At 53.0% G+C, this 144,179-nt stretch overlaps 1 protein-coding gene across 1 annotated transcript in view; it reads left to right on the plus strand.

Annotated features, from left to right (window-relative positions):
- Positions 1–1,582, plus strand: part of LOC136996277 (olfactory receptor 14C36-like) — a 6,544-nt gene extending 4,962 nt beyond the window's left edge. Inside the window, exon 2 of the mRNA XM_067317205.1 lies at positions 569–1,582. Within this exon, the coding sequence (XP_067173306.1) occupies positions 569–1,582 (1,014 nt within the window). The remainder of the gene's footprint in view (positions 1–568) is intronic.
- The last annotated feature ends 142,597 nt before the right edge of the window (positions 1,583–144,179 follow it).

The following is a 144,179-nucleotide window of genomic DNA, read 5'->3' on the forward strand; positions in this document are numbered from 1 at the left end:
CTACGACTGGATCCAGCCGCACCTAGGCTCCTCTTAGAAGGAGTTTAGAAAGCAAGGGGGTCCTTTCTGAACCTCGTGACTCAACGGGAGGGTCCCCTTCACACATGCTCCTTTAGACATAAACAGTTGACAAAGTCTGGGGCTAAGATTGGATCCAGCTGCTCCTAGGCTCCTCTCAGAAGGAGTTTGGAAAGCAAGGGGGTCCACTCTGAACCTTGTGACTCAACGGGAGGGTCTCCGTTGCATGTGCATCTGACCCTGTCCTTCATGCAGTAAATAACTGAGTGAACCTTGCCAGTCAAACCTCGTTAAAACATTCTCATTTATGGCTGAACTTTGTTAAGTCGCTGACTTTCCACAATAAACATAGTGCTGCTTCCCTCTTATGAGTGAAGTGCATCACTCCTCTGCAAAAGGGGGATGGCTTGGAATGAGCCAGCTCTCTCTTCAGGACACCCCATCCATAGGACATTTGACCATTTGACCCTGGGGTTTCTGCCTAGGCTGCAAGGCAAGATGGGGAGAGGTAATGTCTACTTTTGGGGGAGGGCAGAGTTGTAATAAATAGGAAGTTTTGCTCAGAGAAGTCTGTCCTAACTTGTTAATGTCTTTCCCTCATTGGACAGTCCCCTGTGCCCAGAAGAAGCAAATGTCCAACAGCAGCTCCCCGAAAGAGTTCCTCCTCCGAGCATTTGCAGACACACGGGAGCTGCAGCTCTTGCACTTCTCGCTCTTCCTGGGCCTCTACCTGGCTGCCCTCCTGGGCAATGGCCTCATCATCACAGCCATAGCCTGTGACCACCGCCTCCACACTCCCATGTACTTCTTCCTCCTCAATCTCTCCATCCTCGACCTTGGCTCCATCTCCACCTCTGTCCCCAAATCCATGGCCATTTCCCTCTGGAACAGCAGGGCAATTTCCTACTCGGGATGTGCTGCCCAGGTCTTTTTCCTTGTCTTTTTCATTTTGGCTGAGTACTTTCTTCTCACAGTCATGGCCTATGACCGCTTTGTTGCCATCTGCAGACCCCTGCACTACAGCACGCTCATGGGCAGCAGAGCTTGCGTCAAAATGGCAGCAGCTGTCTGGGGAAGTGGTATTCTCAATGCTGTGCTGCACACTGCAAATACCTTTTCACTACCACTCTGCCGAGGGAATGCCGTGGAGCAGTTTTACTGTTCACTTCCCCAGCTCCGCAGGCTCTCCTGTTCGGGCTCCTACCTCAGGGAATCTGGAGTTACTGTGGTTAGTCTTTGTTTAGTCCTTGGGTGTTTTGTTTTCATTGTGCTGTCCTACGTGCAGATCTTCACTGCTGTGCTGAGGATCCCCTCTGAGAAGGGCCGGCACAAAGCCTTTTCCACATGCCTCTCTCACCTGGTTGTGGTCTCCCTGTTTGTCAGCACCCTCATGTTTGCCCAGCTCAGTTTGTCCATCTCCTCCCCAGCTCAGGATCTGGTGATGGCAGTTCTGTACTCGGTGGTTCCTCCAATAGTGAACCCTCTCATCTACAGCATGAGGAACAAGGAGCTCAAGGATGCGCTGAGGAAACTGATCCAATGGGTGCAATGTTGGCACCAATAACTGTCCCATGTGCACATACTCCCCATTCCCAGGGTACCTGACATCAAAGCTATGTGTTGTTCATTTCTTTCTTTCTTCCTTTTCTCTGATGCCTTCTTGTAAAAAGGAAAAAGTTTTGGTTTGTGCCACTTCTCAGGAATCTCTCATTTGAATCTGACCCAGAGACTGTGTGGAAGCAAGAAGGCATCTTTCCCCTTCATCAGCAGAGATGAAGCCCACTAGTCTGAGCTCCCTTGCATGTCCTCAGTGCAATGAGAAGAGTTTCCCTTGGAAGTGACATTCTCAGCTCTGACAGCAAGGGAGCTCGGGGGGGCAGAGTCAGGCTCAGACCAGTACAGACAGGGTGTGACCATGGTTCCTGTTTCACTGGGAGTGCTCACATCCCCTGGCCACAGTCAGGGTGGGATCTCACATCCCTCTCCTGAGAGGGTGGCTGCCAGCTGTCATTGTGGGCTTGTACCTTCCCTCTACAGTGCTCCAATGCTCAGTGGAACAGGAGTGGAGGGGAGGAGAGTCTGGATGCAGCCTGTGGGGACAGATCCTGTGCTCCTCAGGACCGTCCTCCCACTGCCACAGCAGGCATTTCATCACTGAAGCCTTCACATTGGGGCTGCAGCTTCCCTGGAGACAGGGCCACCAACAGCAGCAGGACTGTCTCTTCTCAGAGCTGTTCTCCTCATTTTCACACTGTCTTGCCTTCCTCTGAAGTGTGTATATGGCCTTAGTGCTCCTGTAACGTGGTGCTGGTAGGGCTGTGCATGTGTTCTATGAGCACAGGCACCACCAGGCAATGGGCACCCTTATGCCAGAGCTGGCCTCCAGAATAACTTTTCTATAATAAAAGTGGTTCTTATCAGTGACCTACATGAAGTCTGGCCTTTCTTCAGAGGCTGGAGTCAAAACTATGCCCAGCGGATTGCACTACAAAAGGGCCTGCTGCTCTGCTTGTGAAATCTGTGGGTTCTGGGGGATGAGCTCAGAGCCCCAGTGTGATCTGACACACTCACTTGGGAAAAGGCTCTCTGGGGAGCAGGAATGTCCCAGGAGAAAAGCAGGGCAGCGTTCAGAGGTAGAAAATGAGAACGAGAAACGGTTTCTCTGTGCACCAGCTTGGGGCAGGCTGCTCTGTCCCTGGGGCAGCAGGAGCTGCTGGAGGGGCTGCAGGGCCAGAGCTCTTGGGCTGTCCTGGGCAGCGGGGTGGGCATGGAGGGGCTGCAGGCAGACAGGGAGGGGGATCTCCTGGGCACAAGAGCAGGGGAGATGGAGAGTGACTGGTGTCATTGTGGGGCCTCCTCCCCTTGCTGGGGAGCTGCTCCCCTTGTCCTTTGCTGTGGACATGCCTGTGCCTGGCCCTGAACCTCTCGGGTGCTGACCTGATCCTGTCCCCATCCTGCTGACCTGACTCCTCGTCTCTGCCTCAGACCTGCCTCTACACTACAGTCAAGGAAGCCTTGGTAAGGAAAGCTGGGATCTAAAAAGAGCCCAGAGAAGGCTGTAGGTACCAAAGGTGACCGTATATGCCCACAGCAACAACCCTTGCCTGACAGCCAATATAAAGGTGTAAGGAGTGCCACAGATTTGGACCCTCTACCCAGGTAACACTGCATACAGAGTCTTAGATGGTTGAAAAAGCGGGGGCAGCCACTTGGGTGTGATTTTATAATGGATAGTTGGGAGAGCAGGTTTTCCTGTATCACAGCTTGAGTGTTTATGCACCATTTGTGGCAGGATTCCTGCTACAAAGAGTATGCTGTCGGGAACAGCAAGAGCAGGGCTGCTCCGTACAGGAAGGGGAGTCGGGAGCCAAGGGTGCCGGCAAGGCAGGCAGGGCAGTGACCCACCAACGAGAGGTCCTGTCCCACAGTGCCCAGACAAGAGGAGCAGAGCAGGTTTGGGGATGGTAACCAGGGTCAGGCACAGCCCAGCGGTTGCCAGACAAGGCTGAAGGGCTTCAACCAGCCCTGCTTTGTACAGGAGGTTGGACTAGAGACCTCCAGAGGTGCCTTCCCACCAAAACTCCTCTGCGACTCCATGAATGGAAAGACCCCGGGCACAGAGAAAGGCTCTGCCTGTCCCATCGGCTGCACTCCCAGTGGGTGAGGGGCAGAGTCCTTGGCCAGCCCCACACTCCCTCGTCCTCCTCTGCCTCTGAGCAGGACAAGGCCTGGGTCTGGGATAGGGCCCTGCTCACAGCCCCACCGCAGGTTGCTCCCTGTAAAGGGTGAAACCCCGACATTCCCAGCATGGAGCTGATGCCGAAGCAGCAACCAGAGCTCAGCCAGCCCAGCGGCCTCAGCCCTCCCTGGCCCAGCTGTGGGGCCCCAAGTGGGGCTGGTCACCCTGCCCCACTGCCCCCCATGCTCCCTGTCCCACCATGCGCCTTCCCAGCCCTGGTGCTGGCCAGCTGCCCTGGGCTGGGGCAGTTCCAGCCCCCAGTGAGGGGGAAGGGACACAGACAAGGTGGGTTGGGAGAGGGCAGGTCCCCTCTGCCACACTGGGGCTGGGGCTGGACACAGCTTTTCCCAGGGAGCTGCCTGAGGAGACGCTCCAGGTGATCCTCCACCTCTGCCCTGGCACAAACGGTGGAAGGGGGACAGGCATCAAGACCTTGTCTGTGCACGCAGGCGTGGAGCGAGGAAAGCCAGAGCTCAGCTGGAGCTGGAATCATCCAGGGATGGGGTGGGCAACAAGAAGGCCTCCTGTCATTAGATGCAGATACTATGGCAGTGAAATTCATCATTACTGAGGCTTGGTTGAATTCGATCCAAGACCTAAGTCACCTTTTCCCTCCCTAGGAACTGCCGATCACCTGGATGACTAAGTGAAATCCACTACTTGACCAGCATACTGTGGAAAGTATCCACCTTGCAAGTAGTAAGCATCCTCGGGGACTTTGTTAACACTCTCGATGGTGTGGTGTTATCACCAGGGAGTATGTGGGCAATATCTAAAAATACAGGACCCCTCACGTATCAGACAATTCTGACACTTGTGTTGGGCAATCCTGGATACTGTCACATAAATGTTGATGCACTCTGCAATAATCCAGTGAACCCACAGTGGCTGGCAACCTCTTCTGTGACATGGCGTGTGAGGCCCAACATATTTAAACCCACCAGTGGGGCAGTAGAAACCAAGGTATCCACCTGATTCCCCACACCAACCTTACCTTCTGCTTAAGTGTCAGCAGTCCCTGTCCAGGAGCCCGGACTTGAGTCAGAGAAACTAATGCTCACATTACAGGAGGAGACAACACCCCCCAATATGATCACCATACTAACGAGTGGTCTATTAAGTCTGTCCTCTTACACAACTGTGCACATGTAAAAACAGCAGATAATTCCAACAAAGGGTGGCAATGTCCACAGGCCACGTAGCCATTAGGACTCATTATGGGAGTCTGTGAGCCAGTTAACCACTGACTTCATGGCTCATGCGCCACGGTGGGCAGTATGCAATTTCAAATTTCCCTGATTCCCACTACCACTACTGCAATACCAGTAATAGCTGTCCAAGGATTTCCAAAAAGATTGGCAGTTTTTACCTCTGAAGTAAATGCATTTTAAGGTAAGATTCGATGAGACAATGTTAACATTAGTAAGATATATTCAGATTGCTCACAATGGACAATACCGTATGTGATCAATAGTTTAAGTCCCATTGGAAAACCTGCAGAGTTAGGGATCTTTCCACTGGACTGGAAGCTGCGGGATTGGGCGCAGGAGTGTCTCTTCCAGATACTCTTCTCCCTCTCTGCACTGACAAGATGGGAGGAAGCTAACTTGCTCAAACTGAAGTGCCTGACTTTTAGACATCTAAAACATCACCCTGCTTAGTATTATTTTGTTCCAGATGCTTCCTATGTCAAATAATCAAAAGGACAGCCTTTAAGTTCTTTAAGATGAGAAGATTTCCCCCTTCCCCTAAAGGGAAAGCAAGGCATTTAGGTCAGGACATTTAATAACAATGTTTCCTCAATGTTTCCGGAGAAACAGAGAGGAAGAAGATGTAGAAGAAAGCAGGGGATTACAAAAGAGATCCTCGATATTGGCTTGTTTTGAAAGCAACAGCCTCACAGATGTTCCAAGTCAAAAAAGGCAAGTACTGAAAAATAGAAGGAATAACTTTCCAGATACTTATCTAAATGGATGGACTGGCATCTGCAGATAATAGTAAGTACTTTTGCTGGGAGATTAGGTTGGCTTTTGAAACAGAGATGTGACGGATGTTTGCAATAGGTCGAAGTGAACAGGGAATTTCCCAGGCATGGCATGAACTAGTTCACAACCTCTTTACAATACTGTGCTCTTGAGAAACAATGCTTTGTGAGTGGCTAGAAAAGGTTGAAAGAAGACAGTAAAATCTCTGAGGACTGTAAATGTGAAGCAGAGAAATCAGGGTGCGATGAATGGCTGAGAGGAATATTTCTGTCTGTGCTACCTAGGAAGCAAGCAAGGGAGCAAAGAAGGAAGGATCTACCCTCCCGTCGAGACTGTGAAATTCTCACACTTGTTTCTTCATGCTCCTGTCTCAGCGGGATGTACTGAAATTAGACATGGGAGCAGGAAATGAAACTATAGTTGCTGAGTTCATCCTGGAGGGTTTCTCAGGGCTTGATCAAAGACTACAGCCATTTCTCTCCCTGCTCCTTCTACTCATATACCTGACAACAGTGATGGGGAACACAATGATCATCGTCCTCGTGTGTGTGGATCACCGCCTGCAAACTCCCATGTACTTTTTCATCAGCAATCTGGCATTCCTGGAAATCTGGTTCACATCCTCCACAATCATCACCTTGTTGGCGATTCTGAGCTCTGGAAGGAGACCAATCTCATTAAGCAGCTGCTTTGCCCAATCCTGTTTCTATTTTGCCCTGGGTTTTATAGAGTTTGCTCTCCTTGTTGTCATGTCCTTTGATCGCTATGTTGCCATCTGCCAACCTTTGCTTTATGCTGCTGTCATGAAGTGGCAGCTCTGCACCCACCTGGTTGCTGCTGTGTGGTCCTAGGCTTCACACTCTTCCGCTACCGCCTGGTCTTGCTCTCAAAGCTGACTTTCTGTGGCCCCAACAAGATCCACCATTTTTTTTGTGACAGCTCCCCCTTATTCACACTGTCCTGCTCTGATGCCAGCCTGCTTTGGAAAGTAGACCCCATTTTCATATCGCTTGTAGTGCTGGGTTCCTTATGTCTAATCATAGTGTCCTACATGGGCATCTTCCACTGTATTCTGCACATGCCATCAGCATCTGGGAGGAAGAAAGCTTTTGCTACATGTTCTTCCCATCTCACCAACTTAGCCATTGTCTATGGAAGCTGCATTGTTCTCTATGCACAGCCCTCAGAAGGGGTTTCCTTGGAGACCAACAGAATTGTAGCTTTGCTGAACACTGTCCTGTACCCATTCTTAAACCCCTTCATCTACAGTCTCAGAAACGAGACTGTGAAGGTGGCCCTGAAGGAAGCCATTGGCCGTGCAAAGGTTCAGCTTTTGCCCAGTCATGATCCTTTTCATGACAGCAATTCTAATTATGTATCATGTATTATATCACACACACACATATATATAGCTATTAAATACAGGTGCCTCAGGAGATTTATTTTCTCATTGGATTGTAGCAGTGAAAGGAAGGAACGTGAATTGTGTGCCTTGGTTGCAGGGGATTATTATAAACAAAATCTAAAAAATATTGATAAAATGTTGAACACACACATGCACACACGCACATACACACTTCTTAGGACTGGGACAGAGACTGCCAGTGCATGCTGACACAAGGAAGTTTTCATAAGTCATCTCAGGAAATTTAGCTGAAAACTCGGGGGACAATGTCCAAGGGTTGTTGAGAAAAGCTCACAACACCTTCTCTCCCCGAATAACAGAAGGTGCTCAGCATGAAAATTAAGCTCAGACACTACAATGGGTTCAAATTCATTGGATTCAAATCCATAATACACTTCTCAGTTTCATCAGTGTGATGAAGACAGCCTCATTGATTTGTCAATGATAGCCTGCAGACGATAGTTTTATTATTCACTCTGGAGGGAGATTTCTTAAAAATTCATATTTTCGTAAGGTACTGTCAGCATGTCCACTGTTTAAAGCCCTGCTTTATCTGTCTCCATTGATGACTCTAGGATGCATTCTCCTGCAGGAAAAAAATAATTGTATTTCTTCTTGGAGAATTAGGCATTTTCTATCTTCTTTTTCTTTGCTAAAGAAGTTTGCCATGATCAAGAATTATTTCAAATAAACTAAGTATGCTCCTATAACTTTTTTTTCTACCTGTCTCTCAATGAAATTATATATTCCCCCATTATTTTACATTTCTTTCTCCGTCCATGTCTTTACATGGCAAAGTGAATGGCAGAAGCATGTAGTATTGCTAAAAGGAAGCATATTTTAGAGATCCCTTTTCTCCTTTGTTGCATTCCACAGGGAAGAAAAAAAGCACAGAGGAAGGGAAAACATTGCCATTGCTTTACTCCTTTGCAGTTGTTTCTAATCAGCATTTCGTTTTGTTAGGGCCTCTGAGGGGCAGAATTACTGCTAACAGCTCTTTTAAAGTTTGTGAGTGAGCGTTCCATTTCCGAAGGGAATTCTACAAGGGTGAACTCTTTTTAGGAAAACTGGGTCCAGTTCATCTCTGCAGCCCGTCTCCTCACATGGGACCCCAGGGAAGCTATGGCATTTTGGGTGACCAAAGCTCAGCCCAGCAGAGCACCTGGGTGCTCTTGGGCAGCTTGGTCATCCTGCTCTGGGTGGGTCCTTGTGCACCACAGTGAAGGATGTGGTGGCCCTGGGTCTTCCCATCCAGACCCACAGCTCCACCAGCAACGCAGGGTTAGGGTATGCAGGCAGACGACTAGGCTCTGCCTTGGGGTTGAGATAACTGAACAGGACGTGAGAAAATAGTGGCTATGAGAAATCATTGGATACTGCAGGGAACAGAATGAGATCCTGCCAAGTTACAGACAGCACAATGAGCAATGGCTGGATTTCAGCAGTGATTAAGGGAGAGTTATATGAGAAAAGGACAAGCTTCACACATAACTGGCATATTGGGGATCCTTCAGGGAGTAGACTCTTGCAGCACCGGCAGTACTGAGGTAACGATATCAGAAGCACCATATGAGCCAGGGGTTACCTAGCTAACAGTACCAGAAATATTAAACTTGAGTACATAGGCAGTAAAACTGGGACCAATGAAGAAAAAAATACTTAGAGACGGGCTGTTTATTTCAAAGGGGATAAAGCTGGAGAAAGGGAGGGATCAAGCTGCATCATGGAAGAAGCAGCATGGGAAAATGGAGGTAAAGGGAATAAAAGGGGCCAGTCATGTGTAAGCAAGCTGCTGGCAGGGACACTTGTCTGGCCAGGCTGTGTACCTGGTCTCTGCAGTGTAGCCTATCATTGTATTAAATCCTATTCCTAGCTCTTTTCTGGGTGAGCGTGCTCGCTGTTCTGCGTGAGTGCATGTGTGGAAGGCTTGCAGATGTCAAGGCAGCCAGCTACCAGAGACACCCATGCAAAGGTGCGTGTGAGGTCTCCTGCAATCTTTGAGTCTGATTAGCTGGTGAGAAAGAACAGGACCAGGCCGTTTGTATCGTTCATGTTTATGAGTGCTACTCGTGTCTCCGTGATGCCTGTAAAGGTACTGTGCCCCTGCCGGAGTTGATTTTTTGGTGGTCAACCGTGTCCGTACAGAGCGTGTGTATGCCTCTTGGAAGTACGTGCCCTGTCTCGCTGCTGGCAGGACCAGGGAACAGAGAAGTGCAGCAGTCTCCCTTCCAGTGGACCAGGAAGGAGGAATCCCTTTATTCAAAAATCCACTGGATCCAGCATCCTTTAACAGTGCAGGCCTTGGAGGTGCTGCAGCCACTTGGTCTTGATGTCGAGGTCCCCCTTCTCTGTCACCTTGTGGTTCCCAAAGGGCACAGAGGCTTAGGCTTTGGGGTTGCAGCATGAAGGACCAGCTTTGGCACACATCTTTCTAGTTCCCCACTATTGATTTAAGCAATACAAATACCGACATCTTATAAGTGTTTGGGTCAGTGATCCCCTAGAGTCAAAGGGAGTTTTGTTTTGTTTTGTTTTTTTCTGACCAGACTTTCCATCTGCCAGCCTTTATCGTAAAAGCGGCTGGTGTTGGACAGGCAGTGCCATATGATCTACCCTCCATTTCTAAACCATCCACAGAAAGTAGCACTATTTAGTCAGTCTAAATAGCAGGGGCAATGGCCACTGTTTTGTTGGCGGTCCATAAACAGGACAGTTGTGCTGAGCAAAACTCTGTTGTCTGAGGATCTGCTGCACATTACTAAACACATCTTCATCATGTCCAAGGGTAAAAAAAAGCTGGGGGCTATTTAAGCCAAATAACTATCTCAGATATCTCAAGATCTGTTTTCTCCTTTTGCACAACAAACATTACTCTCCTGTTAAGGATGGTAGGAAGGTGTTTGGGTCGAGAAACTTTTTTGAGCTTTGTCAGGCTGTTATAGGTAAACGTGACAAATTGACAACCACTCGGGCCGGGTTGCATAAATTCCAATTTATAAAATAATTGAGCAAGTCACAAGTAAGCAAAACAGCGCTGGGCGGCCGGGGGGAGTCTCCTGCTCCACCAACGGCGCGCAAAACCCCCCCTCATAGTCTCCTTATATGCGATTCCAGTTCCGGGTATACGGGGCACCTCCTGTAACTTCTGCGGTTGCGCCGGCTGTTGCTAGGGGGTCTTCTTCAGCCCTCTGGTGGTCATGGGGATGAAGGCTGGAGTCTTCCTCTGCATTGTGTGCCATATTAGGCTATCTAAACTAACATTGCTGCTTCGCTAGCTCAGCTCAATTTTCTCAGGCGGGGTACATGCCCCCCACCACAGGCTGTAGGATGTTCCCACAGATGTTCCCAAGGCTGTTTCTCGCTGATGTAACAAATTAGTACATACCACAATACAAGATGTTCCCAAGGCTGTTTCTCACTTTGATGCGACAAATTAGCACATATCACAAGGCATTGCACAAACATCTCCATAGCTGCATTATTACCATTTCTGCCTGCTGCGAGACTGCAGATAACACGGGCACAAGAAGAAGGTGCCCTAGCTGCAAGCTGATGTGTAGATCTGGGCCAGCACAAGGCGCTGGCTGTTAGTCTTTAAATGGTTTGTCCAGGATTTTGTGAGAGAGGTGCCCAGTCTGCATGGAAAAGCACCACAAATGTAAAAGCTGGGAACGCTTTTTGTACCATGAAAAGATCTTGAACGTCAGCCAGCACCAGTGTTTCACACCTGTGGTCAAACCCCAGAAATAGGGAAGGGCTGTATTTGCTGTGATGTGTAACACGTGCAGGAAACTGGGACAAATCACATTTCTCTCCTGGAGGTAGCACTGGAAGTAGCGTGGGATGAAGAAGGGGTGGAAAGGAAAGCTCGGGGAGAACGGGAGTTCAGGAAGGTCACGAGTCTCGGGGACTTTCTGGGGTTGGCTCCGCCTGCGCCGGCTCGAAGGTCTCCATGGCTAGGGACAGTCTGCAAGGCACCACGCCCCACCTCTATGGTCGCCTGGAGGGGACACCCTCCCTACCATCTCTATGCTCAGGTGGCTCCTCTGGGCCGGCCTCCAGCGCTTCTCTATGCTCTCTCGGCAGAGGGACACTCTGGGATCCCCCCTCCAGCCCCTTTCTTGGGCTGCTGATGGAGATGAAATTTCAGGGCCACCCGCTCATGGCAGATAATGCCAAAGGCTGCGATGGCCCCTGGGTTGTTCGTCTACTTCTGAAAAAAAGGCCGCAGCCTCTCGGGGCTCCCGTCATGTGCACGTGCATCTCCTCGCAGATACTCGCCCAGGTCCCAGGGCAGAGCGGGGCCCTGTGGCAGCAGCGCCCCGGCAGCAGCGTTTCCCCGCCGACGCTCCCCTGCAGCACAACTCCCGCAGCCCAGGGCCAGCCCGGCGCTGCTCCCCCTTGCTCCCCGCCCCCGGCCCCAGCCGGCAGCAGCCGCCGCAGGCTCCAGCCACACGAGCACACGCCGGGCCGCAGCGTCGCTCCGGGCTCCCTGCGCAGCAGCCGCCAACACCCACCGCTGCCGCAGCTGCTTCTCCGCGGCCTCGAGAGCGGCGCCGCGGTGGGGCCCGGCTGGGGCGGGGCCGGCGGCACCAGGGCGGTGGCCATGGACACACAGGCCCCGCCCCCCAGGGGGCCGGAAGTGTTGCCTCCCATGGAGCATGCGCACTGGCGCAGAGGAGGGCGGTGAGGGGCGGGGGCGGGGCTGCCGGGCCCCTGCGGGGAGGGAGGGAGGGAGGAGGCGAGAGGCGGCTGGTGCCGCACGGGGCAGCGTCTCCCGGCGTGGGGCCGCCCGGAGCCTCGAGCCGCAGCGCCGGGAGCTGCCGCGCCGGGGCCGAGGGCCGAGGGCCGCGGGCTGGGCAGAGCGAGCGGCTGTGTGCGCGGGGGCAGCCGGAGCCGCCGCGGCCTGGTGAGTGCGAGCAGCTGCTGGGGAAGGCCTGGCCCAGCCTGGGCCTCCTGCGGCCCCGCGGGAGCCCCCGGCTCTTGCGCCCTTGTGCTGGCGGCCCCACAGCTCGGTGCCAGCTGCGGTGGCCGTCTGTCAGCGCCATCCCGGCCGCAAGGGGAGGGCGCGGGTGGAGCTGGGCTTGTGGTGGCTCCAGGCTGGAGGTGACAGCAGGCGTGGTGGAGCCAGCAGAGGTGCTGCTGCTGCTGCCTGTGGGCAGAGTGGTGTGAAGGCGCTTTCTGAGCTTCCTCGCAGACCTGCTGGTCTCTCCGTGGGCTTCAGAGTCTCGGGCTCCTTTCCCTTCCCCCCACTGCAGCAGCAGGGATCTGGAAGCAGAGGCTCAGGGAAGCTCCTTGCCTTTGGTGTCGTCCCTGCCTGAAGCTTCCTGCTGAGAAGCCCCTGGGGAAGTGTCATGGGGGCGAGCGGGAGCTGTGAGCAGCCCTGCCCCACGCAGCCCCTCTGCATGGGGAATGAGCCTGCCCTGCCAGGGCCGCTCTTTCCCCCAGAGCTTCTGCAGCCCATGTTCACCCTGTTTGTAGTTACCCCTGGATGTTGCCTGGGTTGTGCTTTGTGTCTGCTGGGAGACCGATGCTGGTGAGTTGTGACTGAAGGATCAGCATGAAATGTGCCTCTGGCTAAAAGCTGGACTGGAGCACACAGGCATTTTTTGTCACCTTGGGTTTTGCCTTCTGAAATACCAGCATGTGCTGACCGAGAATGGATTTTGATAGGAATGGATTTGCACTTAAAATCGACGCCCTGATTTTTTTGTAAGTCAAATTCGGTAGCATATTGACAGCCGATGTTCTCTGTATGACAGGAAAGGTGCAGTTAAGGATATCGGCTTTGTTCTGCGGACGCTTTGTACATCTGATACCCTCGACGCTTGGGCCGCTGGCCAGCAGAGCACCGGCACAAGAGCACCATGATGCAATGCTGCCACTTCACCGTGGAATGCGAGAGAGTCGGTGCAAGAGGGACGGGGGCTTCAGCCAGTGCCTGTGGGGTGGCCTTGGCCCTGGCACAGTGATGCACCCAACGTGCTGCCAGCAGCAGCAGCCGTGCAGATCTGAGCATGCACTGATGCAAGAAGAAGAAACATGTCCTGAGGAGTCATGTTTTAACTCTGCATTTCGGATACCGTAATTCATATTGCTGTCATGTACCCTGATAGCCGTTTTTTCATGACCATCCCTTCCCTCATGTGTGTTGCTTCTGTGTGAAAGTGCGCAAGTGATAATTTCTGCTGTTTTACTGTCCCTGTAGTTCACACCCTGTAAAGCCTGATCGGAAACCTGTTGTTAAAAGTGAGGGCTGGCTAAGATAAGAAGTGGAGCACAATGAAGACACCTGCCTTGCTCTGCCCTGCTCCTGGAAGTGGTCTGCTGCAGGCTAGGCTGCCTCTTGGAAGGCTTTGTCATCTCAAAAGTGATCATTACAGCAGCGTGTCCCTGGCAACTCTCGGTGCTAAATTCCACACGGATGCAGAATTGCTTCACTTTTTAGGTCCTTTTCACTGTACAGGTTTTGGAAGGAAATGATTTCTTCTGTGTGTCTGAGAGGGCTTGCAAGCATTTCCATACATAATGTTCTGTTGTCTTCCCTCTGCTGTTCATTCTTGTATCTCTTTTTTGTTCTCTCCCTCCCCACTTATGCTTTCTCGCTCTTAGCATGCTGCTGAAGCAAAGGAAAGGAACTAGGGGGTGGGGGGGGGAGGTGGGAGGGAGAGAGGGTGCTTAAAAGGTGTAGAAGGCAGGTATGTGAAACTAGGGAGCCCTTTTAAAAGATACGGATTTTCTGCTCTCCTGTTATGGGGAAAATCAGGAAATTGAGAGGAAGAAGAGAAAAGAAACTTTTTTCTTAAATAAAAGTCAGTAGGTTGTATATTAAACGCAATTAATTAATGGTATTAACTCCATTCCCCCACCCTTCAATCTCAAGGGCTTAATTTCATTCTGGCTGTGCCAGGGGCACGATGGGAAAGGGCAGAGTCAAGAGGCTGCGGCCTGGCTCTTCAGTGCAGCCGCAGGGCAGAGGGCTCGAGGGTAGTAAATGAGCGTGGGGAGAAACAAGCCCATCTTCTGAACCTCAGCACCCAAGTTCAGCTTTTTTTTCTCTTTTTATGGTAGCAGGTTGGGGGTTGATGTCACATCAAGCTGAGGGGGGTGTAAAACCATGCTGCAGCAGCACATGGTCCATCGCCTACAGTCCTGCTCTCAGCCCGTGCCAGTCCTTGCAGTTTTGTGATGAGAGGGATTTCTGGCTGAAAACAAACCCCATGAGTAGGAAGAGGATCGCAGGAGAGGGGAGCACCTGCTTTGCGGGCTGGCCTGGGGTTACAGCAGCTGGAGGAGGTGCTGAAGCCGAGCCCGCAGTGAGGGAGTGAAGCTGCAGGTTGTCACGCTTCATTTGGAAGGAGACTGTTCCCATCTGCCAACCTGATGGTCAACCAGGTGGCCAAGCTGGTGAGGAGAGCCTTCAAGTGGGAGTGAGTGGGAGGAGAGGGTGACTCAAAAAAGAGTGAGGATGTAACGGCATGGGATGGCAATGAAAAGGTGCAGGGTGATGTGGGGAAGAGAAACGCCGAGAGAGCAGTGGGAATGCAGGGAGCTCTGCCTAGGGACGGACGGTGAGGCATTCGAGAGTGTATGGGTGAGGATTAGGGGGCAGACCAACAGGGGTGGCCTTGTAGTGGATTTCTGCAGTGGATTGTCTGAAGAAGGGCAGCCTCTGCAAGGCCCAAGGAGCGCTGAGCTGGGGAGAGGAAAATTTGTCCTGCTCTGCAGATCCCAGCTCGCAGCCGGGCTCAGGGCTGGAACAAGAGGCTTGGAGGCAATGACGTGGTGATGGATGTCCCCCGGTGGCTACCAAGGCATTGAGATGGGGATCCCCACAGTGACCACCAAGGCATTGTGATGGGGGTTCCCCATGGTCACCACCAAGGCATTGTGATGGGGGTCCCCATGGTCACCACAAAGGCATTGAGATGGGAGTCCCCATGGTCACCACCAAGGCATTGTGATGGGAGTCCCCACGGCGACCACCAGGGCTTTGTTGATGGAGGTCCCCACGGCAACCACCAGGGCTTTGTGATGGGAGTGGCGTCGTGCCCACAAGGCCATTGTGATGGGGCAGTCCCTGTGGTGACCATGTCTTTGCTGGGGCCAAAGCCCTGAGGTCCTCACTCCGAGGAGAGCGGCTCGATCAGGAGGAAGCAGCTCTCCTTGGTGCCAGAGTGGCAGGTCTCTGGAAGAGGATCCTGGAGATGGGCAAGGAGCAGCAGGAAAACGTCTGCTCCCAGCCCATGGATGGGCTTCCAGGCACACAGGAGCGCAGGAGGAGAGGCCACATCCCAGACTAGCCTCCTTCAGGCCTTCAGCTTCACAACGTGTCACAGCTTCAAATGAGCTCTCTAGAGCAGCACTTCCCATGCCCCTGGTGTGGAGAGAAGACTTTGGGTAGACAAGCAGGAGACAGGGGAGAGAAAGGGCAGAGACACCAGGCTGCAGAGCTGGGGCTCCCAGCATCACAGAGGGGGTGCCACAGGCTCAAGAAGCAACCCAAAGAAGTAAAGGAGTCCTTCCTTTTGCAGTGACTTGGAAAGCCGCATCTCTCACAGTATTCAAGGTGAATGGAGTCTCCCTTCTGCAAGATTTGTCCCAGGACTGTGCAGAGACTAGCAAGAGCAGGAAGGTCGGTTGCAGGGATGTTCTCAGACTTCAGCAGCTGCAGAGCTGGGAGCTGGTCATCTCACAAACTTGGGAGTGAGTCAAAATGCACGTCCTGAGGCATTGCACTGCCTCATAGGCTCTGCACTGAAGCCTGGACAGCAGCACTGCAGTGTGTGGGCATGTCCTGAGAAGCCCAGAGTCATAAAATGTGGGAGATCCAGGATGTCAGCACTGTACAGACCCCGGGAGAGCAAAGGTGCCTGCGGGGAGGAGGAGGGCAGGGGGCTGCGGAGCGTACCCAGGGGAGAAGCACAGCCCCAAGGTGACACTGAAAAGCACAAGGACCAAATGAGGCCCAGGGATGAGAAATGGCTTTCCTCAGGCTCAGCCAGAAGGAAAGATGGGCAAACTTCATGGGAAATGGGAAAACTTCCCCACATTTGCTACCTGGCCTCGCCCATGGCTTTGGAGCCTGGCAGGCTCCAGGGTCCTGGATAAGGGCCTCTGGATGATGTGTGTTAAGGCTGTGTTTGCTCTTCTCTGGCACAGCATCTCCATCTCAAGCACTGCCGACTGAGAAACCTTGCCGAGCACTTTTAAAAGCAAAGAGCCTGCCTTGGTGCCTAAAGGAGGAAGGCTACGTCCTGTCCCACATTGTCCTACATCTTGCTTCCACAAAAAGAGCGGCCCACAGCAGAAACCAGTTTTGAGGCTCACCAAAGCATTTCTCAGCCTGTGGCCATGCTTTGTGCTGGTTCATCCCACATGCCTTGGATCCTGTAAAAACGCCAACCCCCAACCCCCAGATTCCTGCACAGGTCTGCCCAGTGCAGTGACCTGTCAGTGCAGGGGCGCAGAAGTGATGTCTCCAGTGCCCCATTTGAGATATTTCACAATCTTTGACAGTGTCTGGAGACATTCCTGAAGGATTTATCAGAAAACTATGGAAAATAACTGCAGTGAAGGGAAGTGATGGCTTTCCAGCACATGAGGGGAAATCTCTCTGCTCTCTCCCTGCCTGTGCCATCTCCATGGCAGTGACCTACAGAGCCCCCAGATGACACGAGCTGAGGTCCCAATGGGACGTGCCACATCACAGGGAGGTCTCCCCGGTGTCGTTGTGGGGACCCTCACTTCCCTGTGAGGCCCAGGCACTCCTGGGCACTGCTCACACCCTCCCCACAGCTGCCCTTCATAGTGGCTCCTTAGCAAGGAGAGGGGACAGGAGGCAGTGGGACCACGTTGGGGTAGCAGGAGGAGCAGGGGCATGTTGGAAAGGAGTTTTGGGTGACAAGACAGGAAGAGCGTCCTTCCTCATTGGATGCAGAGGTGATCCGAGGGCAAAGGGGCAAGCAAGATGGAGGACTGCTGGATGGACAGCATCAGCCAGGACCACAGCTCCTTGTTCCCAACACTCCTGCAGCTCTCCACCAAGGGTAAGGGCTTCAGGAGATCCTTCCCATAGACTGTTAACTGCCAAAACCGCTGTGGATCCTGGGCTGTGGGGGTGGCTGGACAGGGCTGGGGGCTGCTGCGAGCGCCCTGCCTGAGGGTCCCCTCTGGCTCAGGGGACAATGTGACAGCCAGGACTGCTGGGTCCTGGGACTGGGGCTGTCCTGAGCCCCAAGGCTTCTGTGTGGCCAGCTCCATTGCCTCTTAGGGTGAGGGGGGGCATGGGAATCCATGACAGGTTTCCCTGGGAGTGGGTCCCCCTTTGGGGTCTGGCTCTGAGAGGAAAGGGGTCCTGCATCCCAGACGCTGAGGTGGCCTGCAGCTCCATGGGGCTCTCAAGACCCTGCTGGAAATGTCCATATACCATAATGAAACCTTCACCTTTTAATAACCCCAAGTCCTCTGTGTGTTTGGGAAAATCTCTGTTCCTTCCCCATGGATCCTTCCAACTTGGCGCAGCATGTTTTGCGCTCAGAGGTGCCACTTCAGATGGCCACAGCCCCTGTGCTCCTGCAAACTGGGCTCAAATCACTGCACCCAAAAGAACATACATTGGAGAGAGCAGACTGGAAACAGGCGGAGGTGCAATCCCCATTCAATAGGGCCTGGCTGACGCCAAGGTCTTTTCTCTGAACTGGGGTGGGCAGTGCTGGGGTGGGCAGTGCTGGGGTGAGCCCAACACAGCCATCTCCACCAGCCCTCTCACGACCCCACACCACCGCTCCCTACCGAGCCCCGGGGCTGCCGTGGGCAGGGGCCCGGGGCAGGAGGGGGAGAGGACACTGCCCTGCCCTGCCCTGCTCCGGGGGCAGCAGGACACTGCCCGCGGGCTCCGCAGCCCTGGCCAGCCCCAGGGCCCCCATGCCGGTGCCACAGATGCCACCAGCACACGCCCCAGCGCTGCCCCCCTGCGCCCCGCACGGCCCCCAGGGCGCAGGGCAGCCAGCAGCCCCACGGGGCCCCTGCCGCACAGCCCAGCCCCGCCGGGGCAGCGGCCGCGTCCCGGGGCCCGCACTGCCCGCCCACACGATGCCGCGCTGCCCCCAGGCCCCGCCGCGCCCCGCGCTGCCACCCACAACATGGCACCCAACCGCAGGGGAGGGGGCAGAGCTGGCCGCCAGGGCAGGAGGGCCCAATGTTGCCATGGCATCGCCCAGTGCAGCCCTCCTATTGGCTGTCAGGAGGAGGAGGGCGGGCATCGATTTCACTGATGGCTCTGTCAGCCAATTGCAGTCCAACATGTGGAAAAAAAAAAACGTTAAAGACGTGGAAGAGGAGCAGGAGCAAAGCAGGCGAGAAGCGAGCGGGCGAGAGGGTTTGGTGGGGGCTGCGGGCACGTTCAAATGGCGGCGGGTGCCCTCCCGCCGGGGCGGGGCAGCGGTGCTGGCTTTGCCGGGGCTGCTTTGCTGCAGGAGCTGCAGCAGGGGCTGGTGGGGCCGTGAGCAGGGGCCAGAGCGACGTGGGCCAGAGGGGGGAGCTGCCCTGCAGCCAGACGTGGCGGCCTGCCCCGAGCAGCTGGGCCGGGGCGGCTCGGTGGGGTTTGGGGGCAGGAAGCTTTGTCCCTGTGGTGGCTCTGGGATCCCTGTTAAAGCGTTTCCCTGAGGTGCTGCTGCCAGCGCAGCCCCAGGTGCTGCTTCGAGGTACTTTGGGAGGTGCTGGGCAAAGTGTGAGCAGGCTGCTGGTGTCCTCGCGAGGTGCCCTTCCCAATGGTGTCTTTTGTTGTGAAAACGGCATTTCCAAGTGTCTCTGAGAGAGGCTGTGCCCGCGTGTCATGCCGTGCCTTAGCCGTTGTTTTTGCTCCCTGCCTCTTGCTTTGCGCCGAGACCTGTGAGCCTGGCAGCAGGGTGAAGGGTGTTTGCAGAAGAGCTGTAAGTGTGAGCTGTTTTGCTTGTCAGGGGCCTTGAAAGTTGATGAACGGCCAGTGCTTGCACTTGCCGTTGTTCTTTCCGTGCTTCTAGGTCAGGGGGAAGAGTTGTTGAATTGTGTCTCTGCTGGTTTCACCAACTGAGATGCCCTGGCCTGAGTCCTTCTGCGTGTCTCCAGTTGTCAGGGCCTAAAATAGGAGAATGCTTGTTGTCCTGCATGTGTAGAGGATTTTCTGGTTTTGTTCAGCATTGGGGAAAGAACCAGAGTTCTGAGTTGCTGGAAGCTTCTCCCTGTGCCTGGGACATGAGGCCCTGCTGTCTTCAGTTTCATGATTGCTGCTCCCACGCAAATCCTCCCCTTAGAAAATGTTGCCAAGAATTACTTGCAGGCTGTTCTGCAATTCTTAAATTTCATAGGCTAGGTGTTGATAATGCATAGCAGAAGCTAATCTTTTGGTGTAGTAACTGGCAGGCAATGGGTGTTTCAGAGTATTGTGAGTATTATGAGGCCATGATGTGAATCTGTGATGTGATGATGTGAATCAGGGAGGCCGTTCAGTAGGTGGCTCAGCCCTGGAGGATGGGAGGGGGAGCTGCAGGTGGCAAGAGCCCCATGGTCAGGGTGTGGGTAGTGAGGTCAGCACTGTCTATGAGAGCTATGCCAGAAAATCACCAGTGTGAAATCAATTCTTTGTAAGTAGCTGATAGGCCAGCAGGAGGCACATGACTCGGCTCTTGCTGATGAGGTCATTTCTGCCTGAGTAGCTGATAGGCCATCTGGAGGAAGAAGGCTTGTCTGTTGCTTGTGAGGTCACTTGTGAGTGATGAACTGATTGGATCTCAGGAGCTCTGTGAGTGGAAAGGTGTTTCTGAGGTCATTTCTACCTGAGCGGTTGGTAGGGCAGCAGCAGGTCCACGTCTGGGATCTGTATTTTTGAGATGATTTCAGGCTGAGGAGCTGATAAGGCAGGATTTGTCTCATGGCTGGGGAACTTATAGTGAGGTAATTTCTGTCTTGGAGTCTTCTAGGCCAGTGACAGAGACATGGCCGTGAAGATGACTGTGAGGTCATGTCTTTCTGAGTCCCTGCTAGGCCAGCAGCAGGCAGTTAGGCATGGGTGTTGCTTGTGAGGTCTCTTTTGTCAGAGTACCTGCTAGGCCAGCAGTAGTTGATGACTGGGGAAGTTATTTGGAGGAAAGTTCTGTCCCTGATAGGCCATCAGCAGGCATGCGGTGGGGATACACACTTGTGAGGTCACCTCTATGTGAGCAGCTGAGAGGTGAGGAGAAGACACATGGCTTGGATGCTGGTGGTGAGGTCACTTCTGGGTTTGTTGCGTGTGCTCAGAGGAGGGATTGACCCGTGCAGAGCTCTAAGCAATACAGAAATGCAACTCATTAATCAAGCAGAAGTGGATGTTCCACATCATCTGACACAAATTTTATTCCACTCCGTCATCATGAGTTAGTACTGCTACATTTCAAATGCAGATGATGTTCTGTGGTGAGCATGGCCATGGAGTTTGCCTTTCCACTTGTTGCTAAGTAGAAGCTTGCAGCGTCCTCGCAGTCAGCTAGGGAGTCCAGCTAGACTTTTGAGGCTGCTAAATGAATGTAGTGCTGGTGTGAGCAGTGGTGTGAATAAGCTCTTCTTGCCAGGGTGTGTGTGCTTTAGAAGTTGCCCCTGTCAAAAGAGCAGGGAGCTTGTGAGATTTTCCTGCAAAGTCTGAATGCTGTCTCCCAAACACGACCCGGTATACAGACATGGTGTCAGCTGTGCCAAAAAGAGGGGTGGAAGATCTCGGTGGATCTGCTGGCTGTGCTCTGAGCAATAGAGCTCAGCACAGAGGGGAGACATTTGCCCCTGCCTGTTGCGACTCTGTAAGGCCAGCAGAACTGCCAGTACCACTCCGATTCTTTCTTTCTTTCTAGGTTGCTCCACTCATGAGGTTCCCAGTGCAGTGCTAGAGCCGCTGAGGATGGAGGCAGGATGCCAGGCTGTGTCCCTGTACCTGTCAACATCTTGGCCAGCGTTGTGAGCCCCCTGTGAAAGCAGCTGCAAGTGACTGAGAAGAGGCTACGTGTGGATGCGGAGGCTTCCATAAATGCGCCTGTCTTTCCTTGGTGACTTGGGGTGTGGGTTCACCTCCTGGTACCTCTGCTGTGCTGCAAATTCCGCCTCCCACAAGTGCTGTTCCTGCCAGCCCGCTCAACAAATGCTATTGTGCCCCCTCCTTTTCCTAGGAGGTTGTGGTGCCATACAGGATGAGTCCAAGAGCCTTACAATAGATGCCAGCATGTCTTGAGTGCCTTTGTGTGAGTGCCCCAAAGTGTCCGTAGCTTGACGTGAGGAAGTCTCAGAGCTCTTGGGCTGCTGGCTCTGGGAGGGGTGAAGATGTGCCCAGGGCCAGGTTGCCCATGGCACCCAGCCCTCCGTGCTCTGTGAAGCCAGCTGCGGAGCCGGGACTGCTGCTGCAGAGGCTGCACAGCCAGGAGAGCTGTCATTTCAGCAGCCATCCAGTGTGGGTCTGCCTCATTGCTTGGGCCTCATGTCAAAGCCTCTGCACCCTTTTTCCCTTCCCCGGGGCTCCTTGTCCAAGTAACTAAAGGAAAGGAAGGGAGGTTCCTTTGGGCTCAGGAGGCCTTCCGGACTCTCAAGTGTTTCTGTGTTGTATCTGTATCTTTTGTATTACTACAGAAAATCCCCATGCCCCCATCCATAGCAGGAGGTTTGTGAGGGGATGGGGGTGGAAAGCAGCAGCCTGCTGTGCCCAAAGAAAGCAGGATCCTTCCCTCTGAAAAGAGCAGCATCACCCAAGGAGGCAGCTCTGTGCCTGATCTTGTGCTGCTCATTTGCACATGCCTTGTGAGCCTAGAGTGCCTTGGCCACCTTGTGGTGTTTCCACAAGAGCTTGGTTGTGTGTCTGGGTTGCGGAGCTAAGGGAAGGCAACGAGCAGAGCAGTGGCTGTGGAGTGTGCAAGTGGTGAGTGTCCTGCATGCATCTCTTCTTGCTGGCGCTTGGTTGTATCGAGCAGAAGAGGCAGCTCTGTGGGGCAGAGGCAGTGTGTTTGTAGAGCAGGTGTCAGAGCAGAGGTCTGGCATCAGGTTGATGGCTGGTGCAGTGCCGAGTTGATCTGAGAGTGTCAGAAAGCCTTTGCAGTGCAGCTGCTCCCTCAGCTGATCTCTGTCCCTAGAAATGCACTAGAAATGGAAGTGGCATCCTGCTGCCATTGTGTAGGTGCTGCAGTGCAAAGGCTCCCAGCTGGGACTTGATGGTGCTAAAGGAAAAGCGAGACCAATTGTTCCTTTTGTGATTTGTGTGCAGGGTGCCAGAGTGGAGCTGTGCCATGATCTGGAGAGCCGTTTGCAGGAGACTGTTCTGTGTGGAGTGATCACAGCGTAATCAAGGGACGTGCAAATGGCCCAGGTGAGCTTCTCCTCTGTGAAGGTTTGCACTTTTCAGCTCCCTTGTGACTCAGTCAAAGATAGGGCAGCAGCAGGCAGGTCGATGCCATTTATGCTTGTGAGGTGGGTTTTGCTTCTGAGGCTGGTAGGCCAACAGCATGCATGTAGCTTTGGTGATGATGGTGAGGTCTCTTGTGCCACCATGCCTCATAAAGGGGGAGCAGGCCCATTGCTGCTGTTGGTGCTTTTGTGGTCAGTTGTGCATCAGTATGTGACTGGCGATCAGCATGGACATTGCTGCTGTTTGTGCTTGTTTAGGTCAATTGTGCCTCAGTCGCAAAGAGGCCAGGAGCAGATATAAGGCTTCATGGCTGCCTGTGAGGTCACTTCAGCCTGAGGACCTGACAGTCCAGCTCAATGGATATTGCTGCTGCTTGTGTTTGTGGAGTCATTTGGCCTCAGTATCTGCTAGGCCACCAGCAGCCACATTGCTCCTTTTTTGTATTTGTGAGGTAACTTTTGCTTCACCACCTGATTAGACAGCATCAAGCATGTTGTTGCTTTTGTGTTTGTGATGTCACTTGTGGCTCAGTGCCTGATAGGCCAGTGCAGGGGATGTTGGTGCAGTTTGTGGTTGTGATGTCAGTTGTGGCTGAGTGCCTGATAGGCCAGTGCTGCTCGTGTGGGTGCAGTTTGTGGTTGTGATGTCACTTGTGGCTGAGTGCCTGATAGGCCAGTGCTGGTGCTGTGGGTGCAGTTTGTGGTTGTGATGTCACTTGTGGCTGAGTGCCTGATAGGCCAGTGCTAGTCCTGTGGGTGGAGTTTGTGTTTGTGATGTCACTTGTGGCTCAGTGCCTTTTAGGCCAGTGCTGGTCACAGGGCTGCAGTTTTTGGTTGTGATGTCAGTTGTGGCTCAGTGCCTGATAGGCCAGTGCTGTTCCTGTGGCTGCAGTTTGTGTTTGTGCGGTCAGTTGTGGCTCAGTGCCTGATAGGCCAGTGCTGGTGATTTGGGTGCAGTTAGTGTTTGTGAGGTCACGTGTGGCTCAGTAACTGATAGGCCAGTGCTAGTCACATGGCTGCAGTTTTTGGTTGTGATGTCAGTTGTGGCTCAGTGCCTGATAGGCCAGTGCTGTTCCTGTGGCTGCAGTTTGTGTTTGTGCGGTCAGTTGTGGCTCAGTGCCTGATAGGCCAGTGCTGGTGATTTGGGTGCAGTTTGTGTTTGTGATGTCACTTGTGGCTGAGTGCCTGATAGGCCAGTGGTGGTCCTGTGGGTCCAGTCTCTGGTAGTGAGGTCACTTATGGCTGAGTGCCTGATAGGCCAGTGCTGGTGATGTGGGTGCAGTTTGTGGTTGTGATGTCACTTGTGGCTCAGTGCCTGATAGGCCAGTGCTAGTGACGTGGCTGCAGTTTGTGGCTGGGACGTCACGTGTGGCTCAGTGCCTGATAGGCCAGTGGTGGTTCTCACGTGGCTGCAGTTTGTGGTTGTGATGTCACTTGTGGCTGAGTGCCTCATAGGCCAGTGCTGGTGATGTGGGTGCAGTTTGTGGTTGTGATGTCACTTGTGGCTGTGTGCCTGATAGGCCAGTGCTGGTCCTTTTGCTGCACTTTGTGTTTGTGATGTCACTTGTGGCTCAGTGCCTGATAGGCCAGTGCTGGTCCTGTGGGTGCAGTTTGTGGTTGTGATGTCACTTGTGGCTCAGTGCCTGATAGACCAGTGGTGGTCCTGTGGGTGCAGTTTGTGGTTGTGATGTCACTTGCTGCTCAGTGCCTGATAGGGCAGTGGTGGTGATGTGAGTGCAGTTTGTGTTTGTGATGTCACTTGTGGCTGAGTGCCTGATAGGCCAGTGGTGGTGATGTGGGTGCAGTTTGTGGTTGTGAGGTGACTTTTGGCTGAGTGCCTGATAGGCCAGTGCTGGTGCTGTGGGTGCAGTTTGTGGTTGTGAGGTCACTTGTGGCTCAGTGCTTGATAGGCCAGTACTGGTGTTTTGGGTGCAGTTTGTGGTTGTGATGTCACTTGTGTCTCAGTGCCTGATAGGCCAGTGCTGGTCACATGGCTGCAGTTTGAGGTTGTGATGTCACTTGTGGCTGAGTGCCTGATAGGCCAGTGCTGGTGATGTGGCTGCAGTTTGTGGTTGTGATGTCACTTGTGTCTCAGTGCCTGCTAGGCCAGTGCTGGTCCTGTGGTTGCAGTTTGTGTTTGTGATGTCACTTGTGGCTGAGTGCCTGATAGGCCAGTGCTGGTGATGTGGTTGCAGTTTGTGGTTGTGATGTCACTTGTGGCTGAGTGCCTGATAGGCCAGTGCTGGTGATGTGTGTGCAGTTTGTGGTTGTGATGTCACTTGTGGCTCAGTGCCTGATAGGCCAGTGCTGGTCACATAGCTGCAGTTTGTGTTTGTGATGTCACTTGTGTCTCAGTGCCTGATAGGCCAGTGGTGGTGATGTGGGTGCAGTTTGTGGTTGTGATGTCGGTTGTGGCTGAGTGCCTGCTAGGCCAGTGCTGGTCCTGTGGGTGCAGTTTGTGTTTGTGATGTCACTTGTGGCTGAGTGCCTGATAGGCCAGTGCTGGTGTTATGGGTGGAGTTTGTGTTTGTGATGTCACTTGTGGCTCAGTGCCTGATAGGCCAGTGCTGGTCATGTGCCTGCAATTTGTGGTTGTGAGGTCACATATAATCTGTACGGAGTGAATGTGACGGGATACACTATTTCTAGTGCCAGCAGGAGAGATGCTCACGTCAGCAGAGTGCCCTGGACTCTAGGCTTTGTTTTCTGTCTCTGTGCCTCTCCCCATGGGCAGCAGCGAGAGCATTGCAGCCAAAAATCTAAGATCTTTTGGTCAAGGAAGTCTAAATCAGCTGGAGCATTTATGCTAATATAGCTTCTGTCGGAAGCTGTAGGATACAACAAGCTCTCTCTGGAAAGAAAGGAAAAAAAAAGGGGGGGGGGGGAACAACCCTCCTGGCTAGTTACTGGCTGAAGTGGCTTTGTAAGGTTTTTGTGAAAGGGAAAAAGCATGTTGACAGTGAATGAGAGCCTTCAGTGTGCCAGTGGCTGTTTTCGGCGTAGTCTGAACTCCCTTCTCCTAGGGGTGACCTTTGTAGTGTCCTGCCGTTTGCAGTAACAGTGGAAGATATATTCCTTGTGCAGCCTTAGGAGCCCTTTACTTAAATTAAGGTAGAGTTTAGAGAAGACTCTTAAATAATGCCTTTGTAACTCTTTGGTGTGTGTGTATGGTTTTGTTTGTTTTCTTGTTTGTTTGTTTTATGATGGCAGAGCTTCCAAACCAAGTAAGAAAATCGCATCTTTTCTGGACAAGACCCGTTCCACTGTTTTTATCAAGGTAGTTTCTTTTCTGGACCTTCTGTAGAAAACTGGAGGTATGTAACTTGTGAGGGTGTCCTGCACTGTGCCCTGCAGAGAGGTCAGGTTAAATTGGTTTGCTGACAAACAATTTTCTTCTCTAGCCTGCACTTTGTAAGAATGTCATGTGTACACATTTACTATTGCCCCAAAGAGGTTTTTTTTTTTTTTAAATCCTGTTTGTTATTTAAAGAGTAGTTCACAAGTACTTCTTTTTACGTGTCTGAGGTTATTATGCAGATATATGGGTTTTGTAATTATTTTTGAGTAGGTGCTGGAATTAGGGGCTTAATTTGGTCCAGTGTGGAGTCTCGACATTAAACCCCTAGCAGCTGCCTTGCTTCCGTGCTCATGAACTTTCAAATGATATTTGAAAGGCCTGTTTGTCAGAGTTCGGGCTTCCTGCTCAGCAGTGAGTGTTAGGAAGCTGTCTGCACTGTCCCCCATAAACTGGCAGCCCCGTACATCTAATTGTCCTTGAAAGTTGACTCGTGCTTTTTCTCTTAACAACACTTTGCCTTCCTTAAGCACACTTGGATGCCAACAGCCATATTGCAGCCAGTCGGACGCACACCATGGTGTTCCGATTGCCTGATTCATGTTGTCATCTGTTTGCCCTTGTGTTGTCAGCTCAGCTCCCTTTGAAGCTGACCACCTTCAAGACCTTCCAGGCTCCTGTCCTAGGTGCCTTGGTGTGGGCAATGCCTGCTGTGGTTGGCTCCTTCCTCGGAGATATTCAAGCCATCTGGACACAGTGCTGGGCAACATGTGCTAAGTGACCCTTCCTGAGCAGGAGGGTCGCACTAGATGATCTCCAGAGGTCCCTTCCAACCTCAACCACTCTGTGATTCTGTGAACTCTAGGATAAAAAGCAAAGATAAATTCATATACTTCAGGAATCTCTGTGGATGTCTTTTTTTTTTTTTTTCAAAAAAACCTTGTCCTGGGCCATGAATCAACATGTTAACAGAGAGACAAAGTAGGCCATGAACTAAATTGAAAAGTACAGGTTTTCTTCTTGTCTTAAAATATGCATCCATTTTCTCCTCTCTCTTAGACTGACAGATATAGGCCTAAACCAGAATGTGCCTCTTGTGAAAACAGGTAAAACTAGATGGTTGGATTCCAGCAATGCTTCCTTGCTTTCTGCATCGTAGAACTGCATGCTCATCTTTTGTGTCCATGCAGAGCCTTGATAAAGTTACTGTGTAGGCACCAAGTGTGCATACGTCAGATTTTCTGCATGTTTGTGACTGACCCTTCTTGTTTCTTGTCATTAGGAAAACTTGGATACGTACTCCCGAGGAGAAGTGATGATGAAATCGCTGTCACTCAAGATAGCCCTGCAGGTTAGTTCTGGCTTTCAATTTTCTTTACTGTGTTCTGGCCAAAAGCCTCCTCTGAAACAGCTGAAATGAGCTGAACTACTGGATGTTTTTTTTATCTATTCACATTTCTGTATAGCCTTAGCACTTACAAGCCATAGTCAGGGACTCCAGGGCCCTGCCGGTAAGCTCCGGACAGAGAGTCAGCAAACCAAACCAGTCCTTTTCCCAAATGCTTATAACCAAGCACAAGAGAAAAGGCAAGAGATGGCTGTCAAGAGGTGGGAATACAAGGAAATGCACAGTCCTACTCTGAATGATGAGCACTGCTCTCCCTGCAGCAGTAGCCTGACAGTTTTCATGGGTTTTGAGGAGCCCAGCAAGAATTTTCAGGAGGTAAGGAAGACTGCCAGGTGCATATGAAAACCTTCTCCCAAGCGTGAAGGTGGCAGGTGAGAAGAGAACATGCTTCTGCACTTTTGTATTGAGGGCTTAGTCAGTGAGAGGTGCTGTCAGGGCCGGCTCAGAATTCAGAGCTGTTTTCTGGGCACTAAGTGGGAAATAATGTAGGAAGGAGGGTAATTCATGAAAGGCCTTAGCAACTCTGTTTGCTGTGAGAGAAGACACTTGAAGGGTTTCAGGAGAATGCGCTTTGTGATGAAGGGAATAAGTTCAGAAGATGATCTTTAGAGCAACTTTCTGAATGGATGTGAGTGGGGCAAGGCTGTACTTCAGGACAGAAGAGGATGTTGCAGTAGCTGAGCTGATCATGCCTTGAGGAAGAGGGGTAATTATGCAATACCTCGTGAAGGCAGTACCTCAGCCATGTTCCGCAGCCTGTGCAAGACTTGAACAAGGGGAATAAAAACCTATAAAAAAGTTCAAGCCAAAACTTGTATGCATCATAATTATCATCCTGTATGCATCGTAATTAATTGAAGCTCTCTCAGGAGCTCCCTTCTTGACTTGTCCTGCTGTTTTTGGTAACAGCTGTGAATATGAGGTTCAGGGGAAATCAGGGGCAATAGATTCACAACTACAGCCAATTTACAAGGCTTTACAGTTACTTTGCAAGGCTCTGGCCTATCATATGCCAAAGTCAAGCTGCATATAAGTACCATGTGCTTTCTTTTTTTTTTTTTTAACTTCCCAACAAAGATGGAATTTTGCTCTCCCAAGGAAGAACATGTAATGCAGTTTGAAATCAGATGCACGACAAATACATATAATGGGCTGGAAACGTCATAGATCTCACAGTACCTTCTGGGGTAGACTGCACTTGATTTTTGACTTAGTGTGACCTAATCTTGTTTTTGTTATTGCCTTTGAAATGCTTGCAGATGGAAACACGCAGTCTACAGCAGCAATTCCCCATCCTCTGATGATGATGATGAGCAACATTCTGCCCAGGAATCTACTGAAGAGGAGGAGCAAGTGCCTGACTGTGAAGCATTCTCCTCCCTGCTCTTGTAGAGAGTCTAAATGGTGGCAATACTTAATGCGTTGGCATAATATGTAAGTTGTTGGCACTGGTGGCTCTTAACTGGGCTCTCTACCATTGGACTTTTAGAATTGATTCTTTAAGAGCAATTGGATTTCTTTGGAGAGGTTAGGCATAAACTCTAAATAGTTTAATGTAAAATTCTGCTGCCCCTCTGCTTTACAGTAGGCTATTCAGAAAGAATCCCCCCCAGCAGAAAATGTATAAACAGAGGCAAGGATGGGGTTTCTTTGCCTTCCTTTAACCTAGGACATGGGTTCTGTTGAATTTATGTTTAGGTAAACTGAGGCATCAATACATTTGTGTGCTTGAAAAACTTCTGCCACCACTGAGCTTTTATAGTAGTAGTAAAAAGCCAGTTCTTAAGAATTTTTAAAATGCAGACTATATGGAGATTCAAGGTAGAGGGAATCCCTTGCCATAGTTAAGGACTTAGTGACTTGTGTGATCAAAGGAAAGTCTACTCCAAAAGTGTCCTGGTTTAAAATGTGCTTTGGGGTTTTGTCGTCTTTGAGTGTTTCATGTACATGTGACCTTGATTAGTGAGTGTATAAGCAGGAGAGGGTTATCTGTTAGAAGTCAATTGTAATCTTTTGCTTGAAAGAGCAGGTGTTTCCCTTTGTGGGCACAATATCTGAAGATTTAAGAGTTAGCTGTATATATTCTCTGTCATCAGCAAAACTCAGTTCACAGCATGATGAAATAGAACTTTAAATTCTTCTCTTTCAATAAGGTTAAAAGTACTGCAAATAAGGAAGCCAAAACCTTCAAATGTTTTGCTGCTTTCTTCATTGACATGCTCTTCTAAACAACAGTAGGTTAGCTTTGCTAGTTGGTATTTAAGTATTATCTGGAAATGCAGAATACCTTTTTCTTCCTCTCAGCTTTAGACTTTCTCCTCAGTTATTGCAGACCAATTCTGGGAGACAAAATCCAATAAGTTACACCTTTTTAAGGAGGAATGAAAGCCTTTTATATCAAGTCCTGCCTGTCTCTCTGGAGATAGATCAGATCCATGGATGAGGATCGACTAGAGGACTGAGTTTAGTGAACTGCTAAAGATATGAAGTGGAAATGGGAGGAGGCAGATGGACTGTGGGGAAGCAGCAATAGTTTGTGGAGAAGCTGCAAGGCTTTAGATAGCAGGACAGCATTAGTCCTGATATTTTGTGATATCATTTGAAGGAACTGCAAGAAAGGCTTCAGGTAGAGCCTCAAAGGTGTCAGTGTTTGAGGTACTGCTTTGAACTCTTTGAGGGCTTTGAATTCTTTGAGGAGGCCTACGTTAATTGTTATATCCTAAATCCATTTTTTCTCATCCTCTTTGGAAAAATGAGGTGGAATTTTTGCCCCCTGGCTACTGGACATCAGAGAGCTGATCCTGAGGAAATGGAGGATTGCTTCCAGGGCCAGCACTGACCCCTGACCTAGGGACTTAGCCCTGAACTGCTTGTGTCTTCTGTGAGAAAAGGGACCTGCTTTGATGCCAGAAACTGTTGACATGCTGGAATTTCAGTATTCAATTTTAGAAGGAACTTACCAACAGTATCCAAGTTATGCACTTTCAAAGCATTTGATGGTAAACGCATCCAGTCAAGATTTTTGTAAGCAAATTGTAAGATCTTCAGGTAGGTGCCCTTGTGATAACAGTATCCAGTTGCTTGGGAAAGTGCAGTGGTCAGGTGCTTCAAGGGCACATAAATGAAACTGGAAAAGGAAAATGAAAGGAAACTCAAAAATATATGTATCCATCCATCTGAAGTTGCAAGCAACAAAACTGGTGCATATGCTGGACTGTTCTGTAATAATGTGGTAATGTAGCTTCCAGTGAGACTCCAAAAGCCTCCCACCTTACGTGGACATGTGGAACATAAATGAGAGTTGGTGTTGTCCTCTGGCCTGCCTGTGTGCTGGTGAAAAGGAAGTTTGTATGAGAATATTGAGCCATGTAGAATAGGCTGCTATGTAACTAATAACTCTGTATCTATGCAAACTAACACATGTAAACACATGTAAACAGGATGTAAAATGTAAACTGATGAAAACTGTATCAACCAGACAGATAGTACATCGAGACAAAGTGTCAGAACACACCTACCAAGAGAAACCGATGACTTAATAATAGGGTATAATTTCTGCTCCGCTTAAATTACAGACCTAGCTACACAGACAGAAAAGGACCTTAACCTCTGCGTGACTTCAGAGCTACTGAGATGTAAGTCACTCCTAAGGAGCCTCACAGCTCGGTTTGTGTGGGGCGTGCTTGAGAAAAGAAGTCGAGCCCTTCAGCAAGGTGGATGAGCCTAGGTGCTCTGCTGCACCCCCGGGACTGCTGAGTTTTCAGCTCAGGATGGGCTTGTGCCCAAGTCAGTCTGGAGTACAAGGCAGGAAAGGTGAGGGCAGGCACTGTCCTGTTCGCCTGGTCATGAATCATAATTTCAAAGGTCATTTTGGAAGAGGTGACCAGCCTTCAAGCTGTCTGAAGAGCTCCCCAGCTCACAGCCTGCTGCCTCATTTCCAGAGGCTCCTTCAGACCAGGTTTCTTGCTCGGGAACATCACAAGCCATTGCCTGTACGTGGTGCCTCAAGCACATTAGCACATGCTGCTGGTTACATGTGGGCACTGACTAGACATTATTGGTAGATGACCACAGGGACAACCATCACATAACCCAAATGGAGATCTTCCTCTTATGTGACAGATGAGCCCTCAACCATGTAACATGTCCAGATGTTGTAATACAGGGATGGCAAACAACAGAATGGATTTCCTGCCTAAAAGTAAAAAGGAACAAAGCAGCACCAAGTCTGTTTATGCTTTTTCTCCTTAAGAAAAAGACACACATTTGCAGATAGAAGTGTTCTGAGAGTTGAAATGCTTTTAGTGCCTACAGTGCAGCATTGCAGGCTGTGGCATTGTCTCTGCCTGGTAAATATACTCAGCTAAAGGAAATGTTTATATTAACTGACAGGTGTGTTATAATATTTCCTCCTCAGTACAACGACAGGAAAAAAAAAACAGATTTGTTTGTGCAAAAAATCCTTGGTTGCATTACACCATTGTAAAAATAAAAGAAGCTAGAAAAAGTGCAGGACATGCCATCAGGCTGATGAAGCTATTGGGAGCTCTACTGGGAGCTACAGAGTCTTAAGAGGTGATGAAAACCACGGTCTGAATCCCACTGAGGTCAGCAGGAGTTCTGGCCATGGAGAGAGGTTTATGAGCAGCGTTTTCCAGCTCCCTGAGCTGCCAGCAACCTTCTGACTGTTTAATTTGGAATGGAAAATATGGCCATGCACAACATCCTTGCTCTATTTCATTCAAACTAACAGAAATGCGGGTTTTCAGGCAAAAATAACACAAAGGACATTAAAACCAGGCCACTTCCTTAGCCATGAGTCAATTGAGTCAATTAATCCTATGAGATTAAAGAAGTGAAAAGAGACCTGTGTGTATCTTTCTTCAGGCAATGTGGTGCTAAAAAACAGAGCTGACAGGTCCAGGGTATGCACTGCAAACATTTCCTGAGTGTGTGTTCCTGCAGGCTCCAAGGGAGACCTTTGCCCGTATCCTGGCTCTGCAGATATCTTGAACCCTGGCCTGTACTATGGTGGCTGGCAATAGGCATTTCTAGAACAATAGTTATCAAGCAAGAATTTTAAAAATAAAGTGACCAAGGAAGACAAAGATGTTAACGTTCTTGTCTTGTCTTTCCCTCTCACCACCACTTTTTGTTGTTGTTGTTGTTGTTAATACTCTCCATCCTCCAGCAAGGAATAAGCTGTTCAGTGGTTAGGATGACTCCCAAAGCCCATTTCCTTGCTGGCTCGTACCATACCTCCCCTAAAGCAATGCTGCTGCTCCCCACCATGTCTGCTGGTCCCCACCATGTTGGCTGGGCAAGTGATGGTTCTCCCATCACACGTGGGCACTGGCCAGCCAAATGCACGCAGGGCAAGGGGTCAGTTAGCTGATATGGGGGAGAATTTCAGCTTTCTCTCTCAGCACACACCTGATGGGTTCTCTTTACCACCCAGGCACTAATTTTTGTGATGCCAGGAGTTCAAAAACTTTGAGATCTCTACATTCGTCAAATTTAGCTGAAATTGGTCAACAGTTACTGAAGAAGGTGGGAGGTGAAGAAGGAGCAGAATAACATTTTTAGGAAAAAAAAAAAAAGGGCATTGAAACACAGGAGCTGTATCTAAAGAATTGCAAATTGGATGGGTGAAGTTACAGCATTAGCATAAGTGCATGAAAGATACTTATTTTGTTGAGCCATTCCACTGGTTTCAGCTTTCCTTGCGTGTTGATTACTAACCTGAACTGCAAATAAGCTTTCTAGCTATCCTGCTTTAGTATTAGGAAATACATTTGTGGACAGCATTTCTTTTTGCCACCACAGCACTGCAGTACCTTTACCGGCTCAAGTCACAGATCCTAGAGCCATAACTGAGTTCAGTAGGTCAGAGGCTTTCCTGACCAGCACAGTAACAGAAATGGAGATAAATGATTGACCCAACTGGGACAATCCAACCTCACTTTTCACCTGAGGGTTTAAATGACTTCCACATTGAAATATCAAAAAATTAACATAAGCTTAGAGGCTTAAAGGTAACAAATGGTGGTGGAGTTGCTCTTTATGTGAGAGAGCAACTGGAATGTATTGAGCTGTGCCTAGGGGTGGATGAAGAGCGAGTCGAGAGCTTATGGGTAAGGATCAAAGGGCAGGCTAATAGAGGTGACACTGTTGTGGGTGTTTACTACAGGCCACCTGATCAGGATGAGGAAGTTGATGAGGCCTTCTACAGACAGCTGGAAGTAGCCTCATGGTCCCAGGCCCTGGTTCTCATGGGGGACTTCAACCACCCCGGTATCTGCTGGAAAGACAACACAGCTAGGCACAAACAGTCCTGGAGATTCCTGCAGAGCATTGGTGACAACTTCTTGACACAGGTGGTGGAGGAGCCAACAAGGAGAGGTGTGCTGCTGGACCTCGTACTAACAAACAAAGAAGGACTGGTGGAAGATGTGAAGGTTGGGGGTTGCCTTGGCTGCAGTGACCATGAGATGGTGGAGTTCAGGATCCTGCGAGGAGGCAGCAGGGCACCAAGTAGGATCGCAACCCTGGACTTCAGGAGAGCAAACTTTGTCCTCTTCAGGGACCTACTTGGAGGAATCCCATGGGTGAGGGCCCTGGAAGGAAGGAGTGTTCAAGAGAGTTGGTTAATATTCAAACATCACTTCCTCCAGGCTCAAGAGCGGTGCATCCCTATGAGTAGGAAGTCAAGCAAAGGAGGTAGGAGACCTGCATGGATGAGCAAGGAGCTCCTGGCAAAACTCAACCAGAAGAAGGAAGTCTACAGAAAGTGGAAAGGGGGACAGGCCACTTGGGATGAATATAGGAATGTTGTCAGAGTATGCAGGGATGCGACGAGGAAGGCTAAGGTTCGTTTGGAATTAAATCTGGCTAGAGATGTCAAGGACAACAAGAAGGGCTTCTTCAAATACATCAGTAGCAAGAGGAAGACTAGGGAAAATGTGGGCCCTTTGCTGAATGGGGTGGGTGCCCTGGTGACGAAGGATGCAGAGAAGGCAGAGTTACTGAATGCCTTCTTTGCTTCAGTCTTTACTGCTCAGGCCAGCCCTCAGGAACCCCAGACCCTGGAGGCAAGAGAGAAAGTCTGGAGAGAGGAAGACTTTCCCTTGGTGGAGGAGGAGTGGGTTAGAGATCATTTAAGCAAACTTGACACCCACAAATCCATGGGCCCTGATGGGATGCACCCACGAGTGCTGAGGGAGCTGGCGGACATTATTGCTAAGCCACTCTCCATCATCTTTGAAAGGTCATGGAGAACAGGAGAGGTGCCCGAGGACTGGAAGAAAGCCAATGTCACCCCAGTCTTTAAAAAGGGCAAGAAGGAGGACCCAGGGAACTACAGGCCAGTCAGCCTCACCTCCATCCCTGGAAAGGTGATGGAGCAGCTCATCCTGGAAGCCATCTCCACGCATGTGGAGGAAAAGAAGGTGATCAGGAGTAGTCAGCATGGCTTCACCAAGGGGAAATCATGCCTAACCAATCTGATAGCCTTCTATGATGGAATGACTGGCTGGGTAGATGAGGGGAGAGCAGTGGATGTTGTCTACCTAGACTTCAGCAAGGCTTTTGACACTGTCTCCCATAGCATCCTCATAGACAAGCTCAAGAAGTGTGGGTTAGATGAGTGGACAGTGAGGTGGATTGAGAACTGGCTGAATGGCAGAGCTCAGAGAGTTGTGCTCAGTGGCACAGAGTCTAGTTGGAGGCCTGTAGCTAGCGGTGTCCCCCAGGGGTCAGTCCTGGGTCCAGTCTTGTTCAACTTCTTCATCAATGACCTGGATGAAGGCACAGAGTGCACCCTCAGCAAGTTTGCTGACGATACAAAACTGGGAGAAGTGGCCGATACGCCAGAGGGCTGTGCTGCCATTCAAAGAGACTTGGACAGGCTGGAGAGGTGGGCAGAGAGGAACCTCATGAAATTCAACAAAGGGAAGTGCAGGGTCCTGCACCTGGGGAGGAATAACCCCATGCAGCAGTACAGGTTGGGGGTTGACCTGCTGGAAAGCAGCTCTGCTGAGAAGGACCTGGGAGTGCTGGTGGACACCAAGTTAAGTATGAGGCAGCAATGTGCCCTTGTGGCCAAGAAGGCCAATGGTATCCTGGGCTGCATCAGAAAGAGTGTTGCCAGCAGGTCAAGGGAGGTGATTCTCCCCCTCTACTCAGCCCTGGTGAGGCCACATCTGGAGTACTGCGTCCAGTTCTGGGCTCCCCAGTACAAGAGGGATGTGGCACTACTGGAGCAAGTCCAGCGAAGGGCCACAAAGATGATTAGGGGACTGGAGCATCTCTCTTATGAGGAAAGGCTGAGAGAGCTGGGCCTGTTTAGCTTGGAGAAGAGAAGGCTGAGAGGAGATCTTATCAATGTGTACAAGTATCTGAAGGGAGGGTGTCAAGAGGATGGGACCAGACTCTTTTCAGTGGTGCCGAGTGACAGGACGCGAGGCAACGGGCACAAACTGAAACACAGACACTTCCATCTTAACATGAGGAAAAACTTTTTCACTGTGAGGGTGACAGAGCACTGGAACAGGTTGCCCCGAGAGGTGGTGGAGTCTCCTTCTCTGGAGATATTTAAAATGCGCCTGGATGCAATCCTGTGCAATGTGCTCTAGGTGACCCTGCTTGAGCAGGGGGGTTGGACTAGATGATCTCCAGAGGTCCCTTCCAACCTCAGTGATTCTGTGATTCTGTGATTCTGTGAAATGCTGACATTGTTTCAAGTTTTTTCTTATGCTGTTTTAACAAACTCTTTCTCAATTTTGTTCCCACTACATAATTCATTTCTGTTTTAACAATCCTAGAAAGGCAGAGATGGCTACACAAACTCGTATTTTTTTTTTTTTTTATCTAAAAGGCTAGACAACATGTTTCTCTGGCCTTGAGTCACTGAAGGAATACTATGGATTAAATCAACATGTCCTCGTAGTCCCTAAATAGTCCATATCCCCCACTTGCACTAGTACACCTTCTCAATTAGTGCTGAAATACATTCTCTTGCATTTCTTGATTTAATGGGAACATGCCATATTCTTAAGCCTTCATCCTACCACACAGCAAAAGAGACTGTACAAGTCTCTGCAAAGCTCTCCTAAATATCATGATTTGCCTCAGTATATTTCTCCAGTGGTGAAAATGCCTGTTCTCCTAAGAATAAAAGTAGATGATGATCAAGAACGCATTCTGTAGTTCCTAGACACCTACACAATATATATAATGTATATATGTATATACATATGTGTGTGTGTGTATATTCATATATGCACACACATATACATACACACATGTGTATATATACATATTTCATGACAGAGCACTTGCGTAGAACAACAGAGTCACCACACAACTGCATGAACTGTATTTTCATAAAGTCCTTTGTACAGGCTAATGAACACTTGTTTTTAAATGCAACAGCAGGCTCTTTCTTTCGGTGTGCAAAATATCCCAAAGAAAGCAACCAAATCCCTGCTTGTGTGAGCTCAGTGATGAGTCTGTTCAGTGGACTCCAGGTACCCTGCTGGATCCATGGCAGCGGGAGCCCGGCACAAGCCCCCTGCCCAGCGCAGCCTGGGGGCGGCTCAGGCCTCCCTGGAGAGCCCCAGCCCAGCAGGGACCAGCCCTGCAAGGCCAGCGTGTTTCTGGCCTGTCATCTTCAGAGACAGACGCATCCTCACAAGCCATTTCACAGCCCTGTTGTTGCTGCTCAGCTGCTCAGGCTGAAGTGACCTCACAGCTGCTTTGCTGACGCTGTTCCTGCTGCTGGCCGATCCGGTGCACAGGCAGCAGTGACCTCACAGCTGCTTTGCTGACGCTGTTCCTGCTGCTGGCCGATCTGGTGCACAGGCAGCAGTGACCTCACAGTCTGCACTGAAGCCATCAACCTGTTTCTGGCCTGCCAGCAGCAGAGACAGAGGGGACTTTACAAGAAACCACAGCAACCGAGAGCCTGCTGATGGCAGACAGTCTACAGAGAAGGAAGTGACCTCACAATCATCATCCAAGCCATGTGCCTGCTGCTGGCCTATCAGGCACTGAGGCAGCAGTGACCTCACAATCAACATCCTAGCATGAAGCCTGTTTCTGGCCTATCAGCAGCAGAGACTGAAGTGACATCAGAAGAACCTACATGAGCCAAGGGCCCCCTGTTGACCTATCAGCTCCAGGGAATAAGTGACCTCACAATCAGCACTGAAGCCATGTGCCTGCTGCTGGCCTATCAGGTGCTGAGGCAGCAGTGACCTTACAGGCCCATAGCTGAGCATGTGCCTGGCACTGGCCTATCATTTCTTCAGGCAGAAGGGAACCCACAAGCACAAACCCCAGTCATCTCCCTGCTGCTGGTCTGTCATGTTCTCACACACACGTGTCCCTGTCATTGGCTCCCAGGAACGTGGGAAAGGTTGTTCTCTGGGATTTGCTTACTTCTGCAGTGGCTTCCCAGCAGCTGGGAGAGGCCTAGGAGGTTGCAGGGCCCTGGCCCCAGGCCTGTGTCAGCACCTTCACCTCGTGAGTCACAGAACCTGTCCCACCTCCCCTCAGTCCTCTCAGCAGCCAGCTCCTCTCCAAGAGGGTACCAAGAACCTGAGGTCTCCTTGCCCACCCAGAGGGCATGGTGCTGATGGACTCCCATAAGCACTGCCAGCTGCTTGTCCCCCAGCACCTGGCCCAGGAAGCGTTTGCAGGAGTGGGCTGGTCAGTTATCACAGCTACAGGCATTGCAGTTCCATGAGGATCTCTCCAGGCCTGTTCTTCCAGCACTTCCTCGAATGACATGCTTGGGAAGACCAGGAAGGGCCAGGTCCCACTTGTGCCTGTCCAGCCAGTGGTGGGGAAAATCTGTCCTCTGCTCCTGTAGCTCTGCCACTCCATGTGTCCAGGCTGGCTGCAGCCAGCGAGCCCCTTCGTCTCCAGAGCCTGGAACAGAAAAGGAGACAATTGCAGAGAAAGCCACGCAGTCAGCGGGCACTGGTCCCGGGGCCTCTTTTCCTCCCTGACCCCAGGCCAGGTGGTGGTGAGCAGAGGCATTTCTATGCCTGCCCTGTGCTGTCTCCCTCCCACCTGCAGCCCATTTTCCTGGAGTGGAGAAAAGTGTGGACACACGGACAGTTACACTGCAGAGCTGGTCACCTGGGGACTTGGTTTAGTTCAACAGAATGAAAATGTGAGTGTAGTGTCAGGACTGGCAGGCACTGGTGCCTTCCCCGCCGGTCCAGGAGCTGAAACTTCTCCCCAGTGCTAAGGAGCTAAAGAGAAAGTTTTAGGTGCAGGGAGAAAGGCAGAGAAATACAGCAGGTCTTGTTCAGGTCAGATGTCACAGGATCTGCTTCTGGGGGCGTTTCAGTGGTGGCTGTGATGTGACTCGGGTCCCTTGTGACCAAGCCAGTTACACAGTCCCGTGTGCAGTTTATCAGCTTGGGGCTGAATCCTGCAGGGCTGAAACCTTGGTCTGAGCAGGTATCGACCCCCAGGGAAAGGCATCTTGGTTTTGATCCTCTGAGAGATCAAAGGGACTCTCTGTTTTAAAACAGGAGAGCCAAACATTGGAGGCATCTTGTAGTCTTCAGCCACCCAGGACTTTAAGGTTCCAGACTGAAATCTTTGTTTGAGTGCCCAGCAACTCCCCCTTGGCTGGAAGGAGTCTCTCCAATGTTGCTGCCCTCCATCCCGAGAGGGGCGTCAGGAAAAGACCGTCCTTCCCCCAGGTGCTGCTTGTCATGGAAGAAACAGCCTTGCCAGAGAGGGGATGAAATCCACCTGTATTTGGAGATGTTCACTGGTGGGACTCCTGCCCTCCATTCCCCATCTTTCGATTCATTTCTACTTTCTTCCTCCCATTCTCCCACAGAAATTTATTTGACTCTGTGAGGTGTGTCATGAGCCCATGTCATGAGCAATCAGAGGAGGCTGTATCCAGCCCCATGGCAACTGGCTTTTCCAGGCCTTTGCTGTGAGCTCTCGCACACACACTTACTCTTTCAGTGGACTTCCCAAGCTGCCCAGATTATTTGCATGTTGTTTCCCTGGATTCAGTTCTTTCTCCACACGTCTGGTCTATTATGCAAAGGAAGAATTAGAGTGTGCTGTAGACTGAGCAGCAACCAGAAGAAATATCCCTGAAAACACAGAAGGCATCAAGTAGTTTATAGTCACCCACAGGACATTCAGTCCTAATCTTTTCTCTTTCAAACCAAACTCAGGCTTCATCCCACAGCCACTGGAGCCAATGGAAACAGTGTTTTTGACTTTGTTTTCCCCCTCATTGGTGTGCTTGAGCATTTGTTCTAATGCTTTAATTGAAAAGTTAGACTTGCAAAAACATGTTCTGTCACTAAAAAAGCATAATCCTAGCCATGCTATTAGAAGTAGAATAAATCAGAAGTTGCCTGGATCTCCCGCCCTTGAGTAAGTCTGGGTACATCTGGCTCTAGCCACTTGGCAGCAGGCTGAAATGCCACGTTTTGGGCTGTTTTAAAATGTCTGCAGTGCCTGGGCACTCTGTTGATCATACCTCTCTCTCTAACGTTGGTAGTTTGCCAATTCTACCCTTTCTTTATCTTCTCTTTCTTCAAGGCTGCCAGGATATTTCATCTGTGCCACCGCACTCGCCCTGCTGCCTGCACTCTTGCTGATACAACCCAAAATAAAGGTGGTTGTCTTTGCTACAAGAGCACCCTGAGGACTTCTTGTCAACCTGATGTCCACCAGGACCCCACAGGCCCTTTCCTGCAAAGCTGCTTTCCAACCACTCAACCCCACCTTGTCCTGCTGCATGGGGTTATTTCATCCCAGGGACAGGACTTGATTGATCCTCCCATGTTCCTCTCAGCCCATATCACAGCCTGTCACTGCCCCTCTGCTTAGCAGCCCTGCCCTCCAGCATATCAGCCACTCACCCCAATTTGGCATTGTCCATGAACTGGCTGAGAGTGCACTCCATCCCATCATCTAAATCATTCATAAAGACAAACAGCATTGGCTCCAGTATCGACCTCTGAAGAACAGCATTGGTAACCATTAGTCAGGTGGAGTTTGGACCACTGTTCTCCACCCTTTGAGCCAGGCGGCCTCCAGCTCATTTCCCCCACCTCCATTGCCTACTCCTCCATTCCACATCTCCCCAGTATGGCTACAAAGGAGTTATGGAAGAGCATGCCAAAGGCCTTCTGAAATTCAAGGTATACAGCATGCACTGCTCTCCTCTTGTCCACACAGCCAGTCACCCCATCACAGAAAGCAATTGTGTTGATCAGGCACCATTTGCCCTTGAGGATTTCACGCTGGCTGTTCCCAATCCCTTCATGTGGCTGGAACTAGCTTCCAGGAAGATTTGCTTCCTAGGGACAGGGGTGATGCTGACCAGCCTGTCATTCCCCAGATCCTCTTTCCTTCTTGAAGATGGATGTAGTACTTGGGAGGGGGATGGAGAGTGTCAGGGGCCAGGAAGTGGCTGTGGGGCTGTGCCAGTTCTGCTGCACCACTGGTCCCTGCAGTGCGGGGAGAGGAGATGGGAGATGGGGCAGCACAGGGGTGGCAGCAGGTCAGCAGGGGCAGGGGGCAGTGGGGGCTGCAGCGAGGGGTTGTGGCCAGCATTTCTGCAGCGCAGTGGCTGTCGCATTCGTCTCACATGCAAAAGTCTCACGCTGACCCCAGGCAGAAACAGGCTATATCCCTGGTGCCCATGCCACCCTCCCAGCAGGACAGGGATGTAGGAGGAGGGGGCCTCATGGTACTCAGGGCAGCTCCCCAAGGCTGTCACAGCTTTGCCTGAGGGACCTCTTGGTCCTCGGCCTCTGCTCTGCCATGCCTGGAACAGGGACAAGAGCTCGTTGGGCAGGGCTGGGAGAGCTCCCCTGGGATTTTCTCTTTTGCAGAGGAGCAGTAAGGAGCATCATGGCTCCCATGTGTGTCCCGTCCCGTGCCCACTCAGCCTTCCTGCCCCACATACAGCCCCATGGCCTGACTGTGCAGGCACCGCATAGGACAAGGTGCATTCTGGGCTGGAGAAACATCCCCCCAGTGCGGTCCCCATGATGGCACCCTCTGTGCCCCATCCCTCTACAGCCCTCCTGCTTTGTCAGCCTCCCCCAGCACCCAGCCCCTGCCCAGCCCTGGCTGTGTCCCACTCAGGGGTTAGCACACAGCCATCCCCAGGGTCTGCCAGGGTCTCAGCCAGGAGAGAGGCCAAGCAAGGCTGGCCATTCCCCTCAATACAGCACTGAGCCCAGCAGGATGGAGCTGTCCATGCAGCAAAATGCACCCCGAAACCTGGGGTGCACCACCAGGGCTAGAAACAGATGATGTGAGAGGCTGGTGTGTGACAAATGCCCAGGGGAGCCTTCCTGGTTGGCCCATGCAACCAAAGGCACAGACTGGCCTCCTTTCTTCTGTGCTTGGCATGTCTTGGTTCCCCTCCACAAGACCTGGCTCTGCACCACAAACCCACTGGTGTGTGTTCTCACCCTTCCTGCTCACTTATATTAGCTGACACTGGTGTTTTCCTCTCTGGGACCCTTTCCAGCCCACCTCCCCTGCCCTCTCCCCAGCCCAGCCCAGCCAAGCAGCCCAGGGTAGGGGGTGGCCCCGCAGCAGTGCCCAACACAGGGTGCTGCAGAGCTCGGGGCACTCACACCACAGCCCGAGCCACCCTGCAGGCACAGTAGCTCCGGGGGGCAGGGGTGTGTGTCAGCTGCCCCATCAGCCTCCAAGCTGGAACTGGCCCCCGTGGCACAAGGACACAGAGGACAGTGACACTCTGTGTCCCTTGGCCTTGTGCCCAGGAGATTCCCTACCCCCAGACTGCCTGCGGCCCCCTGTGCCACTTGCCTCTCCAGGACAGCACACGAGTCCCTGCCCTGGGGCTCCTCTGGCAGCTCCTGTTGCCCCAAGGATGCAGCAGCCTGCCCTTAGTTGATGTACATAGAAACAGATTTCTTTTTCTCATTTCTTCCTCTTTCCAAGCACACAATAGCTCCTTTCCTCTTCTCCAGGGATTCTCCCTGCTTCCCGGAAAGCCTTTCCCCAAGTGAGTGCATCAGTGCTGGCCTACTCAACCGTTCCTGGACCCTTCCCTGTGCTCCCTGCAGGGCCTCGAGCTGGTGGTGCTGCTCTGCAGAGCAAGTGGGCTGTGGTGCCCTGGGACCACAGGGTGATGCTGCACTGGCCTTGGTGGGCAGGGCAGGAAGCAGACCCAGATGGACAGGCAACACTGCACCTGAAACCCCCCTACCAAGGGGTCTGTGGCCAAAAGTGATGCTCTGAGCAATCAAAGGGCATTTCAAATGGCTCAGGCTGTGTTCAGGTGTTTCCCTAGACCCAACCTGTGGTTTTTCATTGAAGGTGTACATGAACCACTCTGCAGGCACCCTTCCCTGTGCCTGCAGGGTCTGCACTGTGGATATCTGTCATCAGCCCTGTCATATGGGAGACAGTCCCAGGCAGATACCACATGATCATTCACCACTCTCAGGAGCACTGAGCACCCACAAGTGAGAGCTGAATCCAGCCCTCATTCCCTAACACATCACCACATGAGCTCATTGCCTTGAGCCCATGGAGATCCCCGGAAAAGCAACAGGCCCTTTCTGGGTGAAAGTCCTTGAGAGCATTCTTGGCTCCAGCTTTGGAAGAAGAAACCAACCTTCAAGCACTGCACTGAAGAAATCCCCTTTTATTAGAGAGATGCCAGCTCTGACCCAGTGATAGACAAATTCACAGAAGGACTCTGGGTCAGACCGACTGGGTTTGTGCCTCTGGAGAAGTGGGATGATATCAAACACTTCTGCACAAACATCATCATCACCAAGAGAATGCCCAAAGCACAGGAGTTGTCTGCGATGAATTAGAAATCACTTGTGAAGAGGGATGGGCACCTCATTGCTGCTGAACTAGTACCAATTGGATCAATTTCTTCAGTGCATCCCTGAGCTCCTTGTTCCTCATGCTGTAGATGAGGGGGTTCACTGCTGGAGGCACCACCACGTACAGAACTGCAACCACCAGATCCAGAGCTGGGGAGGAGATGGAGGGGGGCTTCAGGTAGGCAAACACTGCAGTGCTGTTAAACAGGGAGATGACAGCCAGGTGAGGGAGGCACGTGGAAAAGGCTTTGTGCCTGCCCTGCTCGGAGGGGATTCTCAGCACAATTGTGAAGATCTGCACATAGGACAGCACAATGAAAACAAAACACCCAAAAGCTAAACAGGCACTAACCACAATAATCCCAAATTCCCTCAGGTAAAAGTCTGAGCAGGAGAGCCTGAGGATCTGGGCGACTTCACAGAAGAATTGCTCCATGACATGGCCTTGGCAGAGTGGTATTGAAAAGGTATTTGCAGTGTGCAGGGCAGCATAGAGAAAACCACTGGCCCAGACAGCTGCTGCCATTTTGACACAAGCTCTGCCATCCATGAGGGTTCTATAATGCAGGGGTTTGCAGATGGCAACAAAGCGGTCGTAGGCCATGACAGTGAGAAGACAATACTCAGCTGAAATGAAAAAGACAAACAAAAAGACCTGGGCAGCACATCCGGAGTAGAAAATGGACCTGGTGTCCCACAGGGAATTGGCCATGGATTTGGAGACAGTGACAGAGATGGAGCCAAGGTCGAGGAGGGAGAGACTGAGGAGGAAGAAGTACATGGGGGTGTGGAGGCGGTGGTCACAGGCTACAGCTGTGATGATGAGGCCGTCAGCCAGGAGGGCAGCCAGGTAGACGCCCAGGAAGAGCGAGAAGTGCAAGAGCTGCAGCTCCTGTGTGTCCGCAAATGCCAAGAGGAGGAATTCATTGAGGAAGCTGCTGTTGGACATTTGCTCTTGGTTCGGGGCACTGTCCAAGGAGGAAAAGGCATTGACAAGTTAGAAGAGGCTTCTCTGACCAAAACCCATTCCACCTCTCGTAGTATCCCCCACATTTCCTCTCTCCTTTACCTTTGTTCCACTCCCTTTCCTGACCTCTGGCTTGTGCTGGCAGAGTGTGCCGTGCAGAGCAGGGGCTTCTGCCCTCAGTCCTGCTCTGTTGGGGTGTGCAAATGGAGGTGTCAAACTGCCCTGTGTATTTTTGGGGGATACCTGGGGATGGGCACCGTGAACTGAGTGAAGGGGATTTGGTCCAGTGACCCAGTGGGAATATTTTATTTACTATTGTGAGAGATGAATGCAGCACTCATGCCAGCTGTGTCTGAAAGAGAAGATCCTTGTGAGGGATTCGTCCCCCCCAACCTTGTCCTCTTGAACAGAGGTGTCCATATCTGAATCAGTCACACCAGCTCCCATTCCAGCAAGTGAGAGAAACAGTGCAGTGAAGGCAGGGGCTGACCTGACCCTTCCTAGACATCTCTGTCCCACTGAGATGGACCCTGTCCTCACATCAGCTTACTGTCTTCACTGTTGCTTCAGGCAATGTAGTGGGAGTGGGAAGTTACTGCCTTAACTGCAGCTGAAGCCCCTCCTTAACTCCAGAGAGCAAGAACCAGACCAGCATGGAGAGAAGAAATGAAGAGCAATTCTATGACCCTTCTACCAAGGGGAAGTAAGGAGTGACAGACAGATGAGCACTCAGGAAAGCCTTCACCTCACCCAGCTGTGCACACCACCTCCTAGACAGCAACATCTCAGGACAGTCACTCTCAGTCCCTTTGTCTTGCAGAGGGAAATGGGCAAATCGCAGGAGAGATGCACCCCCTCTTCTACCAAGGAGGTAGAAGGCTCATGGCCTGGACCCCATGGCCTTGAGGGCAGAGGCTCTGCTGGGTGGGAGAGGAGACATGGGACTTTGCTTAGAGGAAGATGTCTGCATTGCAGGGACTGACTGGCAGTGTTCCAAATTCCTCCTCCCACAGCATTTATGTTTCAATTTTCCTCCCATTCGCTGATCGTATCTCCACTGCCCAGAGCTTTTCCTGCTGGCTGCTGTTTCTCTGTCCCATATCTTTTCCCTGTCAGTGCTCACAGACCCCATACCACCCTCTGTGCACTCAGTCTGCCCTACAGAAGTCTCTCAGGAGCAGGGCACTGTCCAGGAGCATCTTCATGTTTGCAGGTGGTAAGGAGAAGGCCAGACAAATGCTGATGAGGCCAGAGAAGATGATGATGGTGGTGCTTTCTGTAGTCAGAGGAGTGGGGAAAGGGCTTTCTGAGGTTCCTCGCAGACCTCCTGATCTCTCAGTATAAAGGATTAAGAGTGTCAGTCTCTCGTCCAAATCTGACAGCTCCTTTTCCACACCCTCTCACCCCCCCCCCCCAGAAAAAGTAGGAAACTGAAAACAGACAATCAGGAAAGCTCCTAATCTTTGAGGTAAACACTGCCTTGGCTGTCCTCTTGAAAAGGCTCCTTCAGAAAATGTTCTGGGGGTGAGCTAGAGCTGTGGGCAGCCCTGACCCACAGAGCACCCTCTAAACTGGAAAATGAACCTGCCCTGCCAGAGGTCACTCCTTCCACCCAGAGATTCTTCCTGCAGCACTGTGGGAAGGTCTCCAGGCAGGCTAAGTGCTGACCCTCGCAGGCGGCAGAGTCTCTGCCCCAGGCACACAGCACCCTGGGGTGCAGGGACACTGCTCTGAACTACAGCCCATGCAGACCTGGGTGCACTCCCTGGCTTCACAACCCTGCACCATCCCTGGGAGAAGGTAGCCGCGATGCCCTGTCCCTCTGATGGTGTGGCTGGGAATCCCTGCTCTAAAGCATGACTGCTCCACAGAGAAGAAGCTGGCAGAGCCACCCTGACAGACCCTATCAGCTGTGGAAGGTGCCAGCTTCAGAAGAACCCTCCAGGAACCACAGCAGCGTTGCCCTACCGCCAGAGACTTACTGTGTGAAGGGCTGTGAAGATTTCTGCCTGCAGTGAGCTCTCAGATGTCCTCCCATTCCCAACTGTCTTTAACTTCTGAGTCGCTCATCTCATCCTGGTGCCTGCAGGCAGTGCCCTGAGTCTTGCTGCTCCTTTAAGAGGAGCTGCTCCTGGACAGAGCTCTGTCTCCTCAGCACCCGCCAGGTTGCCATGGGCTCCTGCAGTCCCAGGAGCCAGGCCCAGCTCAGGAGCAGAGGTCCAGCTAAAGATGTGACTTTCTCTGTCCCTTGTGAACCCTCAAGATATGCCCGGGGCTCCAGGGCTGACAGTTCCTGAAAGGCAGCAGTCACCCCTGGGAAATGTCCATTGAAGTAGACTAAAATAATCACTGATGGTCCCTCTGTAAGTAGTGGAGTGAGACTGAGTCCAGCATTGCAGTTGGTCTCATCAGAGGATGGTTACCTAAGACAGGTGGAAATGTCCCACTCTAGAAAGGCCCTTTTCCCATCTCATAAGAAGACAGGACACCTGGATAGGGACGAGAAGGGAGTTCATTTATTCGTGCTTCAAGGACTTATTTAGAGGAATTAATCAATACATCTATTGCCCATTGAGAATCCCCTGGGACAGTGTGGGATTCAGTTCGCTCCCATGCACTCCACAAGCTCACAGGAGGTTTCCCCTTGCCCAAGTTTTGGGGTGCACACAGTGGGTGTCTGTATACGAGCTCCTTGTCTCAGCTCTCACTGTAATCAATGGAGATGGAGGGAGGGAGTCAGCTCTACACACTCAAACCCCCTTGGACTTCTGAAGGGACAGAGATGGTCCAACACATGTGCAATTGTCTTCTTGCTCTAATGGAACGACTAGGAGACCCACATCCTTTTAGAGCATCAGCTGGGGACCAGGTGGAGAATCTCCTTGGCCATCTGAAATGACACTTGATGCCTGCGACCCCCAGAGCTCCACTCACTAAGGAGCTCAGACCTATGCAAATCCAGACATTGCAAATAGCTTATGTAATTCAGTGCAGACACTTGATTTCATGCAATGACAATAGGCCTGCAGGGCCATGTCAGATGCATGGGGTGTCTGACACAACCACCATGTTTCTAGCAGATACAGCATGGGACCCACAAGAAAATCATGCCCTTTTGGAGTGGCTGGTGAACAAACACCCCAGGGCATCTCAGATTTCCTACCTGTTCCCAAACAACGGACTCCCACCACTGCCTTTAGGCAAAGTCTATCCCATCTACATCTGAGCATGCTGCCAAGATGGAAGGCACATCACACCAAGGTCTCCACACATATGCCTACACTTTCAAACCCCACTAGCTCTCCTCTCCTGAAACCTTTGTTCACCCACAGCGTGGCTGCATTGCAGGCTGTTCAGACCCAGGGACTTTCTCAGGGGCAGCTTGTCCTTCCTAGAGATCCAGTCACCTCTGTCACAGGCCCTAAGGTGCTACAGAGTCAGCTCAGGAGCCAAACACCTCTCCTGCCATAGCTGCATGGCCCAGCTCTGTTTCTCTCTGGCCTTGGATACTGCAGGGTCTCTGTTGCCCAGGGGAGCTGTGCCATCTCCATCCCCAGAGGTTTTCAAGACTGGATCAAGCTCTCAGCAACCTGGTCTCACCCCAAAGCTGACCCTGCAGGGAGCACAAGGTTGTGCTAGAGGCCACATGAAGTCCCATCCAGCCTCAAACATTATTGCATTCCTTCCACCAAGGATCTTCTCTTGTCAATGTTAGTGAAAGCACTCAGTTCTCCTGACCATGGAAGTAAGTCAGACACATGTATGATCAGATCAAGTAGCTTTCCTGTCCTGCTCCAGTCAGAGATGTGCAGATGCAGGGCTGCTTGGCAGGTTCCCCTGAACAGCCCTGATCACTCCTTTGCTTCACCTTTTATTCTCTTTTTCTCCCCTTTACCCCTTCCAAGTTCTACTCTCTTACTATCCTTATACCCTCCCATACAAACAGACCACCTCTCTTTACCCTTTCCCCATAGGAGCTGGTTGTGCTTGCTTTGTACCCTCACCTGGCATTTCTGAGATGGTTGCCATGGTAATTCCTACCTAGGTGAGCAATTCCATTCAACTAGTACATCCTTTTAGCCCTTGAAGTGACCTGCAATGCCTCATGCTGTTGTCTTGTTAGAGGCACCACAAGTCAGGGTGAGTCATCTGCATACACACATTAACAGCTGACACAAGGGAGCTTCAGTCCAGGGGACCTTGAGATACTTGGGGACTCAGCCAACAGAAACCTCATGGAGTTTTACAAAGAGAAGTGGCAAGTCCTGCCCATGGGGAAGAATAACCCTGTACATCAGGACAGGTTGGGATCTGACAGGCTCAGGAGTGGCCTGAGGAGAAGGGCCTGGGTTTTACGAGGGATGCCATATGAGCCAGTGGTACAAGCTCACTGCAAATAAGGCCAGATGCCTACAGGGCTGCATTAGGAGGAAGGTGGCCACCCAGACAAGGGGAGTTATTATCCCCCTCCACTCAGTACTAGTGTGTCCTATTTGGGGGCTGCCAGGAGCTTTTCTTGGTACTGGGAACCTGCATGAAAGGAGGAAACAGCCCCAAACTGTAGCTTGGGAAGTTCAGACTGGACATTAGGATGAAGAAATATCACTTGAAGGGTAGTGCTGTGGTGGAGCAGGCCACCCAGAGGGAGTCTGTGATCAGCCCTTGGCTTTGTGTTTCAAGGAATAGCCAGTGAGGATGGAGAGACATCAGTGAAGGGAGGGAAATCCCGGGTGAGAGCAAGGTGAGGAAGCAGGTTGGGTGTCTACAGTCTGCAGGGACACAGGCGCAGGTGTGGGACAGCATAGGACGGCCTGTGGTGAAGATGGCCAAGGGTAATGCCAAGGCTGAAGGGCCCTGACAGAACTGAGGTCTTTGTCCTCTTGGCTATGGCTGTTGTCTCTGCCACCAAGGCCTACCAAGAGACACCAGGGCCTTGCTCCCCCTCACCCTTCAGGGGACCCTGAGAGGTGTCGTGTGTTTGTCCTGCACTCAGCATTGCGCACCCCCAGCTGCACGCTGACACCAGGAAGAGCCCTGGGCAATGCGCAAAGGAAAGGATCTCCTTTTCCAGGGGTTCGCTGTCCATGCTTGCCTGTTTTCCTTGATAAAACACATGAAGGGTTTATGTGGCATCAGAACCACCTGAGTATTTCCTTTGCCTATCTGTAATCAGTGATTACAATTTTCTGCTCTAATCAGCCCCTGGGGAGTCTTTGTTGCTAGTGGGACCCAGTCATGCTCTACAGAACTTTGGGGTTTGCTTCTGACTTGGACTTCTTGAACACTTTGTTCAATCTCCTCTCAGCAGCTGGGTTCATGGACTTAGCACCAAATACACCATGGGGCTCATTAAAATGCAAAAAGCCCTGATGAACCAGGTCTCTCCCTATAATTTTCTTCAAGTCTTGTATGGCTAATTGGAGAGGTTTCGGGACTGTACCTGAAAGATATAGACTTCAAAATATACAAGTATTTCTGCTTTTAAAGGGTATTATTATTATTATTATTAATATTATTATTATTTCAACTTTCAGAACAAGTGACGGCAACATTCTCCAATTGATATCAGTCCAGAGTGTCTCCTAATGAAGTCTGGACATGTAGGAAAAGCAGCGTTCCAGAGGTCAGACACTGTATGGACAATCTTCCTCCCCATCTCCCCAAACCTGCCATTTTTCTCATCAGCCACCTGGGACTTACATCACTTGGGTTAAAAGCTACCCTTATTCCACTGAAGTCTGCAACTGAATGTTACAGCTCATATGCCTCACTTCCCACCTGCTTTCCTTAGACAACCAGCTGCAAACAGACACAGAAGGATTTCTTTTAATTGCAAAGAAACAAAAAATAAAGCCTGATATAGTTTCATAAAAAGGAATTACCCTCTTTGACTGTAAGCGAAGTCCCAGCTGCCTCCAATGAGGCCCACTTTCTGCAACAGACAGCCTTACTAGAAATCTTTTTGAGAGACAGGAAAGGCTAGATATAAAGAGAATTCAGGCCTTGGCTAAAAGGACAAACTACTGAAAGACAGAGCAAACTTTAAACTCCCTGAAGTGCAAACCAGCAGCTGGGTATGTGAGTGAACAAAGAGTAATGGGAGGAGTCACAATGTTGCAATGTTACAATGTCCAGCTAATGTGCTGTAAAGGAGATGTTAGAAATTGTCAATTTAATCAGGCATGTGGAAATGGGAGAGAGGGCCATACAGCTCCTGAGGCCCCAGGCCATGCCAGGGGCTGTGCTGCTCTTGGGGATATTGGATTGGGCTGTGTTTCTGTACAAAAGTCAGGAAAAGCCTTGATGCAAGCCCATAGAGAAGAGGGGTTTTCCTGGGTGCTCAGAGCAACCCAGGCAGGACTCAGGGCATGTCAAGAGAAACCCATCCCACCCACACCAAACCCACTGCTCTCCCCAGAGACTTTCCTGGACCCTCGGGTGAGGAGCAGGAGAGGGCATGGGGGCACAGACATATTCCAGACTAGCTTCCTTCAGGCCTTCAGCTCCACATGTCATAGCTTCAAGTGTGCTCTCTAAAGCAACACTTCCCATGCCCCTGGTGCATAGAGAAGACTTTGAGTGGACACACAAGAGACAGGTGAGAGAAAGGGCAGAGACACCAGGCTGCAGAGCAGGGCTCACAATGCCATGGGCTGGATGCCAGAGGATGAATACACAACCCAGAGAAGTAAACAAGTCCTTCCTTTCTTATAAACTTCTGAACAAGTCAAAATGCGGGTCCTGAGGCACTGCACCGCCTTACAGGTTCTGCACTGGAGCCCGGACAGCAGCGCTGCAGTGTGTGGGCATGTCCTGAGAAGCCCAGAGTCAGAAATGTTGGAGATCCAGGATGCCAGGGCTGTACAGCCCCCAGGGAGAGCAAGGGTGCCAGGGGGGATCCAAGGTGCCAGGGACTGTATCCAAGGGAGAAGCACTGCACAAGGTGACACTGAAAAGATCAAGGACCCACCAAGGTCCAAGATGAGAAACAGCATTCCCCAGGCTCAGCCAGAAGGAAAGACGGGCAAATTTCATGGGAAATGGGAAAACTTCCCCACATTTGCTACCTGGCCTCGCCCATGGCTTTGGAGCCTGGCAGGCTCCAGGGTCCTGGATAAGGGCCTCGGGATGATGTGTGTTAAGGGCATGTTTGCTCTTTTCTGGCAGATCATCTCTCTCTTAAGCACTGCAGACCAAGAAATCTTGCTGAGGACTTTTAAAAAACAAAGAGCCTGCTTTGATGCCTACAGGAGGAAGGCTGCGTCCTGTCCCACATTGTCCTACAACCCACTTCTCCAAAAAAGAGCGACCCACAGGAGAAACCAGTTTTGAAGCTCACCAAAGCATCTCAGCCTGTGGCCACACTTTGTGCTGTTTCATCCCACATGACTTGGATCCTGCTTTTGAAAAATGCCAAACTCCAAAGCAACCCCCAAACCCCAGATTCCTGCACAGGTCTGCCCAGTGCAGAGACCTGTCAGTGCAGGGGAGCACAAGTGACGTCTCCAGTGCCCCATTTGAGATATTTCACAGTCTTTGGCACTGTCTGGAGACATTCCTGAAAGATTTATCAGAAAACTATGGAAAATAACTGCAGTGAAGGGAGGAGACGGCTTTCCAGCACGAGGGGAAATCTCTCTGCTCTCTCCCTGCCTGTGCCATCTCCATGGCAGTGACCTACTGAGACCCCAGATGACACGAGCTGAGGTCCCAATGGGACGTGCCACATCACAGGGAGGTCTCCCCGGTGTCATTGTGGGGACCCTCACTTCCCTGTGAGGCCCAGGCACTCCTGGGCACTGCTCATACCCTCCCCACGGCTGCCCTTCATAGTGGCTCCATGGCAAAGAGAGGGGACAGGAGGCAGTGGGGCCACGTTGGGGCCCCTCACCAACAGGCAGACGAGCAGGGGCATGTTGGAAAGGAGTTTTGGGTAATGAGATGGGAAGAGCGTCCTGTTTCTCTGGCTGGAGAGGTGAAACGAGAGCAAGAGGGCAAGCGAGATGGAGGACTCCTGGATGGACACCATCAGCCAGGACCACAGCTCCTTGTTCCCAACACTCCTGCAGCTCTCCACTGAGGGTAAGGGCTTTGGGAGCTCCTTCCCGAGGTGTCGCACAGAGACTGTTAACTGCAAAAACTGCTGTGGATCCCAGGCTGTGGGGATGGCTGGTCAGGGCTGGGGGCTGCTGCAAGAGCCCTGCCTGAGGGTCCCCTCTGGCTTGGGGGATGATGTGGCAGCCAGGACTCCTGGGTCCTGGGGCTGGATTTGCACTGAGCCCCAAGGCTTCTGTGGGGCCAGCTCCATCCCCTCGTGGGTGTGGAGGAGGAATCCATGGCCAGATTTCCCTGGGAGTTGGTCCCCCTATTGGATCTGGCTCTGAGAGGAAAGGGGTCCTGCATCCCAGAGGTTGATGTGGCCTGCAGCTCCATGGGGCTCTCAAGACCCTGCTGGAAATGTCCGTATACCATAATGAAACCTTCACCTTGTAATAATCCCAAGTCCTCTGTGTGTTTGGGAAAATCTCTGTTCCTTCCCCATGGATCCTTTTATGCTTCCAACTTGGCGCAGCATGTTTTGCGCTCAGAGATACCATCTTCAGATGGCCACAGCCTCTGGCCTCCTGCAAATTGGGGTCAAACCTCTGCAACTGAACAAAGCGTATTTGGGAGAGCAGCTTGAAATCAGAGGGAGGTGCCATCCTCTCAAGCCTCAGCCAGTCCTGGCTGACGCCAAGGTTTTCTCTCCGAGCTGTGGTGGGCAGTGCTGGGGTGAGCCCAACACAGCCATCTACCCCAACCCCCTCATGACCCCACACCACCGCTCCCTAGCCGAGCCCTGGGGCTGCCGTGGGCAGGGGGCTGGGGCAGGAGGGGGAGAGGACACTGACCTGCCCTGCCCTGCCCTGGGGGCAGCAGGACGCTGCTCGCGGGCTCCGCCACCCCGGCCAGCCCCAGGGCCCCCACGCCAGTGCCACGACTGCCATCAGCACATGCCCCAGCACTGCCACCCCACACCCCACACGGCCCCCAGGGTGCAGGGCAGCCAGTAGCCCTGTGAGGCCCCTGCCGCACAGCCCAGCCCCACCGGGGCAGCGGCCGCACCCCGGGGCCCCGCACTGCCCGCCCACACGGCGCCACGCTGCCCCCAGGCCCCGCCGCGCCCCGCGCTACCGCCCACAACATGGCGCCCGACCGCGGGGGAGGGGGCGGAGCTGGCTGCCAGGGCAGGAGGGCCCAACGTTGCCATGGCATTGCCCCAGTTCAGCCCTCCTATTGGCTGTCAGGAGGAGGAGGGTGGGCATCGATTTCACTGATGGCTCTGTCAGCCAATCATAGCCCAGTATGTAAAAAAAAAAAAAAGATGAGAAAGACAGAAGTGGAAGAGGAGCAGGAGCAAAGCAGGTGAGAAGGGAGTGGGAGAGAGAGCGGGTGCGAGTGGGTTTGGTGGGTGCTGGTCATAAAACAGGAGAATGCTTGTTGTCCTTGATGTGTAGAGGATTTGCTGGGTTTGTTCTGCATTCGGGAAGGAACTAGATTTCTGAGTTGTGGGAAGGCTTCTCCCTCTGCCTGGGACATGAGGCCCTGCTGTCTTCAGGTTCATAATTGCTCATCCCATGAAATCATCTTTTTTGAAAATGTTGCCAAGTATTCCTTGCAGGCCTTTTTCCAATTCCTAATTTTTATGGGCTACGTGTAGAGACTACCTAGGCAAAAGCTAATCTTTTTGGGGGGTTAGTACCTGGTACGTAATGGGTTTTTTGCTGCACTATGAGCATTGTGAATCCACGAGGTGAATCAGGGAGGCCGTTCAGGAGCTGTCTCAGCCTTGGGGGAAGGCAGGCAGAGCTGCAGGTGGCAACAGCCCCATGGTCAGGGTGTGGGTAGAGAGGTCACCACTGTCTATGAGAGCTATGCTAGAAAATCACCAGTGTCAAATCAATTCTTTGTAAGTAGCTGACAGGCCAGCAGGAGGCACATGGCTCAGCTGTTGATGATGAGGTCATTTCTGCCTGAGTACCTGATAGGCCATCTGGAGGAAGAAGGCTTGTCTGTTGCTTGTGAGGTCACTTGTGAGTGATGAACTGATTGGATAGCAGCAGAGATGTGGCTGGAAAGGTGACTGTGAGGTCACTTCTACCTGATCAGTTGGTAGGGCAGCAGCAGGTCCGTGGCTGGGATCTGTGTTTTTGAGATCATTTCTGCATGAGCAGCTGGTAAGGCAGGATTTGGTTCATGGCTGAGAAACTTATAGTGAGGTAATTTCTGTCTCAGAGGCTTCTAGGCCAGTGACAGAGACATGGCTGTGAAGGTGACTGTGAGGTCATGTCTTTCTGAGTCCCTGCTAGGCCAACAGCAGGCAGTTAGGCATAGGCGTTGCTTGTGAGGTCTCTGCAAGGCTGGCAGTAGTTGATGGCTGGGGAAGTTATTTGGAGGAAACTTCTTTCCCTGATAGGCCATCAGCAGGCATGTGGTGGGGGTATGGACTTGTGAGGTCACCTCTATGTGAGCAGCTGAGAGGTGAGGAGAAGATGCATGGCTTGGATGTTGGTGGTGAGGTCACTTCTGGGTTTGTTGCGTGTGCTCAGAGGAGGGATTGACCCCTGCAGAGCTCTACAGCAACAGAGAAATGCAACTCATTAATCAAGCAGAAGTGGATGTTCCACATCATCTGACACAAATTTTATTCCACTCCATCATCATGAGTTAGTACTGCTACATTTCAAATGTGGATGATGTTCTGTGGTGAGCATGGACATGGAGTTTGCCTTTCCACTTGTTGCTAAGTAGAAGCTTGCAGCGTCCTCGCAGTCAGCTGGGGAGTCCAGCTAGACTTTTGAGGCTGCTAAGTGAATGTAGTGCTGGTGTGAGCAGTGGTGTGAATAATCTCTTCTTGCCAGGGTGTGTGTGCTTTAGAAGTTGCCCCTGTCAAAAGAGGAGGGAGCTTGTGAGATTTTCCTGCAAGGTCTGAATGCTGTGTCTGTCTTTGAGGTGTCCAGCTGCTTTTATGACACATTTGGAACTGTAACACTTCAGAGGTCTCTGATTTTCTGTCCACATATGCGGTCATTGGAGAATGGGTGCAAAGGCTGTTGGAGGAGACAGAAGGAATGTCACTCCATCAAAAATGGTATGTGCTATGTTTTCAAAGAGGTTTCTTGTTCAGAGAAGTTGAGGCACAAGTGAGAGGCAAGAGCTGGCCTGATCAGCCTCTGTGAGAGCACTTGCTCTCTGCTTCCTGGAGGTGGGAAGTGAGCAGGCCCTGGGCTGTGAGTGGCTGTTCAGAGGCAGAGCCTGTTGCAAGGCCTTGGAGGCCTAGAAAGGAATGGCAGGGCTGGAGAGTTGGGCTTTGTGTGTTTTGGGGCACTTGGGAGTGCCCTGTCTGCTGCCATGTGTGGTGTTGTGGCCTGTGTGTCGCTGATGCAGAGGCGCATGTTGGCTGCGAAGCCTCTGTGAGGTGCAGGGGTAGCGGCGTGTTACAGTGCGAGATGCCCTGTGATGGAGCCAGGTGATGGCCCCAGTGTTTTGCTGCTCAGCCTGGGAGTAGGTGGGTGGAGAGAGCAGTGCTCTACTCCCAGAGCCCAGCCCACCATCACGGTCTCCTTCTGGGAGACCTGGGTGAGGACTGTTGGTGACCATGTTCCCTCCTTGGAGCATCCTAGTGTGAGCCAGGGATGCTCGCAGTGTGGTGGTTTCTGTCAGCTGAGGTTCAGGCTTGCAGTTTGGGAAGGTCTTGATGCTTCCGTGAGTCTTTGGGCTTTTACTGACTGCCCTGGAGAAAGTTCTCTTCTCCCTGCTTAAAGGCTTTCTGTTGAATCTGGACCCTCATTGCATCTTCCCATCTCAGACGCTAATACATTCAGATCCCTCAGAGAGATAATCAAAGCAGTCATTGCCATTTCTCGACTTTGTTCCTACGCAGACCCTTGCAGACAGGGGAGGTGCCACCTCACAAGAAGTCAGGCCTCTGAGGGCGATGGGTGGCTCTGAGACACCTGTCCTTGGTTTGTGGTGGAGGCGGCATCTGCAAAGCCACTGCTCCCTTTGGCAAGAGTCTCAGAATAGCAGATTCCTTGAGACTGCAATGAGGGAGGCATCTGGAGGTAGGGCTCCAACACCCTGGTCAAGGCAGATGCCAGTAGAGGAGGTATCTTGGGGCCTTTTCCAGTGGAGTTTTGATTATCTCCAAGGATGGAGATCTGGGAACATCTCTGTATCCGTGTGCTGCAGTTTGGCCACCGTCACGGAGAAAAAGGTTTCTTCTTAACATCTCAGAAGAATTTCCCATTGTCCAATATGTCCCTATTTCCTCTCTTGCTCTTAGTGTGCACCTCCAAGAAAATCTGGCTCCATCTTCTCTGTGCCCTCCGTAAGGTAGCTGTGCACAGCATGAAGATGCCCCTTGGCCTTCTCTTGTCTAGGCTGAACAAAGCCAGCTCTCGCAGCCTCTCCTTTTATGCCCCACGCTGCAGCCCCTGACCATCTTGGTGTCCCTGTGCTGGACTCCCTGCAGTGTGTTACTGCCTGTGCAGAATTGGAGAGCCCAAATGGGACCTGGTATACAGACATGGTGTCACCTGTGCCAAAAAGAGGGGTAGAATGTCTTGGTGGCCCTGCTGGCTGTGCTCTCCCCAATAGAGCTCAGCACAGAGGGGAGACATTTGCCCCTGCCTGTTGCGACTCTGTAAGGCCAGCAGAACTGCCAGTAACACTCCGATTCCTTCTTTCTTTCTAGGTTGCTCCACTCATGAGGTTCCCAGTGCAGTGCTAGAGGCGCTGAGGATGGAGGCAGGATGCCAGGCTGTGTCCCTGTACCTGTCAACATCTTGGCCAGCATCGTGAACCCTCTGTGAAAGCAGCTGCAAGTGACCGAGAAGAGGCTACGTATGGATGCGAAGGCTTCCATAAATGCGCCTGTCTTCCCTGGGTGACTTGGGGTGTGGGTTCACCTCCTGGTACCTCTGCTGTGCTGCAAATTCCGCCTCCCACAAGTGCTGTTCCTGCCAGCCCACTCAGCAAATGCTACGGTGCCCCCTCCTTTTCATAGAAGTTTGTGGTGCCATACAGGATGAGTCCAAGAGCCTTACAATAAATGCCAGCATGTCTTGAGTGCCTTTGTGTGAGTGCCCCAAAGTGTCCGTAGCTTGACGTGAGGAAGTCTCAGAGCTCTTGGGCTGCTGGCTCTGGGAGGGGTGAAGATGTGCCCAGGGCCGGGTTGCCCGTGGCACCCAGCCCTCCGTGCTCTGTGAAGCCAGCTGTGGAGCCCGGACTGCTGCTGCAGAGCCTGCACAGCCAGGAGAGCTGTCATTTCAGCAGCCATCCAGTGTGAGGCTGCCTCATTGCTTGGGCCTCATTTCAAAGCCTCTGCACCCTTTTTCCCTTCCATGGGTCTCCTTGTCCAAGTAAGTAAAGGAAAGGAAGGGAGGTTACTTTGGGCTCAGGAGGCCTTCTGGACTTTCAACTGTTTCTGCACTGTATCTGTAACTTTTGTATTACCAAAGAAAATCCCCATTCCCCCATCCCTAGCTGGAGATTCCTGAGGGGATGGGGGTGGAAAGCAGCAGCCTGCTGTGCCCAAAGAAAGCAGGATCCTTCCCTCTGAAAAGAGCAGCATCGCCCAAGGAGGCAGCTCTGTGCCTGATCTTGTGCTGCTCATTTGCACAGGCCTCGTGAGCCTAGAGTGCCTTGGCCACCTTGTGGTGTTACCACAAGAGCTTGCCTGTGTGTCTGGGTTGAGGAGCCAAGGGAAGGCAGCGAGCAGAGCAGTGGCTGTGGAGTGTGCAAGTAGTGAGTGTCCTGTATGCATCTCTTCTTGCTGGCACTTGGTTGTATCTAGCAGAAGAGGCAGCTGTGTGGGGCAGAGGCAGTGCGTTTGTAGACTAAGTGGCAGAGCAGAGGTCTGGCATCAGGTTGATGGCTGGTGCAGTGCTGAGTTGATCTGAGAGTGTCAGGCACCCTTTGCAGTGCAGCTGCTGCCTCAGCTGATCTCTGTCCCTAGAAATGCACTGGAAATGGAAGTGGCATCCTGCTGTCATTGTGTAGGTGCTGCAGTGCAAAGGCTCCCAGCTCGGACTTGATGGTACTAAAGGAAAAGCGAGACCAATCGTTCCCTTTTGTGATTTGTGTGCAGGGTGCCAGAGTGGAGCTGTGCCATGATCTGGAGAGAGTCTTGCCAGGACATGAAAGCCATTTGCAGAAGACTGTTCTGTATGGAGTGATCACAGCGTAATCAAGGGACGTGCGAGTGGCCCAGGTGAGCTTCTCCTCTGTGAAGGTTTGCACTTTTCAGCTCCCTTGTGACTCAGTCCCAGATAGGGCAGCAGCAGGCAGGTCAATGCCATTTGTGCTTGTGAGGTGAGTTGTGCCTCTGAGGCTGGTAGGCCACCAGCATGCATGTAGCATTGGTGATGATGGTGAGGTCTCTTGTGTCTCCATGCCTCATAAAGGGGGAGCAGGCCCATTACTGCTGTTGGTGTTTTTGTGGTCAGTTGTGCATCAGTGGCAAAGAGGCCAGGAGCAGCTATATGGCTTCATGGCTGCCTGTGAGGTCACTTCAGCCTGAGGACCTGACATTCTAGCTCGATGGATATTGCTGCTGCTTGTGTTTGTGGAGTCATTTGGCCTCAGTATCTGCTAGGCCACCAGCAGCCACATTGCCCCTTTTTTGTATTTGTGAGGTGACTTTTGCTTCACCACCTGATTAGACAGCATCAAGCACATTGCTGCTTTTGTGCTTGTGAGGTCACATGTGTCTCAATGCCTGATAGGCCAGTGCTAGTCATGTGGCTGCAGTTTGTGTTTGTGAGGTCACTGGTGGCTCAGTGCCTGATAGGCCAGTGCTGGTCCTGTGGGTGCAGTTTGTGGTTGTGAGGTCACTTGTGGCTCAGTGCCTGATAGGCCAGTGCTGGTCCTGTGGGTGGAGTTTGTGGTTGTGATGTCACTTGTGGCTGAGTGCCTGATAGGCCAGTGCTGGTGATGTGGGTGCAGTTTGTGTTTGTGATGTCACTTGTGGCTGAGTGCCTGATAGGCCAGTGCTGGTCCTGTGGCTGCAGGGAGACCACCTCGACTCCCACTAATATATATTTTCTCCCACTTGATGGTTTAAGAGGCCGTATATAATCAATCTGCCAGGTTTGCCATAACTGTTTTTTAATTACTGATATGTAGTGGAGCTTGCTGTTCTGCATGATCCCTTCTTAATCTTAGTTGGCACTGAGGACAGGCTGTTATGATTCGTCGTGCAGTTGTTATATCTATGGGCCATCCTCGAGCTCTGCTTTCTTTTACTAAATCCTTTTCCCCTGAATGTCCTCGCTGTATATGTAGCCATTCTCCTATTCTGTCCCACTCTACTTCGCTTACTGTTACTGCTCTTACCCTCGACAACTTGTCAACTATCCCGTTCCATTTAGCTGCCAGACTTCCGTCTGAGCTGTGGGCTTTCACCCACCCTATCGCAATAGACTGTTTCCTTCCTTCTTCCAACAACTCTTCCCAGTCTGCTTGCTGCCATACTGGGCACCTCTTTATTTGCCATTTATTACATTCCCAGAATCCTATCCAGTCTGTGGCCCCCTTGAATACTGCATATGAATCGGTATACACTGTTGTTGCTCCATTTCTTATGGCAAGTCGGACAGCCTTGAGTTCTCCTACTTGGGCGCTGCCATTGCCTTCTTCTATTATCATACGGCCTGTGCTTATTTCTAAGGCAACTGCTTTGTATTGCCACCCCGTGGCTATCCTATGTGAAGAGGCATTGGTGAACCATACCCCATTTAGGTCAGACTTTTCAGTGAGTGGTTCAGCTATTGCAATGGGAGATCTTGGGTAGCCTGATATTGTTTCTGGTACAAGGCTTGTTAAGGGTAATTAGTGTTTGCTTACCAGTATCAATTAAAGAAGAAACTTTGGTGGTTTTTTTTCTAGGTCCTACCAGAATCACAATCTCGGGTTCTAAATTTTCAGGCCGCTGCGCTATTGATAGTACTCGGGTCGGTTGGCGTGATTTTTGACCAGTGCTACCTAGTTTTTTAGATCATGCAACTCTTCTCGTAACTCCGAGAAGGGATTACTAGGCTTAGATTCTTGTTTGCTGTCTTGTGAGCCGGGTGGGGCGGATGGCAGAGTCACCCTCTTCGCTTGTTCCAGTTTACTCACTATCTGTTCTATGTCCTCTGTTTTCTGATTATGTAGCATCGATCGTGGAACACCTAATGCCAGGGCATGTCGCCACAATCTATTTCGTTTCTCCCTGTCTTTCTGTTTAGGCCCTATTTCCTTATTGTGCTGCCTGCGGGGGCGGGGGGGGGAATGTCCTCTCCTCGGGGCATATGAGGCAGTAGCCTGTCTAATGCGCTTTTCCCGTGGTTTGGTCTCCATCCCCATCTCTTGCGCTGTTCGATGCACTTCTAACAAGGTATCCGCCCATGTCGGTATTGGCATGGGGGGGGGCATTGAGGTTACTGTGATTGTGTGCCTCTGCAGCTACAATGCGATCTCGTATTGCTTGTAGCTTCAGCTTTAACACTGTAGGCAATCCCCGTATTAAAGGTGTTAGGCTGTTTGGGCTTACCAGGGCTTGCATGGGGACGTCATAGGCTCCCCTTTCATATATCTGCTGTACGCAAGCCGCCTTTTGTATGGCTTCTGTAAGCTCACTGTGGGTATTTATACCTATTCTCAAAGGTTCTCCTCCGTTCGTCGGGTCTTGTCCCCCTGCCCAGTAGGCTACTCGGGAGGTGAGGGAGCGATTCCCAACTCTACCCGTCAGGAAAACTCCTGGTCTCCAATATCCTGATGCCTCCTCTTCACTTAGTATTATGCGATCGCCTCCTGTTAAGGATACCCGCCACAAATACTCAGTTTCTGTTTCTGTAGGTTGCCTGCAGTATTTCTCTTGCAGTTTTCCCATCTCGTCTCCTGAGTAAGGGGTAGTTCTAACTGTGGTTCTAGCGTTACCCCCATGGGGTCCTGTTGCGGTTTGGGTTTTTACAGCCGGCCGGCTGCACATCCAGAGGTGAGGGTTCTGGAGGGTACAAATCACCATCGTCCTCTGAACTACTGCTGTTTCCCCATATATCTCCGTCCCAGTCGTCCGGGTCCTCCACCAACATTTTTCTAATCTGAGCTGCTGTGGGGGGCTTCCTTGCTGTTGAAAGGATGAGTTCTAACTTGTTTTGTAATTTCTGATTTCGCTCTTTCTCTAATTTCAATTTTCTTTCAAGATCTACACACTCCTGCACCTTTTCTTGTAACTGTTCCTTAGTTTTTTGATGGGTCCGATTGGCTTGTTGGGCCGCCAGTAAACAGGCCCCTAAGATGGCACATATACGACCTTTTCCTTTCCCATCTCTTTGGTTACCTCCGACTTCCTCTATCCTACACACGACAGAGGCTTCATTTTCCCAATTATCATTTGCCCAGTCAATCCCAGGGCTTGAGGGTCCGCTTCCATGCCTTCTCAATAACTCACGCAGCGACATAGTTCAAAAATATTTCTATCCGGTTACCCCAGCTTATGTATCCACTAAGTCTGTATCCTATCCTATCCTTATCCTATCCTGCCGACTACGCCAAAAACTGTCACGCTGTCATGCTATGAAGGTTCGATAGCAACGACTGAGACAGTAATATAATAATAATAAAAAAGATGTTTATTTCCTCACACAAGTTCTTGGATTAGTAACATCCATTAAAATAATGCGATTACTAATTTAGGAAGGATAACACAAAACCATCAGTTACTAATTTAGAAAGGATAACCTGAAACCATTGATTACTGCGTTATTAATTGGAAGGACTGCTTATCCCTACTTGAAAGCTTTCTTGTTCACTCTCCTAGTGAGAGGGCTCTCAACCTCGAGGAGTTACCTTAACCCAGCGTCCCAGGAAAAGGGGAGGGGGGGATACTCAGGGTCCAGCCGGAGAGGATGATCAGGTCACGTTCCCGTCCCTGCTCAAACTCTCTTAGCTCCCAAGTCTCTTTTTATACGGCTGGGGCTCTGGGCAAACACTGCTTTTGCTGACTTTTAGCAAGTTTCGCAATCACAGGACTGTCTGTTTGTCTGCTTGGGAGGACCCTGCTAGTGAGGCAAGACCACAATACCTCCGTATTGTTTCTTCCCTCCCCGGGGGTCCCTGCAGATTCCAGGTGGCAGACTTCACTTCTCCAGTCTTGTTAATCATTCCGCAGCCTTGCGCATATCAGGCCTTGCGCATATCGGTTGGTAGAAGACTTTAGTCAGCTCTTGTGCTATCAGTTCTTCTGCATATCAATTGACAAACTTCAGTCCTGTTAACTCTTCACTTGCCCGTCAACCACAAACTGCACCCACATCACCAGCCCTGGCCTATCAAGCAGTCAGCCACAAGTGACATCACAATCATAAACTCCACCCATGTGACCAGCACTGGCCTATCAGGCACTGAGCCACAAGTGACATCACAACCACAAACTCCACCCACATCACCAGCACTGGCCTATCAGGCACTCAGCCACAAGTGACATCACAACCACAAACTGCACCCACAGGACCAGCACTGGCCTATCAGGCACTCAGCCACAAGTGACATCACAACCACAAACTCCACACACAGGACCAGCACTGGCCTATCAGGCACTCAGCCACAAGTGACATAACAAACACAAACTGCAGCCACAACACCAGCACTGGCCTATCAGGCACTCAGCCACAAGTGACATCACAACCACAAACTCCACCCACAACACCAGCACTGGCCTATCAGGCACTCAGCCACAAGTGACATCACAACCACAAACTCCACCCACAGGACCACCACTGGCCTATCAGGCACTCAGCCACAAGTGACATCACTACCACAAACTGCAGCCACATCACCAGCACTGGCCTATCAGGCACTCAGCCACAAGTGACATCACAAACACAAACTGCACCCACAGGACCAGCACTGGCCTATCAGGCACTGAGCCTCAAGTGACATCACAACCACAAACTCCAGCCACAGGACCAGCACTGGCCTATCAGGCACTGAGCCACAAGTGACATCACAAACACAAACTGCACCCTCATCGCCAGCACTGGCCGAGCAGGCACTGAGCCACAAGTGACATCACAACCACAAACTCCACCCACAGGACCAGCACTGGCCTATCAGGCACTGAGCCACAAGTGACATCACAAACACAAACTGCACCCTCATCGCCAGCACTGGCCGAGCAGGCACTGAGCCACAAGTGACATCACAACCACAAACTCCACCCACAGGACCAGCACTGGCCTATCAGGCACTCAGCCAAAAGTGACATCACAACCAAAAACTGCACCCACAGGACCAGCACTGGCCTATCAGGCACTCAGCCACAAGTGACATCACAACCACAAACTCCACCCACAGGACCAGCACTGGCCTATCAGGCACTCAGCCAGAAGTGACATCACAACCACAAACTCCACCCACATCACCAGCACTGGCCTATCAGACACTCAGCCTCAAGTGACATCACAACCACGAACTGCACCCACAACACCAGCACTGGCCTATCAGGCACTGAGTCACAAGTGACATCACAACCACAAACTGCACCCACATCACCAGCACTGGCCTATCAGGCACTCAGCCACAAGTGACATCACAACCACAAACTCCACCCACAGGACCAGCACTGGCCTATCAGGCACTCAGCCACAAGTGACATAACAACCACAAACTGCACCCACAGGACCAGCACTGGCCTATCAGACACTCAGCCTCAAGCGACCTCACAACCACAAACTGCAGCCACATCACCAGCACTGGCCTGTCAGGCACTGAGCCACAAGTGGCCTCACAACCACAAACTGCACCCACATCACCAGCACTGGCCTATCAGGCACTGAGCCACAAGTGGCCTCACAACCACAAACTCCACCCACAGGACCAGCACTGGCCTATCAGGCACTCAGCCTCAAGAGACCTCACAACCACAAACTGCAGCCACATCACCAGCACTGGCCTGTCAGGCACTGAGCCACAAGTGGCCTCACAACCACAAACTGCACCCACATCACCAGCACTGGCCTATCAGGCACTGAGCCACAAGTGACATCACAACCACGAACTGCACCCACAACACCAGCACTGGCCTATCAGGCACTCAGCCTCAAGCAACCTCACAACCACAAAGTGCAGCCACATCACCAGCACTGGCCTATCAGGCACTGAGCCACAAGTGACATCACAACCACAAACTGCACCCACAGGACCAGCACTGGCCTATCAGGCACTCAGCCACAAGTGACATCACAACCACAAACTCCACCCACAGGACCACCACTGGCCTATCAGGCACTCAGCCACAAGTGACATCACAACCACAAACTGCAGCCACAACACCAGCACTGGCCTATCAGGCACTCAGCCACAAGTGACATCACAACCACAAACTGCACCCACAGGACCAGCACTGGCCTATCAGGCACTCAGCCACAAGTGACATCACAACCACAAACTCCACCCACAGGACCACCACTGGCCTATCAGGCACTCAGCCACAAGTGACATCACTACCACAAACTGCAGCCACATCACCAGCACTGGCCTATCAGGCACTGAGCCACAACTGTCATCACAACCACAAGCTGCAGCCACATCACCAGCACTGGCCTATCAGGCACTGAGCCACAAGTGACATCACAACCACAAACTGCACCCACAGGACCAGCACTGGCCTATCAGGCACTGAGCCACAAGTGACATCACAAACACAAACTGCACCCTCATCGCCAGCACTGGCCGAGCAGGCACTGAGCTACAAGTGACATCACAACCACAAACTCCACCCACAGGACCAGCACTGGCCTATCAGGCACTCAGCCAAAAGTGACATCACAACCAAAAACTGCACCCACAGGACCAGCACTGGCCTATCAGGCACTGAGCCACAAGTGACATCACAACCACAAACTCCACCCACAGGACCAGCACTGGCCTATCAGGCACTCAGCCACAAGTGACATCACAACCACAAACTCCACCCACATCACCAGCACTGGCCTATCAGACACTCAGCCTCAAGTGACATCACAACCACGAACTGCACCCACAACACCAGCACTGGCCTATCAGGCACTGAGTCACAAGTGACATCACAACCACAAACTGCACCCACATCACCAGCACTGGCCTATCAGGCACTCAGCCACAAGTGACATCACAACCACAAACTCCACCCACATCACCAGCACTGGCCTATCAGGCACTCAGCCACAAGTGACATCACAACCACAAACTGCACCCACAACACCAGCACTGGCCTATCAGGCACTGAGCCACAAGTGACATCACAAACACAAACTGCACCCTCATCGCCAGCACTGGCCGAGCAGGCACTGAGCTAGAAGTGACATCACAACCACAAACTGCACCCACAGGACCAGCACTGGCCTATCAGGCACGCAGCCACAAGTGACATCACAAACACAAACTCCACCCACATCACCAGCACTGTCCTATCAGGCACTCAGCCACAAGTGACATCACAACCACAAACTGCAGCCACATCACCAGCACTGGCCTATCAGGCACTGAGCCACAACTGACATCACAACCACAAACTCCACCCACAGGACCAGCACTGGCCTATCAGGCACTGAGCCACAAGTGACATCACAACCACAAACTCCACCCACAGGACCAGCACTGGCCTATCAGGCACTCAGCCACAAGTGACATCACAACCACAAACACCACCCACATCACCAGCACTGGCCTATCAGACACTCAGCCTCAAGTGACATCACAACCACGAACTGCACGCACAACACCAGCACTGGCCTATCAGACACTCAGCCTCAAGCGACCTCACAACCACAAACTCCACCCACATCACCAGCATTGGCCTGTCAGGCACTGAGCCACAAGTGGCCTCACAACCACAAACTCCACCCACAGGACCAGCACTGGCTTATCAGGCACTCAGCCTCAAGAGACCTCACAACCACAAACTGCAGCCACATCACCAGCACTGGCCTGTCAGGCATTCAGCCACAAGTGGCCTCACAACCACAAACTCCACCCACATCACCAGCACTGGCCTATCAGGCACTGAGCCACAAGTGACATCACAACCACGAACTGCACCCACAACACCAGCACTGGCCTATCAGACACTCAGCCTCAAGCGACCTAACAACCACAAAGTGCAGCCACATCACCAGCACTGGCCTATCAGGCACTCAGCCACAAGTGACATCACAACCACAAACTGCACCCACAACACCAGCACTGGCCTATCAGGCACTGAGCCACAAGTGACATCACAACCACAAACTGCAGCCACATCACCAGCACTGGCCTATCAGGCACTCAGCCACAAGTGACATCACAACCACAAACTCCACCCACAGGACCAGCACTGGCCTATCAGGCACTCAGCCGGAAGTGACATCACAACCACAAACTCCACCCACAACACCAGCACTGGCCTATCAGGCACTCAGACACAAGTGACATCACAACCACAAACTCCACCCACAGCACCAGCACTGGCCTATCAGGCACTCAGCCACAAGTGACATCACAACCACAAACTCCACCCACATCACCAGCACTGGCCTATCAGCCACTGAGCCACAAGTGACATCACAACCACAAACTGCAGCCACAACACCAGCACTGGCCTATCAGGCACTCAGCCACAAGTGACATCACAACCACAAACTCCACCCACATCACCAGCACTGCCCTATCAGGCACTCAGCCACAAGTGACATCACAACCACAAACTCCACCCACAGGACCAGCACTGGCCTATCAGGCACTCAGCCACAAGTGACATCACAACCACAAACTCCACCCACATCACCAGCACTGGCCTATCAGGCACTCAGCCACAAGTGACATCACAACCACAAACTGCACCCACATCACCAGCACTGGCCTATCAGGCACTCAGCCACAAGTGACATCACAACCACAAACTCCACCCACAGGACCAGCACTGGCCTATCAGGCACTCAGCCACAAGTGACATCACAACCACAAACTCCACCCACAACACCAGCACTGGCCTATCAGGCACTGAGCCACAAGTGACATCACAACCACAAACTCCACCCACAGGACCAGCACTTGACTATCAGGCACTCAGCCACAAGTGACATCACAACCACAAACTGCACCCACAGGACCAGCACTGGCCTATCAGGCACTCAGCCACAAGTGACATCACAACCACAAACTGCACCCACATCACCAGCACTGCCCTATCAGGCACTCAGCCACAAGTGACATCACAACCACAAACTCCACCCACAGGACCAGCACTGGCCTATCAGGCACTGAGCCACAACTGACATCACAACCACAAACTCCACCCACAGGACCAGCACTGGCCTATCAGGCACTGAGCCACAAGTGACATCACAACCACAAACTGCACCCACAGGACCAGCACTGGCCTATCAAGCACTGAGCCACAAGTGACATCACAACCACAAACTGCACCCACAGGACCAGCACTGGCCTATCAGGCACTCAGCCACAAGTGACATCACAAACACAAACTGCACCCACAACACCACCACTGACCTATCAGGCACTGAGCCACAAGTGACATCACAACCACAAACTGCACCCACAGGACCAGCACTGGCCTATCAGACACTCAGCCTCAAGCGACCTCACAACCACAAACTGCAGCCACATCACCAGCACTGGCCTGTCAGGCACTGAGCCACAAGTGGCCTCACAACCACAAACTGCACCCACATCACCAGCACTGGCCTATCAGGCACTGAGCCACAAGTGGCCTCACAACCACAAACTCCACCCACAGGACCAGCACTGGCCTATCAGGCACTCAGCCTCAAGAGACCTCACAACCACAAACTGCAGCCACATCACCAGCACTGGCCTGTCAGGCACTGAGCAACAAGTGGCCTCACAACCACAAACTGCAGCCACAGGACCAGCACTGGCCTATCAGGCACTGAGCCACAAGTGACATCACAACCACAAACTCCACCCACAGGACCAGCACTGGCCTATCAGGCACTCAGCCACAAGTGACATCACAACCACAAACTCCACCCACATCACCAGCACTGGCCTATCAGACACTCAGCCTCAAGTGACATCACAACCACGAACTGCACCCACAACACCAGCACTGGCCTATCAGACACTCAGCCTCAAGCGACCTCACAACCACAAACTCCACCCACATCACCAGCATTGGCCTGTCAGGCACTGAGCCACAAGTGGCCTCACAACCACAAACTCCACCCACAGGACCAGCACTGGCTTATCAGGCACTCAGCCTCAAGAGACCTCACAACCACAAACTCCACCCACATCACCAGCACTGGCCTATCAGGCACTGAGCCACAAGTGACATCACAACCACGAACTGCACCCACAACACCAGCACTGGCCTATCAGACACTCAGCCTGAAGCGACCTAACAACCACAAAGTGCAGCCACATCACCAGCACTGGCCTATCAAGCACTGAGCCACAAGTGACATCACAACCACAAACTCCACCCACAAAACCAGCACTGGCCTATCAGGCACTCAGCCACAAGTGACATCACAACCACAAACTGCACCCACATCACCAGCACTGGCCTATCAGGCACTCAGCCACAAGTGACATCACAACCACAAACTCCACCCACAGGACCAGCACTGGCCTATCAGGCACTGAGCCACAAGTGACATCACAACCACAAACTCCACCCACAGGACCAGCACTGGCCTATCAGGCACTCAGCCACAAGTGACATCACAAACACAAACTGCACCCACAACACCACCACTGACCTATCAGGCACTGAGCCACAAGTGACATCACAACCACAAACTGCACCCACAGGACCACCACGGGCCTATCAGGCACTGAGCCACAAGTGACATCACAACCACAAACTGCAGCCACATCACCAGCACTGGCCTATCAGGCACTCAGCCACAAGTGACATCACAACCACAAACTGCAGCCACATCACCACCACTGGCCTATCAGGCACTGAGCCACAAGTGACATCACAACCACAAACTCCACCCACAGGACCAGCACTGGCCTATCAGGCACTCAGCCACAAGTGACATCACAACCACAAACTGCACCCACATCACCAGCACTGGCCTATCAGGCACTCAGCCACAAGTGACATCACAAACACAAACTCCACCCACAGGACCAGCACTGGCCTATCAGGCACTCAGCCACAAGTGACATCACAACCACAGACTCCACCCACAACACCAGCACTGGCCTATCAGGCACTGAGCCACAAGTGACATCACAACCACAAACTGCAGCCACATCACCAGCACTGGCCTATCATGCACTGAGCCACAAGTGACATCACAACCACAAACTGCACCCACAGGACCAGCACTGGCCTATCAGGCACTCAGCCACAAGTGACATCACAACCACAAACTGCACCCACATCACCAGCACTGGCCTATCAGGCACTCAGCCACAAGTGACATCACAACCACAAACTCCACCCACAGGACCAGCACTGGCCTATCAGGCACTCAGCCACAAGTGACATCACAACCACAAACTGCACCCACATCACCAGCACTGGCCTATCAGGCACTCAGCCACAAGTGACATCACAACCACAAACTGCACCCACATCACCAGCACTGCCCTATCAGGCACTGAGCCACAAGTGACATCACAACCACAAACTCCACCCACAGGACCAGCACTGGCCTATCAGGCACTGAGCCACAACTGACATCACAACCACAAACTCCACCCACAGGACCAGCACTGGCCTATCAGGCACTCAGCCACAAGTGACATCACAACCACAAACTGCACCCACAGGACCAGCACTGGCCTATCAGGCACTGAGCCACAAGTGACATCACAACCACAAACTGCACCCACAGGACCAGCACTGGCCTATCAGGCACTCAGCCACAAGTGACATCACAAACACAAACTGCACCCACAACACCACCACTGACCTATCAGGCACTGAGCCACAAGTGACATCACAACCACAAACTGCACCCACAGGACCACCACGGGCCTATCAGGCACTGAGCCACAAGTGACATCACAACCACAAACTGCAGCCACATCACCAGCACTGGCCTATCAGGCACTCAGCCACAAGTGACATCACAACCACAAACTCCACCCACATCACCACCACTGGCCTATCAGGCACTCAGCCACAAGTGACATCACAAACACAAACTCCACCCACAACACCAGCACTGGCCTATCAGGCACTCAGCCACAAGTGACATCACAACCACAAACTCCACCCACAACACCAGCACTGGCCTATCAGGCACTGAGCCACAAGTGACATCACAACCACAAACTCCACCCACAGGACCACCACTGGCCTATCAGGCACTCAGCCTCAAGTGACATCACAACCACAAACTGCAGCCACATCACCAGCACTGGCCTATCAGGAACTCAGCCACAAGTGACATCACAACCACAAACTGCACCCACATCACCAGCACTGGCCTATCAGGCACTGAGCCACAAGTGACATCACAACCACAAACTCCACCCACAGGACCAGCACTGGCCTATCAGGCACTCAGCCACAAGTGACATAACAACCACAAACTGCACCCACATCACCAGCACTGGCCTATCAGACACTCAGCCTCAAGCGACCTCACAACCACAAAGTGCAGCCACATCACCAGCACTGGCCTATCAGGCACTCAGCCACAAGTGACATCACAACCACAAACTCCACCCACAACACCAGCACTGGCCTATCAGGCAGTCAGCCACAAGTGACATAACAACCACAAACTGCACCCACAGGACCAGTACTGGCCTATCAGGCAGTCAGCCACAAGTGACATCACAACCACAAACTCCACACACAGGACCACCACTGGCCTATCAGGCACTGAGCCACAAGTGACATCACAACCACAAACTGCACCCACATCACCAGCACTGGCCTATCAGGCACTCAGCCACAAGTGACATCACAACCACAAACTCCACCCACAGGACCAGCACTGGCCTATCAGGCACTCAGCCACAAGTGACATCACAACCACAAACTGCACCCACATCACCAGCACTGGCCTATCAGGCACTCAGCCACAAGTGACATCACAACCACAAACTGCACCCACATCACCAGCACTGCCCTATCAGGCACTGAGCCACAAGTGACATCACAACCACAAACTCCACCCACAGGACCAGCACTGGCCTATCAGGCACTGAGCCACAACTGACATCACAACCACAAACTCCACCCACAGGACCAGCACTGGCCTATCAGGCACTCAGCCACAAGTGACATCACAACCACAAACTGCACCCACAGGACCAGCACTGGCCTATCAGGCACTGAGCCACAAGTGACATCACAACCACAAACTGCACCCACAGGACCAGCACTGGCCTATCAGGCACTCAGCCACAAGTGACATCACAAACACAAACTGCACCCACAACACCACCACTGACCTATCAGGCACTGAGCCACAAGTGACATCACAACCACAAACTGCACCCACAGGACCACCACGGGCCTATCAGGCACTGAGCCACAAGTGACATCACAACCACAAACTGCAGCCACATCACCAGCACTGGCCTATCAGGCACTCAGCCACAAGTGACATCACAACCACAAACTCCACCCACATCACCACCACTGGCCTATCAGGCACTCAGCCACAAGTGACATCACAAACACAAACTCCACCCACAACACCAGCACTGGCCTATCAGGCACTCAGCCACAAGTGACATCACAACCACAAACTCCACCCACAACACCAGCACTGGCCTATCAGGCACTGAGCCACAAGTGACATCACAACCACAAACTCCACCCACAGGACCACCACTGGCCTATCAGGCACTCAGCCTCAAGTGACATCACAACCACAAACTGCAGCCACATCACCAGCACTGGCCTATCAGGAACTCAGCCACAAGTGACATCACAACCACAAACTGCACCCACATCACCAGCACTGGCCTATCAGGCACTGAGCCACAAGTGACATCACAACCACAAACTCCACCCACAGGACCAGCACTGGCCTATCAGGCACTCAGCCACAAGTGACATAACAACCACAAACTGCACCCACATCACCAGCACTGGCCTATCAGACACTCAGCCTCAAGCGACCTCACAACCACAAAGTGCAGCCACATCACCAGCACTGGCCTATCAGGCACTCAGCCACAAGTGACATCACAACCACAAACTCCACCCACAACACCAGCACTGGCCTATCAGGCAGTCAGCCACAAGTGACATAACAACCACAAACTGCACCCACAGGACCAGTACTGGCCTATCAGGCAGTCAGCCACAAGTGACATCACAACCACAAACTCCACACACAGGACCACCACTGGCCTATCAGGCACTGAGCCACAAGTGACATCACAACCACAAACTCCACCCACAGGACCACCACTGGCCTATCAGGCACTCAGCCTCAAGTGACATCACAACCACAAACTCCACCCACAGGACCAGCACTGGCCTATCAGGCACTCAGCCACAAGTGACATCACAACCACAAACTGCACCCACAGGACCAGTACTGGCCTATCAGGCAGTCAGCCACAAGTGACATCACAACCACAAACTCCACACACAGGACCACCACTGGCCTATCAGGCACTGAGCCACAAGTGACATCACAACCACAAACTCCACCCACAGGACCACCACTGGCCTATCAGGCACTCAGCCTCAAGTGACATCACAAACACAAACTGCACCCACAACACCACCACTGACCTATCAGGCACTGAGCCACAAGTGACATCACAACCACAAACTGCACCCACAGGACCACCACGGGCCTATCAGGCACTGAGCCACAAGTGACATCACAACCACAAACTGCAGCCACATCACCAGCACTGGCCTATCAGGCACTCAGCCACAAGTGACATCACAACCACAAACTCCACCCACATCACCACCACTGGCCTATCAGGCACTCAGCCACAAGTGACATCACAACCACAAACTCCACCCACAGGACCAGCACTGGCCTATCAGGCACTGAGCCACAAGTGACATCACAACCACAAACTCCACCCACAACACCAGCACTGGCCTATCAGGCACTGAGCCACAAGTGACATCACAACCACAAACTCCACCCACAGGACCACCACTGGCCTATCAGGCACTCAGCCTCAAGTGACATCACAACCACAAACTGCAGCCACATCACCAGCACTGGCCTATCAGGCACTGAGCCACAAGTGACATCACAACCACAAACTGCACCCACAGGACCAGCACTGGCCAATCAGGCACTCAGCCACAAGTGACATCACAACCACAAACTCCACCCACATCACCAGCACTGCCCTATCAGGCACTGAGCCACAAGTGACATCACAACCACAAACTGCACCCACATCACCAGCACTGGCCTATCAGGCACTCAGCCACAAGTGACATCACAACCACAAACTCCACCCACAGGACCAGCACTGGCCTATCAGGCACTGAGCCACAAGTGACATCACAACCACAAACTGCAGCCACATCACCAGCACTGGCCTATCAGGCACTCAGCCACAAGTGACATAACAACCACAAACTGCACGCACAGGACCAGCACTGGCCTATCAGACACTCAGCCTCAAGCGACCTCACAACCACAAAGTGCAGCCACATCACCAGCACTGGCCTATCAGGCACTGAGCCACAAGTGACATCACAACCACAAACTCCACCCACATCACCAGCACTGGCCTATCAGGCAGTCAGCCACAAGTGACATCACAACCACAAACTCCACACACAGGACCAGGACTGGCCTATCAGGCACTCAGCCTCAAGAGACCTCACAACCACAAACTGCAGCCACATCACCAGCACTGGCCTGTCAGGCACTGAGCCACAAGTGGCCTCACAAACACAAACTCCACCCACATCACCAGCACTGGCCTATCAGGCACTCAGCCACAAGTGACATCACAACCACAAACTGCACCCACAGGACCACCACGGGCCTATCAGGCACTGAGCCACAAGTGACATCACAACCACAAACTGCAGCCACATCACCAGCACTGGCCTATCAGGCACTCAGCCACAAGTGACATCACAACCACAAACTGCAGCCACATCACCACCACTGGCCTATCAGGCACTGAGCCACAAGTGACATCACAACCACAAACTCCACCCACAGGACCAGCACTGGCCTATCAGGCACTCAGCCACAAGTGACATCACAACCACAAACTGCAGCCACATCACCAGCACTGGCCTATCAGGCACTCAGCCACAAGTGACATCACAACCACAAACTCCACCCACAGGACCAGCACTGGCCTATCAGGCACTGAGCCACAAGTGACATCACAACCACAAACTCCACCCACATCACCAGCACTGGCCTATCAGGCACTCAGCCACAAGTGACATCACAACCACAAACTGCACCCACATCACCAGCACTGCCCTATCAGGCACTGAGCCACAAGTGACATCACAACCACAAACTCCACCCACAGGACCAGCACTGGCCTATCAGGCACTGAGCCACAAGTGACATCACAACCACAAACTCCACCCACAGGACCAGCACTGGCCTATCAGGCACTCAGCCACAAGTGACATCACAACCACAAACTGCACCCACAGGACCAGCACTGGCCTATCAGGCACTGAGCCACAAGTGACATCACAACCACAAACTGCACCCACAGGACCAGCACTGGCCTATCAGGCACTCAGCCACAAGTGACATCACAAACACAAACTGCACCCACAACACCACCACTGACCTATCAGGCACTGAGCCACAAGTGACATCACAACCACAAACTGCACCCACAGGACCACCACGGGCCTATCAGGCACTGAGCCACAAGTGACATCACAACCACAAACTGCAGCCACATCACCAGCACTGGCCTATCAGGCACTCAGCCACAAGTGACATCACAACCACAAACTCCACCCACATCACCACCACTGGCCTATCAGGCACTCAGCCACAAGTGACATCACAAACACAAACTCCACCCACAACACCAGCACTGGCCTATCAGGCACTCAGCCACAAGTGACATCACAACCACAAACTCCACCCACAACACCAGCACTGGCCTATCAGGCACTGAGCCACAAGTGACATCACAACCACAAACTCCACCCACAGGACCACCACTGGCCTATCAGGCACTCAGCCTCAAGTGACATCACAACCACAAACTGCAGCCACATCACCAGCACTGGCCTATCAGGCACTGAGCCACAAGTGACATCACAACCACAAACTGCACCCACATCACCAGCACTGGCCTATCAGGCACTGAGCCACAAGTGACATCACAACCACAAACTCCACCCACAGGACCAGCACTGGCCTATCAGGCACTCAGCCACAAGTGACATAACAACCACAAACTGCACCCACATCACCAGCACTGGCCTATCAGACACTCAGCCTCAAGCGACCTCACAACCACAAAGTGCAGCCACATCACCAGCACTGGCCTATCAGGCACTCAGCCACAAGTGACATCACAACCACAAACTCCACCCACAACACCAGCACTGGCCTATCAGGCAGTCAGCCACAAGTGACATAACAACCACAAACTGCACCCACAGGACCAGTACTGGCCTATCAGGCAGTCAGCCACAAGTGACATCACAACCACAAACTCCACACACAGGACCAGCACTGGCCTATCAGGCACTGAGCCACAAGTGACATCACAACCACAAACTCCACCCACAGGACCACCACTGGCCTATCAGGCACTCAGCCTCAAGTGACATCACAACCACAAACTCCACCCACAGGACCAGCACTGGCCTATCAGGCACTCAGCCACAAGTGACATCACAACCACAAACTGCACCCACAGGATCAGCACTGGCCTATCAGGCACTCAGCCACAAGTGACATCACAAACACAAACTGCACCCACAACACCACCACTGACCTATCAGGCACTGAGCCACAAGTGACATCACAACCACAAACTGCACCCACAGGACCACCACGGGCCTATCAGGCACTGAGCCACAAGTGACATCACAACCACAAACTGCAGCCACATCACCAGCACTGGCCTATCAGGCACTCAGCCACAAGTGACATCACAACCACAAACTGCACCCACAGGACCAGCACTGGCCTATCAGGCACTGAGCCACAAGTGACATCACAACCACAAACTCCACCCACAACACCAGCACTGGCCTATCAGGCACTGAGCCACAAGTGACATCACAACCACAAACTCCACCCACAGGACCACCACTGGCCTATCAGGCACTCAGCCTCAAGTGACATCACAACCACAAACTGCAGCCACATCACCAGCACTGGCCTATCAGGCACTGAGCCACAAGTGACATCACAACCACAAACTGCACCCACAGGACCAGCACTGGCCAATCAGGCACTCAGCCACAAGTGACATCACAACCACAAACTCCACCCACATCACCAGCACTGCCCTATCAGGCACTGAGCCACAAGTGACATCACAACCACAAACTGCACCCACATCACCAGCACTGGCCTATCAGGCACTCAGCCACAAGTGACATCACAACCACAAACTCCACCCACAGGACCAGCACTGGCCTATCAGGCACTGAGCCACAAGTGACATCACAACCACAAACTGCAGCCACATCACCAGCACTGGCCTATCAGGCACTCAGCCACAAGTGACATAACAACCACAAACTGCACGCACAGGACCAGCACTGGCCTATCAGACACTCAGCCTCAAGCGACCTCACAACCACAAAGTGCAGCCACATCACCAGCACTGGCCTATCAGGCACTGAGCCACAAGTGACATCACAACCACAAACTCCACCCACATCACCAGCACTGGCCTATCAGGCACTGAGCCACAAGTGACATCACAACCACAAACTCCACCCACAGGACCACCACTGGCCTATCAGGCACTCAGCCTCAAGAGACCTCACAACCACAAACTGCAGCCACATCACCAGCACTGGCCTGTCAGGCACTGAGCCACAAGTGGCCTCACAACCACAAACTCCACCCACATCACCAGCACTGGCCTATCAGGCACTGAGCCACAAGTGACATCACAACCACAAACTGCACCCACAGGACCAGCACTGGCCTATCAGACACTCAGCCTCAAGCGACCTCACAACCACAAAGTGCACCCACAACACCAGCACTGGCCTATCAGGCACTCAGCCACAAGTGACATCACAACCACAAACTCCACCCACAGGACCAGCACTGGCCTATCAGGCACTGAGCCACAAGTGACATCACAACCACAAACTCCACCCACAACACCAGCACTGGCCTATCAGGCACTCAGCCACAAGTGACATCACAACCACAAACTCCACCCACAACACCAGCACTGGCCTATCAGGCACTGAGCCACAAGTGACATCACAACCACAAACTCCACCCACAGGACCACCACTGGCCTATCAGGCACTCAGCCTCAAGTGACATCACAACCACAAACTGCAGCCACATCACCAGCACTGGCCTATCAGGAACTCAGCCACAAGTGACATCACAACCACAAACTGCACCCACATCACCAGCACTGGCCTATCAGGCACTGAGCCACAAGTGACATCACAACCACAAACTCCACCCACAGGACCACCACTGGCCTATCAGGCACTCAGCCACAAGTGACATAACAACCACAAACTGCACCCACAGGACCAGCACTGGCCTATCAGACACTCAGCCTCAAGCGACCTCACAACCACAAAGTGCAGCCACATCACCAGCACTGGCCTATCAGGCACTCAGCCACAAGTGACATCACAACCACAAACTCCACCCACAACACCAGCACTGGCCTATCAGGCAGTCAGCCACAAGTGACATAACAACCACAAACTGCACCCACAGGACCAGTACTGGCCTATCAGGCAGTCAGCCACAAGTGACATCACAACCACAAACTCCACACACAGGACCAGCACTGGCCTATCAGACACTCAGCCACAAGTGACATCACAACCACAAACTCCACCCACAGGACCAGCACTGGCCTATCAGGCACTCAGCCACAAGTGACATCACAAACACAAACTGCACCCACAACACCACCACTGACCTATCAGGCACTGAGCCACAAGTGACATCACAACCACAAACTGCACCCACAGGACCACCACGGGCCTATCAAGCACTGAGCCACAAGTGACATCACAACCACAAACTGCAGCCACATCACCAGCACTGGCCTATCAGGCACTCAGCCACAAGTGACATCACAACCACAAACTCCACCCACATCACCACCACTGGCCTATCAGGCACTCAGCCACAAGTGACATCACAAACACAAACTCCACCCACAACACCAGCACTGGCCTATCAGGCACTCAGCCACAAGTGACATCACAACCACAAACTCCACCCACAACACCAGCACTGGCCTATCAGGCACTGAGCCACAAGTGACATCACAACCACAAACTCCACCCACAGGACCACCACTGGCCTATCAGGCACTCAGCCTCAAGTGACATCACAACCACAAACTGCAGCCACATCACCAGCACTGGCCTATCAGGCACTGAGCCACAAGTGACATCACAAACACAAACTGCACCCACAGGACCAGCACTGGCCAATCAGGCACTCAGCCACAAGTGACATCACAACCACAAACTGCACCCACATCACCAGCACTGCCCTATCAGGCACTGAGCCACAAGTGACATCACAACCACAAACTGCAGCCACATCACCAGCACTGGCCTATCAGGCACTCAGCCACAAGTGACATCACAACCACAAACTCCACCCACAGGACCAGCACTGGCCTATCAGGCACTGAGCCACAAGTGACATCACAACCACAAACTGCAGCCACATCACCAGCACTGGCCTATCAGACACTCAGCCTCAAGCGACCTCACAACCACAAAGTGCAGCCACATCACCAGCACTGGCCTATCAGGCACTGAGCCACAAGTGACATCACAACCACAAACTCCACCCACATCACCAGCACTGGCCTATCAGGCACTGAGCCACAAGTGACATCACAACCACAAACTCCACCCACAGGACCACCACTGGCCTATCAGGCACTCAGCCACAAGTGACATCACAACCACAAACTGCAGCCACAGGAACAGCACTGGCCTATCAGGCACTCAGCCACAAGTGACATCACAACCACAAACTCCACCCACAGCACCAGCACTGGCCTATCAGGCACTCAGCCACAAGTGACACCACAAACACAAACTCCACGCACAGGACCAACACTGGCCTATCAGGCACTGAGCCACAAGTGACATCACAAACACAAACTGCACCCACATCACCAGCACTGGCCTATCAGGCACTGAGCCACAAGTGACATCACAACCACAAACTCCACCCACAGGACCAGCACTGGCCTATCAGGCACTGAGCCACAAGTGACATCACAACCACAAACTGCACCCACAGGACCAGCACTGGCCTATCAGGCACTGAGCCACAAGTGACATCACAACCACAAACTGCACCCACAGGACCAGCACTGGCCTATCAGGCACTGAGCCACAAGTGACATTACAAACACAAACTGCAGCCACATCACCAGCACTGGCCTATCAGGCACTGAGCCACAAGTGACATCACAACCACAAACTCCACCCACAGGACCACCACTGGCCTATCAGGCACTCAGCCTCAAGAGACCTCACAACCACAAACTGCAGCCACATCACCAGCACTGGCCTATCAGGCACTGAGCCACAAGTGACATCACAACCACAAACTCCACCCACAACACCAGCACTGGCCTATCAGGCACTCAGCCACAAGTGACATCACAACCACAAACTGCACCCACAGGACCAGCACTGGCCTATCAGGCACTGAGCCACAAGTGACATCACAACCACAAACTGCACCCACAACACCAGCACTGGCCTATCAGACACTCAGCCTCAAGCGACCTGACAACCACAAAGTGCAGCCACATCACCAGCACTGGCCTATCAGGCACTCAGCCACAAGTGACATCACAACCACAAACTGCACCCACAGGACCAGCACTGGCCTATCAGGCACTGAGCCACAAGTGACATCACAACCACAAACTCCACCCACATCACCAGCACTGGCCTATCAGGCACTGAGCCACAAGTGACATCACAACCACAAACTGCACCCACAACACCAGCACTGGCCTATCAGGCACTGAGCCACAAGTGACATCACAACCACAAACTCCACCCACAGGACCACCACTGGCCTATCAGGCACTCAGCCACAAGTGACATCACAACCACAAACTGCAGCCACATCACCAGCACTGGCCTATCATGCACTGAGCCACAAGTGACATCACAACCACAAACTCCACCCACAGGACCAGCACTGGACTATCAGGCACTCAGCCACAAGTGACATCACAACCACAAACTGCACCCACAGGACCAGCACTGGCCTATCAGGCACTCAGCCACAAGTGACATCACAACCACAAACTCCACCCACAGGACCAGCACTGGCCTATCAGGCACTCAGCCACAAGTGACATCACAACCGCAAACTGCAGCCACATCACCAGCACTGGCCTATCAGGCACTGAGCCACAAGTGACATCACAACCACAAACTGCACCCACAGGACCACCAGTGGCCTATCAGGCACTGAGCCACAAGTGACATCACAACCACAAACTGCACCCACAGGACCACCAGTGGCCTATCAGGCACTGAGCCACAAGTGACATCACAACCACAAACTGCAGCCACATCACCAGCACTGGCCTATCAGGCACTGAGCCACAAGTGACATCACAACCACAAACTGCACCCACATCACCAGCACTGGCCTATCAGGCACTGAGCCACAAGTGACATCACAACCACAAACTGCACCCACAGGACCAGCACTGGCCTATCAGGCACTCAGCCACAAGTGACATCACAACCACAAACTGCACCCACAGGACCAGCACTGGCCTATCAGGCACTCAGCCACAAGTGACATCACAACCACAAACTGCACCCACAGGAGCAGCACTGGCCTATCAGGCAGTCAGCCACAAGTGACATCACAACCACAAACTGCAGCCACATCACCAGCACTGGCCTATCAGGCACTGAGCCACAAGTGACATCACAACCACAAACTCCACCCACAACACCAGCACTGGCCTATCAGGCACTCAGCCACAAGTGACATCACAACCACAAACTCCACCCACAGGACCAGCACTGGCCTATCAGGCACTGAGCCATAAGTGACATCACAAACACAAACTCCACCCACAGGACCAACACTGGCCTATCAGGCACTGAGCCACAAGTGACATCACAAACACAAACTGCACCCACATCACCAGCACTGGCCTATCAGGCACTGAGCCACAAGTGGCCTCACAACCACGAACTGCACCCACATCACCAGCACTGGCCTATCAGGCACTGAGCCACAAGTGACATCACAACCACGAACTGCAGCCACAGGACCAGCACTGGCCTATCAGACACTCAGCCTCAAGCGACCTCACAACCACAAAGTGCAGCCACATCACCAGCACTGGCCTATCAGGCAGTCAGCCACAAGTGACATCACAACCACAAACTGCAGCCACATCACCAGCACTGGCCTATCAGGCACACAGCCACAAGTGACATCACAACCACAAACTGCAGCCACAGGACCAGCACTGGCCTATCAGGCACTGAGCCACAAGTGACATCACAACCACAAACTCCACCCACAGGACCAGCACTGCCCTATCAGGCACTCAGCCACAAGTGACATCACAACCACAAACTCCACCCACATCACCAGCACTGCCCTATCAGGCAGTCAGCCACAAGTGACATCACAACCACAAACTCCACACACAGGACCACCACGGGCCTATCAGACACTCAGCCACAAGTGACATCACAACCACAAACTCCACCCACAGGACCAGCACTGGACTATCAGGCACTCAGCCACAAGTGACACCAGAAACACAAACTCCACCCACAGGACCAACACTGGCCTATCAGGCACTGAGCCACAAGTGACATTACAACCACAAACTGCAGCCACATCACCAGCACTGGCCTATCAGGCACTGAGCCACAAGTGACATCACAACCACAAACTCCACCCACAGGACCAGCACTGGCCTATCAGGCACTCAGCCACAAGTGACATCACAACCACAAACTCCACCCACAGGACCAGCACTGGCCTATCAGGCACTGAGCCACAAGTGACATCACAACCACAAACTGCACCCACAACACCAGCACTGGCCTATCAGACACTCAGCCTCAAGCGACCTCACAACCACAAAGTGCAGCCACATCACCAGCACTGGCCTATCAGGCACTCAGCCACAAGTGACATCACAACCACAAACTCGACCCACAACACCAGCACTAGCCTATCAGGCACTGAGCCACAAGTGACATCACAACCACAAACTCCACCCACATCACCAGCACTGGCCTATCAGGCACTCAGCCACAAGTGACATCACAACCAGAAACTGCACCCACATCACCAGCACTGCCCTATCAGGCACTGAGCCACAAGTGACATCACAACCACAAACTGCACCCACATCACCAGCACTGGCCTATCAGGCACTCAGCCACAAGTGACATCACAACCACAAACTCCACCCACAACACCAGCACTGGCCTATCAGGCACTGAGCCACAAGTGACATCACAACCACAAACTGCAGCCACATCACCAGCACTGGCCTATCAGGCACTGAGCCACAAGTGACATCACAACCACAAACTGCACCCACAGGACCACCAATGGCCTATCAGGCACTGAGCCACAAGTGACATCACAACCACAAACTCCACCCACAGGACCAGCACTGGCCTATCAGGCACTGAGCCACAAGTGACATCACAACCACAAACTGCACCCACAGGACCAGCACTGGCCTATCAGGCACTCAGCCACAAGTGACATCACAAACACAAACTGCACCCACAACACCACCACTGACCTATCAGGCACTGAGCCACAAGTGACATCACAACCACAAACTGCACCCACAGGACCACCACGGGCCTATCAGGCACTGAGCCACAAGTGACATCACAACCACAAACTGCAGCCACATCACCAGCACTGGCCTATCAGGCACTCAGCCACAAGTGACATCACAACCACAAACTCCACCCACATCACCACCACTGGCCTATCAGGCACTCAGCCACAAGTGACATCACAAACACAAACTCCACCCACAACACCAGCACTGGCCTATCAGGCACTCAGCCACAAGTGACATCACAACCACAAACTCCACCCACAACACCAGCACTGGCCTATCAGGCACTGAGCCACAAGTGACATCACAACCACAAACTCCACCCACAGGACCACCACTGGCCTATCAGGCACTCAGCCTCAAGTGACATCACAACCACAAACTGCAGCCACATCACCAGCACTGGCCTATCAGGCACTGAGCCACAAGTGACATCACAACCACAAACTGCACCCACATCACCAGCACTGGCCTATCAGGCACTGAGCCACAAGTGACATCACAACCACAAACTCCACCCACAGGACCAGCACTGGCCTATCAGGCACTCAGCCACAAGTGACATAACAACCACAAACTGCACCCACATCACCAGCACTGGCCTATCAGACACTCAGCCTCAAGCGACCTCACAACCACAAAGTGCAGCCACATCACCAGCACTGGCCTATCAGGCACTCAGCCACAAGTGACATCACAACCACAAACTCCACCCACAACACCAGCACTGGCCTATCAGGCAGTCAGCCACAAGTGACATAACAACCACAAACTGCACCCACAGGACCAGTACTGGCCTATCAGGCAGTCAGCCACAAGTGACATCACAACCACAAACTCCACACACAGGACCAGCACTGGCCTATCAGGCACTGAGCCACAAGTGACATCACAACCACAAACTCCACCCACAGGACCACCACTGGCCTATCAGGCACTCAGCCTCAAGTGACATCACAACCACAAACTCCACCCACAGGACCAGCACTGGCCTATCAGGCACTCAGCCACAAGTGACATCACAACCACAAACTGCACCCACAGGATCAGCACTGGCCTATCAGGCACTCAGCCACAAGTGACATCACAAACACAAACTGCACCCACAACACCACCACTGACCTATCAGGCACTGAGCCACAAGTGACATCACAACCACAAACTGCACCCACAGGACCACCACGGGCCTATCAGGCACTGAGCCACAAGTGACATCACAACCACAAACTGCAGCCACATCACCAGCACTGGCCTATCAGGCACTCAGCCACAAGTGACATCACAACCACAAACTGCACCCACAGGACCAGCACTGGCCTATCAGGCACTGAGCCACAAGTGACATCACAACCACAAACTCCACCCACAACACCAGCACTGGCCTATCAGGCACTGAGCCACAAGTGACATCACAACCACAAACTCCACCCACAGGACCACCACTGGCCTATCAGGCACTCAGCCTCAAGTGACATCACAACCACAAACTGCAGCCACATCACCAGCACTGGCCTATCAGGCACTGAGCCACAAGTGACATCACAACCACAAACTGCACCCACAGGACCAGCACTGGCCAATCAGGCACTCAGCCACAAGTGACATCACAACCACAAACTCCACCCACATCACCAGCACTGCCCTATCAGGCACTGAGCCACAAGTGACATCACAACCACAAACTGCACCCACATCACCAGCACTGGCCTATCAGGCACTCAGCCACAAGTGACATCACAACCACAAACTCCACCCACAGGACCAGCACTGGCCTATCAGGCACTGAGCCACAAGTGACATCACAACCACAAACTGCAGCCACATCACCAGCACTGGCCTATCAGGCACTCAGCCACAAGTGACATAACAACCACAAACTGCACGCACAGGACCAGCACTGGCCTATCAGACACTCAGCCTCAAGCGACCTCACAACCACAAAGTGCAGCCACATCACCAGCACTGGCCTATCAGGCACTGAGCCACAAGTGACATCACAACCACAAACTCCACCCACATCACCAGCACTGGCCTATCAGGCACTGAGCCACAAGTGACATCACAACCACAAACTCCACCCACAGGACCACCACTGGCCTATCAGGCACTCAGCCTCAAGAGACCTCACAACCACAAACTGCAGCCACATCACCAGCACTGGCCTGTCAGGCACTGAGCCACAAGTGGCCTCACAACCACAAACTCCACCCACATCACCAGCACTGGCCTATCAGGCACTGAGCCACAAGTGACATCACAACCACAAACTGCACCCACAGGACCAGCACTGGCCTATCAGACACTCAGCCTCAAGCGACCTCACAACCACAAAGTGCACCCACAACACCAGCACTGGCCTATCAGGCACTCAGCCACAAGTGACATCACAACCACAAACTCCACCCACAGGACCAGCACTGGCCTATCAGGCACTGAGCCACAAGTGACATCACAACCACAAACTCCACCCACAACACCAGCACTGGCCTATCAGGCACTCAGCCACAAGTGACATCACAACCACAAACTCCACCCACAACACCAGCACTGGCCTATCAGGCACTGAGCCACAAGTGACATCACAACCACAAACTCCACCCACAGGACCACCACTGGCCTATCAGGCACTCAGCCTCAAGTGACATCACAACCACAAACTGCAGCCACATCACCAGCACTGGCCTATCAGGAACTCAGCCACAAGTGACATCACAACCACAAACTGCACCCACATCACCAGCACTGGCCTATCAGGCACTGAGCCACAAGTGACATCACAACCACAAACTCCACCCACAGGACCACCACTGGCCTATCAGGCACTCAGCCACAAGTGACATAACAACCACAAACTGCACCCACAGGACCAGCACTGGCCTATCAGACACTCAGCCTCAAGCGACCTCACAACCACAAAGTGCAGCCACATCACCAGCACTGGCCTATCAGGCACTCAGCCACAAGTGACATCACAACCACAAACTCCACCCACAACACCAGCACTGGCCTATCAGGCAGTCAGCCACAAGTGACATAACAACCACAAACTGCACCCACAGGACCAGTACTGGCCTATCAGGCAGTCAGCCACAAGTGACATCACAACCACAAACTCCACACACAGGACCAGCACTGGCCTATCAGACACTCAGCCACAAGTGACATCACAACCACAAACTCCACCCACAGGACCAGCACTGGCCTATCAGGCACTCAGCCACAAGTGACATCACAAACACAAACTGCACCCACAACACCACCACTGACCTATCAGGCACTGAGCCACAAGTGACATCACAACCACAAACTGCACCCACAGGACCACCACGGGCCTATCAAGCACTGAGCCACAAGTGACATCACAACCACAAACTGCAGCCACATCACCAGCACTGGCCTATCAGGCACTCAGCCACAAGTGACATCACAACCACAAACTCCACCCACATCACCACCACTGGCCTATCAGGCACTCAGCCACAAGTGACATCACAAACACAAACTCCACCCACAACACCAGCACTGGCCTATCAGGCACTCAGCCACAAGTGACATCACAACCACAAACTCCACCCACAACACCAGCACTGGCCTATCAGGCACTGAGCCACAAGTGACATCACAACCACAAACTCCACCCACAGGACCACCACTGGCCTATCAGGCACTCAGCCTCAAGTGACATCACAACCACAAACTGCAGCCACATCACCAGCACTGGCCTATCAGGCACTGAGCCACAAGTGACATCACAAACACAAACTGCACCCACAGGACCAGCACTGGCCAATCAGGCACTCAGCCACAAGTGACATCACAACCACAAACTGCACCCACATCACCAGCACTGCCCTATCAGGCACTGAGCCACAAGTGACATCACAACCACAAACTGCAGCCACATCACCAGCACTGGCCTATCAGGCACTCAGCCACAAGTGACATCACAACCACAAACTGCACCCACAGGACCAGCACTGGCCTATCAGGCACTGAGCCACAAGTGACATCACAACCACAAACTGCAGCCACATCACCAGCACTGGCCTATCAGACACTCAGCCTCAAGCGACCTCACAACCACAAAGTGCAGCCACATCACCAGCACTGGCCTATCAGGCACTGAGCCACAAGTGACATCACAACCACAAACTCCACCCACATCACCAGCACTGGCCTATCAGGCACTGAGCCACAAGTGACATCACAACCACAAACTCCACCCACAGGACCACCACTGGCCTATCAGGCACTCAGCCACAAGTGACATCACAACCACAAACTGCAGCCACAGGAACAGCACTGGCCTATCAGGCACTCAGCCACAAGTGACATCACAACCACAAACTCCACCCACAGCACCAGCACTGGCCTATCAGGCACTCAGCCACAAGTGACACCACAAACACAAACTCCACGCACAGGACCAACACTGGCCTATCAGGCACTGAGCCACAAGTGACATCACAAACACAAACTGCACCCACATCACCAGCACTGGCCTATCAGGCACTGAGCCACAAGTGACATCACAACCACAAACTCCACCCACAGGACCAGCACTGGCCTATCAGGCACTGAGCCACAAGTGACATCACAACCACAAACTGCACCCACAGGACCAGCACTGGCCTATCAGGCACTGAGCCACAAGTGACATCACAACCACAAACTGCACCCACAGGACCAGCACTGGCCTATCAGGCACTGAGCCACAAGTGACATTACAAACACAAACTGCAGCCACATCACCAGCACTGGCCTATCAGGCACTGAGCCACAAGTGACATCACAACCACAAACTCCACCCACAGGACCACCACTGGCCTATCAGGCACTCAGCCTCAAGAGACCTCACAACCACAAACTGCAGCCACATCACCAGCACTGGCCTATCAGGCACTGAGCCACAAGTGACATCACAACCACAAACTCCACCCACAACACCAGCACTGGCCTATCAGGCACTCAGCCACAAGTGACATCACAACCACAAACTGCACCCACAGGACCAGCACTGGCCTATCAGGCACTGAGCCACAAGTGACATCACAACCACAAACTGCACCCACAACACCAGCACTGGCCTATCAGACACTCAGCCTCAAGCGACCTGACAACCACAAAGTGCAGCCACATCACCAGCACTGGCCTATCAGGCACTCAGCCACAAGTGACATCACAACCACAAACTGCACCCACAGGACCAGCACTGGCCTATCAGGCACTGAGCCACAAGTGACATCACAACCACAAACTCCACCCACATCACCAGCACTGGCCTATCAGGCACTGAGCCACAAGTGACATCACAACCACAAACTGCACCCACAACACCAGCACTGGCCTATCAGGCACTGAGCCACAAGTGACATCACAACCACAAACTCCACCCACAGGACCACCACTGGCCTATCAGGCACTCAGCCACAAGTGACATCACAACCACAAACTGCAGCCACATCACCAGCACTGGCCTATCATGCACTGAGCCACAAGTGACATCACAACCACAAACTCCACCCACAGGACCAGCACTGGACTATCAGGCACTCAGCCACAAGTGACATCACAACCACAAACTGCACCCACAGGACCAGCACTGGCCTATCAGGCACTGAGCCACAAGTGACATCACAACCACAAACTCCACCCACAGGACCAGCACTGGCCTATCAGGCACTCAGCCACAAGTGACATCACAACCGCAAACTGCAGCCACATCACCAGCACTGGCCTATCAGGCACTGAGCCACAAGTGACATCACAACCACAAACTGCACCCACAGGACCACCAGTGGCCTATCAGGCACTGAGCCACAAGTGACATCACAACCACAAACTGCACCCACAGGACCACCAGTGGCCTATCAGGCACTGAGCCACAAGTGACATCACAACCACAAACTGCAGCCACATCACCAGCACTGGCCTATCAGGCACTGAGCCACAAGTGACATCACAACCACAAACTGCACCCACATCACCAGCACTGGCCTATCAGGCACTGAGCCACAAGTGACATCACAACCACAAACTGCACCCACAGGACCAGCACTGGCCTATCAGGCACTCAGCCACAAGTGACATCACAACCACAAACTGCACCCACAGGACCAGCACTGGCCTATCAGGCACTCAGCCACAAGTGACATCACAACCACAAACTGCACCCACAGGAGCAGCACTGGCCTATCAGGCAGTCAGCCACAAGTGACATCACAACCACAAACTGCAGCCACATCACCAGCACTGGCCTATCAGGCACTGAGCCACAAGTGACATCACAACCACAAACTCCACCCACAACACCAGCACTGGCCTATCAGGCACTCAGCCACAAGTGACATCACAACCACAAACTCCACCCACAGGACCAGCACTGGCCTATCAGGCACTGAGCCATAAGTGACATCACAAACACAAACTCCACCCACAGGACCAACACTGGCCTATCAGGCACTGAGCCACAAGTGACATCACAAACACAAACTGCACCCACATCACCAGCACTGGCCTATCAGGCACTGAGCCACAAGTGGCCTCACAACCACGAACTGCACCCACATCACCAGCACTGGCCTATCAGGCACTGAGCCACAAGTGACATCACAACCACGAACTGCAGCCACAGGACCAGCACTGGCCTATCAGGCACTCAGCCACAAGTGACATCACAACCACAAACTCCACCCACATCACCAGCACTGCCCTATCAGGCAGTCAGCCACAAGTGACATCACAAACACAAACTCCACACACAGGACCAGCACTGGCCTATCAGGCACTGAGCCACAAGTGACATCACAACCACAAACTGCAGCCACATCACCAGCACTGGCCAATCAGGCACTCAGCCGCAAGTGACATCACAACCACAAACTCCACCCACAACACCAGCACTGGCCTATCAGGCACTGAGCCACAAGTGACATAACAACCACAAAGTGCAGCCACATCACCAGCACTGGCCTATCAGGCACTGAGCCACAAGTGACATCACAACCACAAACTGCACCCACAGGACCACCAGTGGCCTATCAGGCACTCAGCCACAAGTGACATCACAACCACAAACTCCACCCACAGGACCAGCACTGGCCTATCAGGCACTCAGCCACAAGTGACATCACAACCACAAACTCCACCCACATCACCAGCACTGGCCTATCAGGCACTGAGCCACAAGTGACATCACAACCACAAACTGCACCCACAACACCAGCACTGGCCTATCAGGCACTGAGCCACAAGTGACATCACAACCACAAACTCCACCCACAGGACCAGCACTGGCCTATCAGGCACTGAGCCACAAGTGACATCACAACCACAAACTGCAGCCACATCACCAGCACTGGCCTATCATGCACTGAGCCACAAGTGACATCACAACCACAAACTCCACCCACAACACCAGCACTGACCTATCAGGCACTCAGACACAAGTGACATCACAACCACAAACTCCACCCACAGGACCACCACGGGCCTATCAAGCACTGAGCCACAAGTGACATCACAACCACAAACTGCAGCCACATCACCAGCACTGGCCTATCAGGCACTGAGCCACAAGTGACATCACAACCACAAACTGCACCCACATCGCCAGCACTGGCCTATCAGGCACTGAGCCACAAGTGACATCACAACCACAAACTCCACCCACAGGACCAGCACTGGCCTATCAGGCACTCAGCCACAAGTGACATCACAACCACAAACTGCACCCACAACACCAGCACTGGCCTATCAGGCACACAGCCACAAGTGACATCACAACCACAAACTGCACCCACAGGACCAGTACTGGCCTATCAGGCACTGAGCCACAAGTGACATCACAACCACAAACTCCACCCACAGGACCAGCACTGGCCTATCAGGCACTCAGCCACAAGTGACATCACAACCACAAACTCCACCCACATCACCAGCACTGCCCTATCAGGCAGTCAGCCACAAGTGACATCACAACCACAAACTCCACACACAGGACCAGCACTGGCCTATCAGACACTCAGCCACAAGTGACATCACAACCACAAACTCCACCCACAGGACCAGCACTGGCCTATCAGGCACTCAGCCACAAGTGACATCACAACCACAAACTCCACCCACATCACCAGCACTGCCCTATCAGGCAGTCAGCCACAAGTGACATCACAAACACAAACTGCACCCACATCACCAGCACTGGCCTATCAGGCACTGAGCCACAAGTGACATCACAACCACAAACTGCACCCACAGGACCAGCACTGGCCTATCAGGCACTGAGCCACAAGTGACATCACAACCACAAACTGCACCCACATCACCAGCACTGGCCTATCAGGCACTGAGCCACAAGTGACATCACAACCACAAACTGCACCCACAGGACCAGCACTGGCCTATCAGGCACTCAGCCACAAGTGACATCACAACCACAAACTGCACCCACAGGACCAGCACTGGCCTATCAGGCACTCAGCCACAAGTGACCTCACAACCACAAACTGCACCCACAGGAGCAGCACTGGCCTATCAGGCAGTCAGCCACAAGTGACATCACAACCACAAACTGCAGCCACATCACCAGCACTGGCCTATCAGGCACTGAGCCACAAGTGACATCACAACCACAAACTCCACCCACAGGACCAGCACTGGCCTATCAGGCACTGAGCCACAAGTGACATCACAACCACAAACTCCACCCACAGGACCAGCACTGGCCTATCAGGCACTCAGCCACAAGTGACATCACAACCACAAACTCCACCCACATCACCAGCACTGGCCTATCAGGCACTCAGCCACAAGTGACATCACAACCACAAACTCCACCCACATCACCAGCACTGGCCTATCAGGCACTCAGCCACAAGTGACATCACAACCACAAACTCCACCCACATCACCAGCACTGGCCTATCAGGCACTCAGCCACAAGTGACATCACAACCACAAACTCCACCCACAGGACCAGCACTGGCCTATCAGGCACTCAGCCACAAGTGACATCACAAACACAAACTCCACCCACAACACCAGCACTGACCTATCAAGCACTGAGCCACAAGTGACATAACAACCACAAACTGCAGCCACATCACCAGCACTGGCCTATCAGGCACTGAGCCACAAGTGACATCACAACCACAAACTGCACCCACATCGCCAGCACTGGCCTATCAGGCACTGAGCCACAAGTGACATCACAACCACAAACTCCACCCACATCACCAGCACTGGCCTATCAGGCACTGAGCCACAAGTGACATCACAACCACAAACTCCACCCACATCGCCAGCACTGGCCTATCAGGCACTGAGCCACAAGTGACATCACAACCACAAACTCCACCCACAGGACCAGCACTGGCCTATCAGGCACTCAGCCACAAGTGACATAACAACCACAAACTGCACCCACAGGACCAGCACTGGCCTATCAGGCACTGAGCCACAAGTGACATCACAACCACAAACTGCACCCACATCACCAGCACTGGCCTATCAGGCACTCAGCCACAAGTGACATCACAACCACAAACTGCAGCCACAGGAACAGCACCGGCCTATCAGGCACTGAGCCACAAGTGACATCACAACCACAAACTCCACCCACAGGACCAGCACTGGCCTATCAGGCACTGAGCCACAAGTGACATCACAAACACAAACTCCACCCACAACACCAGCACTGGCCTATCAGGCACTCAGCCACAAGTGACATCACAAACACAAACTGCACCCACAGGACCAGCACTGGCCTAGCAGGCACTCAGCCACAACCGACATCACAAACACAAACTCCACCCACAGGACCAGCACTGGCCTATCAGGCACTCAGCCACAAGTGACATCACAACCACAAACTGCACCCACATCACCAGCACTGGCCTATCAGGCACTCAGCCACAAGTGACATCACAACCACAAAGTGCAGCCACATCACCAGCACTGGCCTATCAGGCACTCAGCCACAAGTGACATCACAACCACAAACTCCACCCACAGGACCACCACTGGCCTATCAGGCACTCAGCTTCAAATGACCTCACAAACACAAAATGCAGCCACATCACCAGCACTGGCCTATCAGGCACTGAGCCACAAGTGACATCACAAACACAAACTCCACCCACAGCACCAGCACTGGCCTATCAGGCACTGAGCTACAACTGATATCACAACCACAAACTGCACCCACAGGACCAGCACTGGCCTATCAGGCACTGGGCCATAAGTGACATCACAAACACAAACTCCACCCACAGGACCAACACTGGCCTATCAGGCACTGAGCCACAAGTGACATCACAAACACAAACTGCACCCACATCACCAGCACTGGCCTATCAGGCACTGAGCCACAAGTGACATCACAACCACAAACTGCACCCACATCACCAGCACTGGCCTATCAGGCACTGAGCCACAAGTGACATCACAACCACAAACTCCACCCACAGGACCAGCACTGGACTATCAGGCACTCAGCCACAAGTGACATCACAACCACAAACTGCACGCACAGGACCAGCACTGGCCTATCAGGCACTGAGCCACAAGTGACATCACAACCAAAAACTGCACCCACAGGACCACCAGTGGCCTATCAGGCACTGAGCCACAAGTGACATCACAAACACAAACTCCACCCACAACACCACCACTGACCTATCAGGCACTCAGCCACAAGTGACATCACAAACACAAACTCCACCCACAGGACCACCACGGGCCTATCAGGCACTCAGCCACAAGTGACCTCACAACCACAAACTGCACCCACAGGAGCAGCACTGGCCTATCAGGCAGTCAGCCACAAGTGACATCACAACCACAAACTGCAGCCACATCACCAGCACTGGCCTATCAGGCACTGAGCCACAAGTGACATCACAACCACAAACTCCACCCACAGGACCAGCACTGGCCTATCAGGCACTCAGACACAAGTGACATCACAAACACAAACTCCACCCACAGGACCACCACGGGCCTATCAGGCACTGAGCCACAAGTGACATCACAACCACAAACTCCACCCACAGGACCAGCACTGACCTATCAGGCACTGAGCCACAAGTGACATCACAACCACAAACTCCACCCACAGGACCACCACGGGCCTATCAGGCACTGAGCCACAAGTGACATCACAACCACAAACTGCAGCCAAATCACCAGCACTGGCCTATCAGGCACTGAGCCACAAGTGACATCACAACCACAAACTCCACCCACAGGACCAGCACTGGACTATCAGGCACTCAGCCACAAGTGACATCACAACCACAAACTGCACCCACAGGACCAGCACTGGCCTATCAGGCACTCAGCCACAAGTGACATCACAACCACAAACTCCACCCACAGGACCAGCACTGGCCTATCAGGCACTCAGCCACAAGTGACATCACAACCGCAAACTGCAGCCACGTCACCAGCACTGGCCTATCAGGCACTGAGCCACAAGTGACATCACAACCACAAACTGCACCCACAACACCAGCACTGGCCTATCAGGCACTGAGCCACAAGTGACATCACAACCACAAACTCCACCCACAGGACCAGCACTGGCCTATCAGGCACTGAGCCACAAGTGACATCACAACCACAAACTGCAGCCACAGGACCAGCACTGGCCTATCAGGCACTGAGCCACAAGTGACATCACAAACACAAACTCCACCCACAACACCAGCACTGACCTATCAGGCACTGAGCCACAAGTGACATCACAACCACAAACTCCACCCACAGGACCACCACGGGCCTATCAAGCACTGAGCCACAAGTGACATCACAACCACAAACTGCAGCCACATCACCAGCACTGGCCTATCAGGCACTGAGCCACAAGTGACATCACAACCACAAACTCCACCCACAGGACCAGCACTGGCCTATCAGGCACTCAGCCACAAGTGACATAACAACCACAAACTGCACCCACAGGACCAGCACTGGCCTATCAGACACTCAGCCTCAAGCGACACCACAAACACAAACTCCACCCACAGGACCAACACTGGCCTATCAGGCACTGAGCCACAAGTGACATCACAAACACAAACTGCACCCACATCACCAGCACTGGCCTATCAGGCACTGAGCCACAAGTGACATCACAACCACAAACTCCACACACAGGACCAGCACTGGCCTATCAGGCACTGAGCCACAAGTGACATCACAACCACAAACTGCACCCACATCACCAGCACTGGCCTATCAGGCACTGAGCCACAAGTGACATCACAACCACAAACTGCACCCACAGGACCAGCACTGGCCTATCAGGCACTCAGCCACAAGTGACATCACAACCACAAACTGCACCCACAGGACCAGCACTGGCCTATCAGGCACTCAGCCACAAGTGACCTCACAACCACAAACTGCACCCACAGGAGCAGCACTGGCCTATCAGGCACTGAGCCACAAGTGACATCACAAACACAAACTGCACCCTCATCGCCAGCACTGGCCTATCAGGCACTCAGCCACAAGTGACATCACAACCACAAACTGCAGCCACATCACCAGCACTGGCCTATCAGGCACACAGCCACAAGTGACATCACAACCACAAACTGCAGCCACAGGACCAGCACTGGCCTATCAGGCACTGAGCCACAAGTGACATCACAACCACAAACTGCACCCACATCACCAGCACTGGCCTATCAGGCACTCAGCCACAAGTGACATCACAACCACAAACTCCACCCACAGGACCAGCACTGGCCTATCAGGCACTCAGCCGCAAGTGACATCACAACCACAAACTCCACCCACAGGACCAGCACTGGACTATCAGGCACTGAGCCACAAGTGACATCACAACCACAAACTCCACCCACAACACCAGCACTGGCCTATCAGGCACTGAGCCACAAGTGACATCACAACCACAAACTGCAGCCACAGGAACAGCACTGGCCTATCAGGCACTGAGCCACAAGTGACATCACAACCACAAACTGCAGCCACAGGACCAGCACTGGCCTATCAGGCACTGAGCCACAAGTGACATCACAACCACAAACTCCACCCACAGGACCACCACGGGCCTATCAGGCACTCAGCCACAAGTGACATAACAACCACAAACTGCACCCACAGGACCAGCACTGGCCTATCAGACACTCAGCCTCAAGCGACCTCACAACCACAAAGTGCAGCCACATCACCAGCACTGGCCTATCAGGCACTCAGCCACAAGTGACATCACAACCACAAACTGCACCCACAACACCAGCACTGGCCTATCAGGCACACAGCCACAAGTGACATCACAACCACAAACTGCACCCACAGGACCAGTACTGGCCTATCAGGCACTGAGCCACAAGTGACATCACAACCACAAACTCCACCCACAGGACCAGCACTGGCCTATCAGGCACTCAGCCACAAGTGACATCACAACCACAAACTCCACCCACATCACCAGCACTGCCCTATCAGGCAGTCAGCCACAAGTGACATCACAACCACAAACTCCACACACAGGACCAGCACTGGCCTATCAGACACTCAGCCACAAGTGACATCACAACCACAAACTCCACCCACAACACCAGCACTGGCCTATCAGGCACTGAGCCACAAGTGACATTACAAACACAAACTGCAGCCACATCACCAGCACTGGCCTATCAGGCACTGAGCCACAAGTGACATCACAACCACAAACTCCACCCACAGGACCACCACTGGCCTATCAGGCACTCAGCCTCAAGAGACCTCACAACCACAAACTGCAGCCACATCACCAGCACTGGCCTATCAGGCACTGAGCCACAAGTGACATCACAACCACAAACTCCACCCACAACACCAGCACTGGCCTATCAGGCACTCAGCCACAAGTGACATCACAACCACAAACTCCACCCACAGGACCAGCACTGGCCTATCAGGCACTGAGCCACAAGTGACATCACAACCACAAACTGCACCCACAACACCAGCACTGGCCTATCAGACACTCAGCCTCAAGCGACCTCACAACCACAAAGCGCAGCCACATCACCAGCACTGGCCTATCAGGCACTCAGCCACAAGTGACATCACAACCACAAACTCGACCCACAACACCAGCACTGGCCTATCAGGCACTGAGCCACAAGTGACATCACAACCACAAACTCCACCCACATCACCAGCACTGGCCTATCAGGCACTCAGCCACAAGTGACATCACAACCACAAACTCCACCCACAACACCAGCACTGGCCTATCAGGCACTCAGCCACAAGTGACATCACAACCACAAACTCCACCCACAGGACCAGCACTGGCCTATCAGGCACTGAGCCACAAGTGACATCAGAAACACAAACTGCACCCTCATCGCCAGCACTGGCCTATCAGGCACTCAGCCACAAGTGACATCACAACCACAAACTCCACCCACAGGACCAGCACTGGCCTATCAGGCACTCAGCCACAAGTGACATCACAACCACAAACTGCACCCACATCACCAGCACTGCCCTATCAGGCACTGAGCCACAAGTGACATCACAACCACAAACTGCACCCACATCACCAGCACTGGCCTATCAGGCACTCAGCCACAAGTGACATCACAACCACAAACTCCACCCACAACACCAGCACTGGCCTATCAGGCACTCAGCCACAAGTGACATCACAACCACAAACTCCACCCACAGGACCAGCACTGGCCTATCAGGCACTGAGCCACAAGTGACATCAGAAACACAAACTGCACCCTCATCGCCAGCACTGGCCTATCAGGCACTCAGCCACAAGTGACATCACAACCACAAACTCCACCCACAGGACCAGCACTGGCCTATCAGGCACTCAGCCACAAGTGACATCACAACCACAAACTGCACACACAGGACCAGCACTGGCCTATCAGGCACTCAGCCACAAGTGACATCACAACCACAAACTGCAGCCACATCACCAGCACTGGCCTATCAGGCACTGAGCCACAAGTGACATCACAAACACAAACTGCACCCACATCACCAGCACTGGCCTATCAGGCACTGAGCCACAAGTGACATCACAACCACAAACTGCAGCCACATCACCAGCACTGGCCTATCAGGCAGTCAGCCACAAGTGACATCACAACCACAAACTGCAGCCACATCACCAGCACTGGCCTATCAGGCACTGAGCCACAAGTGACATCACAACCACAAACTGCACCCACAGGACCAGCACTGGCCTATCAGGCACTCAGCCACAAGTGACATCACAACCACAAACTGCACCCACAGGACCAGCACTGGCCTATCAGGCACTCAGCCACAAGTGACCTCACAACCACAAACTGCACCCACAGGAGCAGCACTGGCCTATCAGGCAGTCAGCCACAAGTGACATCACAACCACAAACTGCAGCCACATCACCAGCACTGGCCTATCAGGCACACAGCCACAAGTGACATCACAACCACAAACTGCACCCACAGGACCAGCACTGGCCTATCAGGCACTCAGCCACAAGTGACATCACAAACACAAACTCCACCCACAACACCAGCACTGGCCTATCAGGCACTGAGCCACAAGTGACATAACAACCACAAACTGCACCCACAGGACCAGCACTGGCCTATCAGACACTCAGCCTCAAGCGACCTCACAACCACAAAGTGCAGCCACATCACCAGCACTGGCCTATCAGGCACTCAGCCACAAGTGACATCACAACCACAAACTGCACCCACAGGACCAGCACTGGCCTATCAGGCACTCAGCCACAAGTGACATCACAACCACAAACTCCACCCACATCACCAGCACTGCCCTATCAGGCAGTCAGCCACAAGTGACATCACAACCACAAACTCCACCCACAGGACCAGCACTGGCCTATCAGGCACTGAGCCACAAGTGACATCACAAACACAAACTCCACCCACAACACCAGCACTGACCTATCAGGCACTGAGCCACAAGTGACATCACAACCACAAACTCCACCCACAGGACCACCACGGGCCTATCAGGCACTCAGCCACAAGTGACATAACAACCACAAACTGCACCCACAGGACCAGCACTGGCCTATCAGACACTCAGCCTCAAGCGACCTCACAACCACAAAGTGCAGCCACATCACCAGCACTGGCCTATCAGGCACTCAGCCACAAGTGACATCACAAACACAAACTGCACCCACAACACCAGCACTGGCCTATCAGGCACTCAGCCACAAGTGACATCACAACCACAAACTCCACCCACATCACCAGCACTGCCCTATCAGGCAGTCAGCCACAAGTGACATCACAACCACAAACTCCACACACAGGACCAGCACTGGCCTATCAGACACTCAGCCACAAGTGACATCACAACCACAAACTCCACCCACAGGACCAGCACTGGCCTATCAGGCACTCAGCCACAAGTGACATCACAACCACAAACTGCACCCACAGGACCAGCACTGGACTATCAGGCACTGAGCCACAAGTGACATCACAACCACAAACTGCACCCACAACACCAGCACTGGCCTATCAGGCACTCAGCCACAAGTGACATCACAACCACAAACTCCACCCACAGGACCACCACTGGCCTATCAGGCACTCAGCCTCAAGAGACCTCACAACCACAAACTGCAGCCACATCACCAGCACTGGCCTATCAGGCACTGAGCCACAAGTGACATCACAACCACAAACTCCACCCACAACACCAGCACTGGCCTATCAGGCACTCAGCCACAAGTGACATCACAACCACAAACTGCACCCACAGGACCAGCACTGGCCTATCAGGCACTGAGCCACAAGTGACATCACAACCACAAACTGCAGCCACAACACCAGCACTGGCCTATCAGACACTCAGCCTCAAGCGACCTCACAACCACAAAGTGCCGCCACATCACCAGCACTGGCCTATCAGGCACTGAGCCACAAGTGACATCACAACCACAAACTGCAGCCACATCACCAGCACTGGCCTATCAGGCACTGAGCCACAAGTGACATAACAACCACAAACTGCACCCACAGGACCACCAGTGGCCTATCAGGCACTGAGCCACAAGTGACATCACAACCACAAACTCCACCCACAGGACCAGCACTGGCCTATCAGGCACTCAGCCACAAGTGACATCACAACCACAAACTCCACCCACATCACCAGCACTAGCCTATCAGGCACTGAGCCACAAGTGACATCACAACCACAAACTGCACCCACAACACCAGCACCGGCCTATCAGGCACTGAGCCACAAGTGACATCACAACCACAAACTCCACCCACAGGACCAGCACTGGCCTATCAGGCACTCAGCCACAAGTGACATCACAACCACAAACTGCAGCCACATCACCAGCACTGGCCTATCATGCACTGAGCCACAAGTGACATCACAACCACAAACTCCACCCACAGGACCAGCACTGGCCTATCAGGCACTCAGACACAAGTGACATCACAAACACAAACTCCACCCACAACACCAGCACTGACCTATCAGGCACTGAGCCACAAGTGACATCACAACCACAAACTCCACCCACAGGACCAGCACTGGCCTATCAGGCACTGAGCCACAAGTGACATCACAACCACAAACTGCACCCACATCACCAGCACTGGCCTATCAGGCACTGAGCCACAAGTGACATCACAACCACAAACTGCACCCACAGGACCAGCACTGGCCTATCAGGCACTGAGCCACAAGTGACATTACAAACACAAACTGCAGCCACATCACCAGCACTGGCCTATCAGGCACTGAGCCACAAGTGACATCACAACCACAAACTCCACCCACAGGACCACCACTGGCCTATCAGGCACTCAGCCTCAAGAGACCTCACAACCACAAACTGCAGCCACATCACCAGCACTGGCCTATCAGGCACTGAGCCACAAGTGACATCACAACCACAAACTCCACCCACAACACCAGCACTGGCCTATCAGGCACTCAGCCACAAGTGACATCACAACCACAAACTGCACCCACAGGACCAGCACTGGCCTATCAGGCACTGAGCCACAAGTGACATCACAACCACAAACTGCACCCACAACACCAGCACTGGCCTATCAGACACTCAGCCTCAAGCGACCTCACAACCACAAAGTGCAGCCACATCACCACCACTGGCCTATCAGGCACTCAGCCACAAGTGACATCACAACCACAAACTGCACCCACAACACCAGCACTGGCCTATCAGGCACTGAGCCACAAGTGACATCACAACCACAAACTGCACCCACATCACCAGCACTGGCCAATCAGGCACTCAGCCACAAGTGACATCACAACCACAAACTGCACCCACATCACCAGCACTGCCCTATCAGGCACTGAGCCACAAGTGACATCACAACCACAAACTGCACCCACATCACCAGCACTGGCCTATCAGGCACTCAGCCACAAGTGACATCACAACCACAAACTCCACCCACAGGACCAGCACTGGCCTATCAGGCACTCAGCCGCAAGTGACATCACAACCACAAACTCCACCCACAACACCAGCACTGGCCTATCAGGCACTGAGCCACAAGTGACATCACAACCACAAACTGCAGCCACATCACCAGCACTGGCCTATCAGGCACTGAGCCACAAGTGACATCACAACCACAAACTGCACCCACAGGACCAGCACTGGCCTATCAGGCACTGAGCCACAAGTGACATCACAACCACAAACTGCACCCACAACACCAGCACTGGCCTATCAGACACTCAGCCTCAAGCGACCTCACAACCACAAAGTGCAGCCACATCACCAGCACTGGCCTATCAGGCACTCAGCCACAAGTGACATCACAAACACAAACTGCACCCACATCACCAGCACTGGCCTATCAGGCACTCAGCCACAAGTGACATCACAACCACAAACTGCACCCACAACACCAGCACTGGCCTATCAGGCACTGAGCCACAAGTGACATCACAACCACAAACTGCAGCCACATCACCAGCACTGGCCTATCAGGCACTCAGCCACAAGTGACATCACAACCACAAACTGCACCCACATCACCAGCACTGCCCTATCAGGCACTGAGCCACAAGTGACATCACAACCACAAACTCCACCCACATCACCAGCACTGGCCTATCAGGCACTCAGCCACAAGTGACATCACAACCACAAACTCCACCCACAGGACCAGCACTGGCCTATCAGGCACTCAGCCGCAAGTGACATCACAACCACAAACTCCACCCACAACACCAGCACTGGCCTATCAGGCACTGAGACACAAGTGACATAACAACCACAAACTGCAGCCACATCACCAGCACTGGCCTATCAGGCACTGAGCCACAAGTGACATCACAACCACAAACTGCACCCACAGGACCACCAGTGGCCTATCAGGCACTGAGCCACAAGTGACATCACAACCACAAACTCCACCCACAGGACCAGCACTGGCCTATCAGGCACTCAGCCACAAGTGACATCACAACCACAAACTCCACCCACATCACCAGCACTGGCCTATCAGGCACTGAGCCACAAGTGACATCACAACCACAAACTGCACCCACATCACCAGCACTGGCCTATCAGGCACTGAGCCACAAGTGACATCACAACCACAAACTCCACCCACAGGACCAGCACTGGCCTATCAGGCACTGAGCCACAAGTGACATCACAACCACAAACTCCACCCACAGGACCAGCACTGGCCTATCAGGCACTGAGCCACAAGTGACATCACAAACACAAACTCCACCCACAACACCAGCACTGACCTATCAGGCACTGAGCCACAAGTGACATCACAACCACAAACTCCACCCACAGGACCACCACGGGCCTATCAGGCACTGAGCCACAAGTGACATCACAACCACAAACTGCAGCCAAATCACCAGCACTGGCCTATCATGCACTGAGCCACAAGTGACATCACAACCACAAACTCCACCCACAGGACCAGCACTGGACTATCAGGCACTCAGCCACAAGTGACATCACAACCACAAACTGCACCCACAGGACCAGCACTGGCCTATCAGGCACTCAGCCACAAGTGACATCACAACCACAAACTCCACCCACAGGACCAGCACTGGCCTATCAGGCACTCAGCCACAAGTGACATCACAACCGCAAACTGCAGCCACATCACCAGCACTGGCCTATCAGGCACTGAGCCACAAGTGACATCACAACCACAAACTGCACCCACAACACCAGCACTGGCCTATCAGGCACTGAGCCACAAGTGACATCACAACCACAAACTCCACCCACAGGACCAGCACTGGCCTATCAGGCACTGAGCCACAAGTGACATCACAACCACAAACTGCAGCCACAGGAACAGCACTGGCCTATCAGGCACTGAGCCACAAGTGACATCACAACCACAAACTCCACCCACATCACCAGCACTGGCCTATCAGGCACTCAGCCACAAGTGACATCACAAACACAAACTCCACCCACAACACCAGCACTGACCTATCAGGCACTGAGCCACAAGTGACATCACAACCACAAACTCCACCCACAGGACCACCACGGGCCTATCAAGCACTGAGCCACAAGTGACATCATAACCACAAACTGCAGCCACATCACCAGCAGTGGCCTATCAGGCACACAGCCACAAGTGACATCACAACCACAAACTGCAGCCACAGGACCAGCACTGGCCTATCAGGCACTCAGCCACAAGTGACATAACAACCACAAACTGCACCCACAGGACCAGCACTGGCCTATCAGACACTCAGCCTCAAGCGACACCACAAACACAAACTCCACCCACAGGACCAACACTGGCCTATCAGGCACTGAGCCACAAGTGACATCACAAACACAAACTGCACCCACATCACCAGCACTGGCCTATCAGGCACTGAGCCACAAGTGACATCACAACCACAAACTCCACCCACATCACCAGCACTGGCCTATCAGGCACTCAGCCACAAGTGACATCACAACCACAAACTCCACCCACAGGACCAGCACTGGCCTATCAGGCACTCAGCCGCAAGTGACATCACAACCACAAACTCCACCCACAGGACCAGCACTGGCCTATCAGGCACTGAGCCACAAGTGACATCACAACCACAACTGCAGCCACATCACCAGCACTGGCCTATCAGGCACTGAGCCACAAGTGACATCACAACCACAAACTCCACCCACATCACCAGCACTGGCCTATCAGGCACTGAGCCACAAGTGACATCACAACCACAAACTGCAGCCACAGGAACAGCACTGGCCTATCAGGCACTGAGCCACAAGTGACATCACAACCACAAACTGCAGCCACAGGACCAGCACTGGCCTATCAGGCACTGAGCCACAAGTGACATCACAAACACAAACTCCACCCACAACACCAGCACTGACCTATCAGGCACTGAGCCACAAGTGACATCACAACCACAAACTCCACCCACAGGACCACCACGGGCCTATCAGGCACTCAGCCACAAGTGACATAACAACCACAAACTGCACCCACAGGACCAGCACTGGCCTATCAGACACTCAGCCTCAAGCGACCTCACAACCACAAAGTGCAGCCACATCACCAGCACTGGCCTATCAGGCACTCAGCCACAAGTGACATCACAACCACAAACTGCACCCACAACACCAGCACTGGCCTATCAGGCACTGAGCCACAAGTGACATCACAACCACAAACTGCACCCACAGGACCAGTACTGGCCTATCAGGCACTGAGCCACAAGTGACATAACAACCACAAACTCCACCCACAGGACCAGCACTGGCCTATCAGGCACTCAGCCACAAGTGACATTACAAACATAAACTGCAGCCACATCACCAGCACTGGCCTATCAGGCACTGAGCCACAAGTGACATCACAACCACAAACTCCACCCACAGGACCAGCACTGGCCTATCAGGCACTGAGCCACAAGTGACATCACAACCACAAACTGCACCCACAACACCAGCACTGGCCTATCAGACACTCAGCCTCAAGCGACCTCACAACCACAAAGTGCAGCCACATCACCAGCACTGGCCTATCAGGCACTCAGCCACAAGTGACATCACAACCACAAACTCGACCCACAACACCAGCACTGGCCTATCAGGCACTGAGCCACAAGTGACATCACAACCACAAACTGCACCCACATCACCAGCACTGGCCTATCAGGCACTCAGCCACAAGTGACATCACAACCAGAAACTGCACCCACATCACCAGCACTGCCCTATCAGGCACTGAGCCACAAGTGACATCACAACCACAAACTGCACCCACATCACCAGCACTGGCCTATCAGGCACTCAGCCACAAGTGACATCACAAACACAAACTCCACCCACAACACCAGCACTGGCCTATCAGGCACTGAGCCACAAGTGACATCACAACCACAAACTGCAGCCATATCACCAGCACTGGCCTATCAGGCACTGAGCCACAAGTGACATCACAACCACAAACTGCACCCACAGGACCACCAATGGCCTATCAGGCACTGAGCCACAAGTGACATCACAACCACAAACTCCACCCACAGGACCAGCACTGGCCTATCAGGCACTCAGCCACAAGTGACATCACAACCACAAACTCCACCCACATCACCAGCACTGGCCTATCAGGCACTGAGCCACAAGTGACATCACAAACACAAACTCCACCCACAACACCAGCACTGACCTATCAGGCACTGAGCCACAAGTGACATCACAACCACAAACTCCACCCACAGGACCACCACGGGCCTATCAAGCACTGAGCCACAAGTGACATCACAACCACAAACTGCAGCCACATCACCAGCACTGGCCTATCAGGCACTGAGCCACAAGTGACATCACAACCACAAACTGCACCCACATCGCCAGCACTGGCCTATCAGGCACTGAGCCACAAGTGACATCACAACCACAAACTCCACCCACATCACCAGCACTGCCCTATCAGGCACTCAGCCACAAGTGACATCACAAACACAAACTCCACACACAGGACCAGCACTGGCCTATCAGGCACTCAGCCACAAGTGACCTCACAACCACAAACTGCACCCACATCACCAGCACTGGCCTATCAGGCAGTCAGCCACAAGTGACATCACAACCACAAACTGCAGCCACATCACCAGCACTGGCCTATCAGGCACACAGCCACAAGTGACATCACAACCACAAACTGCAGCCACAGGACCAGCACTGGCCTATCAGGCACTGAGCCACAAGTGACATCACAAACACAAACTGCACCCACATCACCAGCACTGGCCTATCAGGCACTGAGCCACAAGTGACATCACAACCACAAACTCCACCCACAGGACCAGCACTGGCCTATCAGGCACTCAGCCACAAGTGACATCACAACCACAAACTGCACCCACAGGACCAGCACTGGCCTATCAGGCACTCAGCCACAAGTGACCTCACAACCACAAACTGCACCCACAGGAGCAGCACTGGCCTATCAGGCAGTCAGCCACAAGTGACATCACAACCACAAACTGCAGCCACATCACCAGCACTGGCCTATCAGGCACACAGCCACAAGTGACATCACAACCACAAACTGCAGCCACATCACCAGCACTGGCCTATCAGGCACTCAGCCACAAGTGACATCACAAACACAAACTCCACCCACAACACCAGCACTGGCCTATCAGGCACTCAGCCACAAGTGACATCACAACCACAAACTCCACCCACATCACCAGCACTGGCCTATCAGGCACTCAGCCACAAGTGACATAACAACCACAAACTGCACCCACAGGACCAGCACTGGCCTATCAGACACTCAGCCTCAAGCGACCTCACAACCACAAAGTGCAGCCACATCACCAGCACTGGACTATCAGGCACTCAGCCACAAGTGACATCACAACCACAAACTGCACCCACAACACCAGCACTGGCCTATCAGGCACACAGCCACAAGTGACATCACAACCACAAACTGCACCCACAGGACCAGTACTGGCCTATCAGGCACTCAGCCACAAGTGACATCACAACCACAAACTGCACCCACAGGACCAGCACTGGCCTATCAGGCACTCAGCCACAAGTGACATCACAACCACAAACTCCACCCACATCACCAGCACTGCCCTATCAGGCAGTCAGCCACAAGTGACATCACAACCACAAACTCCACCCACAGGACCAGCACTGGCCTATCAGGCACTGAGCCACAAGTGACATCACAAACACAAACTCCACCCACAACACCAGCACTGACGTATCAGGCACTGAGCCACAAGTGACATCACAACCACAAACTCCACCCACAGGACCACCACGGGCCTATCAGGCACTCAGCCACAAGTGACATAACAACCACAAACTGCACCCACAGGACCAGCACTGGCCTATCAGACACTCAGCCTCAAGCGACCTCACAACCACAAAGTGCAGCCACATCACCAGCACTGGCCTATCAGGCACTCAGCCACAAGTGACATCACAACCACAAACTCCACCCACAACACCAGCACTGGCCTATCAGGCACACAGCCACAAGTGACATCACAACCACAAACTGCACCCACAGGACCAGTACTGGCCTATCAGACACTCAGCCTCAAGTGACATCACAACCACAAACTCCACCCACATCACCAGCACTGCCCTATCAGGCAGTCAGCCACAAGTGACATCACAACCACAAACTCCACACACAGGACCAGCACTGGCCTATCAGACACTCAGCCACAAGTGACATCACAACCACAAACTCCACCCACAGGACCAGCACTGGCCTATCAGGCACTCAGCCACAAGTGACATCACAAACACAAACTCCACCCACATCACCAGCACTGCCCTATCAGGCAGTCAGCCACAAGTGACATCACAAACACAAACTGCACCCACATCACCAGCACTGGCCTATCAGGCACTGAGCCACAAGTGACATCACAACCACAAACTGCACCCACAGGACCAGCACTGGCCTATCAGGCACTGAGCCACAAGTGACATCACAACCACAAACTGCACCCACATCACCAGCACTGGCCTATCAGGCACTGAGCTACAAGTGACATCACAACCACAAACTGCACCCACAGGACCAGCACTGGCCTATCAGGCACTCAGCCACAAGTGACATCACAACCACAAACTGCACCCACAGGACCAGCACTGGCCTATCAGGCACTCAGCCACAAGTGACCTCACAACCACAAACTGCACCCACAGGAGCAGCACTGGCCTATCAGGCAGTCAGCCACAAGTGACATCACAACCACAAACTGCAGCCACATCACCAGCACTGGCCTATCAGGCACACAGCCACAAGTGACATCACAACCACAAACTGCAGCCACAGGACCAGCACTGGCCTATCAGGCACTCAGCCACAAGTGACATCACAACCACAAACTCCACCCACAGGACCAGCACTGGCCTATCAGGCACTCAGCCACAAGTGACATCACAACCACAAACTGCAGCCACATCACCAGCACTGGCCTATCAGGCACTCAGCCACAAGTGACATCACAACCACAAACTGCAGCCACATCACCAGCACTGGCCTATCAGGCACTCAGCCACAAGTGACATCACAACCACAAACTCCACCCACATCACCAGCACTGGCCTATCAGGCACTCAGCCACAAGTGACATCACAACCACAAACTCCACCCACAGGACCAGCACTGGCCTATCAGGCACTCAGCCACAAGTGACATCACAAACACAAACTCCACCCACAACACCAGCACTGACCTATCAAGCACTGAGCCACAAGTGACATCACAACCACAAACTGCAGCCACATCACCAGCACTGGCCTATCAGGCACTGAGCCACAAGTGACATCACAACCACAAACTGCACCCACATCGCCAGCACTGGCCTATCAGGCACTGAGCCACAAGTGACATCACAACCACAAACTCCACCCACATCACCAGCACTGGCCTATCAGGCACTGAGCCACAAGTGACATCACAACCACAAACTCCACCCACAGGACCACCACGGGCCTATCAAGCACTGAGCCACAAGTGACATCACAACCACAAACTGCAGCCACATCACCAGCACTGGCCTATCAGGCACTGAGCCACAAGTGACATCACAACCACAAACTGCAGCCACATCGCCAGCACTGGCCTATCAGGCACTGAGCCACAAGTGACATCACAACCACAAACTCCACCCACAGGACCAGCACTGGCCTATCAGGCACTCAGCCACAAGTGACATAACAACCACAAACTGCACCCACAGGACCAGCACTGGCCTATCAGGCACTGAGCCACAAGTGACATCACAACCACAAACTGCAGCCACATCACCAGCACTGGCCTATCAGGCACTCAGCCACAAGTGACATCACAACCACAAACTGCAGCCACAGGAACAGCACCGGCCTATCAGGCACTGAGCCACAAGTGACATCACAACCACAAACTCCACCCACAGGACCAGCACTGGCCTATCAGGCACTGAGCCACAAGTGACATCACAAACACAAACTCCACCCACAACACCAGCACTGGCCTATCAGGCACTCAGCCACAAGTGACATCACAACCACAAACTCCACCCACAGGACCAGCACTGGCCTATCAGGCACTCAGCCACAAGTGACATCACAAACACAAACTCCACCCACAGGACCAGCACTGGCCTATCAGGCACTCAGCCACAAGTGACATCACAACCACAAACTGCACCCACATCACCAGCACTGGCCTATCAGGCACTCAGCCACAAGTGACATCACAACCACAAACTGCACCCACATCACCAGCACTGGCCTATCAGGCACTCAGCCACAAGTGACATCACAACCACAAACTCCACCCACAGGACCACCACTGGCCTATCAGGCACTCAGCTTCAAGTGACCTCACAAACACAAAATGCAGCCACATCACCAGCACTGGCCTATCAGGCACTGAGCCACAAGTGACATCACAACCACAAACTCCACCCACAGCACCAGCACTGGCCTATCAGGCACTGAGCTACAACTGATATCACAACCACAAACTGCACCCACAGGACCAGCACTGGCCTATCAGGCACTGGGCCATAAGTGACATCACAAACACAAACTCCACCCACAGGACCAACACTGGCCTATCAGGCACTGAGCCACAAGTGACATCACAAACACAAACTGCACCCACATCACCAGCACTGGCCTATCAGGCACTGAGCCACAAGTGACATCACAACCACAAACTGCAGCCACATCACCAGCACTGGCCTATCAGGCACTGAGCCACAAGTGACATCACAACCACAAACTGCAGCCACATCACCAGCACTGGCCTATCAGGCACTGAGACACAAGTGACCTCACAGCCACAAACTGCACCCACATCGCCAGCACTGGCCTATCAGGCACTGAGCCACAAGTGACATCACAACCACAAACTCCACCCACAGGACCAGCACTGGCCTATCAGGCACTCAGCCACAAGTGACATAACAACCACAAACTGCACCCACAGGACCAGCACTGGCCTATCAGACACTCAGCCTCAAGCGACACCACAAACACAAACTCCACCCACAGGACCAACACTGGCCTATCAGGCACTGAGCCACAAGTGACATCACAAACACAAACTGCACCCACATCACCAGCACTGGCCTATCAGGCACTGAGCCACAAGTGACATCACAACCACAAACTCCACCCACAGGACCAGCACTGGCCTATCAGGCACTGAGCCACAAGTGACATCACAACCACAAACTGCACCCACATCACCAGCACTGGCCTATCAGGCACTGAGCCACAAGTGACATCACAACCACAAACTCCACCCACAGGACCAGCACTGGCCTATCAGGCACTCAGCCACAAGTGACATCACAACCACAAACTGCACGCACAGGACCAGCACTGGCCTATCAGGCACTGAGCCACAAGTGACATCACAACCAAAAACTGCACCCACAGGACCACCAGTGGCCTATCAGGCACTGAGCCACAAGTGACATCACAACCACAAACTCCACCCACAGCACCAGCACTGGCCTATCAGGCACTGAGCCACAAGTGACATCACAACCACAAACTCCACCCACAGGACCAGCACTGGCCTATCAGGCACTCAGCCACAAGTGACATCACAACCACAAACTCCACCCACAGGACCAGCACTGGCCTATCAGACACTCAGCCACAAGTGACATCACAACCACAAACTCCACCCACAGGAACAGCACTGGCCTATCAGGGACTGAGCCACAAGTGACATCACAACCACAAACTGCAGCCACATCACCAGCACTGGCCTATCAGGCACTGAGACACAAGTGACCTCACAGCCACAAACTGCACCCACATCGCCAGCACTGGCCTATCAGGCACTGAGCCACAAGTGACATCACAACCACAAACTCCACCCACAGGACCAGCACTGGCCTATCAGGCACTCAGCCACAAGTGACATCACAACCACAAACTCCACCCACATCACCAGCACTAGCCTATCAGGCACTGAGCCACAAGTGACATCACAACCACAAACTGCACCCACAACACCAGCACCGGCCTATCAGGCACTGAGCCACAAGTGACATCACAACCACAAACTCCACCCACAGGACCAGCACTGGCCTATCAGGCACTCAGCCACAAGTGACATCACAACCACAAACTGCAGCCACATCACCAGCACTGGCCTATCATGCACTGAGCCACAAGTGACATCACAACCACAAACTCCACCCACAGGACCAGCACTGGCCTATCAGACACTCAGCCACAAGTGACATCACAAACACAAACTCCACCCACAACACCAGCACTGACCTATCAGGCACTGAGCCACAAGTGACATCACAACCACAAACTCCACCCACAGGACCAGCACTGGCCTATCAGGCACTCAGCCACAAGTGACATCACAACCACAAACTGCACCCACATCACCAGCACTGGCCTATCAGGCACTGAGCCACAAGTGACATCACAACCACAAACTGCACCCACAGGACCAGCACTGGCCTATCAGGCACTGAGCCACAAGTGACATTACAAACACAAACTGCAGCCACATCACCAGCACTGGCCTATCAGGCACTGAGCCACAAGTGACATCACAACCACAAACTCCACCCACAGGACCACCACTGGCCTATCAGGCACTCAGCCTCAAGAGACCTCACAACCACAAACTGCAGCCACATCACCAGCACTGGCCTATCAGGCACTGAGCCACAAGTGACATCACAACCACAAACTCCACCCACAACACCAGCACTGGCCTATCAGGCACTCAGCCACAAGTGACATCACAACCACAAACTGCACCCACAGGACCAGCACTGGCCTATCAGGCACTGAGCCACAAGTGACATCACAACCACAAACTGCACCCACAACACCAGCACTGGCCTATCAGACACTCAGCCTCAAGCGACCTCACAACCACAAAGTGCAGCCACATCACCACCACTGGCCTATCAGGCACTCAGCCACAAGTGACATCACAACCACAAACTGCACCCACAACACCAGCACTGGCCTATCAGGCACTGAGCCACAAGTGACATCACAACCACAAACTGCACCCACATCACCAGCACTGGCCAATCAGGCACTCAGCCACAAGTGACATCACAACCACAAACTGCACCCACATCACCAGCACTGCCCTATCAGGCACTGAGCCACAAGTGACATCACAACCACAAACTGCACCCACATCACCAGCACTGGCCTATCAGGCACTCAGCCACAAGTGACATCACAACCACAAACTCCACCCACAGGACCAGCACTGGCCTATCAGGCACTCAGCCGCAAGTGACATCACAACCACAAACTCCACCCACAACACCAGCACTGGCCTATCAGGCACTGAGCCACAAGTGACATCACAACCACAAACTGCAGCCACATCACCAGCACTGGCCTATCAGGCACTGAGCCACAAGTGACATCACAACCACAAACTGCACCCACAGGACCAGCACTGGCCTATCAGGCACTGAGCCACAAGTGACATCACAACCACAAACTGCACCCACAACACCAGCACTGGCCTATCAGACACTCAGCCTCAAGCGACCTCACAACCACAAAGTGCAGCCACATCACCAGCACTGGCCTATCAGGCACTCAGCCACAAGTGACATCACAAACACAAACTGCACCCACATCACCAGCACTGGCCTATCAGGCACTCAGCCACAAGTGACATCACAACCACAAACTGCACCCACAACACCAGCACTGGCCTATCAGGCACTGAGCCACAAGTGACATCACAACCACAAACTGCAGCCACATCACCAGCACTGGCCTATCAGGCACTCAGCCACAAGTGACATCACAACCACAAACTGCACCCACATCACCAGCACTGCCCTATCAGGCACTGAGCCACAAGTGACATCACAACCACAAACTCCACCCACATCACCAGCACTGGCCTATCAGGCACTCAGCCACAAGTGACATCACAACCACAAACTCCACCCACAGGACCAGCACTGGCCTATCAGGCACTCAGCCGCAAGTGACATCACAACCACAAACTCCACCCACAACACCAGCACTGGCCTATCAGGCACTGAGACACAAGTGACATAACAACCACAAACTGCAGCCACATCACCAGCACTGGCCTATCAGGCACTGAGCCACAAGTGACATCACAACCACAAACTGCACCCACAGGACCACCAGTGGCCTATCAGGCACTGAGCCACAAGTGACATCACAACCACAAACTCCACCCACAGGACCAGCACTGGCCTATCAGGCACTCAGCCACAAGTGACATCACAACCACAAACTCCACCCACATCACCAGCACTGGCCTATCAGGCACTGAGCCACAAGTGACATCACAACCACAAACTGCACCCACAACACCAGCACTGGCCTATCAGGCACTGAGCCACAAGTGACATCACAACCACAAACTCCACCCACAGGACCAGCACTGGCCTATCAGGCACTGAGCCACAAGTGACATCACAACCACAAACTCCACCCACAGGACCAGCACTGGCCTATCAGGCACTGAGCCACAAGTGACATCACAAACACAAACTCCACCCACAACACCAGCACTGACCTATCAGGCACTGAGCCACAAGTGACATCACAACCACAAACTCCACCCACAGGACCACCACGGGCCTATCAGGCACTGAGCCACAAGTGACATCACAACCACAAACTGCAGCCAAATCACCAGCACTGGCCTATCATGCACTGAGCCACAAGTGACATCACAACCACAAACTCCACCCACAGGACCAGCACTGGACTATCAGGCACTCAGCCACAAGTGACATCACAACCACAAACTGCACCCACAGGACCAGCACTGGCCTATCAGGCACTCAGCCACAAGTGACATCACAACCACAAACTCCACCCACAGGACCAGCACTGGCCTATCAGGCACTCAGCCACAAGTGACATCACAACCGCAAACTGCAGCCACATCACCAGCACTGGCCTATCAGGCACTGAGCCACAAGTGACATCACAACCACAAACTGCACCCACAACACCAGCACTGGCCTATCAGGCACTGAGCCACAAGTGACATCACAACCACAAACTCCACCCACAGGACCAGCACTGGCCTATCAGGCACTGAGCCACAAGTGACATCACAACCACAAACTGCAGCCACAGGAACAGCACTGGCCTATCAGGCACTGAGCCACAAGTGACATCACAACCACAAACTCCACCCACATCACCAGCACTGGCCTATCAGGCACTGAGCCACAAGTGACATCACAAACACAAACTCCACCCACAACACCAGCACTGACCTATCAGGCACTGAGCCACAAGTGACATCACAACCACAAACTCCACCCACAGGACCACCACGGGCCTATCAAGCACTGAGCCACAAGTGACATCATAACCACAAACTGCAGCCACATCACCAGCAGTGGCCTATCAGGCACACAGCCACAAGTGACATCACAACCACAAACTGCAGCCACAGGACCAGCACTGGCCTATCAGGCACTCAGCCACAAGTGACATAACAACCACAAACTGCACCCACAGGACCAGCACTGGCCTATCAGACACTCAGCCTCAAGCGACACCACAAACACAAACTCCACCCACAGGACCAACACTGGCCTATCAGGCACTGAGCCACAAGTGACATCACAAACACAAACTGCACCCACATCACCAGCACTGGCCTATCAGGCACTGAGCCACAAGTGACATCACAACCACAAACTCCACCCACATCACCAGCACTGGCCTATCAGGCACTCAGCCACAAGTGACATCACAACCACAAACTGCACCCACATCACCAGCACTGGCCTATCAGGCACTGAGCCACAAGTGACATCACAACCACAAACTGCACCCACAAGACCAGCACTGGCCTATCAGGCACTCAGCCACAAGTGACATCACAACCACAAACTGCACCCACAGGACCAGCACTGGCCTATCAGGCACTCAGCCACAAGTGACATCACAACCACAAACTGCAGCCACAGGACCAGCACTGGCCTATCAGGCACTGAGCCACAAGTGACATCACAACCACAAACTGCACCCACATCACCAGCACTGGCCTATCAGGCACTCAGCCACAAGTGACATCACAACCACAAACTCCACCCACAGGACCAGCACTGGCCTATCAGGCACTCAGCCACAAGTGACATCACAACCACAAACTCCACCCACAGGACCAGCACTGGACTATCAGGCACTGAGCCACAAGTGACATCACAACCACAACTGCAGCCACATCACCAGCACTGGCCTATCAGGCACTGAGCCACAAGTGACATCACAACCACAAACTCCACCCACATCACCAGCACTGGCCTATCAGGCACTGAGCCACAAGTGACATCACAACCACAAACTGCAGCCACAGGAACAGCACTGGCCTATCAGGCACTGAGCCACAAGTGACATCACAACCACAAACTGCAGCCACAGGACCAGCACTGGCCTATCAGGCACTGAGCCACAAGTGACATCACAAACACAAACTCCACCCACAACACCAGCACTGACCTATCAGGCACTGAGCCACAAGTGACATCACAACCACAAACTGCACCCACAGGACCACCACGGGCCTATCAGGCACTCAGCCACAAGTGACATAACAACCACAAACTGCACCCACAGGACCAGCACTGGCCTATCAGACACTCAGCCTCAAGCGACCTCACAACCACAAAGTGCAGCCACATCACCAGCACTGGCCTATCAGGCACTCAGCCACAAGTGACATCACAACCACAAACTGCACCCACAACACCAGCACTGGCCTATCAGGCACTGAGCCACAAGTGACATCACAACCACAAACTGCACCCACAGGACCAGTACTGGCCTATCAGGCACTGAGCCACAAGTGACATAACAACCACAAACTCCACCCACAGGACCAGCACTGGCCTATCAGGCACTCAGCCACAAGTGACATTACAAACATAAACTGCAGCCACATCACCAGCACTGGCCTATCAGGCACTGAGCCACAAGTGACATCACAACCACAAACTCCACCCACAGGACCAGCACTGGCCTATCAGGCACTGAGCCACAAGTGACATCACAACCACAAACTGCACCCACAACACCAGCACTGGCCTATCAGACACTCAGCCTCAAGCGACCTCACAACCACAAAGTGCAGCCACATCACCAGCACTGGCCTATCAGGCACTCAGCCACAAGTGACATCACAACCACAAACTCGACCCACAACACCAGCACTGGCCTATCAGGCACTGAGCCACAAGTGACATCACAACCACAAACTGCACCCACATCACCAGCACTGGCCTATCAGGCACTCAGCCACAAGTGACATCACAACCAGAAACTGCACCCACATCACCAGCACTGCCCTATCAGGCACTGAGCCACAAGTGACATCACAACCACAAACTGCACCCACATCACCAGCACTGGCCTATCAGGCACTCAGCCACAAGTGACATCACAAACACAAACTCCACCCACAACACCAGCACTGGCCTATCAGGCACTGAGCCACAAGTGACATCACAACCACAAACTGCAGCCATATCACCAGCACTGGCCTATCAGGCACTGAGCCACAAGTGACATCACAACCACAAACTGCACCCACAGGACCACCAATGGCCTATCAGGCACTGAGCCACAAGTGACATCACAACCACAAACTCCACCCACAGGACCAGCACTGGCCTATCAGGCACTCAGCCACAAGTGACATCACAACCACAAACTCCACCCACATCACCAGCACTGGCCTATCAGGCACTGAGCCACAAGTGACATCACAAACACAAACTCCACCCACAACACCAGCACTGACCTATCAGGCACTGAGCCACAAGTGACATCACAACCACAAACTCCACCCACAGGACCACCACGGGCCTATCAAGCACTGAGCCACAAGTGACATCACAACCACAAACTGCAGCCACATCACCAGCACTGGCCTATCAGGCACTGAGCCACAAGTGACATCACAACCACAAACTGCACCCACATCGCCAGCACTGGCCTATCAGGCACTGAGCCACAAGTGACATCACAACCACAAACTCCACCCACATCACCAGCACTGCCCTATCAGGCAGTCAGCCACAAGTGACATCACAAACACAAACTCCACACACAGGACCAGCACTGGCCTATCAGGCACTCAGCCACAAGTGACATCACAACCACAAACTGCACCCACAGGACCAGCACTGGCCTATCAGGCACTCAGCCACAAGTGACCTCACAACCACAAACTGCACCCACATCACCAGCACTGGCCTATCAGGCAGTCAGCCACAAGTGACATCACAACCACAAACTGCAGCCACATCACCAGCACTGGCCTATCAGGCACACAGCCACAAGTGACATCACAACCACAAACTGCAGCCACAGGACCAGCACTGGCCTATCAGGCACTGAGCCACAAGTGACATCACAAACACAAACTGCACCCACATCACCAGCACTGGCCTATCAGGCACTGAGCCACAAGTGACATCACAACCACAAACTCCACCCACAGGACCAGCACTGGCCTATCAGGCACTCAGCCACAAGTGACATCACAACCACAAACTGCACCCACAGGACCAGCACTGGCCTATCAGGCACTCAGCCACAAGTGACCTCACAACCACAAACTGCACCCACAGGAGCAGCACTGGCCTATCAGGCAGTCAGCCACAAGTGACATCACAACCACAAACTGCAGCCACATCACCAGCACTGGCCTATCAGGCACACAGCCACAAGTGACATCACAACCACAAACTGCAGCCACAGGACCAGCACTGGCCTATCAGGCACTCAGCCACAAGTGACATCACAAACACAAACTCCACCCACAACACCAGCACTGGCCTATCAGGCACTCAGCCACAAGTGACATCACAACCACAAACTCCACCCACATCACCAGCACTGGCCTATCAGGCACTCAGCCACAAGTGACATAACAACCACAAACTGCACCCACAGGACCAGCACTGGCCTATCAGACACTCAGCCTCAAGCGACCTCACAACCACAAAGTGCAGCCACATCACCAGCACTGGACTATCAGGCACTCAGCCACAAGTGACATCACAACCACAAACTGCACCCACAACACCAGCACTGGCCTATCAGGCACACAGCCACAAGTGACATCACAACCACAAACTGCACCCACAGGACCAGTACTGGCCTATCAGGCACTCAGCCACAAGTGACATCACAACCACAAACTGCACCCACAGGACCAGCACTGGCCTATCAGGCACTCAGCCACAAGTGACATCACAACCACAAACTCCACCCACATCACCAGCACTGCCCTATCAGGCAGTCAGCCACAAGTGACATCACAACCACAAACTCCACCCACAGGACCAGCACTGGCCTATCAGGCACTGAGCCACAAGTGACATCACAAACACAAACTCCACCCACAACACCAGCACTGACGTATCAGGCACTGAGCCACAAGTGACATCACAACCACAAACTCCACCCACAGGACCACCACGGGCCTATCAGGCACTCAGCCACAAGTGACATAACAACCACAAACTGCACCCACAGGACCAGCACTGGCCTATCAGACACTCAGCCTCAAGCGACCTCACAACCACAAAGTGCAGCCACATCACCAGCACTGGCCTATCAGGCACTCAGCCACAAGTGACATCACAACCACAAACTCCACCCACAACACCAGCACTGGCCTATCAGGCACACAGCCACAAGTGACATCACAACCACAAACTGCACCCACAGGACCAGTACTGGCCTATCAGACACTCAGCCTCAAGTGACATCACAACCACAAACTCCACCCACATCACCAGCACTGCCCTATCAGGCAGTCAGCCACAAGTGACATCACAACCACAAACTCCACACACAGGACCAGCACTGGCCTATCAGACACTCAGCCACAAGTGACATCACAACCACAAACTCCACCCACAGGACCAGCACTGGCCTATCAGGCACTCAGCCACAAGTGACATCACAAACACAAACTCCACCCACATCACCAGCACTGCCCTATCAGGCAGTCAGCCACAAGTGACATCACAAACACAAACTGCACCCACATCACCAGCACTGGCCTATCAGGCACTGAGCCACAAGTGACATCACAACCACAAACTGCACCCACAGGACCAGCACTGGCCTATCAGGCACTGAGCCACAAGTGACATCACAACCACAAACTGCACCCACATCACCAGCACTGGCCTATCAGGCACTGAGCTACAAGTGACATCACAACCACAAACTGCACCCACAGGACCAGCACTGGCCTATCAGGCACTCAGCCACAAGTGACATCACAACCACAAACTGCACCCACAGGACCAGCACTGGCCTATCAGGCACTCAGCCACAAGTGACCTCACAACCACAAACTGCACCCACAGGAGCAGCACTGGCCTATCAGGCAGTCAGCCACAAGTGACATCACAACCACAAACTGCAGCCACATCACCAGCACTGGCCTATCAGGCACACAGCCACAAGTGACATCACAACCACAAACTGCAGCCACAGGACCAGCACTGGCCTATCAGGCACTCAGCCACAAGTGACATCACAACCACAAACTCCACCCACAGGACCAGCACTGGCCTATCAGGCACTCAGCCACAAGTGACATCACAACCACAAACTGCAGCCACATCACCAGCACTGGCCTATCAGGCACTCAGCCACAAGTGACATCACAACCACAAACTGCAGCCACATCACCAGCACTGGCCTATCAGGCACTCAGCCACAAGTGACATCACAACCACAAACTCCACCCACATCACCAGCACTGGCCTATCAGGCACTCAGCCACAAGTGACATCACAACCACAAACTCCACCCACAGGACCAGCACTGGCCTATCAGGCACTCAGCCACAAGTGACATCACAAACACAAACTCCACCCACAACACCAGCACTGACCTATCAAGCACTGAGCCACAAGTGACATCACAACCACAAACTGCAGCCACATCACCAGCACTGGCCTATCAGGCACTGAGCCACAAGTGACATCACAACCACAAACTGCACCCACATCGCCAGCACTGGCCTATCAGGCACTGAGCCACAAGTGACATCACAACCACAAACTCCACCCACATCACCAGCACTGGCCTATCAGGCACTGAGCCACAAGTGACATCACAACCACAAACTCCACCCACAGGACCACCACGGGCCTATCAAGCACTGAGCCACAAGTGACATCACAACCACAAACTGCAGCCACATCACCAGCACTGGCCTATCAGGCACTGAGCCACAAGTGACATCACAACCACAAACTGCAGCCACATCGCCAGCACTGGCCTATCAGGCACTGAGCCACAAGTGACATCACAACCACAAACTCCACCCACAGGACCAGCACTGGCCTATCAGGCACTCAGCCACAAGTGACATCACAACCACAAACTCCACCCACAGGACCAGCACTGGCCTATCAGGCACTGAGCCACAAGTGACATCACAACCACAAACTGCAGCCACATCACCAGCACTGGCCTATCAGGCACTCAGCCACAAGTGACATCACAACCACAAACTGCAGCCACAGGAACAGCACCGGCCTATCAGGCACTGAGCCACAAGTGACATCACAACCACAAACTCCACCCACAGGACCAGCACTGGCCTATCAGGCACTGAGCCACAAGTGACATCACAAACACAAACTCCACCCACAACACCAGCACTGGCCTATCAGGCACTCAGCCACAAGTGACATCACAACCACAAACTCCACCCACAGGACCAGCACTGGCCTATCAGGCACTCAGCCACAAGTGACATCACAAACACAAACTCCACCCACAGGACCAGCACTGGCCTATCAGGCACTCAGCCACAAGTGACATCACAACCACAAACTGCACCCACATCACCAGCACTGGCCTATCAGGCACTCAGCCACAAGTGACATCACAACCACAAACTGCACCCACATCACCAGCACTGGCCTATCAGGCACTCAGCCACAAGTGACATCACAACCACAAACTCCACCCACAGGACCACCACTGGCCTATCAGGCACTCAGCTTCAAGTGACCTCACAAACACAAAATGCAGCCACATCACCAGCACTGGCCTATCAGGCACTGAGCCACAAGTGACATCACAACCACAAACTCCACCCACAGCACCAGCACTGGCCTATCAGGCACTGAGCTACAACTGATATCACAACCACAAACTGCACCCACAGGACCAGCACTGGCCTATCAGGCACTGGGCCATAAGTGACATCACAAACACAAACTCCACCCACAGGACCAACACTGGCCTATCAGGCACTGAGCCACAAGTGACATCACAAACACAAACTGCACCCACATCACCAGCACTGGCCTATCAGGCACTGAGCCACAAGTGACATCACAACCACAAACTGCAGCCACATCACCAGCACTGGCCTATCAGGCACTGAGCCACAAGTGACATCACAACCACAAACTGCAGCCACATCACCAGCACTGGCCTATCAGGCACTGAGACACAAGTGACCTCACAGCCACAAACTGCACCCACATCGCCAGCACTGGCCTATCAGGCACTGAGCCACAAGTGACATCACAACCACAAACTCCACCCACAGGACCAGCACTGGCCTATCAGGCACTCAGCCACAAGTGACATAACAACCACAAACTGCACCCACAGGACCAGCACTGGCCTATCAGACACTCAGCCTCAAGCGACACCACAAACACAAACTCCACCCACAGGACCAACACTGGCCTATCAGGCACTGAGCCACAAGTGACATCACAAACACAAACTGCACCCACATCACCAGCACTGGCCTATCAGGCACTGAGCCACAAGTGACATCACAACCACAAACTCCACCCACAGGACCAGCACTGGCCTATCAGGCACTGAGCCACAAGTGACATCACAACCACAAACTGCACCCACATCACCAGCACTGGCCTATCAGGCACTGAGCCACAAGTGACATCACAACCACAAACTCCACCCACAGGACCAGCACTGGCCTATCAGGCACTGAGCCACAAGTGACATCACAACCACAAACTGCACCCACATCACCAGCACTGGCCTATCAGGCACTGAGCCACAAGTGACATCACAACCACAAACTCCACCCACAGGACCAGCACTGGCCTATCAGGCACTCAGCCACAAGTGACATCACAACCACAAACTGCACCCACATCACCAGCACTGGCCTATCAGGCACTCAGCCACAAGTGACATCACAACCACAAACTGCACCCACATCACCAGCACTGGCCTATCAGGCACTCAGCCACAAGTGACATCACAACCACAAACTCCACCCACAGGACCACCACTGGCCTATCAGGCACTCAGCCACAAGTGACATCACAACCACAAAATGCAGCCACATCACCAGCACTGGCCTATCAGGCACTGAGCCACAAGTGACATCACAACCACAAACTCCACCCACAGCACCAGCACTGGCCTATCAGGCACTGAGCTACAACTGATATCACAACCACAAACTGCACCCACAGGACCAGCACTGGCCTATCAGGCACTGGGCCATAAGTGACATCACAAACACAAACTCCACCCACAGGACCAACACTGGCCTATCAGGCACTGAGCCACAAGTGACATCACAAACACAAACTGCACCCACATCACCAGCACTGGCCTATCAGGCACTGAGCCACAAGTGACATCACAACCACAAACTGCAGCCACATCACCAGCACTGGCCTATCAGGCACTGAGCCACAAGTGACATCACAACCACAAACTGCAGCCACATCACCAGCACTGGCCTATCAGGCACTGAGACACAAGTGACCTCACAGCCACAAACTGCACCCACATCGCCAGCACTGGCCTATCAGGCACTGAGCCACAAGTGACATCACAACCACAAACTCCACCCACAGGACCAGCACTGGCCTATCAGGCACTCAGCCACAAGTGACATAACAACCACAAACTGCACCCACAGGACCAGCACTGGCCTATCAGACACTCAGCCTCAAGCGACACCACAAACACAAACTCCACCCACAGGACCAACACTGGCCTATCAGGCACTGAGCCACAAGTGACATCACAAACACAAACTGCACCCACATCACCAGCACTGGCCTATCAGGCACTGAGCCACAAGTGACATCACAACCACAAACTCCACCCACAGGACCAGCACTGGCCTATCAGGCACTGAGCCACAAGTGACATCACAACCACAAACTGCACCCACATCACCAGCACTGGCCTATCAGGCACTGAGCCACAAGTGACATCACAACCACAAACTCCACCCACAGGACCAGCACTGGCCTATCAGGCACTCAGCCACAAGTGACATCACAACCACAAACTGCACGCACAGGACCAGCACTGGCCTATCAGGCACTGAGCCACAAGTGACATCACAACCAAAAACTGCACCCACAGGACCACCAGTGGCCTATCAGGCACTGAGCCACAAGTGACATCACAACCACAAACTCCACCCACAGCACCAGCACTGGCCTATCAGGCACTGAGCCACAAGTGACATCACAACCACAAACTCCACCCACAGGACCAGCACTGGCCTATCAGGCACTCAGCCACAAGTGACATCACAACCACAAACTGCACACACATCACCAGCACTGGCCTATCAGGCACTGAGACACAAGTGACATCACAAACACAAACTCCACCCACAACACCACCACTGGCCTATCAGGCACTGAGCCACAAGTGACATCACAAACACAAACTCCACCCACAACACCACCACTGACCTATCAGGCACTGAGCCACAAGTGACATCACAAACACAAACTCCACCCACAACACCACCACTGGCCTATCAGGCACTGAGCCACAAGTGACATCACAACCACAAACTGCACCCACAGGACCAGCACTGGCCTATCAGACACTCAGCCTCAAGCGACCTCACAACCACAAAGTGCAGCCACATCACCAGCACTGGCCTATCAGGCACTCAGCCACAAGTGACATCACAACCACAAACTGCACCCACAACACCAGCACTGGCCTATCAGGCACACAGCCACAAGTGACATCACAACCACAAACTGCACCCACAGGACCAGTACTGGCCTATCAGGCACTGAGCCACAAGTGACATCACAACCACAAACTCCACCCACAGGACCAGCACTGGCCTATCAGGCACTCAGCCACAAGTGACATCACAACCACAAACTCCACCCACATCACCAGCACTGCCCTATCAGGCAGTCAGCCACAAGTGACATCACAACCACAAACTCCCCACACAGGACCAGCACTGGCCTATCAGACACTCAGCCACAAGTGACATCACAACCACAAACTCCACCCACAACACCAGCACTGGCCTATCAGGCACTGAGCCACAAGTGACATTACAAACACAAACTGCAGCCACATCACCAGCACTGGCCTATCAGGCACTGAGCCACAAGTGACATCACAACCACAAACTCCACCCACAGGACCACCACTGGCCTATCAGGCACTCAGCCTCAAGAGACCTCACAACCACAAACTGCAGCCACATCACCAGCACTGGCCTATCAGGCACTGAGCCACAAGTGACATCACAAACACAAACTCCACCCACAGGACCAGCACTGGCCTATCAGGCACTCAGCCACAAGTGACATCACAACCACAAACTCCACCCACATCACCAGCACTGCCCTATCAGGCAGTCAGCCACAAGTGACATCACAACCACAAACTCCACACACAGGACCAGCACTGGCCTATCAGACACTCAGCCACAAGTGACATCACAACCACAAACTCCACCCACAAGACCACCACTGGCCTATCAGGCACTGAGCCACAAGTGACATTACAAACATAAACTGCAGCCACATCACCAGCACTGGCCTATCAGGCACTGAGCCACAAGTGACATCACAACCACAAACTCCACCCACAGGACCACCACTGGCCTATCAGGCACTCAGCCTCAAGAGACCTCACAACCACAAACTGCAGCCACATCACCAGCACTGGCCTATCAGACACTCAGCCTCAAGCGACCTCACAACCACAAAGTGCAGCCACATCACCAGCACTGGCCTATCAGGCACTCAGCCACAAGTGACATCACAACCACAAACTCGACCCACAACACCAGCACTGGCCTATCAGGCACTGAGCCACAAGTGACATCACAACCACAAACTCCACCCACATCACCAGCACTGGCCTATCAGGCACTCAGCCACAAGTGACATCACAACCAGAAACTGCACCCACATCACCAGCACTGGCCTATCAGGCACTGAGCCACAAGTGACATCACAACCACAAACTGCACCCACATCACCAGCACTGGCCTATCAGGCACTCAGCCACAAGTGACATCACAAACACAAACTCCACCCACAACACCAGCACTGGCCTATCAGGCACTGAGCCACAAGTGACATCACAACCACAAACTGCAGCCACATCACCAGCACTGGCCTATCAGGCACTGAGCCACAAGTGACATCACAACCACAAACTGCACCCACAGGACCAGCACTGGCCTATCAGGCACTCAGCCACAAGTGACATCACAACCACAAACTCCACCCACAGGACCAGCACTGGCCTATCAGGCACTCAGCCACAAGTGACATCACAACCACAAACTCCACCCACATCACCAGCACTGGCCTATCAGGCACTGAGCCACAAGTGACATCACAAACACAAACTCCACCCACAACACCAGCACTGACCTATCATGCACTGAGCCACAAGTGACATCACAACCACAAACTGCACCCACAGGACCAGCACTGGCCTATCAGGCACTCAGCCACAAGTGACATCACAACCACAAACTGCAGCCACATCACCAGCACTGGCCTATCAGGCACTGAGCCACAAGTGACATCACAACCACAAACTGCACCCACATCGCCAGCACTGGCCTATCAGGCACTGAGCCACAAGTGACATCACAACCACAAACTCCACCCACAGGACCAGCACTGGCCTATCAGGCACTCAGCCACAAGTGACATAACAACCACAAACTGCACGCACAGGACCAGCACTGGCCTATCAGACACTCAGCCTCAAGTGACCTCACAACCACAAAGTGCAGCCACATCACCAGCACTGGCCTATCAGGCACTCAGCCACAAGTGACATCACAACCACAAACTGCACCCACAACACCAGCACTGGCCTATCAGGCACACAGCCACAAGTGACATCACAACCACAAACTGCACCCACAGGACCAGTACTGGCCTATCAGGCACTCAGCCACAAGTGACATCACAACCACAAACTCCACCCACAGGATCACCAGCACTGCCCTATCAGGCAGTCAGCCACAAGTGACATCACAAACACAAACTCCACACACAGGACCAGCACTGGCCTATCAGGCACTCAGCCACAAGTGACATCACAACCACAAACTGCACCCACAGGACCAGCACTGGCCTATCAGGCACTCAGCCACAAGTGACCTCACAACCACAAACTGCACCCACAGGAGCAGCACTGGCCTATCAGGCAGTCAGCCACAAGTGACATCACAACCACAAACTGCAGCCACATCACCAGCACTGGCCTATCAGGCACACAGCCACAAGTGACATCACAACCACAAACTGCAGCCACAGGACCAGCACTGGCCTATCAGGCACTGAGCCACAAGTGACATCACAACCACAAACTGCACCCACATCACCAGCACTGGCCTATCAGGCACTGAGCCACAAGTGACATCACAACCACAAACTGCACACACATCACCAGCACTGGCCTATCAGGCACTCAGCCACAAGTGACATCACAACCACAAACTCCACCCACAGGACCAGCACTGGCCTATCAGGCACTCAGCCACAAGTGACATAACAACCACAAACTGCACCCACAGGACCAGCACTGGCCTATCAGGCACTGAGCCACAAGTGACATCACAACCACAAACTGCAGCCACATCACCAGCACTGGCCTATCAGGCACTCAGCCACAAGTGACATCACAACCACAAACTGCAGCCACAGGAACAGCACCGGCCTATCAGGCACTGAGCCACAAGTGACATCACAACCACAAACTGCACGCACAGGACCAGCACTGGCCTATCAGGCACTGAGCCACAAGTGACATCACAAACACAAACTCCACCCACAACACCAGCACTGGCCTATCAGGCACTGAGCCACAAGTGACATCACAACCACAAACTGCAGCCACAGGAACAGCACTGGCCTATCAGGCACTGAGCCACAAGTGACATCACAACCACAAACTGCAGCCACAGGACCAGCACTGGCCTATCAGGCACTGAGCCACAAGTGACATCACAACCACAAACTCCACCCACAGGACCACCACGGGCCTATCAGGCACTCAGCCACAAGTGACATAACAACCACAAACTGCACCCACAGGACCAGCACTGGCCTATCAGACACTCAGCCTCAAGCGACCTCACAACCACAAAGTGCAGCCACATCACCAGCACTGGCCTATCAGGCACTCAGCCACAAGTGACATCACAACCACAAACTGCACCCACAACACCAGCACTGGCCTATCAGGCACACAGCCACAAGTGACATCACAACCACAAACTGCAGCCACATCACCAGTACTGGCCTATCAGGCACTGAGCCACAAGTGACATCACAACCACAAACTCCACCCACAGGACCAGCACTGGCCTATCAGGCACTCAGCCACAAGTGACATCACAACCACAAACTCCACCCACATCACCAGCACTGCCCTATCAGGCAGTCAGCCACAAGTGACATCACAACCACAAACTCCACACACAGGACCAGCACTGGCCTATCAGACACTCAGCCACAAGTGACATCACAACCACAAACTCCACCCACAACACCAGCACTGGCCTATCAGGCACTGAGCCACAAGTGACATTACAAACACAAACTGCAGCCACATCACCAGCACTGGCCTATCAGGCACTGAGCCACAAGTGACATCACAACCACAAACTCCACCCACAGGACCACCACTGGCCTATCAGGCACTCAGCCTCAAGAGACCTCACAACCACAAACTGCAGCCACATCACCAGCACTGGCCTATCAGGCACTGAGCCACAAGTGACATCACAACCACAAACTCCACCCACAACACCAGCACTGGCCTATCAGGCACTCAGCCACAAGTGACATCACAACCACAAACTCCACCCACAGGACCAGCACTGGCCTATCAGGCACTGAGCCACAAGTGACATCACAACCACAAACTGCACCCACAACACCAGCACTGGCCTATCAGACACTCAGCCTCAAGCGACCTCACAACCACAAAGTGCAGCCACATCACCAGCACTGGCCTATCAGGCACTCAGCCACAAGTGACATCACAACCACAAACTCGACCCACAACACCAGCACTGGCCTATCAGGCACTGAGCCACAAGTGACATCACAACCACAAACTCCACCCACATCACCAGCACTGGCCTATCAGGCACTCAGCCACAAGTGACATCACAACCACAAACTCCACCCACAACACCAGCACTGGCCTATCAGGCACTCAGCCACAAGTGACATCACAACCACAAACTCCACCCACAGGACCAGCACTGGCCTATCAGGCACTGAGCCACAAGTGACATCAGAAACACAAACTGCACCCTCATCGCCAGCACTGGCCTATCAGGCACTCAGCCACAAGTGACATCACAACCACAAACTCCACCCACAGGACCAGCACTGGCCTATCAGGCACTCAGCCACAAGTGACATCACAACCACAAACTGCACCCACATCACCAGCACTGCCCTATCAGGCACTGAGCCACAAGTGACATCACAACCACAAACTGCACCCACATCACCAGCACTGGCCTATCAGGCACTCAGCCACAAGTGACATCACAACCACAAACTCCACCCACAACACCAGCACTGGCCTATCAGGCACTCAGCCACAAGTGACATCACAACCACAAACTCCACCCACAGGACCAGCACTGGCCTATCAGGCACTGAGCCACAAGTGACATCAGAAACACAAACTGCACCCTCATCGCCAGCACTGGCCTATCAGGCACTCAGCCACAAGTGACATCACAACCACAAACTCCACCCACAGGACCAGCACTGGCCTATCAGGCACTCAGCCACAAGTGACATCACAACCACAAACTGCACACACAGGACCAGCACTGGCCTATCAGGCACTCAGCCACAAGTGACATCACAACCACAAACTGCAGCCACATCACCAGCACTGGCCTATCAGGCACTGAGCCACAAGTGACATCACAAACACAAACTGCACCCACATCACCAGCACTGGCCTATCAGGCACTGAGCCACAAGTGACATCACAACCACAAACTGCAGCCACATCACCAGCACTGGCCTATCAGGCAGTCAGCCACAAGTGACATCACAACCACAAACTGCAGCCACATCACCAGCACTGGCCTATCAGGCACTGAGCCACAAGTGACATCACAACCACAAACTGCACCCACAGGACCAGCACTGGCCTATCAGGCACTCAGCCACAAGTGACATCACAACCACAAACTGCACCCACAGGACCAGCACTGGCCTATCAGGCACTCAGCCACAAGTGACCTCACAACCACAAACTGCACCCACAGGAGCAGCACTGGCCTATCAGGCAGTCAGCCACAAGTGACATCACAACCACAAACTGCAGCCACATCACCAGCACTGGCCTATCAGGCACACAGCCACAAGTGACATCACAACCACAAACTGCACCCACAGGACCAGCACTGGCCTATCAGGCACTCAGCCACAAGTGACATCACAAACACAAACTCCACCCACAACACCAGCACTGGCCTATCAGGCACTCAGCCACAAGTGACATAACAACCACAAACTGCACCCACAGGACCAGCACTGGCCTATCAGACACTCAGCCTCAAGCGACCTCACAACCACAAAGTGCAGCCACATCACCAGCACTGGCCTATCAGGCACTCAGCCACAAGTGACATCACAACCACAAACTGCACCCACAACACCAGCACTGGCCTATCAGGCACACAGCCACAAGTGACATCACAACCACAAACTCCACCCACAGGACCAGTACTGGCCTATCAGGCACTCAGCCACAAGTGACATCACAACCACAAACTGCACCCACAGGACCAGCACTGGCCTATCAGGCACTCAGCCACAAGTGACATCACAACCACAAACTCCACCCACATCACCAGCACTGCCCTATCAGGCAGTCAGCCACAAGTGACATCACAACCACAAACTCCACCCACAGGACCAGCACTGGCCTATCAGGCACTGAGCCACAAGTGACATCACAAACACAAACTCCACCCACAACACCAGCACTGACCTATCAGGCACTGAGCCACAAGTGACATCACAACCACAAACTCCACCCACAGGACCACCACGGGCCTATCAGGCACTCAGCCACAAGTGACATAACAACCACAAACTGCACCCACAGGACCAGCACTGGCCTATCAGACACTCAGCCTCAAGCGACCTCACAACCACAAAGTGCAGCCACATCACCAGCACTGGCCTATCAGGCACTCAGCCACAAGTGACATCACAAACACAAACTGCACCCACAACACCAGCACTGGCCTATCAGGCACACAGCCACAAGTGACATCACAACCACAAACTGCACCCACAGGACCAGTACTGGCCTATCAGGCACTGAGCCACAAGTGACATCACAACCACAAACTCCACCCACAGGACCAGCACTGGCCTATCAGGCACTCAGCCACAAGTGACATCACAACCACAAACTCCACCCACATCACCAGCACTGCCCTATCAGGCAGTCAGCCACAAGTGACATCACAACCACAAACTCCACACACAGGACCAGCACTGGCCTATCAGACACTCAGCCACAAGTGACATCACAACCACAAACTCCACCCACAGGACCAGCACTGGCCTATCAGGCACTCAGCCACAAGTGACATCACAACCACAAACTGCACCCACAGGACCAGCACTGGACTATCAGGCACTGAGCCACAAGTGACATCACAACCACAAACTGCACCCACAACACCAGCACTGGCCTATCAGGCACTCAGCCACAAGTGACATCACAACCACAAACTCCACCCACAGGACCACCACTGGCCTATCAGGCACTCAGCCTCAAGAGACCTCACAACCACAAACTGCAGCCACATCACCAGCACTGGCCTATCAGGCACTGAGCCACAAGTGACATCACAACCACAAACTCCACCCACAACACCAGCACTGGCCTATCAGGCACTCAGCCACAAGTGACATCACAACCACAAACTGCACCCACAGGACCAGCACTGGCCTATCAGGCACTGAGCCACAAGTGACATCACAACCACAAACTGCAGCCACAACACCAGCACTGGCCTATCAGACACTCAGCCTCAAGCGACCTCACAACCACAAAGTGCCGCCACATCACCAGCACTGGCCTATCAGGCACTGAGCCACAAGTGACATCACAACCACAAACTGCAGCCACATCACCAGCACTGGCCTATCAGGCACTGAGCCACAAGTGACATAACAACCACAAACTGCACCCACAGGACCACCAGTGGCCTATCAGGCACTGAGCCACAAGTGACATCACAACCACAAACTCCACCCACAGGACCAGCACTGGCCTATCAGGCACTCAGCCACAAGTGACATCACAACCACAAACTCCACCCACATCACCAGCACTAGCCTATCAGGCACTGAGCCACAAGTGACATCACAACCACAAACTGCACCCACAACACCAGCACCGGCCTATCAGGCACTGAGCCACAAGTGACATCACAACCACAAACTCCACCCACAGGACCAGCACTGGCCTATCAGGCACTCAGCCACAAGTGACATCACAACCACAAACTGCAGCCACATCACCAGCACTGGCCTATCATGCACTGAGCCACAAGTGACATCACAACCACAAACTCCACCCACAGGACCAGCACTGGCCTATCAGGCACTCAGACACAAGTGACATCACAAACACAAACTCCACCCACAACACCAGCACTGACCTATCAGGCACTGAGCCACAAGTGACATCACAACCACAAACTCCACCCACAGGACCAGCACTGGCCTATCAGGCACTGAGCCACAAGTGACATCACAACCACAAACTGCACCCACATCACCAGCACTGGCCTATCAGGCACTGAGCCACAAGTGACATCACAACCACAAACTGCACCCACAGGACCAGCACTGGCCTATCAGGCACTGAGCCACAAGTGACATTACAAACACAAACTGCAGCCACATCACCAGCACTGGCCTATCAGGCACTGAGCCACAAGTGACATCACAACCACAAACTCCACCCACAGGACCACCACTGGCCTATCAGGCACTCAGCCTCAAGAGACCTCACAACCACAAACTGCAGCCACATCACCAGCACTGGCCTATCAGGCACTGAGCCACAAGTGACATCACAACCACAAACTCCACCCACAACACCAGCACTGGCCTATCAGGCACTCAGCCACAAGTGACATCACAACCACAAACTGCACCCACAGGACCAGCACTGGCCTATCAGGCACTGAGCCACAAGTGACATCACAACCACAAACTGCACCCACAACACCAGCACTGGCCTATCAGACACTCAGCCTCAAGCGACCTCACAACCACAAAGTGCAGCCACATCACCACCACTGGCCTATCAGGCACTCAGCCACAAGTGACATCACAACCACAAACTGCACCCACAACACCAGCACTGGCCTATCAGGCACTGAGCCACAAGTGACATCACAACCACAAACTGCACCCACATCACCAGCACTGGCCAATCAGGCACTCAGCCACAAGTGACATCACAACCACAAACTGCACCCACATCACCAGCACTGCCCTATCAGGCACTGAGCCACAAGTGACATCACAACCACAAACTGCACCCACATCACCAGCACTGGCCTATCAGGCACTCAGCCACAAGTGACATCACAACCACAAACTCCACCCACAGGACCAGCACTGGCCTATCAGGCACTCAGCCGCAAGTGACATCACAACCACAAACTCCACCCACAACACCAGCACTGGCCTATCAGGCACTGAGCCACAAGTGACATCACAACCACAAACTGCAGCCACATCACCAGCACTGGCCTATCAGGCACTCAGCCACAAGTGACATCACAACCACAAACTGCACCCACAGGACCAGCACTGGCCTATCAGGCACTGAGCCACAAGTGACATCACAACCACAAACTGCACCCACAACACCAGCACTGGCCTATCAGACACTCAGCCTCAAGCGACCTCACAACCACAAAGTGCAGCCACATCACCAGCACTGGCCTATCAGGCACTCAGCCACAAGTGACATCACAAACACAAACTGCACCCACATCACCAGCACTGGCCTATCAGGCACTCAGCCACAAGTGACATCACAACCACAAACTGCACCCACAACACCAGCACTGGCCTATCAGGCACTGAGCCACAAGTGACATCACAACCACAAACTGCACCCACATCACCAGCACTGGCCTATCAGGCACTCAGCCACAAGTGACATCACAACCACAAACTGCACCCACATCACCAGCACTGCCCTATCAGGCACTGAGCCACAAGTGACATCACAACCACAAACTCCACCCACATCACCAGCACTGGCCTATCAGGCACTCAGCCACAAGTGACATCACAACCACAAACTCCACCCACAGGACCAGCACTGGCCTATCAGGCACTCAGCCGCAAGTGACATCACAACCACAAACTCCACCCACAACACCAGCACTGGCCTATCAGGCACTGAGACACAAGTGACATAACAACCACAAACTGCAGCCACATCACCAGCACTGGCCTATCAGGCACTGAGCCACAAGTGACATCACAACCACAAACTGCACCCACAGGACCACCAGTGGCCTATCAGGCACTGAGCCACAAGTGACATCACAACCACAAACTCCACCCACAGGACCAGCACTGGCCTATCAGGCACTCAGCCACAAGTGACATCACAACCACAAACTCCACCCACATCACCAGCACTGGCCTATCAGGCACTGAGCCACAAGTGACATCACAACCACAAACTGCACCCACAACACCAGCACTGGCCTATCAGGCACTGAGCCACAAGTGACATCACAACCACAAACTCCACCCACAGGACCAGCACTGGCCTATCAGGCACTGAGCCACAAGTGACATCACAACCACAAACTCCACCCACAGGACCAGCACTGGCCTATCAGGCACTGAGCCACAAGTGACATCACAAACACAAACTCCACCCACAACACCAGCACTGACCTATCAGGCACTGAGCCACAAGTGACATCACAACCACAAACTCCACCCACAGGACCACCACGGGCCTATCAGGCACTGAGCCACAAGTGACATCACAACCACAAACTGCAGCCAAATCACCAGCACTGGCCTATCATGCACTGAGCCACAAGTGACATCACAACCACAAACTCCACCCACAGGACCAGCACTGGACTATCAGGCACTCAGCCACAAGTGACATCACAACCACAAACTGCACCCACAGGACCAGCACTGGCCTATCAGGCACTCAGCCACAAGTGACATCACAACCACAAACTCCACCCACAGGACCAGCACTGGCCTATCAGGCACTCAGCCACAAGTGACATCACAACCGCAAACTGCAGCCACATCACCAGCACTGGCCTATCAGGCACTGAGCCACAAGTGACATCACAACCACAAACTGCACCCACAACACCAGCACTGGCCTATCAGGCACTGAGCCACAAGTGACATCACAACCACAAACTCCACCCACAGGACCAGCACTGGCCTATCAGGCACTGAGCCACAAGTGACATCACAACCACAAACTGCAGCCACAGGAACAGCACTGGCCTATCAGGCACTGAGCCACAAGTGACATCACAACCACAAACTCCACCCACATCACCAGCACTGGCCTATCAGGCACTGAGCCACAAGTGACATCACAAACACAAACTCCACCCACAACACCAGCACTGACCTATCAGGCACTGAGCCACAAGTGACATCACAACCACAAACTCCACCCACAGGACCACCACGGGCCTATCAAGCACTGAGCCACAAGTGACATCATAACCACAAACTGCAGCCACATCACCAGCAGTGGCCTATCAGGCACACAGCCACAAGTGACATCACAACCACAAACTGCAGCCACAGGACCAGCACTGGCCTATCAGGCACTCAGCCACAAGTGACATAACAACCACAAACTGCACCCACAGGACCAGCACTGGCCTATCAGACACTCAGCCTCAAGCGACACCACAAACACAAACTCCACCCACAGGACCAACACTGGCCTATCAGGCACTGAGCCACAAGTGACATCACAAACACAAACTGCACCCACATCACCAGCACTGGCCTATCAGGCACTCAGCCACAAGTGACATCACAACCACAAACTCCACCCACATCACCAGCACTGGCCTATCAGGCACTCAGCCACAAGTGACATCACAACCACAAACTGCACCCACATCACCAGCACTGGCCTATCAGGCACTGAGCCACAAGTGACATCACAACCACAAACTGCACCCACAAGACCAGCACTGGCCTATCAGGCACTCAGCCACAAGTGACATCACAACCACAAACTGCACCCACAGGACCAGCACTGGCCTATCAGGCACTCAGCCACAAGTGACATCACAACCACAAACTGCAGCCACAGGACCAGCACTGGCCTATCAGGCACTGAGCCACAAGTGACATCACAACCACAAACTGCAGCCACAGGACCAGCACTGGCCTATCAGGCACTGAGCCACAAGTGACATCACAAACACAAACTCCACCCACAACACCAGCACTGACCTATCAGGCACTGAGCCACAAGTGACATCACAACCACAAACTCCACCCACAGGACCACCACGGGCCTATCAGGCACTCAGCCACAAGTGACATAACAACCACAAACTGCACCCACAGGACCAGCACTGGCCTATCAGACACTCAGCCTCAAGCGACCTCACAACCACAAAGTGCAGCCACATCACCAGCACTGGCCTATCAGGCACTCAGCCACAAGTGACATCACAACCACAAACTGCACCCACAACACCAGCACTGGCCTATCAGGCACTGAGCCACAAGTGACATCACAACCACAAACTGCACCCACAGGACCAGTACTGGCCTATCAGGCACTGAGCCACAAGTGACATAACAACCACAAACTCCACCCACAGGACCAGCACTGGCCTATCAGGCACTCAGCCACAAGTGACATTACAAACATAAACTGCAGCCACATCACCAGCACTGGCCTATCAGGCACTGAGCCACAAGTGACATCACAACCACAAACTCCACCCACAGGACCAGCACTGGCCTATCAGGCACTGAGCCACAAGTGACATCACAACCACAAACTGCACCCACAACACCAGCACTGGCCTATCAGACACTCAGCCTCAAGCGACCTCACAACCACAAAGTGCAGCCACATCACCAGCACTGGCCTATCAGGCACTCAGCCACAAGTGACATCACAACCACAAACTCGACCCACAACACCAGCACTGGCCTATCAGGCACTGAGCCACAAGTGACATCACAACCACAAACTGCACCCACATCACCAGCACTGGCCTATCAGGCACTCAGCCACAAGTGACATCACAACCAGAAACTGCACCCACATCACCAGCACTGCCCTATCAGGCACTGAGCCACAAGTGACATCACAACCACAAACTGCACCCACATCACCAGCACTGGCCTATCAGGCACTCAGCCACAAGTGACATCACAAACACAAACTCCACCCACAACACCAGCACTGGCCTATCAGGCACTGAGCCACAAGTGACATCACAACCACAAACTGCAGCCATATCACCAGCACTGGCCTATCAGGCACTGAGCCACAAGTGACATCACAACCACAAACTGCACCCACAGGACCACCAATGGCCTATCAGGCACTGAGCCACAAGTGACATCACAACCACAAACTCCACCCACAGGACCAGCACTGGCCTATCAGGCACTCAGCCACAAGTGACATCACAACCACAAACTCCACCCACATCACCAGCACTGGCCTATCAGGCACTGAGCCACAAGTGACATCACAAACACAAACTCCACCCACAGGACCACCACGGGCCTATCAAGCACTGAGCCACAAGTGACATCACAACCACAAACTGCAGCCACATCACCAGCACTGGCCTATCAGGCACTGAGCCACAAGTGACATCACAACCACAAACTGCACCCACATCGCCAGCACTGGCCTATCAGGCACTGAGCCACAAGTGACATCACAACCACAAACTCCACCCACATCACCAGCACTGCCCTATCAGGCAGTCAGCCACAAGTGACATCACAAACACAAACTCCACACACAGGACCAGCACTGGCCTATCAGGCACTCAGCCACAAGTGACATCACAACCACAAACTGCACCCACAGGACCAGCACTGGCCTATCAGGCACTCAGCCACAAGTGACCTCACAACCACAAACTGCACCCACATCACCAGCACTGGCCTATCAGGCAGTCAGCCACAAGTGACATCACAACCACAAACTGCAGCCACATCACCAGCACTGGCCTATCAGGCACACAGCCACAAGTGACATCACAACCACAAACTGCAGCCACAGGACCAGCACTGGCCTATCAGGCACTGAGCCACAAGTGACATCACAAACACAAACTGCACCCACATCACCAGCACTGGCCTATCAGGCACTGAGCCACAAGTGACATCACAACCACAAACTGCACCCACAGGACCAGCACTGGCCTATCAGGCACTCAGCCACAAGTGACATCACAACCACAAACTGCACCCACAGGACCAGCACTGGCCTATCAGGCACTCAGCCACAAGTGACCTCACAACCACAAACTCCACCCACAACACCAGCACTGGCCTATCAGGCACTCAGCCACAAGTGACATCACAACCACAAACTCCACCCACATCACCAGCACTGGCCTATCAGGCACTCAGCCACAAGTGACATAACAACCACAAACTGCACCCACAGGACCAGCACTGGCCTATCAGACACTCAGCCTCAAGCGACCTCACAACCACAAAGTGCAGCCACATCACCAGCACTGGACTATCAGGCACTCAGCCACAAGTGACATCACAACCACAAACTGCACCCACAACACCAGCACTGGCCTATCAGGCACACAGCCACAAGTGACATCACAACCACAAACTGCACCCACAGGACCAGTACTGGCCTATCAGGCACTCAGCCACAAGTGACATCACAACCACAAACTGCACCCACAGGACCAGCACTGGCCTATCAGGCACTCAGCCACAAGTGACATCACAACCACAAACTCCACCCACATCACCAGCACTGCCCTATCAGGCAGTCAGCCACAAGTGACATCACAACCACAAACTCCACCCACAGGACCAGCACTGGCCTATCAGGCACTGAGCCACAAGTGACATCACAAACACAAACTCCACCCACAACACCAGCACTGACGTATCAGGCACTGAGCCACAAGTGACATCACAACCACAAACTCCACCCACAGGACCACCACGGGCCTATCAGGCACTCAGCCACAAGTGACATAACAACCACAAACTGCACCCACAGGACCAGCACTGGCCTATCAGACACTCAGCCTCAAGCGACCTCACAACCACAAAGTGCAGCCACATCACCAGCACTGGCCTATCAGGCACTCAGCCACAAGTGACATCACAACCACAAACTCCACACACAGGACCAGCACTGGCCTATCAGACACTCAGCCACAAGTGACATCACAACCACAAACTCCACCCACAGGACCAGCACTGGCCTATCAGGCACTCAGCCACAAGTGACATCACAACCACAAACTCCACCCACAGGACCAACACTGGCCTATCAGGCACTCAGCCACAAGTGACATCACAAACACAAACTCCACCCACATCACCAGCACTGCCCTATCAGGCAGTCAGCCACAAGTGACATCACAAACACAAACTGCACCCACATCACCAGCACTGGCCTATCAGGCACTGAGCCACAAGTGACATCACAACCACAAACTGCACCCACAGGACCAGCACTGGCCTATCAGGCACTCAGCCACAAGTGACATCACAACCACAAACTGCACCCACAGGACCAGCACTGGCCTATCAGGCACTCAGCCACAAGTGACCTCACAACCACAAACTGCACCCACAGGAGCAGCACTGGCCTATCAGGCAGTCAGCCACAAGTGACATCACAACCACAAACTGCAGCCACATCACCAGCACTGGCCTATCAGGCACACAGCCACAAGTGACATCACAACCACAAACTGCAGCCACAGGACCAGCACTGGCCTATCAGGCACTCAGCCACAAGTGACATCACAACCACAAACTCCACCCACAGGACCAGCACTGGCCTATCAGGCACTCAGCCACAAGTGACATCACAACCACAAACTGCAGCCACATCACCAGCACTGGCCTATCAGGCACTCAGCCACAAGTGACATCACAACCACAAACTGCAGCCACATCACCAGCACTGGCCTATCAGGCACTCAGCCACAAGTGACATCACAACCACAAACTCCACCCACATCACCAGCACTGGCCTATCAGGCACTCAGCCACAAGTGACATCACAACCACAAACTCCACCCACAGGACCAGCACTGGCCTATCAGGCACTCAGCCACAAGTGACATCACAAACACAAACTCCACCCACAACACCAGCACTGACCTATCAAGCACTGAGCCACAAGTGACATCACAACCACAAACTGCAGCCACATCACCAGCACTGGCCTATCAGGCACTGAGCCACAAGTGACATCACAACCACAAACTGCACCCACATCGCCAGCACTGGCCTATCAGGCACTGAGCCACAAGTGACATCACAACCACAAACTCCACCCACATCACCAGCACTGGCCTATCAGGCACTGAGCCACAAGTGACATCACAACCACAAACTCCACCCACAGGACCACCACGGGCCTATCAAGCACTGAGCCACAAGTGACATCACAACCACAAACTGCAGCCACATCACCAGCACTGGCCTATCAGGCACTGAGCCACAAGTGACATCACAACCACAAACTGCAGCCACATCGCCAGCACTGGCCTATCAGGCACTGAGCCACAAGTGACATCACAACCACAAACTCCACCCACAGGACCAGCACTGGCCTATCAGGCACTCAGCCACAAGTGACATAACAACCACAAACTGCACCCACAGGACCAGCACTGGCCTATCAGGCACTGAGCCACAAGTGACATCACAACCACAAACTGCAGCCACATCACCAGCACTGGCCTATCAGGCACTCAGCCACAAGTGACATCACAACCACAAACTGCAGCCACAGGAACAGCACCGGCCTATCAGGCACTGAGCCACAAGTGACATCACAACCACAAACTCCACCCACAGGACCAGCACTGGCCTATCAGGCACTGAGCCACAAGTGACATCACAAACACAAACTCCACCCACAACACCAGCACTGGCCTATCAGGCACTCAGCCACAAGTGACATCACAACCACAAACTCCACCCACAGGACCAGCACTGGCCTATCAGGCACTCAGCCACAAGTGACATCACAAACACAAACTCCACCCACAGGACCAGCACTGGCCTATCAGGCACTCAGCCACAAGTGACATCACAACCACAAACTGCACCCACATCACCAGCACTGGCCTATCAGGCACTCAGCCACAAGTGACATCACAACCACAAACTGCACCCACATCACCAGCACTGGCCTATCAGGCACTCAGCCACAAGTGACATCACAACCACAAACTCCACCCACAGGACCACCACTGGCCTATCAGGCACTCAGCTTCAAGTGACCTCACAAACACAAAATGCAGCCACATCACCAGCACTGGCCTATCAGGCACTGAGCCACAAGTGACATCACAACCACAAACTCCACCCACAGCACCAGCACTGGCCTATCAGGCACTGAGCTACAACTGATATCACAACCACAAACTGCACCCACAGGACCAGCACTGGCCTATCAGGCACTGGGCCATAAGTGACATCACAAACACAAACTCCACCCACAGGACCAACACTGGCCTATCAGGCACTGAGCCACAAGTGACATCACAAACACAAACTGCACCCACATCACCAGCACTGGCCTATCAGGCACTGAGCCACAAGTGACATCACAACCACAAACTGCAGCCACATCACCAGCACTGGCCTATCAGGCACTGAGCCACAAGTGACATCACAACCACAAACTGCAGCCACATCACCAGCACTGGCCTATCAGGCACTGAGACACAAGTGACCTCACAGCCACAAACTGCACCCACATCGCCAGCACTGGCCTATCAGGCACTGAGCCACAAGTGACATCACAACCACAAACTCCACCCACAGGACCAGCACTGGCCTATCAGGCACTCAGCCACAAGTGACATAACAACCACAAACTGCACCCACAGGACCAGCACTGGCCTATCAGACACTCAGCCTCAAGCGGCACCACAAACACAAACTCCACCCACAGGACCAACACTGGCCTATCAGGCACTGAGCCACAAGTGACATCACAAACACAAACTGCACCCACATCACCAGCACTGGCCTATCAGGCACTGAGCCACAAGTGACATCACAACCACAAACTCCACCCACAGGACCAGCACTGGCCTATCAGGCACTGAGCCACAAGTGACATCACAACCACAAACTGCACCCACATCACCAGCACTGGCCTATCAGGCACTGAGCCACAAGTGACATCACAACCACAAACTCCACCCACAGGACCAGCACTGGCCTATCAGGCACTCAGCCACAAGTGACATCACAACCACAAACTGCACGCACAGGACCAGCACTGGCCTATCAGGCACTGAGCCACAAGTGACATCACAACCAAAAACTGCACCCACAGGACCACCAGTGGCCTATCAGGCACTGAGCCACAAGTGACATCACAACCACAAACTCCACCCACAGCACCAGCACTGGCCTATCAGGCACTGAGCCACAAGTGACATCACAACCACAAACTCCACCCACAGGACCAGCACTGGCCTATCAGGCACTCAGCCACAAGTGACATCACAACCACAAACTGCACACACATCACCAGCACTGGCCTATCAGGCACTGAGACACAAGTGACATCACAAACACAAACTCCACCCACAACACCACCACTGGCCTATCAGGCACTGAGCCACAAGTGACATCACAAACACAAACTCCACCCACAACACCACCACTGACCTATCAGGCACTGAGCCACAAGTGACATCACAAACACAAACTCCACCCACAACACCACCACTGGCCTATCAGGCACTGAGCCACAAGTGACATCACAACCACAAACTGCACCCACAGGACCAGCACTGGCCTATCAGACACTCAGCCTCAAGCGACCTCACAACCACAAAGTGCAGCCACATCACCAGCACTGGCCTATCAGGCACTCAGCCACAAGTGACATCACAACCACAAACTGCACCCACAACACCAGCACTGGCCTATCAGGCACACAGCCACAAGTGACATCACAACCACAAACTGCACCCACAGGACCAGTACTGGCCTATCAGGCACTGAGCCACAAGTGACATCACAACCACAAACTGCACCCACAACACCAGCACTGCCCTATCAGGCAGTCAGCCACAAGTGACATCACAACCACAAACTCCCCACACAGGACCAGCACTGGCCTATCAGACACTCAGCCACAAGTGACATCACAACCACAAACTCCACCCACAACACCAGCACTGGCCTATCAGGCACTGAGCCACAAGTGACATTACAAACACAAACTGCAGCCACATCACCAGCACTGGCCTATCAGGCACTGAGCCACAAGTGACATCACAACCACAAACTCCACCCACAGGACCACCACTGGCCTATCAGGCACTCAGCCTCAAGAGACCTCACAACCACAAACTGCAGCCACATCACCAGCACTGGCCTATCAGGCACTGAGCCACAAGTGACATCACAAACACAAACTCCACCCACAGGACCAGCACTGGCCTATCAGGCACTCAGCCACAAGTGACATCACAACCACAAACTCCACCCACATCACCAGCACTGCCCTATCAGGCAGTCAGCCACAAGTGACATCACAACCACAAACTCCACACACAGGACCAGCACTGGCCTATCAGACACTCAGCCACAAGTGACATCACAACCACAAACTCCACCCACAAGACCACCACTGGCCTATCAGGCACTGAGCCACAAGTGACATTACAAACATAAACTGCAGCCACATCACCAGCACTGGCCTATCAGGCACTGAGCCACAAGTGACATCACAACCACAAACTCCACCCACAGGACCACCACTGGCCTATCAGGCACTCAGCCTCAAGAGACCTCACAACCACAAACTGCAGCCACATCACCAGCACTGGCCTATCAGACACTCAGCCTCAAGCGACCTCACAACCACAAAGTGCAGCCACATCACCAGCACTGGCCTATCAGGCACTCAGCCACAAGTGACATCACA

This window comes from Apteryx mantelli, unplaced genomic scaffold (assembly GCF_036417845.1).
Source record: "Apteryx mantelli isolate bAptMan1 unplaced genomic scaffold, bAptMan1.hap1 HAP1_SCAFFOLD_33, whole genome shotgun sequence".
In the NCBI taxonomy this organism is placed as follows: domain Eukaryota; kingdom Metazoa; phylum Chordata; class Aves; order Apterygiformes; family Apterygidae; genus Apteryx; species Apteryx mantelli.